At 40.1% G+C, this 125,108-nt stretch overlaps 1 protein-coding gene and 1 non-coding gene across 2 annotated transcripts; both read left to right on the forward strand.

The window, feature by feature from the left end:
- Nucleotides 1-48,571: 48,571 nt before the first annotated feature.
- SEPTIN7 (septin 7) lies at nucleotides 48,572-101,905 on the forward strand (the record flags this gene model as incomplete). The annotated part of the gene is made up of 13 exons (XM_054571310.1): nucleotides 48,572-48,598; nucleotides 49,909-50,011; nucleotides 65,025-65,131; nucleotides 74,837-74,937; nucleotides 75,804-75,938; nucleotides 81,206-81,323; nucleotides 83,650-83,742; nucleotides 84,852-84,948; nucleotides 86,469-86,520; nucleotides 88,481-88,606; nucleotides 96,211-96,346; nucleotides 99,750-99,889; nucleotides 100,898-101,905. Coding segments are annotated over 13 exons (1,275 nt in total), but the record flags the coding sequence as incomplete, so codon positions are not given.
- Nucleotides 86,190-86,320, forward strand: LOC129068945 (small nucleolar RNA SNORA30/SNORA37 family). The gene has a single exon (XR_008528969.1). It is a non-coding gene; the product is annotated as a small nucleolar RNA SNORA30/SNORA37 family (small nucleolar RNA).
- Nucleotides 101,906-125,108: the final 23,203 nt, after the last annotated feature.

Below are 125,108 nucleotides of genomic sequence, written 5' to 3' on the forward strand. Positions count from 1 at the left end.
CTTCTCCCGAGACTTGTGGCACAATCTTCTGGTCAGCACTCCATCTTTTTACGCTTCAGCTTCCCAGCATGCTGTTGATAGCTACCTTCTAAAGCGATTATGTGTGCTTGTATGATACGTGTACACTCTACCTCCCCGAACTGCCGTCCTAAAGGAGGGCATTTGCTTACCACTACAGCAATTATTTTACTTCCAAAGACAGTTTCTGTGGCCCTGATGCCACAGATGATTTGGGACGGTGACAGGTTTGCCATCCTCCCTATTTGCATCTTTTGCGTCATTACTATCAGAAGAAAAATTGCATTATACAAAAGCGCTGAGGTTTGTACATGACGGTTGGTTGAATGGCTTGTGATGGTGCAACTGCAGCTTTATCTGCCCCAGAGGAAAATGGAGTCAGAGAAAATGGGTCTGTAGCCCCTCCTGGAGACTCGGTGTATACCAGCGAAGTGATGGGAAGGAATTGAATTGGAGATGACCTCTACTTAAGCCATTTAAGCTTTATTAGAGACTGAGGCTGAAAGCAAACTTGATGCCTCATCCTCATACCCTGATTTCAGCTTGTAAATAGCAGGGTAGGCTTCAACTCCCAGCAAAGGCTTGGGGGAGCCCATAATAGAGGAGAAGGAAGAATGCGAGAAATGACCGAGTTCTTGCCAATGACGACAGTGGCTCTCCAGGTATCAACAGACAGCCCTCGCTACACATGCCTTTCTCCCTCTCCCATTTCACCCTGGCCGTTTGCTCGCAAATAGGATAAGGCCACCCCCTTCCTGTTGAATGTACCTTGTGTTCAGAAATCTTTACCAGACTAAAAGCATCAGACGCCAAAAATGGAATTCCTTTCTGACCTCTCTGTGGACGTACCTGGGAGACTAGATGGGTAAGGAGCCAACAGTGACGCAAATGGTAATTGACACATGCAATGGGATTAAACGGGTCACACTGGGAGCACACACATAAAACCTGAAAGTACTTCCAGTTAACAACTGAGGGGCAAAGGTGAAGCCTCAATTTTTTTGTATCTTTTTTTATAATAGATGCTCTCTCTCTATACATAGATAGATAGTTGGGTTGAATTATTAAGTTGAAAATATCCATGCCCATTTTGAAGAACATAACCTGAAAAAAAAAATGATCAAATGCAATAGGTATCAAAGCGATACCATGAACCACTTCTCTGCTTTTCAGTTGGGAGGTTAAGACGCTTTCCAAGTGTAACTCGTCAACGTTTACAAGCTGTTGTAGCCCCCCGGAAGGGAGGGCAGTGACAATCGCCACCCTCGTTCTCTTGCACAGGTGTGACTGAAGGGTGAGGCGTGGCTCGGCCGGAGCCAGTGAGTCGGGGCAGAATAGTGTGACACGAACCTGGGACCGGGCGCAAAAATGCAGCCCAGAGTCCACCTTGTGGCTCCTTTTCTATCTCCTTGCCCTTCTGAGGATAGGACAGCCCAGGAAGCCCCGGCATCGCACGCGGGTACAATAGGAGAAACTGCCTGCTGCCCATAGAAGGGCACAGCGAGGAAGCAAATCCCTGGAGTCAGCAGGGCAGGGGCTCTGTCTGGTTCCGCACTGCGTGCTTATCTCCACCCCCCACGCCCAGAGCCCGCCTGACTGAGTGCTCGCCTTGGTGCTGGTCGACTCCGGTCAAATGAAGAAACGAACCAACGGACGAATGAATGAATGCCTTGTGACTCCCATTTCGGTATTGGAACCATTAAGTCAGTATTTCTTAAAAGGGTACAGTCAACACTTTAGAAGGGGGGAAAAAAAAGACTCAGCATCACTAATCTGCATTATTCCTACAAAAACAGCAATAAGAATCTCTTCAGATTGACCAGACCGTATGCATTTGGCCTCAGTGAGGCTCTTTTCCTAATAAAACTAATATCTAAGTAAATAAATAAATACAAATACCATACTTAAGGAAGGTCTTCAGTATATTTTGAAGTGAGAAAGTTATAAAATAGTATGTCTACTGGGCTGCATGCTTTTAAATACATTATCTCATCTGATCCTTACAACAACCTTCTGAGGTGGGCATTCTTTGCTGTTCCTTTTGATAGATAAGGAAACCGAGACTTGGAGAAGTTAAGCAACTTGCCCAGAATTGCACAGTTTAAAAATGAGGATTTAAAACCAAGTCTGTCTGAATCCAGAGCCTGGTATTGTATAGCCTCTCTCTGGTTCTTGCTCCTACTCTGGCTTCTTAACTTGTCCCTTGCTCTTCCTCTCTTTTCTCTCAGTTTCTGTATCTCTCTGTCTCTTTCTTCTTTCTCCCATCACCCACCTTCTATAGCACGTGTTTATCTATGAATAGCTTTCTTCACATTCTCCAAGGATCCACAATCTAGAAAAGTTTCATTGCCAGACAGACTTGCCAGCCCCAGATGTAAAAGCCAAGCAGGGTGTGATATCCCAGCCACAGGGCCACTGTCTAAGGTCACTGAGCAGCTGCTGTGCACAACGCAGACTCCTAGACTCTGCCTGGGCCAGGGCTGTTCGGGCAATTGGTCACTTGGTCACTTGGATTGGAAAACAGCAATTATTCATTTTAGAAGCAGTGTTTAGAAATGGCAGTCCCTTAGATTTTGAGACCCGTTTGCATAAACATGCGCTATCAGTATAAATAATTTACACCAGAGAGTTGCTTGGGCTCCTCTGCGGAAATCCTCTTCGTGCTGCAGAGACGGTGCGGAGTGGCCATCCATGGAGCGGCCGCCCTTTGGTCCAGTGCACAGATACATACCCCTCATGGCTAATGTTTCCAGTAAGGACTCTGCACAAAATGCATGCTAAGTGGTTTACATACATTATCTTATTTAACCAAGGCTGATGGGGTGAAACAATGGCCTGATTGTCACTCACTAGGACCCGGCAGAGCCAGCTGTCCAACACGGGCAGGCCTCTCATCGGGGCAAAGGCTCTCAACCCTTCTGCCTGCAGTGACGAGCCCTTGGCCATTCCCGCAAAGGACAGAGATGAAAACAGCCCAGCCAGGGACTCAGAATCCAGTAGCAAGGATTCCTATATCTAACAAAAAGGGGCGGAATGCAACCGGATACTACCCTTTTGGTCCAACAGATAAGGAGTAGCAGTGATTTCACCTAAAGAGCAAATCTTTCATTTGTGTGTGATGTTTTTTCTAAAGAGCTCGCAGAAGAGCGGAAACCACAGCACATACCCCGAGATGGGCGGCCATCCAAACATCACAACCCCTTCTGTGGAAAAGCAGAGCTAAGGTGGGGGGGAGTCCAGGAAGTCAGTGGCCGGGCGGGTTTAAAACTTGTTCCGTGCAGCTGGAGATAAAGGAGTCCGAGGGCCGAGCAAAGACTAATGACCCGCAAAGCAGTCACCCCCTTGTGCTGGAGGAGCGGCTGCTACCGTCGGAACAGCAGACATGCGGAGGCGTCAGGAATGAACCACTATCACCAGAGGGCCCTTGAAGGGCCGAGACCTTCCCTTGGTTTATTTAGTTTTGCTATAAATCATTTACTTAATAAACTGTCGTTCTTAGGATTGTATATTCTATATTCATTTATGATGGTTGCAGGGTTGAGAGAGAAATCATGAAGTTTGTATACAGAAGAAAAAAGTCTCCAAAATTGTTTTCTTTAGATATCTGACTGTGTGGGGGAAATCAATGTCAAGGCTCACTTTTGAGGGGCTGTTCTAACTCCAACTGTTTCCAGCAGACTCTGAACTCCAGTCAGATCGGCAATGGTGGGGTCCCCCCACCAAAATTCCACTTTTCACAAACGCTTCTCCATTTTGACTTCAAAACATATTCAATCGTTTTGGAAGAATGCAGAGCTAGGGCGTTCAGTAGCTTGGTGGGAGAGCCGTAAGGACTTGACCCTCTTCAATAGATGTCCATCAAAGACACTGTTTTTTTTATATGAGGACATTTATTCTATTAATTCCACTCTGCTGCAACCATACCTCATAGCTGGGGTGCTGCATGAAATGGGGGAAAACTATAATGCTTTCTCAGAAAAAGAAGTTTGTTCGGACTACATTTGCCCTTGAAGGGTTGTTTGATTGCATTTACCTTTCTCCAAAAAATTCTTGCTAAGAACTTGCAAAGTTCGAACAGAAATTGGCGTGGAGCAGTCAGGCAATGGCAAGTAGGAGAGGGGAAAACAGCGAGTGTGACTTTGAAAAGTATTAACATACATTCCAGCGCATGCCAAACACATAAAGAATAAACTTAGAGGGAAAGGCATTCTGTGGGATCTGAGCAAAAGAAACCCTTTATGTTACTCTTCCACGTAGAGAAAGAGAGCAGAGGCTGGAGGCCCAAATGAAGTGTCCGTGGAAGGTCCGTGAGAGAGAAGGGCAAACACACACCAAATAGATACTTCTCAAAAGGACATGCCTTGCAATTGGAGCATTTTTGAGCTTGCAATGGAATTTTAAAGCCATCCAGAAACAACAGATGTTTGAACCCAAATCATCCAACTTCTGATGCCAAAATTAGGGCTCTGAAGAGGAACGTTGGAGTTGTAACATATGAGGAATAACTTCAGTAACTCTTCTCGAGGCAAACAGTTGAAGGAGATTTATTCTGTGGCTGGCTGACCTGCCCTTTTATCTGCGCCCATTTATATTCTGAGCGATAAAAATTTCTGTCAAATGGAAATATTAATAACTAAAAAGCAGTCTCCTTCCTAGGTCTGACTTCAATCCCCTTCCCCTCCCCTTTGAGCACTCTATCTCTAGATTGAATTCCGAAACCAGGAGGAGGACCCTTCTGGACATGATTTATCGCCAGACTCTTAACATACGAAAACCAGTAACAGGTTAGGGTTGAACCTGCACAGCGTGGAATTATCTAGCTAATTTAATAACTGTGAGCAGCAAGTCAGATTTTTCAAGCAAGCAAACCAAAACCAGCCAACACCAACTCTCACCAACAATAAATAAGCAAAGGCAGCTTTGCAAGCTCCTTCCCCGCCCCCCCGCCCCCCCACCCCCGCCCCAGATTAAATAGGTAACAGATACATGGCTTTACTTGATTTAAAGGATATAGCAAGGTTGTTACTTAATGTTGAAACAAGGTGGTTGTTTTTCTCATTCACTTGTCAGATCAACTACCCACCCCCAATTCCCACCCTACCCTGTCTCTCTGTTAAACAAGTGAATGCAAATTAGACCTGGAAGTACTTTATTCAGTTTTCAAAGAAACTTCTTGTACATCTCATCTACCAAATAAACTTCCCAGCAAGGTAGCAAGGTTTATTGGATGTTAGCATTAAAGTGTTTCTTATTTCAGCCCAGGAATACTGTCAAATAGTGCCTGTGAGGACAAAGTGGCAGTGCGGTCATGGTTCTAGAAGGAAGCCAGGAACTCAAACTGTAACTGCATTTTAAAAATAGCAGGGCAACGATGGTTATAATTTAGCTCTCCAGCACGCAAGCGTGGTATGAACAGGAAATGGGAGTGCATCTTCTGAGCCTGATAAGATGCTCTAATGTAAGACATATGCTCTGTTTCTTGGCTGAAGAGCTAGGCCCAGCCAGAAAGAAGGAAAGCATGTATGTTTATCTATAAGTCAAAGAGCAAACTTACCAACCTTGGGAGATTTTTGGAATTGCTATTGAATTAAGTGATGAAGTCAAGAGATGTGTAGCATAAATTCAAATGTGGGAATGTCACCTTTACTGGAACTAAAATTTGAAATACCTTTCAGGGGAAAATGAACTAAGTGAGCACTGCAGCTCAAGTCTGTGTTACCTCAGGGCGGCCTCCACGGGGGCGGGGGAGCCACTCGGGGGGGGATCGGTGCTAACAAAGGGGACCCTCCTGGCCAGAGAACAGCCATTGTCTGTAACAGGCCAGCATGGACTTCACTAAGGATCCTATGTTCTGAGAACATTCTACAATATCAATCATTATTCATAATTCTACTTATGACAGAGAGAAACGTGGCAAAGTGCCTTCGAGATCACCCTTGTATTTAAGGAAGGGACTGATGGCTTATGCATGTCCAGATTAGTGTTTACAGAAAGCATGACAAAGCGACATGGCTCGGCAGTGGATACATGGCAGCACCACATCACCTTATTTTATTGCATAGCTCACAAGAGGAACAACGAAGTTTGAAAGAGTAATATACCAAGTGTTATGGGTGATAAAAGTGAGCTAATGTAATTGAAAGTCCTTTGTAAAAGTTAAAGAGCATTGTAAATTAATGGTAAATTTTTCTACTTATTAGGTGCCAAGAATGCAGAAAAGTTCATTAACTCACCTAACAGCACATGGCTTGTTAGTGGTTAGGCTAGAAGTTAAGCCCAGCCCCTCTGACCCTGGAGTGCATGCTGCTAATCGCTATGCTGTGACTTGTATCATTATTCACCTGAAATATAACACCCTTCCATTGCGTGATGACAGAATGTTGTGATCATCTCATGAATATGTACCATCAACCTGGTACCGAGAGGAAAACTGTAATTTCAGCAGCAGTCAAATTCTAAGGGGAAAAAAATTATCCTACCTTCACCCATGTGCAACCTTGTGTTATTCTTTTTTAATTTTTAAAATTAAAGTTTTACTTTTGAATTCAAATTTTGTTTCTTGAAATTTTCATATATTTAATATTTATACTATAGCATTTTACCTTATTTTATTTAAGCCCTCTTTTGGAGAAGTGGTTAATTCCGGGGTTGGAGCTCGAGAAATACAAGGTGAGTCTGGAGCATCTTGTGATGCAGAAAAAGTAAGGGTGTGTTTTAAAAAAACAAACAAACAATGACATCATGTCAAAAAGACTTCAGGGCCAATAAGAAGGAACTCCCAGTGGCCAGGGCTGGAAGCATTTGAGCAAGAAATAAATAACAATCGCATTGGATTATGACCCCTAGGGCAAAATATAATGCCCATGAATCACAGTGACATTAACAAATATGTAATTGAATTAAAAATAAATGGAGAAGAGACAGTCTATCTTATACAAAAAATGCAATTAATAAATGTGGAAGAAATGAGGAAAATAGAAAATTGAAAATAGGCCACAGGAATATTTGTTACAGACAAGATGCATCTATGGATGCTACAATCACTGGAATAGAAACAGGAAAAATAGGGATAGTTTCATAATCTCAGAGTGTCTCCCCAAAATAGCTATCATGTTGGAGTGGAAACATCTGGCAATAGCATCTTAACCAAGTGATGGCTGTTAACATTACTAGTAATAAGATATCAATATCATGAACTTCCTGAATTAGGATGTCCTGAGGAGGACACACTGCCTCTGTGTGTTCAGGTTAAAATACATATACTCAGTTTACTCATGAGCAAACAGGGGGCAGAGCAAAACTGAAGCACACTCTACGAGAACTTGACCAGTACTCTTCAAAAGTGATGAAGTCCTAAAAGACAAGGAGAAATGGAAGAATGGTCCACATTGTCCGAGTCAGAGGAGACCTGACAATTAGATGCAATGCACAAACTTGGATGGGAACATAGAAAAGGATGTTAGGAAAAACAGAGTAATCCACATAAAGTCTGGAGATTAGTTAATACTAGTATTATACCAATGATCATTTGTTAGTTTTGGTCCTTATATCACGGTCATGTTAAATATTAATGTTAGGGGGAGCTGGGTCAAGAACTGTTGCATTTTTGCAACTTTTCTAGGAACCTAAAATTATTTCAAAATAAAAAGTTAAAAACAAAAAGCCCTGATTCTTTGTTGTTTTAAATGATTGTTTAAACAATCTATTGCAATATTTCTCCTGACTCAATCATTTGAATAACAATTTCAGTATTCTTGCCTGTCTAATCAACATTTACTGATTTCTCACACTCTTTTACAGGGGAAGGAATTGAGGAACAATGAACTGACTAACTCAAGGTCACAGAACTCACAGGCGTCCACCCCAGGATCCACCCTCAGGAAATTTGACGCAGAATTTGTCTTACTTCTTCATCCTAAATCTTTCCTGTCCCCAATACTGCTGTCACTTGTATCACTGTTTTCTTACTGGCTTCTTTAATAATGACCCTATTTATTTTAAATTTAAAAAAAAAGTCATTCAACAAATAATTATGTTATAAGACCACTGGGATGGGGATTTTTGTTTTATCCACCAACATACCATGAGTTTATTGAACAGTGCCAGGCACACAGAAGGTACCCAGAAAACAAGTATTGAATGAATGAATTCAACATTTTACATCACAACTATAAATAAAGCCAGTGTCATTTGCCAGGAATAGAAAGTAATCTACAGAATAAATACAATGGAAATAATACAGTACTATTAAATGTTTTTTGCTTCCTGAATGCTCTGAGGCTCAACATTTCTCTCTACAAAAAGGAATGCAAATATTAGAAGATATGAAAAAGAATATCAGTTAAATTCTCCTTGATTTAAGAAGAAGGACTTAAGGAGAATAATTTTCCAAGTGAATCAATTTTATTTAAAGTCCTATCAGTAATGCCACCTAAAATCATCACACAAACGACCGCCATAAAGGGTCATTCTTTGGGGCGACAGCCGACTGAATGGGAACTCATGTGAAATTAGAGAGCTCCGTGTCTCTCTGTCTCCCTCATTCCTTCAATGTCACCTCATCTCTTCTGGAATCTTCCACCTCCTCTCGCTTTCCTCACGTTCCTGTCTCCAGTCCCTTTGAGAATTATTTGTAGTCTCTGCAACACTCCTCTGTGGACAGCACTTAAAACATAAATCCATCATTATTTTTACCTAAGTCTGTCTCCCTCACCTAAATTGTAATTATGCAGGACATCAGGGAGTGGAGTGTGTCACCATTTGTTTATGTCCCCAGGGCTCTTACCAGTATTTCATAAAATTCTAGGCCCATAAGAAATGGTTGAAATGTAAAATTCACGAAATTACAGAATTTAGAGGAAAAGACAGAACTGTGTGGTTTTCTCCCTGCCTTGAAACTGTGATTTTTGTCATCACCTGTGTTTGAAAAGCTTATTCTTGAGGTCATTCGTTCAGTCTATCCGAACACAGGTGAGGGCTCTCCATGAAGGTGAAAAAGCAGATAGCCACCCCTTCCTTCAAAATCTCTGGGAATTCTTTTGCTTCCTTGAGCAATTATAACACTGCACTCCTCCTTTGTGGTGTAAGTGTGAAAACCTGGATGGGTGCCTCCGCGGTAGACACCACTGCCACATTTCTGCGGCTTGCTGATCCAGTGGGGTCAGTGCTGAAGTCGCACGTCTGTACCTGGCTGATGGGCTGTGCTGTTCGCAGAAAGGATGATGGATCGAGGCAGCTTCTAGGGGAAGGAGCTGTAAGTAAGTTGGCAAAGAAACACACTACAGAACATTCTTACTAGAAGCCAGAAATGTAACCTTCCCTAGACATCTCTTGGGGTGGTTAACAACCGTTTCTTAGGAGTATGTTATTATGTCTAGATAGAAACCAACCAGTTAAGCATTGCATTTGAGGATAGGATTCAATATATGAGCACAAGACCTAACATGGGGGTGCATGACAAGCACCCCTGAGCTAAAATCTTATCTACCTTATGAAATTATTATATGGAAATCAATAGCTTTTATGTATATAAAAATGCTTAGGAAATATAATGGAGGAAAATTTATTGACAATAAGCAATTACATACATAAAATACTTCATCCTCATTTATAATAAATGTTATTAAAAACATGCTGAGGTACGAATGTTTTCCTATACCAGAGAGGAAAAGCTCCAGAAGTTTCAGATCATACTCTGTTGGTGAAGTCAACGGGAACGGGCACTGGCACACGGGCAGTATTATCTGACACAGTCTGTATGCAAGGCGGTTTGGCCACAGGGTCAGAATTACAAATGCATATCCCATTTAACCTGCCAATGCCACTCGTGGGAAGTTGTCCTTTATTCCTGCGATACGTGAAGTGGCTGACAGTGACACTGAAGAGACAATGTGTGACATGAATGGGACTCCCTGAAGCATTTCTGTAATGGTGAACGATTAGAAAAACAAAGCAAGCATTTATCCAAAGACTTCTTTGTGAAAACATGTTTGTACAAAAATAAATTGTATATATTTCAGTTGAGGGACATTTTACAAAATACCTGACCAGTATTCCTCAAAAGTATCAAGGTCAGCAAAATAACAGAAAGTCTAAGAAAACTGTCCTAGCCAAGAGGAGCCGAAGGCAACATAATGGCTAATGTAATATGACCTCCTGGGACAGAAAACAGTAAAACTAAAGCAATGTGAACAAAGTATACGCTTTAGTTAATAATAATGTATCAACATTGGTTCAATAATTGTAACACGTGTACCATACTAAAGTAAAATGTTAATAATAAGGGAAAACATGTATATTGGAATTCTCCGTACTATCTTCACATTTTTTTGTAAATATAAAACAGTTCTTAAGAAATAAAAGTTATTAATAAAAATAAATTATAAGATAGCTATATAATGACATAATTCTATGTAATGTTCAAGAAAGAGCAAGGAAGCTGCCCGAATTGATAAAGAAAAACCTGCAAGGCTGTTAAGAGAGAAAAGCAGCCTCTTAAGAACTTGTATTTGCCTGGAGAAACCTGCATGCACACGTAAGCACCTAGTAACTGTGGCCGCCTGTCAGGGCTAGAGTGGAAAAGGCAGAGTGATGGAACACAGGGCGGGGAGAAAAAAATGCACACCCATATTAACTATGTAAATGCAACACCTGTTAAACTAATTTTGTTAACTCCTGCCTATAGGATGCTCTCAACAAGGAGGTGGACCCCTGGGTAAAAAGTGATTATTGTTGAAAAACAATCTCCTTCCCCAAACGATGAATCTTTCTACCTCCTATATCTTTATGGAGTCATTTAAAAAACAACTTCAAAATAAGAACATAACTGATCTCAGCCTGCCAAACTTTTAAGAACCAAAACTCCTAAATGACTTTGCCTAAAAGATCATGTGACCCTTCCATAATTGCTAGTGTCTTTTTTCAGTAAAAGGAGGGTAGGTCTAAATAAAATTTTCTGTTTTGAAAACTCTTAGTATTGATTGAAAGAGATAATTTATGGATGGGGAGGAGGAAGAGGGGTAAGTGCAGAATGAGAGAGCCATAAAAAACTTTGAAATGAAGAGCAAGCTATGAAAGTTGGATATTTTTTTAAAAGGTCAACAAAGTCAATTTAGGTTCTACCTCTAGTGAGATATTCCTTCACTGAATATTTCCACAGTAGGTATTGAAGAGGGATAGAATAGTTTGAAATTGGAAGTTATTCATTTTTTTTTAAAAACCCTAGTCATTTGAAGTGTTAGATTTATTTTCCCTTTATTTCAAAGAACAATTCAAATGGAAAGGCATTTAACTACATGAGCTTCACAATGACGTTCTCTTCAAGTCAGCCCACCTCCTAACACGTGAGTCAGCTCAGGTCGAAAGTACATATTGAAGTCAATATGCCGTGTATCTAAATATTTTAAAGCTGTAAATCAAGCTAACAAACTGTTAAGTAAATATTTAAGTCGTCCTACTTTGACATTTTCAAAACAACCGAAAAGCTTAGGGTTGAATCTAGACTTCTCAGACTCTTCAGAGTCCCATCCCGAGCAGAAAATGCCAAGGAGGAGGAAAGTCGGTCCCCAGCCCATGGGCTCCCCATCCCCGCGAGGGGAGCGGTGGGAAGGAGCCATGGGGGTTGCTTGGGCCCTGGGAACTGGGAGTTCATTCTTCTGTCCAGGTTACCCCCTTGTGGTCTGGTGGAGGCCCCCGGGCGCTCAGTGGGCCTGTGATCTCACCCACGGGCAGGACGGGGCCAGAGGGAGGCAAGAGTAGGATCCTCAAAAGTTTCCAGCCCAGGATAAGGGGCCGTTCTCATCTGGTCTAGGGGTGAACTTGCTTCAGCTACTTCTTAGTGATCAATTGTCAGGCGTCGGGATAGAGAGTGAGTAAGCCTTTCGTTATTCTGGGTCCTTTGGAATAACGCTTTGAAATGGAGCCCTTTTTAATGATGATATTAATTGACAAATAGAGAAAAATCCGAAGATGTAATGATTTGTCCTGGGCTTCATGCACGAGCGGGATTTTCTGAAATTCAAGGCCATATATATGATATAGTGGAAGTGATTTTTATTATTTTTATTTTTTTATGTGATTTTTACATAGCATGTGAGTCAAAAGATAATCTCTAGAGAGGAGGAATGGTGGTAGGGAGAAGGGGTGAGACTTTTCCTCATCAGTTGGTACCATTCTTAACTGTTGGATTTTTATTTTTAGCATGTAGATATATTGCATTTACACTAAAACAACAACAACAAAAGGAAAGATCTTCCCATAGTCCCTTAAGCAAAATAGAAGTTTCAAAGTTGAATTTAATTATCAGGCGTGGTCTTTGGTCCCCAGATGAAGCACTGCCAACACAGCATATTAGGTAATGTGATAAAAACAGAAACTCTATTTTTTCTTAATGGCAACATTCACATTTGAAACAAGCTGTCAGTAGCAAACAGCTTCGCCTGAGTTGCCCAGTTTAGCAGATGTCTTTGTTGGGAATGTGACAATTATCACCATTATTTATTTCACTGAATATCAAGTGGTACAGAGGGAAGCCCAGTGCTCAGGAGTGCACGTGGTTAATTATATCATGTTCACATGCCTTTTTCTTTGTTCCTTGCTCTTGAAATTATCATAAAAAGACAAGCTGACTGATTTAAAATTGAATGCAGTTCAAAGCTAGTATCAGCTGTCACACAAAACTATGTAGGTGACATTGGAAAAAATAAATTATTTTTCTTCTAGCCCCTTTACTTGCTGTGTAATATGAGGTAACATTTACTGAGCCCTTAGTCTGTACCAAATAATAAGCAAGGATTTTACATACAGTTTCCCTTCATAAAATCAGAAACTTCAATGAGAGTTGCATATATTCTTTCACTTGCACTGTGCCTTCCTCTTCACATATTTGTTATATTTACTAGTGACTTATTTTGATATGATAAATATCATGAATTTTTGTCCACTGAATTAATTCCTACTATAGAAGTTCTTTTATGAATGGAAAATTTACAGTGCAGGAAAGACCGAATCATAAAGGAGGGCAACATAAAAATCTTGCTCCCCAAAATAACCTAAATTTTATTCTTACCTCTAGCAATTAAATCAAGGTAACTCCTGATATAAAATCCAACACCTCAATAAACAATAAAACATCTACTCTGAGAACACTTTACCCTCACTGAGTTGGACCCCAAAATGAGTTAGACTCTGTCCCTCTCTTCTAAGTGATTGGTCAGCTGGAGAAGAGAAACAAGTGGAGGCCAAGACAGACTGTGGTGAATTCTGTGTTCCAAATATCAACTGAGTATTCGATAACGCAGTAGCCTCCTGTTTTGACTTTGGCGGTGCAGGGGGAACATGTTGAAGGAGAATGATTTGAGCTGGACAAAAGCTGATCTGGGAGGAAGGGCAACTCGACAGAGGTGATGGCTTAAGGAAAAGCGCCTGAGCACCAGGCCTGTTTGGGGCGCTGTGCCACGGGCCAGGCTGTCTGAGGTGAGGGGGCGATGATGCGAAAATGGTGGACTTGGGCCAAATCGTGGAGGACTTTGACTGCAGAAGGCAATGAATAGGAAAGGAAGGCCTTTGAGCTTGGAGTGACATGCCCAGCTCTGAACCTTTGGAAGGCGAGTCCAGCAGTAACTCAGAAAAGCCAACATTTACGGTATTGTTGGGGAAAGGCAATTAAGTGAACCGAAGAAAGGGGAAGAGTTATTTTAAAATGCAAAAGCATTTATGTACATGGCAAGGTTGATTATTCTGCTAAACAGAGGAAAGACGAAGTGAGAAGAGGGAGACCGTTTAGGAGGCTCATGTTAATGAGTTTTGAAGAAGGGTAGTGAACAGAAAGGGACTAATTTGAAAGATAATGGTGGAAGGAGATCCCATTGGATTGATTAGCCAAGATCAAAACCAGAGCAGTGAAAAGCGATGAGTTTAGTTTAGACCAGAGTTTAAGGTATCACAATGCATCAGTGTGGGAGACTCAACATAACAGAAACAACTCACAAGAACAGGGACAGGGTCTGACTAGGGAAAGACAGGTGAGGGATCAAGGAATAGAGCTGGGGGCCATTGTCAGAAAGGGGACGGCTGGGTGGGCCAAGTCGTGAGATAGGGTGAGATCACCAAAGGGCTGGCAAGAGTTCAAACAGGACTGAACACTGAGTCTTCAGAAATCTTACATTTAAAGGGCTTGTTTTAAAGGAGTAGCGTGTAGGGATTCTGGATGGAAACTAAACAAAAGCGGTCTGTGAGGCAGGAGGACCAGTGAAATGTCACATGGTCTCCAGGGGACATAAGAGTTCGAGTAAGAAGATGGCGGTGAATGTTTCCAAATTCTGCTTAAAACAGAATCTGAGCAGAAGGTCTCAGAAGAGGTTTTGGCATTAGGACTTTCCAGGGGCTGATGGTGCTGAGGATTAAGAGGGAGAAGAAAAAAGGTGGATGAAGTTAATAGATGCAGAGGAAGGAGAGAGACAGAAATATCACAAACAGAAATCAGATTCAAGGTTGAGCAGTACAACAGATGAGGAAAGGTTTGTAGGTATCAAGGGAGGGAGCGGAAGGGAGGGAGAAAACAGAAAGGGAGTAGATGGAGACAAAATGGAGGGGGAGCAAAGTCAAGGGGGACATGGGGAGGGAGGAGGGAAAAGACATGGAAACACTGGCTTCAGAAGGAAAATTCTTCAGAGACTAGAGGAAAGATAAAGGGAACGGGTGATCATTTGGACAAAATGGAATGTGTATAGTATTCCTATCAGGTGATCTCCAGCTTCGTGCGAATTGTTCAGGGGTGAGAAAAGGGATTCCCACCATTGCTGAATCTCCAGATTGGAAGAAGGACGTTTTAGAGCATCCAACCCACCTGGCTATGCCACTCTGTCCGGAAGTGCTCAGCTGCCTAGAAAAGGGAAAAGAAGAAACAAGTGGTTGCCTAAACCAGGGCTGAGGCTTGGCAGGACAGATGTGACAGAAGATCGGAGAGGAGAGGGTCCTTAGGGTGCAGGTGTGAGCACAGTGGGAAGAACCGTCCCTGAGGCCTGGGAGGTGCCGGGATGGCCTGAGAGGCCAGGAAGGCTGGCAGGTGGAGAAAGGGCAAGGGCTGGGTCCCAGAGCTGGAGAACAGGTCAGAAGGAGTGAGACAACCGGAGAGACAGCGAGGTAGCAGTCAGAGACCAGTTTTAAAGTCTGATGGTGACAACCAAGGTCCTGGGGCAGAGTGAGGCAGAGTCACGGAGGCCGAGGAGAGGAACCGAGAGTTGAAAAGTGGACCAGAGGGCTAAAAACATGATCAACGTGGATTTTGAATCCCAAAGAAGAATATTCTAGTTCTAGCTGAGATTTTTGTATATGAAAAAACCCACATAAATGTATTAAAACATATGAGTAGCTAGAAAAATACTAGGAAGGAAGACACTCAACCCTGTTCATTCAATAGATATGTACTGAGCCACGTGCTTAACATGAAACTGTATTCATAGGCATGATATGGTGGATTCCTCTCAAATCATTAATTAATATTAATATCTTATGGCTGTCAGTGGGTAAAACTTCGCACCTGATGACCTTGTACTAAAAGTAGAAAATAAAAATGGTTACTTGGAAGAAAAAGAAAGCCATAAAAAAGCTAAACCCAGTAACATCACCATGTACTTAAATAAACAATTGGACCAATAATTCACAAGAAACTGCTCATATTCAATGTGAAACTACTGATCACTGCCGAATGTTTTGCCTTCAAGTATAAACTTTCATGCTCAGAGACCCTTTCTGCCGTCGGTGACCCCAGACCTGCAGCCAATCTCAGCCAGTCACCCTCTGGACGGACACAGCGCTATCTTGGCATTGGCACATCTGGAGCCTTCGAAAGCAGGGACCACAGCACACTGGGTTCACTGGTCCTTTGTGCCCCAGATGGAGACACAGTTACAATTTTCTGAAGTTCTAAACATAAATGTTGTTTTTCCTAGGACAAGGACAGTGACTCTATTCTACACACTCAACAGGCGATCACACAGGGTTTGGGATGTGGTAATCACCCAACTCAAAGGGGAATTGTTAGTCAGATGTAGAAAAATATATGGAAATGGGCCCGGGGAGCACATGCCATCTCTAAATCTTCCCAGAGAATGTTGACCTAGTCCTGAAGCATTTATTTACCCATTCTCTTCAAACAATTTAAAAGTAAACTCAGAAGCCCTATTTTGCATCACGTAGGTTGGTCCAATACAGGCAAAATGTTGATTATTGTTCAAGCTGTGAGACGGATATGAGGGTTTATTTTACTATTCTCTCTACTTTGTGTATGCTTGAAATTTTCCAAAATAAAAAGAAAAAAGAAAAAGAAAAGGCGATGTCTCTTTATTGTGCTTGTATAGCTGGGAGTAGTGGGAACCTTCCTTGCTTTTCTCTTCCCTGCTGACACACATAGTAACCTTTGAGAACTTGCTTACCCGAGTTCTCTTTCTTCCAGAACAAATTAGAATATACTCACAGTAATATGTGGATGGTTATGACATTATTATTATTCCACATATTCCCACATGCTTCACAAAGCTCTTCCATGTGCTGTTACTTCCTTTATTTCTGTGAAATTTCTGCACCCACAGGCATTCTCCCAAATAGGTGTCCCTCTCCCCCCAAAAAAATCTATCCCAAAAGAAAACAGGTTTTAATCCTTTATGAACCAATCTTTATTGAACAACTATTATGCGCTATTATTTTAATGCTATTTTTTTAATTCCATAGCTAAATAACTCTGTAAGACAAAAAATTGATACCCAACAGAAAGCCTTCATTTGCTCAGCAAACATTTATCAAGTGCCTGCTGTCTGAAAAGTAGAAGTTCAGGTCTTGGTTACACAGCAGGCAGGGAGCTTCTGCGGGAGGCAAGAGTGAGTGGAGACTAGAGAGGGGCCCTTGCAGTGAGGGGAGGGGGCCCTTTAAAACGCGCAGACCCTCAGGCTGCGTCCACCGAGCAGTTCAGGTCCGGCGTGGTCCCAGGATGGGTCGAGGACCACCGGCCTAAGTCTCCAACTCCAAGGGGCACCAGGGCTGACTCTGTACGGACTGAAGCTGGGGCGGCCATCCACGGAATGTGGTGGATGGGTGGAAGGCAGGCAGGATGCGTGTTTGAAGCTGCATCCTGATGGCGGAAAGGATGTGAAAGCAGCCCAAGAGAAAACATTCCGCAGGATTTGGGTGAGCGGTCAGGACTCAGGGCCGACTGGGCTAAGGTTCAAGGCTGGGCTCTGGGCCTGGAAAGGGCGGACTGTGCAATACTGGGTCCCTTCCGTGCAGCAGGCACTGTGCACGGCTCTTCACTTGCATAGTCTCATTTCATCCTCGTGACAAGGCTCAGCAGGTCCACCCGGGGGTAACCGCTGGGAAGACCCTCTGAGTATAAGGGGCTCTGCCAACATGGAGCATCAGGCAGCTACTTCCACACTCTGCTCACTAGTGAGTAAAAACACTCCCAGTGACTCCTGACTGACCGGGTCCTCATTATCCCCAGCACTGTGTCCCTTCAGGAAACACAGGGAAACTGCCAGCTTTCTTTTTGTGCCCTCAGTGTCCCCAATTTTGCCTGTCTCTTCCCCAATCCCCGAGGACGGGCCCACTGTGGTGCCCTCCACCTCCATTCACACCAAGTGATACCTGTTTGGTGGCAGATGGGAGCATCGTGCTGGGGGGACCCACTGCTTTTGAACAAAGAGCAGCCACTTGGAGGAATGAATCGGTATTAGAGGCAGCAGCTGGGAAGGATTGGGAAGACAGGCTAAGTTCCCTGAAATCCCCGTTGCAGACAGGCTGCAGCACCGTCAGATGGGTCCTACTGCTATCTGAAGGGAAGTGATAGAACATCAGGACATCGGATGAGCAAGGGTCCTGCTCCTTGAGATTCTCTCGAAGTACTTTTCATACCGCTGCACCAGCCTGTCTGCACACAGTCCTCGCTTTCACAGGGCACAATACGTGCGCGCACTTCTCAGAGCTGGGAATCAGAGGGCACAACCCATCACAGCTTCTTCCTTTTGATAACTGAAGTTATGGATGCAGACACTGCTGTATTGGAATTCCAAACACCAGTCCTGCCCGACCCTAGGTAAACAGCAAACAAGCAACTTTCCCCCCTCCTTGCCCCAACCACCTTCAGTGAGTGCTCAAGATCATGGCATTTTCCTCTACTTGTTAAACTAACTCTTAAGTTCACAATTGTTCTGGCAAATACTTCTGATTACTGCCTGCAAAATATAGACTGATCAACTGATTGATTTAGACGTAGATTTACAGGTGTGAGAGAATACAGTAATGACCAGTAAATGTGACTTGAAGGTAATGTCAAACTGGACAACAATTTTATGTACCCTATATCCACACTAATTTCACAAGGCAGCGTGATAAAGCAGACGGAGCCTTGGCTTTGTTGCTTATTAACTGTGCAACTTTTGACAATTATTTGACTTCTCTGAGCCTTAGTTTTTGCCTTAATAAAATAAAAATAGTAAAACTTGTCTGGAGAAAGTTTTGTGAGGACTGAGTATATGTAAAATGACTAAGAATGCCTGGGACATAGAGGTCCAAAAATATTTGTTGAATGAAGTAGTAGATGCTCAATAAAGATAGTTGTTATTATTTATTACAGTTTATCATACTGTATAGGCTTTAAAACCCATCTACCCCATGTTCTTTGGGGAATTATTTAAAAATTAATGGTTTCATTTTTAGCTATTAAACCAAACACATCTGTTAGAAATATTCAAATTATTTCAATACATAAGTATACAAATAAAAAATCCCCTACTACAAAGTCCATACCTTAGATGTAACCACAGATAACAGTTTGATATATATCCTTTCAAACCTTTTTCTAGGCCTATATGAATATAAAATTTCTACACTCAAGATTGTACCATACACTGTGCTTGTAATGTAAATTTTTGACATAACACCTTGGACATCTTTCTAGGACTAGTATCCATTTGTATGGTTAGACTATATTTTATCATACAAATTTCCTGTTAATGAGCAATTAGATTCCTTAATGTTTTTCACTGTTTCAACTGGTGCTGCAATGAACATCCTAATGTCAATATCATTCTGGTATATGTGCAAGTTATTTTTCTCGGATAAATTTAGGAATAGGTAAGCCAAAGGGTACACGTAGATAGCTAGACACTGCAAACTTGCAGGGAGAGTATCACGGGCTGAATCGTGTCCCCTCAAAATTTGTATGTTGGAGCCCTAATGCCCTGCACCTCAAAATGTGGCTGTATTTGGAGATAATGCCATTAAAGGGGTGATTAAATTAAAATGCCATTCGGGTGGGCCCTAATCCAATCCAACTGGTGTCCTTCTAACAAGAGGAAATTTGGACACACATAGAGACACCAGAAAAGAAAGGGCGAGACAGCAGGGGAGCATGTGCACAGGGCAGACCATGTGAGGACACAGAGAGAGGGCGGTCACCCGCAAGGACAGAATTCTCAGGAGAAACCCAACCTGCTGACACCTTGATCTTGGGCTTCCAGCCTCAGAACCATGAGAAAATAAATGTCTGTTGTTCGGCCACCAAGGCTGCAGTGCTTTGTTGTGGGAGCCCAGGCAAACCAATACCAGGGCGTTATTCTCAAAGCCTTCATGGCCCATCTGCCTTGAGTTGAGGTCCATGTGGTGTTCTAGACAGTTGCTCCCTCCTTACTTGATCCCAGGCCTCTCTGTCCCTTTCGTTATTGTTCTTACCTCCTTGCTCATTGCAATTTGTTTAATAAGGGGTGTTTACTGTGAACACTGGGGATCTTCAAGGATCTTTGGATGTCTGTGAACAATCTGGGTTGTTTTTTTTTAATGTATCTTATTCTGGCACAACATTTAGATAACAGGAAGAAGCTATTAAGGGATTTACCCATTGACGTAGCCTCAGTTTTCATTGTATGATCGATGAAACCATGTGAAGACCATCTTTCCCACATCATTTCTCACACTGATTAATGGGGGTACGTAGCTCGCATTTGTAATTACTTTAAATTCATTAGATAGACAGACAATCAGATCACCCTTGATCGACCCTGTGGCTAGCTGGTTCACACACCCCTTGAAGCTGTTGTGCCACCTTCTTGCTCCCTGACCACCGCTGTCCCTCAGCCTTCATTACATGTGATATTCGTGTTTCTGAGAGGAAGACATAGAAAGGAAACTTGAGGTTACACAGAATGACGATCTTCATTTTGTTCCGCAGCCATTCCCAGTAGCCTTCACATAGTTGACATTCTTCGTATTTCCTGAAGAAGAGTGACTCACCAGAATTACACAGCCACAGTACCTGGACTAACTGGTCTCAAGGTCTCCTAATATTTCTTTCTTCTTCAGCAATTCCTTTTACTTGTAAAGTGAAAGGCCGCTTTGCTGGAGACGGCTGGCTGTATGTTGGTGACAAAGGAAAGGAAGAGGGAGGGTATCAGCCAGCAATGGAAAAGCGGGTTTTACTTTTGGAATCTTTTCCTTCTCTTTGTCTTCTCTCCAGAGTTCACTTTGGTTGCTTAAGCACCATAGGTCTGGGAAGGCTTCCGTTTATTCTCCCCAACGGGTTAGTGTATCTGGGGAAGCTAAGAGTCAGGCCTGCCTGTTACCCAGAACCGATCAGGAGGGAGAGAGAAGGGTGAGCAGCAGGTTGCCTCAGGCGAGAGCAGTGAGGTGGACCCAGGCTCTCGCCCTGACCTTGCCAGGGGCAGGATCAGCTGAGCCTTGACTGCCACCGGGGCCGGCCTTCTTCCTCCCCCCAAACAAGCACAGAAGTCTCAAGGAGATGCTGAAGAAATAAAGAAACCTCTGCCTTTTGTCCTCAATGTGTTTGGATGTATGAGTGTGTAATGGAAGTTGAGAATAAAGAGCAAATATGAAGAAAATACAACACTTTCTTTATATTTGCAATACTTAAGTCCCACTTTTTTTCTTTGGCAGACACCTTCAAGGTCTGTAGTTTCATAGCAAAGGCAACTCATGGTCATGTCTGCTTGCAAAAACAGCTACGTTTTACAAGAGAAAACATTTTAATAGTCTAGTGCTCACTGACATTGACATTTAGCGCAAACCAAAAACATGTTTTGAAGTAACAAACAATTAAATGAACACTTTCTATCAGAGATGAGGATTTCGGAAGAGTTTGCTCACTCGTGTGTGTGATAAATGGTAAAAAGGGGAGTTACACCCATGCCATATGTGAGCTATAGGGCTGTGAAGTGATATAGTATCATCTGCAATACATCTGTTTCATTTAAATTCAAATGTTAACATTTATAGTTTTCATAGTTGGTATTGTGACCTTATACATGACATGAAAAAGTAGTATTTGAGAAGATTTTGAATTTGGTAAGTAGCTGATTTAGTGTTATAAAGTCTCTTCCAACTCTTAATGTATTAGATTCTATTAGGACACAAATGTAGCCTTTTGGAATAAGAACTCCAGGGGGGAAATAGCTACAGCTCAACATTAGTGTTTAATGCTGTATTCCCACCATTTGGGATGATAAAGATGGCCATTATTTTGGTTTCATAAAATCTATCTATTTTTAGTGGTTGGCTGGCACATTGTTATCATTTCCTATCAAATTTCTGGAATCAAATCAAGGAAAAAAGAGTATTAACTAAGAACCATAAATAAGTCTCATTCGTGATTCCTTCCATGAAGTGGATCACGTCATGGGTCACAGTTAACATTGCCATTACTTGCTCTTTCATTTTTTATTAGATGCTTAACTATCTCCCTAAAATGGGAGCCAATGAATGCCAACCGATTAGCGAGAGAAAGTGGAAGAGTCTGTAAGCACTTGCCCTCCGCCTGCCAAGTCTCCAGGGCCACCCCATGCAATCGCCTCGCCTAAAGCAGCACATTCACGTGGCACAGACATTTGCTTCCTCTCTACACTTCCTGTTTTCCTGGAGATGAGGTTCTCTGAGGTGAGCCTTCAGGAAACAGTCACTCACTTTGAGCTCTGCTAGGAAGAGCAATTTGGAGAGGGTAGTTTCCAACTGCGCGCTAAAATGAGAGCCTCACTGCAACCGAAGGTACGTCATCTACACAGACGTCCTGAGGTTCGGTTCAATTCCCTTCCACTAGCCTCTTATACAGCAGGAGGTATTCAATCATTGCCAAAGTCAATACATTAAGCCTGGTTGTTGAAGGCAGCTGGTTTCCCATAGAAGCATGTGTCCCTATTTCCTATTTCAGTCAGTTTATGATTCAGTGGTAGAAAATGCCAAAGGGAGTTGGCAACAATGGCCTTTTCCGCTTATAATAGATTTTCTCTTATGTACTTTGGATTTTTCTCCAGTATTGCACCCAGCAGTATTCTTACTGTGTCATCAGATTGGATCGCTCTACAACAAGGTGCTGACGGGCAAGAAAACGCAAGGTAAATGGCTTCCTCTCTTCCCTCAGTCCCAGAGGCCACCATGCTGCCAGTCTATTGCCAGGGACGCGGGGTCCTCAGAGGGAAGCAGGGGCTCTCATCTGCACGAGAACTAGCTTTCCTGCAGAGCCTTGACATTGGGAAATTCCTTGAGCCTCCACTGGTAAGTTGAGATAACTCAGACTTCCCAGGGCAGTCAGGAGGCAGACGCCCAGTTACGGCTCTGCTTTCTCTCCCACTCCTTCCTTGGCTGGTGGGAAAAAGAGAAGTCCTCCTTCTATGGTAAAGGATTTGAGAAGGGGAGTTATTTTTTATTTAAATAGCTATTTTGCTCTTTGGTTAAATCTCTGGTCTTCAAGTTGCATGGTTCTTTCATTTTCTTTTCTTTTTTGTTTGTTATTACAACTATGTCTTTTGGTTTTTCTTACTCTGGGGTGAAGTTTGATCTTTACAGGGGAAGAGGAAGTAGGAGGCTTTATTTTTTTAAAATTTTTTTTCATTAGTTGTATAACCTTGCAAATGTCACTCGACTTCCGGTATTGTATAGATTCTTAGTCTATAAAAAAGCATGTCAATGTCAATTCTCTTTCATTTGCAGAACATTAACACTATCAAATATTTCAGTTACATCCTTTGATCTCAACAGAACTTTCTCTACTATGATATTTAATTATGAATTTAATACCAGAATGCACTACCCATTTTCAAGTAAGTTAAATACCAAAATATTTAAACAATACTTAGCTTGATTCCTTTTATTTGTATTTCATGACAAAAGAGATTTCATGGATGGTAGGATACTTCTCTTGAGGAATATCTTGAATTATGAGGTTTCATATTCTAAATTTGATGTGAACGAATTATACTCCAATATTCATTCATATGAAACTAAATTGGTTTCAGCTTTTGTGTATGTTATATATTTTTCAATTTCGTAAGAAACAAGTTTAGTTAGTTAATGGCTCTTTATTTTCCACAGTTTCTCAATCCTCTCCTACTGTCCTTCAAAGGAAAAACAAAAAGCCCTGGAAGGCTTTTTTAATATTACCGTGAACAGAGAAATACTGTTTATTGCCTAATCCACTTCATAAAATACACATCTGAAATCTCAAGCTTCACTCCTACCACCCAACCTGACTACGTCTCTGAAGTTTTGTCACTGTAGAAAACAGGACAGACTTGTTCTATGAGAAGTGCCATCTCATTTATTCTGTCAGTTGGGAGGTGGCCCTCACAGAAAACTTTCATATAGGCCAAATAACACCCACAAGATCTTCTGCTTGCCCTAAAAGTACTTGAAAACTGTGAAAACCATTTTACCCTTTCACTAGACTGAAAGTTGTGCAAATGACAAATGAAGATAAGATTCAGGACAACAGAGAAATGAGTCTCTTCACCTGAGGTCTTATGTATTGGAAAAGCATGAGGTCTTTGAACCTTGTCTCAGGCTCTTACAAATTCTGAGGCCTTGAATAGATCACTTAACTTCTCTGAACGTTGGTTTTTCTCATTGAAACAACTGAGAGTAATAACTAATATCTATTTCATAAAACTGTTTTATAAATTAAATAAATTAGATTGACGTGACACAGCTGGCTATAAAAATTGTCATCTTCAAGTCAACTATCAGATTATAATAGGTATTTCTGGTTCTACTGCCAAAGGTAGAACGTTGGTCCATATTTACCATAGAAAATTACCAAAACAACAGTATTTGTATAATACAGCATGGTTTACAAAGCACATTCACCTAAAGAATACTTTCACTTATGCATATTCAGATATAAAAGGTATATTTTTGCCTATTCAGATATTCTGGTCATTTGGGTGGAAGTTTTGATGAAGAAACATTAAGTAGCTGTGCGATGGAGTTGTGGCAAACTGACATTCATTACTTACTTACCACATCTACCTTGGACAAACATATAATCCATGCTAGTGCAGCAATCCTCAAACATTTGGGCTCAGAGCCCTTTTACATCGTTACCAATTACTGAGGACCCCAGGGAGTTTTTGTTTATGTGGAATATATTTATTAATATGTCCTAGAAATTAAAACTGAGAAAGTTTTAAAATATGATTTATTCATTAAAAATAACAAATGCATTACATATTAACATAAATAGTACATTTTAATGAAAAATAACCGAATCTTCCAAGACAAAAAGAAACTAGTTTGAATAGTGTCATTGTTTTACATTTCTGCAGATCCCTTTAATATCTGGCTTAATAAGAGCTGAATTCTTTATGTGTTTCCACATTCACTCTGTTGCGCTTATCACACTTCACACTCTGGGAACCTCCATGTATGCTCATGAGCGGATGAGAATCAAAAAGGTTTAAAAAAAAAAAAGCCTTAGTATTAGAATTAAAATAATTTTGACTTCAGGGATCTCCTTCCTTCTCAGAGGTTCCACACATTAACTACCGTGCTCCTGTCTAGTACCCAGTTACGACTTAAGAAACATTTGCTTATTGAAATAATGAATACCAGACCCTGTGCTAGGTGTAGGAGAGTCACAGCTGAACAAGACAAGACTCCCTGCTCCTAAGGAGCTTAGATGCCACTGACAGAGACAAAGTATGAACAAAGTATGAACAAAACTGGGCTACCATCGGAGTACATACGAGATACTGGAGGCGGGGGGAGCACTAGGAGGGTATTTTGCCGAACCTTCGGAAATCAAGGAAGGGTTGTAGAGAAAATGATGGCTGAGAGACTTAAAGGAGAAAGCCAGGTAAGAAACCTGAGTGCAAAAAGAGTGAAGTGTCCCACACAGAGGGAGCAGCAAGGTTTGCTAGAGTTTATAGAGAGAGCAAGGCATGGTAGAATGGCCAGAAATGAGGAAGTATTTCATGTAAGTTTCCCAAGGGAAAGCCTGAAGACTGTATACAAGACACTGACATACACAGTTCAAGTTTAGAAAAGTCACTCTGGGTACCAAGTGAAGAATGAGCTCGAGTAGGACTGGGCAGAAAGGCTACTGCAGAGAGGTGAGGCAGGAGGTAATGTTGGCCCAGCTAGAAGAGAAGCAGAGGAGATGCAGAGAAATGAAGAGATTAGACATATATGAAAAGGGAACACTCAGGGGACTTTTTTGATGGCAACAGAGAGGACTGAGTATAAAACCCCTATTTCTGGCTGAGGCAACTGGATTGATGATGATACCATTTAGAGTTTGAGAACAAAGAAACAAGTATACTGAAAATGAGGATTTAATTTGGGATACATTGTTTTGCAATATCTTGGAACATGAGGATATATATCTTGAAGGTAGTCAGGTATGTGGATTTGTATAGTAAGGAAAGAAAACTATACATTTGTATTTAGGAGTCATTAGCATTGAAATGGTCACTGAATGCACAGAAGTGAATGAGATCACAAAAGGAGAGCATAAAAGTGAGATAGGAATAAAATGACCAGGACACAACTGTGAGACACATGGACATTTAAGTGACAGGCAGAAGAGGGAGGTCCTGGAAGTTAAAATACTGTAATACAAAGAAGCCAGAGGAAAGCTAGGAAACTGTGGCTTCACAAATCAAGGGCTGTGAATGCAGCAGGCCAGGATCACTAGTATCAAATGCTGCAGAGGGCAAGTCACGTAAGAAGAAGGGTCCACTGGATTGGACAAAAAGGTTAGCAATGATTTTGTTGAGAATCTCAGCAGAGTGGTAGGGACAGAATCCAGGAGCATCGAATCAGTACTCCATGGAGAGAAGTTCTTGGGGAGACAGGAGGAGACAGAACGCAGAGGTCAGGCATAAAATACAGAGAACACGCGCACAAATCTGTGCCTCAGGTGGGGCAGATACCTGATCCCTCGCGATGTCTGGCAGGGGTGGGATGGGCGGGTGCAGGTAGGCTAATGCCTGTGGAGACCGGGAGTTGTGGGAGCTCCTCTCCGATGGGTTCTGCTCTCTGTTGAGAGGAAAGGAGGGAGCAAATAAAAACTTAGGACACAGTAGATATCAAGACAGAAAACTAGCTATTTCCTTCGATAAAATGTCCTTCATTAAAAAAATTTTACTTTGGAAACATTTCAACTATACAGAATATTGTAGAAAATAATTACAATTCCACACCCATGTAGCTTCCACCTAGTGTTAACGTTTGGCCACATTTTCCGTAGATTACATCTTGGCAGAAAAGGAAACATTATAGATACAAGAGAACTCTGTGACATTCCCTCCTCTTCCTCTCTATAAGTAACCACTATTCTGAATTTGGTGTCAATCATTTCCTTATAAGATTTTCAATTTTTAAACTTTTATTTATGGTATACCATATACGTCTTTCTGCAACTGTCCCCCGCTCTCAACATTATGTGAATGAGCTCTATATTAACACCAGTAGCTTTAGCTCAATAATATCCATTTAGTAAGCTGTGGACGTCACTTTGTCCAACAATGTAACTTATTCATCTCTTTTTCTGTAATGGATAAATGGTCTCACTACGATAAGCAATGCTGCTGTGAACACAGTTATGCCAGCTCACATAGCTATATGATTCCCTAACATGCAGCTCAATGGGAAAGATAACACATGTGCATGAATTACGCAACAAAGACAGACATTAGTTTTCGAGAAAGGCCCAGAAGCAGCCCATGGATTGTTCTGGGCAAAGTGAAGCTACTCTCACTAGAAAGCGTTTTGGAGACGGCGCCAAAGACTGAGGGTCAGTCACTGCTGCCGTAGGCCACACCACTTTGGCCCTCGATCACTGTCACCCTGTACTCCCACGTGTGCCCATTCATTCCCTGAACTAGAGTGTGAGCTCCACGAGGACTGACCCCGGCACAACAAGGGGAGACGGCAGTGTGACTGACCGCGGAGTGCAAACTGCAGCAGCCGATCCCCTGGCTGTGCCAGGCCACCAAGGTGACAGCGCTAGGCGAATGCCGGGGCAATCGGGGCCTAATCTCACTTTCTAACCCGAGTCAAGGAAACGGGGCTGGTTGGGGCCATAGACACTTGCCTCCAAGTGTCTCTTCCTTTCACTCACAAAGCCGCCAGGTCAGTAGCGAGGAGCCCAGGCGTGGACAAGGCCCCCGCCCTGGGCGCCGCTCCCCAGTCTGGCCTCTTCCAGCGGCGCCTCTCTGCCTTACGCCAACTCCGTAAGAAGGCGCTAAGGCCAACCGGGCGGTGTCCGCCTCCCAAGAACGTCACGTGAACTTGCGCGGGGCGGCACTCACCGCGGCCATCTTTAATTCGGGCAAAACCCCACCCTCGCACCCCACCGGCCACTCCCTCTCATCGTCCCAGGCTTTTCACTGACAAACGTAACGTGGTTTAAACTTAGAGACAATGTTGAAGAGACTTGCACATAGGCTTGCCTACCCATGACGCCTGAGGGGCCAAATCCCGCCAATTTAAACATGGCGGCTGTACCCGAACAGCAAAAGAGTGTGAACGCCAATGAAGTCATGCTTGCAATGGAGCGGAGCAGCGAGGCGGGGAGGGACTAATCTCGCGAGAGCGAGCCTGCCTCCGCTCGCCCGGAAGCCTGTGCTGAGGGGGCGGGGGCGGAGGCGGAGGAGGGAGCGGGAGTCGGGTGAGAGCCCGAGGAGGAGTCCGTCTGCTGTCGGCTGCGTAAGCGGGGCAGCGACGCCGGGCGGCTACGCCGCGGAATTGGCGTAGGCGCCTTTGGAGAATCCGCGGGCTGCGCCGCTCCCGGGCTGGTCGCGGAGGGGGAGGGGATGTCGGTCAGTGCGAGATCCGCTGCTGCTGAGGAGAGGAGCGTCAACAGCAGCACCATGGGTGAGCCTCAGCTTTGGGCCGCCGGGGCTCGGGTCGGCGGCTCCGGACGCGGAGGGGGCTCTGCGGCCGCGGGTCCGGGCTGGGGGAACGCCCTGAGGCGAGGCGGGGGCAGTGAAGGAGTGGGGTGGGGGCGACGGCGGGCCCGGGGCGCGGCGGCGGCGGACCCGGGGGGAGGGGAGGCGGCGGCGGTGACAGTTTGAATTGAACGTGAGGAGAGCGGCGGCGGCGGCGGCATTTCCTGTGCCGCGGCGGGCAGGCCAGGGGAGCGGGTAGACGGGAGCCGCGGCCTCCGGCGCCGCGGCGGGAGCAGCCCGAGGGGGTCGTCTTTGCCGGGCCCGCCGGCTCCCGCGGCCCTGCTTCCCCCGCGGTCGGCCGCAGCGCCCGTGGCGAGCTTCCCTCGTGGGCGCGGGCCTGGCGCGGAGGTTGGGGTGGGTGGGCCAGCACCGAGGGCGGCGGCGCGGCGAGAGGAAGAAGGATGCGCCGGGCTGCTGCTGCGGTGAAGGCGGCGGCGGCTGCAGCGCTCCGGCATCCGCGTCGCCCGCTCGCTCGCTCGCTCCCCTCCCCGCCGCTTGGGGCTTCCTTTCCGCAGGCGCGGCCCCGGAGGCCGGGGGATGGCGGGCGACGCTGGAGGACGGAGGATCGGGAGCCTGGTTTTGGGCTTAATTTTTCAGGGAAAGGGGAAAAGACGCCAGAGAAGGGCGCCCTCCCGAGGAGTGGAAAGGTGGGCAGGGTCGCTGCAAAAGGGAGGGACCCGGCTGGAGATAAGGCCTGGGGGTGTTTCAGGGAGTTCATTTTGGAAAACATTTCAGTATTTGCAGTTACTCTCTTGAGAAGCCCTTTCATTTTTTTCCCTCCCCCACGTATTGGAAAAAGAGCAAGGCCATTTCATTCACATTTTCCACTGCCGAGTTCCATTTCATTCTGTGTGTGGAGTAGGAACTGAGCCGCGAAGGCTGTTGGAGCACATTTGCGTTCGCTGGGCTGCGTGGTGGGAGCGCCCCGTTTCCAGTCCGGGTTTCTGTGCTCTGTGGGGAGCACTCTGTGGCATCAGGTGCTTGCCGGGCTCCTGAACTGTTGTCCTTGCGAGTTTATTGTTAGGCTTCAACTTTAAACTCTTTAAGATTTCCTGTGGTTTATTTCGACAAAAGGGGGAGGATTCCACTGAGTGCCCTTGAGCAGCGGAGGGAGCGGGCGGTCCAGGTCCAGCGGCACGTTGCTTGTGCTGCGTATTTCTGGACATGCAGGTGAAGAACGCGGGCGCCCCCCCCCCCGCCCCCAGCTTATGAGCAAGTTGAGGGGAAACTTCGTAGGAGGTAGGTGCACAGGCAGAGGGAGATGCGGATGAGATGAGGTTTACCGAGTCCCCGTGGCCCGAGGGGTGGCACCTGGCGGGACGGGAACGGTCCCCAAGCTCGTCGCTGCGGCCCGGGTCCTCGTTCCTCCAAAGAGCCGGGGCAGGGGCGCCGGGGGAGGCAGGAAACAGGCCTGCGTCCCACCGCGCTGTCCGGAGGGCGCGGCCGGAGGACCCGGGGCGGCGTGGGGCTGCGAAGCGGATAAACGGGGAGGCTGCGCGGGCGGGGCGGGCGGCGGCCGGCCCGGTGAGCCGGGTCCCCGGGGCGCCGTGAGGGAAAGCGCCGCGGGTGCGCTGCGGCTCGGGGAACGGACGTTCTGAGCGGACTGTGGACATTCACTGTGTGCGTGTCACGTAGATTTCAGTGTACAGAAAAGATATCTATTTGTAATTTATTTAAGAATTTTGGTCTCTGGTTTTGTTTGGAGATAAGGTATGCCACTACATAAAAGGTAGTGTTATAAATAGATTATATTTCAGAAGTTTGTTATAAAGGTCGTTTGGATTTCCGGATTTTTTCCCCGCAGAAATAACCGCCAGAACTTCTGAGCTAGCCTGAGACAAGGTAGGACTTCCCACGGACCTAAAGCAATTGTAGAGGGCTGACAACAACACAGGCAGAGGCTTCCCTTTACATCCTCCGCCCGCCAAAACAAAAAACAAACAAACAAAAAAACCCCAGAAAGCTTGGGGAGGAGGAAGAATTAGATCTATGTTTTCCAAGGTCTCCCGGATGGGGATAGTCGATGACTTCGAGACCAGTCGGAGTGAAGACAGTGGTAGAGAGAGCACTTTGGTTTCAGGCTTCTTATAATTTAATGGTACGCATACATACTCTCTCTGCACTCTGCTCTGAGTTTTGCCAATAGAGTATTTATTGCCAATGGTACCTACTAAATTACCAGTTGAGAACCATGTTTCACATTTTGACCTAATAAGCTCTCTTTAACTTTTGATTAGAGGTTGAAAATTTTTCTTTTAACCTTTATGTTTTTTACTAAATTTTAGGACAAAACAATTGGTATGTTCTTTTTTAATGGACTAACTTTGAACTGTAAATGACATAAGATTAATTGTACAATGAAACTGATGTAAAAAAAAATGTGTTTTTGCAGAGAAGAATTTTAAGGTAGCATGATTATAGGGTAGGCCTGCCAGATGAGAGCATACTGTTAAATGTAGACTGTTGGTCTCTACAGTGGTGTTTTGCAGACTGCAAGTGGAGACCTCTTAGTTGGTCTTGAAATCAATTTTGTGGATTTCTACTGACGCTTTTTAAAAAGTAGGAAAGAAATAGAAGGTAATACATTGCACTTAATATAAAATTTGGGGGGGGATTAAATTTTGTTTCATGAGTATTGTCTGGAATATAACATTTATTTTTTATTAAGGATTGTGGTCAAAGTTTGTAAAAACATTGGGGGTGTGGGCTGTGTACAAGAGGTAGGAGGTCTTGGTGCGAGGAGGAGACTTCAAATGCTATTGAGTCCATGTGGGTTTGCCTTATTTGGATTCATTGATTGTGTACCCCGTTTAGCTGGTGTGGTTAGAGAGGTCTGGGGCCTGCTGCTGGAGAGCATCTCCTCACAGCCCCCTTGAGAACCACTGCACTGGGCGATGGAGAGCCGTTGAAGGACCGGAGGAAATGGAGAAGCAAGAAGTCTTAGCTCTCTTGTCCATTCTTCTTCCTAGAACTACTACCACTTCATACTTAGTATTTTTCAGACTTGGGAATCAGAATCACCTAGGTAGTTTGTGTATGTGCATGTGTGTGTTTATCATTTAATTTCTGCAAAATGTGGTAATTACTGGACATACCATATTATATAATACTAGGTCAGTATTTTCCAAAGTAGAGTTAATGAACCTCATGCATGAGGGTCAATTAGGACCCCTTATATAAGTGTCCTGTGCAAGTGTACCATTTTTAATCTTGCAATACAGCATTTTTGCTGTAACTTTTTTATGCTTAGATGTTTTAGATATGTAAGTTACTGTTGTGTTATAATTGCCTATAGCATTCAGTACAGTAACATGCTGTACAGGTTTAGCTTAGCAGCAACAGGCTAAACCATACAGCCTAGGTGTGCAGTAGGCTATATACCACCTAAGGTTTGTGTACGTGCACTCTACAATGTTCACACAATGACAGAATTGCTTAACCTCATTTCTCAGAACATATCCCCATTGTTAAGTGGCACATAACTATATGAATAGGCTGTGATTTGCTTAACATGTCCCAGTATTTTGTTTAACCTGTCCAGTATTTTACCCTGTAAACCATGACATAATTAGTAACTTGGGACATTGATCTTTTCACATGTGTTAGTATCTCAGAGCTTTTGAACTCTTTGACATGTGACACTGTCAGTTAAAGCGGTAGCATTGATGATAAGTTGTTACTGGCTTAGGACTTTAACACTCAAATTCATTCATTTAACAAATATGTCCTATTAGGGAAAGTGAGGTAAATGCCATGACAGTAGAAATAGAAAGCATGGTGGTCAAGAGCTTAAATAGGCCTGGATTCATGTCTGGAAAACTTAACAAAACTTTTTGTTTCCTTCTCTAAAGAAGGACCCTAAAGTTATTGAAAAATTAAATGAGATAATACATGGTAAGTTTTTAGCCTGGCACATAACAAGCGCTCAGATCTTAGCTTAAAAAAAGTTATCAGACTATATGGCAATTGACTATTTACTTTTCTGTCTCTATTGTAACTTTCTTAAAGTCGAGGACTTTATTTTGTTCACTTTTGTATTTCCAACCTGGCATTTACTTAGTATATTATTTGTGATGTGATTTAAAGGTAGGTATACAATAGAAAGAGCAGAGAGAAGGACACCTTTTCCAAATCTTTAAAGGTGGGGACAAGTGATTTGGCAGAGGAAGGATAACTTACTCTAAACTGAGAAATCATGGTGGTGTAAGTAATGAGGCTACAGACGGAAGCAGAGACCTTGTGTGTTCTGTTGAGGATTTAAAAAAACCCCTTTCTTGAAGGATTTTAAAAGAAGAATGGTAGCTGTGAGCATCGCGATAATTTCAGTAAAGAAAGAGCAGCAAGGTGGGGCCAGTGAATTAAGGAAGTTTAAGGTAGCAGTCTGAGGACTAAAAGATGAAGGACATTAACTAAGGCAGTGGCAAAGGACATGAAGCATAGGGGATGGTTGTGAGGCGTGTGGTATATGAGGAGATGTAAATGGTGGGTAATGAATCCAGAAATAGCTGAGCTTTCTGGAGTGTATGGGTAATGAGTAAGAAACATTTCTTGAAATAGGTAATCTAAAACATGAATTGAGAGGCTTTGGGGACTTTTTAAGTGGTTGTGTGTGGTAGTTTCAGCAGTAGAGTAGGAGAGATCTGGGGTGGAAAATAAACATTTTAAGATTATTATAAACTGATTCACTTGTGCTTTGGATTTTTATTTTTAGTAATTGAATATGGCATATTGAACATAAGCTATACTGTATTTTGGTCAATTAATTTGTTGGTATTTTTTAAAGAGTTGGTTGATATTTGCTTTGGTGAGTAGGGTTGAAGGAAATTGGAAAAAGGCTATTTGTGTGAAACTTCTGTACCCTTCAAAGTAAGACAGACTGAAATCACCTATTTCTTGAGTAGTATTAAAATGTTTATTTATTTAAAGTTTCTACTGGTGTATTTCACAGCAGTAGCTGTTTCAAACCAAGGGTGATGGCTAGTGTTTCTTTACACAATGACATTTTGTATCTTTGTATTCAGATTTGTATCCTTATGTCCATTGGATTGTGTAATCAGAGTTCTTTTTGGGGAAGATTTTGATATAGATTGACAATCAGTTTTAGAGGATACTGTAAATATTTTGAGTGACATCATTATTTGTTAAGAGGAGGCAAAATATTCATAGTAATTTTATCCCAGTGCTTTCTGTTTATACTGTTATTAACATAGCCAGGGTACTGCTTCACTTGTTAAATGTAATATTCTGGGATGTGAGGTGATCTAAACAAAGAAAATTTTTTCAGTAACTAATATATTGAATATCTTTAAGCAGCAACATTTTAAACTATTTTTAATTTTAAAAAGTTTCATAGGTATACTTAGTTTCTTTCACGATTAATATAAACAAATTAACCAGGAAGGGGAGGAACCATTAAGTTATTTCAATCACTAAATGTTAATTTGTGTTCTTTTTAAACTGCATATATATTTTTCATGGTTGTAATTAATGGTATATTAGTGGTTAGTGGTTCTTAATCATGGTCAGGCATTGGAAACACTTCCAATGCTTGACACTTGGAGGCTCATTAATCCACTAGGTGTGAGGTAGAGGTTCAAACATGTGCATTTTCAGTGTTTTAGTTAATCTGATGAACCAATAGGGTTGATAACCTCTGGTGTGAATTACATATTATGAGGAAACATGTAAAAGTACTTTGTAAACTCAAATTTAGTACAGAACCAAGATGATATTCACTTTAATATAGTTTTTGGTTTAAGAACCTATATGAATTAAATATGGATCAAACATGTATTAAATATGTACATAGTATTCAGTATTGATATGCTAATTTGCCTAGCCATTTTATATTGTACTTTCAGTACTTTAGAATTATTTTAAAGAATGTCTTTAAGCAAACCTCTTCTGTATTCCCTAGTTATTTTCTTGGGGTATTTGCTAGTTTTGTACATTAACTAGTTTTAATTTATGTTTCTCACATTACTGGAGAGAGATTTGTTATATATAAATTGATCAGCTTTCTTATTTTCAGTAGAATATACTGAACTTCTTAAAATCACCATCAGGAATATTTGATTTTGTGCTGTGATTTATATAATATGGGGCTATTAAATAATGCAGTATGATGGTTGTTTATGCTTTTTAACTATATATACATTGCTTTTCACATTTTTCTGCTCTACGGATGTGCCTACCTTCTTCTGTCCTTGAAATTTGTAGCTATCCAATTTACTGATATAAGTTTTTGTGATTTAGTTGCTCAAGTTTTATTTCCTGACTCATTTCTCTATGAAAGATATGCTACCTAGTAAGCATTGAGTTAGATTTCCATTTCTCTTTTCCTGCTATATTCTATATAATTGAAATGCTGAGTAAAAACAAAATAAAGGAGAAATATTTCATGTTACAGGTATATACGATAATGTGCAAATAGAAAAGAACCTCAAAAACCAAAATATGTAATCACTGTATAATAATTTGCAAAGATCATACATGCTCAGAGGACAGCTTGTAGTCTTTTAGTTTTCTCATTACTGAGAAGGGTGAATCTAGTAGTTAACATACCTCTAGCTTAAGTTTGGAAACGTGAAAACTTGGCAGAAAGGATGAAATTAGTAATCTTAGATAGAACTATAGTCAGTTCTGTCTTGGGTTTTGTATTAGAATATAAAAGTTGGTCTAACACAGAACAACTAGGAGTTAAATTATGAGATGATTCATTCAGCTGAGAGTCGAAAAGATAACTAGATGACTTAGCTGGCAAGTGGACTCACCCGAAGATGTTAAGTTTGTGTTTGACCATGGTGCTGTCCTGTTAGAAAGATAATTACATAGATGTAGATAGAAACTTTGATTTGAATCTGTTAGACGTTTTGAGGTAGGGCTGAGAGATTCCATTAATATTTTTAATTGAAGGGTGAGTGTTCTAAGCATAGTTCGTCATTCACTAGTGAATTGCATTTAGCAAATTAGGATCTAACCAAGTTGAACAAAGGACTAGTTTCCTATAGAGTAGTTTCCTCATTGGTCTTATTGCCTCCAGTCTCTTCCCATTTCGTTTAATAAATTTTTGTAAAATTATTGTATCCCAAATACTACTTTCATAATTGGCCTATTATAGAACTTTAAATGTCTTTCTATCTATAGTACTGGCTTCTAAGGTTCTTGTTAACATACTGTTTCCTGGGCCCTACCAGCAAGATTCTACTTCTCTGATTTCTAGGCTGAGGCCCAGGTATCTGTTTTTATAAATCTCCCCAGATCCTTCTGATGACAGCCAGGATTGGGAATCACTTACCTGCAATGTAAAAACCCAGAGGCCTTAATAATTGTGCATTGTACTTACCGTGTGTGGAGTCGCGAATATTTCATATATATCTTACAGTAATCTCAAAAAGACATCATCTCAATCTGAGGCTCAGAAAGGTTATGTAACACACTCACCGGAGCATAGCTCTAAGGGCAGATACTGGAATGCATATTTCTAACTGTATTTACATTGCTTTATGATTCTGTGTGTCTTCAGTTAAAAGTGAGGCAGTCATTTCAGTTCTTCCTTGGTTTGGCTTTTTCCTTCTTTTCAGATCAAATTGTGTTTTGTATTCTTGCTTCTGCTTATGCTCTTCTCTCCCATCATCTGTTAAGAAAGGTCCAGATCAAAACTACTCATTTTGGAAAACTTTCCCAAACTCTCTGAGTCTTCGATGATCTTTCCCTTATTTTTGAACTTCTTTAAGACTACTCTCTTAGTAGGTATGCACTGTCAATTTTTTATGTATTATCAGTTGTTTAATATTACAAATATTGTTTGTGCGGGGTAGCATTGCAATGGCTCATATGCTCTTTTGAGCCCCCCACTTATTTCTGGTTTTATTATATATAGTACAGCTGATGAGTAAAATGTTTTTTTATCATGAAACGTAAGTTGGAGACTTTGGTTATGTATATAAATAAAATTAGAATTTGTAGTTTTGAGGTATCAGATTATTTTGATTATTTTAGTAACTCAATGAAGCAGGCTTCTCAAGTCTTCGGTTGTAGACTAAGTTTATAAAAATACATAAACATTTGTCATAATTTATTAGTAATTTTAACAATAATATAATTTGGTTTGGAATAAGTTCTTGGGAACTGTATCAGTCTACTTGGGCTGCTCTAAGGGAATACTACAGATTGGGTTGCTTAAACAACAGACATTTATTTTCTTATAGTTTGAGGGTTGGAAGCCCAAGATTAAGGTGCCAGCAGGTTTGGTTTCTGGTGAGGTCTCTTCCTGGCTTGTATATGGCCACCTTCTCAGTGTGTTCCCACATGGCCTTTACTCTGCACAAGTGGAGAGGAAGAGAGAGAGATGTCTAGTGCTTTTTTCCTCTTTTTTTAAAGACTATCAGTCCCATGGTATTGGAGCCCTGCTGCTTTAAAGCCTACTTTGGAAATGATATAAAATGTTATTAATATTTATATTGATTGCATTTGGGCATAGTGAGTTAAAGAAAATTTATTATTACAGTTGATTTTACCAGTTTCTTTTTGTTTTTTTCAAATGTGATGACTAGAAAATTTTAAATTACAGTGTGGCTTGTGTTATATTTCTCATGGACAGAGCTTGTCTAGCATAAGTTGAAAACTCACAACCTTCTGAGGAAGTACATTTCATCTTTGAATAGCTGTCATTGTTAATTTTTTCTTCCTATTTTTGTATGTATCTGAAGTTTAATATTTGTATTCAGAAGTTCTCATTTATTCCTTGAGATCAAAAAGATAAATCTAATTTTTTTTTAAATATTACTACTTAATAGTTTGAAAACAGCCCTCTCTGAGTCTTTTGTAGAGACTTTTAGTCTTTCCATTTCCTTTAACAACATTTGTATGGCAGGGGGTTATTTCCTTCTAACCAACATCGTTACTCTCCTCTGAACTTTATTTGGTACATATCGCTGCTGACACCCAAAAACTGATTATCTTGTGATCTTATAATTGCATATCAGCATACAACTTATCTTTTGTCTCATCCTACTTGTTATGTAAGTCTGTTAATGAGACCCAAAGTTAAATTACCTTTTAGGGTAGATATTGATTTAGGGAGCATAGTGTCAGCTAAGATGTCTCTGCTTTTTCCTCTTATGCTGTTGTTTTATCTTCTCTACCTTTTTTTTTTGTAGTCAGGAACTTGTTGATTGGCTGAAAAAATGTCCTACTGTGTTCTTACTTTTGTAGTCTCATTTTATAGTTCTGATCTTAACTGAAAGCTTGTTTTTCAGATTGTGGTTTGGGGGCGGGAAAAAAGGACATGGTTTTGGATCCACATATCTCCATGTTAAATTTCATTGGGTTCTGAGTGTGTCGTATGAAGTTTTTGTTACCTTTCTCAGCTTTTATCATCTACCAGTGTGACAAGCATATCGTTCATGTTTTTATCGAAGTGGTGAATGATGTTATCTGGGTTTAATTAAGGATGGATCCTTGTAGTACATAATTTTATTGAATTTGACATACAACTAACCAGTTATTAGCCCATCAAATAAGATATAGTTTTCCAGCCTTTATTTCTCTACCTTGCCTGTATTCACATCATGATCTCAATCTTGTCAGTTATCTCCTATAATTTTTCCCTTTGCAGTCTAATGAACTTGTCAGAAATGGAAAATAAAGAACATCTGATTTATCTATTTAAAAAAACATACTGACTTGTGGTGAACATGACTTCATTTTCTATGTGATTTTTTTTGGAAATGCTTCAGGTTTCTCAATAACTTGGAAAACAGAAAATATTATAAAACTAAATTACCTCCAAGTCCAGTTAGCAAAATACAACCAATGTTAAAATTTGAATATACATTTTTTCCAGCTATTTTTGGTAAACTTTTTTAAAAGCAGTAATAGGTGATGGCACATGATTACATTTTTCTTTGGTACTTATGCTGTCATTGGTAGGTGTATGGTTAACTTTTTCAGAGATTGCCAAACTATTTTCCTACATAGTTGTAACATTTTACTTTCTCATCAACTGTGTATAAGAACTGTAATTGCTTCACATAGTCACCAGCACGAGGTGGTCACTCAATTTTAGCCATTCTAGTAGAATTGTAGAGATACCTCATCATGATTTTCATTTTCATTTTCTTGATGACTAATGATGTTGAGAGTTTTAATCATGTGCTTATTTGCCATCTATGTCTTTGGTGGTTTGTTGAAACGTTCGGTCCATTTTTAAGTTTTGTTATTTGTCTTACTGACTTGTATGTTTTAGATATTAGTCCTTTGTTGAACTATTCAAAAAACTTATTTCTCCTCATACTGTACTTTTATCTATTGTCTATAATCTTTGCCTATCAAAGAGCATAGTTATTACCATGCTCTTTGCTTTAATAGTTATTTTCTATTATGCTACATGTTAAAAATTGGGTTCTTTTGTAAGGAAGAACTGTTCTTATGCAGTCTTCACTCATTCAGTTATTTGTTAATATTGATATAGGCACATGAGTATTAAGTTTATCAAATTGTCCTGGACTTGACCATTTCAAGCTGGCTCCTATTCATCCTTTCAACATGCCCCATCAATTTTCTGCTGCACTTCCTTGCTTTCTGGTTCATCTTACATTATTCTTTCCTGAGCCCCAGAATCAGTCATTTTTCCAAGGAGTCCAGGTTCCTTTTATTTGGAAATAGTACTTAAAATGCAAGCTCTGGCCCTGGCCAGTGTGGCTCAGTTGGTTGGAGCCTCATCCCATGCATCAAAATAAAATGCAAGCTCTGAGCACCAGAAGTGGTCATTGCTTTTGGGGTATCATTGCTTTTAGGTGTCTTTAGCAGATCTAGGAAATTGTTTAATTACATACATTCACACATCCATATTAATTTCTACATGTATCTAAGTGTGTATAAATACTATATATGTATGTATATTGATGTAAAAACCATAAATCCATACTGATACACCAATCCCAATCCACTAACACAAGGATCAGTCTAGTCTTTCTCTTTTCCTTATTTGTAACTCCTTCAGCCGTGAAAAACCAGGCTGTCATCCACAATTTGTTTACATATTTGTTCAGTTCTGATATACACATAAATGTAGTTTCAGAATTGCTGTTAAAAATGTATTTACTTACTATGATATAGTACTTGTATATACTTTTTATCTTCAGTCTTAGTCAAAATAGAGTTTTGTTATGTTCTTCCACACTCTGTTAAGTGTGGTTATGTTACTGATTTGAAATGCAGTTAACCTCATTTATTACATCTCTTCTAGTTCATTTTGTGTTCTCCTCATATCCTGGCTGATTTTGGTTATTTTTTTTATTGGAATACATGAAATATTACTGTGGTGTTAATAGTCAACTCTATAAAACAGTATGTCCAGAAGTCTCCCTCACACCTTATATCTCTTTTTACCCTACTGTGATTTCCCCTTTCTACCACAGTTCCACTCATTCATGTGGGTAATCAGTTTCATTAGTGTCTAAGTTTTCAGTTCTTTCTATGTTTTTGCATAAATGAGAAGATTCATGAAAGAAAGGAGATATAAAACTTATATGTGAAAGGTAGTGTGCAGATCTTCTGTTTCCTTGCTGATGTTCTGTCTAGTTGTTTTATACATTTTTTAAAAACGAGATATTGAAATCCAGTTATTGTTGAATTATCTTATTTCTCCCTTCCATTTTGTTAGTCTTTGTGCATTTTGGGGCTCTGTTGTTGGGGAATATTTGTTTATAATTGTTATGCTTTCTTGATGAATAGATATTTTAATCAGCATAAAGCATTCTTTGTGGTAAAGATATTGTGGTGTCTGTGTTGTAGCCACCCTCTCTTTTTGTTACTTTTTCTAAACCTTTTCTTTTAAGCTGGTGTTTCTGTGATTCTCAAAAGTGTTTCTTGTAGGCACATACAATTGAATCATGGTTTGGTTTTTTTTTTTTTTCAAATTCATTCAGCCAATCTGCCTTTTGATTGGAATGTTTAATCCTGTTACATTTAATCTAAATACACTGAAAAGTAAGATTTACATCTGTCAAGTTGTGAAATTTCATTTCAGTTATTGTACTTTTCAACTTGGGACTTTTTTTTTGGTTCTTTTTAGTAATTTCTCTTTATTGATATTCAGAATTGGCAGACATTGTTTTCCTGCTTCCCTTTAGTTTTTCAGACATGGCTTCCATTAGTTTTTGGAACATATTTAAAAGAGCAGACTGGAAGTCTTTGTCTTACGTCTGGGTTTTCTTGGGGATAGTTTTTATTGATTGCTTTTTTCCCCTTTATATGGACCATACATTCTTGTGGGTTGTTTTTGTTTGTTGGGTTTGTTTTGCATTTCTCTCTCTCTCTCTCTTTTCTTTCTTTCTTTCTTTCTTTTTTTTTTTTGAAACTGGACTTCTAAATAATACAGCGTGGTGATTCTGGTCAGGTTCTCCCTCCATCCCAAACCCCAGGGATTATTGTTGTTGTTTGTTTAGTGACGTTGTGGGAACTAATTCTGTAAGGTCTGTTTTCTTTGCTATGTGTTGTCATTGAAATCTCTGGTTATCTTAGTGGTTTGGTTATCTTGTAGGATTTTTCAGGGAACCACCGGACAGGTCAAATAATGCTGCTTGGGGTTTTTTTTGGAGTGGGGCTTTGAAGGAGCCTGTTCTGCTTCCACTTGGAGACAGGCTGCTGATTTCTATCATTTTTATGTGTTATTGGTTTTGAAGGCTACTGTGGAGCTGGGGAGGAGAGGTGAGAATGGACAAGTTAAAATGCAACAAGAGCTGCTGTTTGTGTTTTTGTTTTTTCCTGAGATTCAGTCCTATTTATTGAATAAGCACTCTTCGGATTGCTGCAGGCCTTTTAATTTCCAGGGTTGTGAAGAAGTTGATTGTGATAATTTTGCCAACTTTCTCATTGGTTTTAACGGAGAGAATTTTCTGAGATCTTTACTCGCCAGTTTCTTTAATGCCATTCCAGTCTGTGTTCTTTTCATTGTTCTCCAGTGTATACACAAGAAAATGTTTAAAGGTAGGTAATATTGTGCCCATTAATACAGGTTTCCTCTGCCATCCGAAAGTAGAGTGTTCCTTTGAAATCTTTTATAAGCTGAAATGTGTAAAGCAAAGTAGTTATTTATATGGAAAAATTTTGAGTGTTTCCAGACCCCCAAAATAACCTAACAAATCATATTAAATATGGTTAATTATGTCCAGTTTTACATTAAGTGTAACACCCTTAGTGCTCTTTTTGGTTTTTCTGATACCTTAGGATACATCTTGCTAACAGATGCACAAAATAAATTGAGGTAAAATGCATTTGCTAACAGACACAGTTCAAAGCTATGGCGGCTTGATGTTGAGATGGTGAATGAGTAATTCCCAGGGAAGGAAATTCTAAGTGCCACTCTCTTGGCTCTGGGTGTGCACCACCCATACAAAGGTTTGCTGTAAATCAAACACTTAATGCTATTCCCCGTGCCTCCCCTACCTCCCCGCCCCTCACATGTACACTTTCTTTTCCCAAAAAAGCAACAATCCTTTGGATTTCTTTGGTTAGTGAAAACAGGTACTAATGTAGGTCTTTCATAAAAGTGAAGTGGCATAATGTGAACTTTTGAAAAATGGAGGATGCCTGTATTAGTTTTTCCATTCAGCATATTGTTATTTTTCCTATCCTTCTAAAACTTTTCTTATAATGGCTGGGTGGTATTTTAACATATGGGACTACCATAATACATTATTTTGTTCACTCAGTTTTTACAGGTTTTCACTGTTGTCGAATGTTCTTCTATTTTAATTTTACATACTCCCAAGAATATAAATTTGTTAAAGTGGAATTTGTTGAGTCAGAGAACATGAATACTTAAGCTTTTGGTCTGCATGCTTTTCAGGAAAGTATTTTAAATTTTATATCACCAGTCATGCAACAGTGTTCCTATTTCCCCACATCCTCACCCAGTATGGGGTACTACTTACTATTCATTTGTTTGTACTCTCCAGTAGATCTTTTGGCAATGGTGAAAATGCTCTATATCTATGAAATGTATATCTAGTATGATGGCCACTAACCCCATGTGGTTCTTGAGTACTTGAAATGTAACCATTTCTAAATGAGGTGTGCTGTATTTCAAAAATTATAAAAGAATTCAGAATAATGCATAATACAAAATGAAGCCTAATAATTTTTTATATTGATTGTTGAAATATTTTATGTGCATTGGGTTAAGTAATGTCTATTAATAAAGTTAGTTTCACCTTTTAACTCTTCTTCAGTGTGCCTACTAGAATATATACAATTACGTATATTATTTACCTTATATTCTTGTCAGACAGCACTGGTTTAGATTGTAGACCATTCTTCCTTTAAAAAGCCTGTCTTACTTAAAACCTGTGCTCTTTAATACCTTAAATTTGTCAGCTACCACATCTGTTTTCTCCTTATTCATTAAAGATGGCACTGAACCCTGGCTGGTGTGGCTCAGTGGATTGAGCGCTGGCCTGTGAACCAAAAGGTCGCTGGTTTGATTCCCATTCAGGGCACATGCCTGGATTGCAGGCCAGGTCCCTGTTTGGGGGCGTGTGAGAGGCAGCCAACTGATATTTCTCTCCCCCATCCATGCTTCTCTCACTCTCTTTCTCCTTCTCTTCTCCCCTCCTGAAACTAAATAAATAAAATCTTTTTTTAAAAAAAGATGTCACCGAACACTCAGCTTTCCTTTCCTCCCCAAATTCTTCCATGATTCTGGAGCCTTTTTAGCACCCATGTGTAAAACTTCAATAATTTAGCCCTACAGCTTTTATGTTTTGCTTGAGCCATCATTTTAACGGCTCCATTTTGTCATCATGTGGAACTTCTGTTCCACTTCTAAAACCTTAATTTTATGGACCATTCTAACCACAATTTCACATTCTTTTAGCTATCTTGCTTCTTTACTTCCTACCTTTCATCCTTGATGCTCTTCTTTTTTGTTCACTGAAGTGTTTCAACTTGGGTCCTCCGTGATCTGGGTTTTGCTTAAGTTTCCTATGCTTTAGCTTCTAGGCCCTGAAAATAAGTTGTGTTGAACTGTTTGCAATTCATATAAAGACATCATGCACTCCTCTGGTTTTTGGGCCTTTGTAGTTAACAAAGAGTCTGTCTAAGACCCATATTCTCCAGCACCTACCGACGTTTCTTACCAGACCCAGTCTTACTAGTCCTTCAGGATCTAAAGGATCCTGATTGGTTGTTGTGTTTATTATGCTGACTTTTCCCTACCCTGTGGTCAGATCCTTCCTTTTCTGATCTCATAGCTATCCTTCTGTGCTTGCCCACATCAGTCGTATTTATCACTGTTATTATAATTGCCTTCTAACTTACCTGACCTTAGATTCTTAGTTTCATAAGCAGGGACGTTGTTTTTATTCACTTTTACATCCCTAATTGCTAGTACATAATTGTAAGTGTTCAGTAGCTATGTTGAATGAATGAAAAGTATGGTCAGTAATTCTGTGAGTACAGCTCTAACTTCCAAGTTCAGAACAAAAAAAAAATATTTAAATTTTAAGTTATCTCATTCTGACACGTGTTCATGGAATTAAATATTAAAATTTTTTGAACAGATTAACCAAGACTCCTAGGTAGAAGTAAGAAAATAAAAGTTTGTTCCATTAGTACAAAGTCACTTATCAGTAAAAAGGGAGAAGCAGGAGGCATTAAAACTAAGATTTGAACCTTTAAAAATATTGGAGGAGAGGGGACATCAAAGCTAACATTTAGGACATGCCTATGTAGTCTTGTAACATCTTAGTATTCTTGCTACAGTAAATCTAGAATCTAGGTATTTGTATACCGCTTATATTTAGAATTTTTTAAACATTTAAATGAGAAAATTCTTTCACTTTTTAAATCTAGCGTTACATAAGAGGTAAGAATTTTACTAAGCAAGTGCTAGACACATATCTGTGTTAAGAGTACTACATAGTAGGCAAGTAAATCAGTGAATTAATAGCTTTTCCTTTTGTGTAGTGTGTAGTTTTTGTATATTTAGAATTTTAAATTTTAGGAGAAAGAAACTTAGTTATTTTTATCAATGTGTAAAGCAATATACAATACACCTATATTTTAAAACCTAAAGGTGTACAAATTGAACTTGAAGTAATTAGGAAACACCAAGTGTTCACCTTTGAAGTGCAAAGTTATTGATATAAACCTTGGATCTTTGTAGCCTGATTTTTTTAAAAAAATTGTGGTTACTCAGGGGAGAAACAGAATTCTGGTCTAATTAAGGTAATTTGGGCTGAACTTTTCATTTTGTAATGCTGGGGGGAGGTGGGGATTGAAGGTTTTTTTTAGTAGATTCTACCAGGAGCATATCTTAATTTTCCTCAAATTCTGGTTTTGTCAGTCTTCCAGTGTGTTACAACATTCCTTGATAATTTTATTGTTATTACTGAAAAGCATATTTAGTAATTTCCAAAATAAGTTGCTGCTTTTGTCTTTGGGAAGATTTATTAAAGCAAATGTTAATATCCAAACTTTTAAAAATGATAATGGGATTTTAGATGTCACAGTTTTGGTAACTTTATTCTTTGGAATTGGAACAAATGGCAAGAGACTACAGAGGATTCGAAAGGGTTCCAATAAGCTACCCATTGGTACTTGCTTGAAGCATCTTGTCCTACAAATATAATTGGGTTCTAGAAATAAGGTTAAATAAGTTTAACACTGAAATTATTGGATGTTGTGTTTATTGTATTGACTTTTCCACAGGCAGTAAGCACTGAAATTGCAGTTTGATTTTCTATGAATTTTGATACAGAGATTTGACATCTCTATATATTGGGTTGGCCAAAAAGTTCATATGTTTTTTTCCATAAAATAAAAGACATTTTTCATTTTCACTAATAACTTTATTGATTTGAATATTTTGAGTATGTTGGCCATCTCCCATGTGGTACAACGTTGATTGTTCTCAATTAATGTCTCAATTTGATTGCTATTAACTTCAACTGGTCTACCTGGCCATGGAGCATCATCCAGCAAGAAATCTCCAGCACGAAACTTCACAAACCACTCTTGACATATTCAATCAGTCACAGCACCTTCTCCATATACTGCACAAATATTTTTTTTTGCATTTTCAGTTGCATTTTTACCTTTCTTGAAATAATAAAGCATAATATGCTGAAAATGTTGCATATTTTCTTTCCTCTTCAATATTAAAATGACTAAACAAAAAATTACCAATTTTGCTAAGTTTTTAAAAAAATGTATGCAGATGTATCAGCTGTCAGAATACAATGTAACAAAATTGTTTTGAATGACATTAAAAGAAAACTAAATGCTATTAGAGCAATCTTATGGAAAAAACCAAGTGAACTTTTTGGCCAACTCAATAAGTAAAAGATTTTGTAAATGTGTGTATACGCTTTTAGAAAATATGATTTGATAACTATTTTTTGTTATGTAACTGATGCTTGAAATCAAATAATACTCTTAAGACCTAAAGGTATTTTAGTAAATGTACTTTCATCTATCTTCACATACTTATAAGTGTCAGAGTTATATCACTCACGCCTAAAAATAATGTTTCTTTATTCAGAGATTATATTTCATACTGGCACTGTGAACATTTCATTTGCGCAGGAAAAAACCATCAGTGGGCGGTTAAGTCTTGTGAACAGAGTGTGGTTGATTTTAGAATTTGCGGTAAGGAAAGATTCTTATGTGAGAGATCTATATGTTTCTTCTCTTTGGTCATAGTTTCTTCCTCTGAAAATGTATTTTAGTTATTCAGCTTTTAATATCACCTATGTGTCAGCACTTTGCTAGGAATTATAGAGATGACATGGATCTCTCATTCTGAAAAATCAGTCATGTGGACTGACATGTAACATGTTTAATTTTAAAATAATTTAAAATACAGTTATTTAATATGTTATAGATACATGGTAATTTTTTATTCTCAAGCTAATTACCTTTTTTCCTCACTATGTTTCTAAGACTGCTCTTATCCCAAGTTACAAGTAACCTTCTTATTTTGAAATTTTATGGTCACGTCTTTGGTATTTCATTTGACCTTTCGGTAGAGCTTAATGCAGTTGAGGGATCTTGAGCCAATGTTGGTTCTTCCTCACTGATTGATCTTTCTCTCTCTTTCTCTAATATCTCAAGGTTGGAGTGCTCCGGGACTCTGTCTAGACGTATTTTTATATATAGTCTCTCCTTGGGAATCCAGTCATCCCCAACTACTATCTATATGCTTATGATTCCAAAATCAAAATTTTCAGCACCAACTAACCCTAGAATTTCTGGATTTATTTAACTGACTGCTGGACATCTCTTCTTGAATATATAGTAGGTACCTTATACTTAACATGTTCAAGGCTGTTTTTGATTTTGGCAATTTTGGCTCTCCCTTCCCAGCCTTTTCCTTTTCTGTTGTTCCCCATTTCCCTAGGAGATATCATTAGCCTTGGGGTTGTTCAAGCCAAAACCCAGGAGTTATCTTTGTTCTCTTATTTCCTTCACCAGTCAAATCCAGTCCATCAGCTGTGCCCTGACAATTCTACCTTCAAAACATATTCTGAATCCTTATCTCTTCTTGCTTCTACACCATCTAAATTTAGTGCATCCTTTCTTTCTTGGACTATTGCAATAGGCGCCTTACTAGTTTCCTTATTTTCACTCCTCCTCCTCTTAGCGGTGAGAGCTATCTTTAAAACACAAATCAGGTCAGGTCACTTGCCTGTGTGAAACCCTCCAGTGACTTCCCATTATACCTAAAATAACATCCAAATTTCTTTTGTCTGGATCCCACATGACCTGGCCCTTGTCTACCTTGCTGACCTCATTTTCTATCCCTTATCCCCTGGTCCACTACTTCACATTGTTGTAGTTCATGTACCTTCTTTTTGTTCCTGGCAGTAGTAAGTTCATCCCCACTTGTAGAGCGCACTACTTTGCCTAGAATACTTCTCTCCTTTTCTTAATCCAGACCTCAAATTAATCTGTATAGCAAAACTGTTCTAGGAGTTGAGGATAAAGCAATGAATAAGGCACCTGGGCAGACTCTGAGGCATTTTTCTTACACCTTTTGTCTTATGGGTTGAATATACAGGCTGTAATATTTTCTCTGAAACTTTTTCAACTCTCCCAGATGGCTTTTTCTTTTTTGATGCCACTGTTTATATAATTCAGTAGTCTCTACTTTGATGAAGCTTACGTTCTAGTTGGAGGTGGGTTGGGGTGGACATGGCAGTAAACAAGATGAGTACACTGCGTGTTAAATGGCGGTAAGAGCTAAGGAGAAAATCATAAAGCAACAAAGTGCTAAAGTAGTGAGTGGGGTTGTAATTTTAGATAAAGGTGGTCAGGGTGGGCCTGGCTGTAAAGATGACCGGTGAAGAGATAGCATCATTATCATCATTTCAGGTTGTGATATAACTCATATATTCACATCAGTATCCAATAAAAACTCACACTTTTCATTGACATTGTGTCCAAGGGTAGTCTCTTCTTTGTGCTTCCTTAACTGCTGTTCAGTTTTCACAGCTCCCATTTACTTCATTTTTCCATTTGCTGCTACTTGCCCTCTACCTTCCTTCGCTTTTGTGTATCCATCCATAAGTCCGCATTTCTTCCAGTTCTGAACTTTAGTTTAATTAATAGAACTTGAAATACAGCACTGTGTAAATATTTTATCTAAAACATTTGTCTTTACCTGAGCTGGGCTTTTTATTTTTTTAATTGAGAGAGAGAAAGAAATATCTATTTGTTGTTCCACTTACTTATGCATTCATTGATTGCCACCTTCCATGTGTCCTGGCTGGAGATCAAACCTGCAGCCTTGGCATATCAGGATGATGCTCTAACCAGCTGAGATACTTGGCCAGGGCAGATCTGGGCTGTCTTAATCCAATGACTGACAAAGTCAAATTTGTATTTTTTTATTACTGGGATTAAAACTTGACTCCTGTATACCTCCCTGAAACTTTACTCTTTATAGCTTTCCCATCATTTTTTGTAAGACTTCAGGTGCAGGACATAGTAGTAATTAGCTTTTATAAAAAGATAGGAGGTCTTTTGATCTATATTTCATCAGGAGAGCTGCTGAAAATGAATTAAACTCACTGGGCCTTGTATCCCACGCACAAAAAGTACTATTGACATGTATAGAGAAAAGTCTGCCTTAAATTTATTTGTAATTTACCTTTGATTTGTTGAGTTACATGTAAGTAACTTTTATTTTTCCCTCTCTTTTGCTGTGTTCCAACGGATTGCCTCCCCTGTTTGGACTAAATGCGTCATCTACAATTCTTGGAATTCCTCGTTTACTGTTCCTCTGTGGATCTGTTCTGTTGGAATCTGGAACACTGGAATGATGGAAACGTGTTCTTTACAAAGTAGCTGTGAGTATACTAGATAATTTATACTGGTACTTTTTTTTCAGTCTAATTTAAGTTAATTTAGACTTAAGTTGGATGAAATGAGAGCCAAGGAAACCTTAAATTTAATACATATTTTTAGCTCTACACATAGTAGGCTTTCAGATGTGTGCTTTTAAAATACTATATTCTGATCAGTACCCTAATTATTATATTTAAAGTTAGGTTTTCAATTTAATTGGCTTGCTTATTTTGTCAACATTTGACTTAAAAATTAGTTTATATGAGTGAAAAAAGGGTAAAAGGTCATAAATGGAATATTTAGCTACATATGTGATACTAATGAGGGATGCAGACTGTTCTTTGTTAAATCCAAATGTGTTGAAATGCCTTAAACTCATGAGATTTTTTTAAATAAATTAAATGTGACAAAAACTTAAAAGAAATGAGTACCTCTTAGGAATATTTTGTCATTGTATTTTAATGATGAATAAGACCTACTTCTAAGTAAAATTATCCAGTAAGACTCTTCTCAGATGGTCTGAACTATGGACAGTTTTTCTCACCAATGGGTAAGTTAAAAATCAGACTTACTTACTATACCATTTTAGAAGTAGTTCTCTTTGAATTACTTATGAAACTATTATTGAGGTCATCAAAGAACCAAAAACTGTACAGAAAATTTAATTATAATTTAAGACCTGGATAAATCTGATGTCCCTGATAATGGAAGCAGGAGGTTTGTGTGAAACCTTGAAATGACATAAATGGACCTGTTACAACAGCATGAAAGATGTTGTTTATTGATTAACACTGATCATGAGAGCCTTTAAGAATTTATGGAAAAACTGCTTTAAACTCAACATTTTTATTTCATTTTATGAATAGGAAAATAAATTGCAGGAAACTCATACCTGTGGTAATTAGTATGAACAAATGGAATACTTAGAAAAGTTCTTAATATAATTTTGAGGGGATTTGATTTTTTTTTATTGTGAATAAACCCTTTTCTTTCAGTTTATCGGTCAGAATCTTAATTGCAATTAACCTACTATAAATTGAAATATTTACTCTCAGGCAGATTTTTAAAATTTTTATTTTATTTCCTTGGATTTTTATAATTGACCATTACATTGTCAGTCAACTCATGCTCAGTTCATTTTGTCCATTTTTGGAATTAATATCTTTATTGGCGCCATTATAAAATCAGTTTGATTTGCCGTGATTAATACTTTGTATAGTTTTCTAAAATAGGTTAATAAAGGGAATTTGAAATATGCAATAGAAGAGCTTTGTTGCTATATGAATAACCTGACCCTTCTTTCTTTTCTCAGCAACAGAAGAACCTTGAAGGCTATGTGGGATTTGCCAATCTCCCAAATCAAGTATACAGAAAATCTGTGAAGAGAGGGTTTGAATTCACACTTATGGTTGTGGGTAAGATATGATTTCTCGCTAAAATTGAATTTTGATCTAAATTTTAAGCTATTAACTCTGAGTGAATTTAAGAAAACAATATCCAAATAACTACAGGGATCATGTGTTATATTTTCTCTTATTCTGTGAATACATTTTAAAATTTAGCTTGGTGGTGTGATGGGATTTATATATTTTCTTGTCTCCTTTTTTAAGATGGCACAATTTTGGAATCTAAGTAAAAATTGAGAAATAGCGGGGTGGAATGGAGCATTAGAGAAGTTATTTTTAATTGGTAATGCTACAAGAGGAAATAGTATCTGGTATTACTCATTTCTCCAGGATAACTCCCCACCCCACCCCACTCCGCCACCCTGTGACTTAACACTAAGTAGCGTGATGGATATACTAAGTAGTGTCATAGCAGATGAGCATTTACCTTAAACATATGTGCTCTTAATTTGAAAAAGAAGGATGGAATAAAAAGGATCACAGTCATGCAGAAGACTACCCCAGGAGTTTATTCATTGAGTGTAAGTTCTAGAATGAGTGAAATATGACCTTTCTTATTCTCTTGTTCAGTCTCATTTTCCCTGTGCTTTTCTTTTGAATACCTTACCCTGTCTGTAGTCCATATTAAGAGATTGTTAAGGGTTATTTTTATTACCCTTATATAACATCATTATCTATGAAGAAACACATTACCATATATAATATTAGTAATCTTAACTACCAGTGTTAATCTTAAATGACTATAATATTTCCCCCTTATTTAGGCTGACTTTAGAACATAAATCCTAAGTATGATGCAACTTTATTGTATTTCTCTATGCTTTTTAAGAAGGTTAAAAGTAGGATAATGGATTGACTATCCTTGACAAAGAAAATTGAGTTGATATTGGGTCTTTATGTAGTGTGCATTAATTTTTGCTAATACAGTCAATCCCTGGTATGGAATTACATTAATTAAATTAGCTATAAAATACTCCTTCATTAAAGGGAAGAATATTTTACCAATTTACCAGAGTATTTTGGTTAGTTAACTTGCCTGTCTCTTAATTGAGTAGAATCATAATATACCTAGCTTGAAATTACTGCTGTGGAGTAGAGGTAGGTTTGGGTGGATGGATAAAACTCCTATAGAATATGCCTTTTCTTCAATAGGTTGGTAACATGATTATTATATGTGAAAAAATAGTACATCTTACCTTTACATATGTAATGTTAGTGATCATAAATGAAAAACTAGAGACAAATATATGATATATTTTTTTTAATTTGTAAGAAAACTTCCTGGGTCCACTAGGAGAATTATAACAATTTTCAAAAATTATTTAGTATTAACATTTTAGCTTAAAGAATAACTTCTTAAACATATACTTAGTAGAATAATATCTGGGGATGAAGGCCAGATATTGGATATAAAATTCCTGTGAGATTTTCCAAGATAAAAAAACTTAATAGTCATATGATCTTGATTTTTAGAGGAAATATGCAATTTCTTAATAAATCTTACTTATTAGTTTTTCTGGTCAGTACTTTTGTGAATGACAGCTTTTATGTTTTCCTGGATAAGACTTCAACTGAGGATAAAGGAAAATGGGTGTTTTCCCCACTGCACTTTGAACATTATTGTTTACTTAGCTATCTGTACACACTTGTTGAGTGCAGAGACTAAATTTTTTCACCTACGTAGTTGCAGTGTCACCTTTTAGGTATGTATCTAATACATTGATCTGATTTTCAGACTTCAGGCCAAATCTAGCAGCATCATTTGCAAATCATAGAAAAGCTATAACCAGCCTTGCTTTAGTATTTTTAACTTAGAGAATGCAAGCTATTACTTATAAGCTAAGTCCTCATATTTGAGATTTAAACTTAGAGGAGTTTTGGTTTTTATAATTCTTGGTTTAAGACTTAGACATTGATACAAAATGAGAATTTATATTTAACACTTGATTTCTTTATGACAGTCTTTGTCCTTTGTTGGATAAACTGCTATCCAGTAACCTTGCCTCATAAGCAATATTTGTTGAGTACTTTCTTGAGTGAGTTCTTTGTATAAAGATACATAGTGCGTATTCCCATATTTTTCTCTTAAAGGAGCCTATAATTTATGACAACATAAAGTACACACAAAAAAATAAGTAAAATTTCCAGGAAGTAGAAGTCAGTAGAATCATACAGAAATTTTTTACTGGTAAGAGCCATAGAGGTTTAAGGAATATAAGAGAGCCTGTCCATGGTTGGAGATTATTATTGCCATATTTGAGAAGGAATTAGGGCAGATTTTTAAGAATAGAATTGGGATAGACATTGAGGTGGCAGTCCAGTTGGAAAATAATAGCTAACACCTACATAATACTATGTGACAGGCAGCATTCTCAGTAAAATTCTTAACTCCGTGCAGTTGGTATTGTTGTTATCCTCATTTTAGAGACGAAGAAACAGGCATGGAGAGATTTGGTTGCTTGCCTTGGTCACTTTGCTAGCAGGTGGCAGAACCAAACCCAGTCTGTTTCTCATTTAGTCTGCTGTGTTCTTAAGCACTATGCAAAGGTAAATTTGAGGGTACTGGTGATAGTGCGGAGTTTAGTACAGTGCATCTAGTATGCCTTGAACCTACATGATTTCAACTAGATGTTCTGTTTTCTGTAAAAAATAAGTAAATATGTATGTTCTGTTTTCTGTAAAAAAAACAAACAACAACGACAACAGTGAGATGAGTGAATGAGAATTAGAGAAGTGGGAGAGGTGAATTTTTTTAAGGTTTTATTTATTTTTAGAGAGGAGGAAGGGAGGGAGAAAGAGAGGGAGAGAAAAGAGAAACATCATTCATTGTGTGGTTGCCTGTTGCACACCCCCTAATGGGAGCTGGCCTGCAACCCAGGCAGGTGCCCTCAAGAACAGGCCAGCACTCAATCCACTGAGCTGCACCAGCTGGGGATGGAGAGGTGAATTTTCCATTCCCGCAGTCATCATCAGCTTCCACGTACTTTCATATTGTGAGCATTTCACTTTGCTGAATATTAGTCTAGTGAAAAATATGGCACCTTAATATTAACTAATTACTTTTTATGTGCTCAGAGAAGCAGGATTTGTTTTCCTACAGGAAGAAAAATAGGCTGCCAGTTTATATGTAATTGGAATTAGTTGATGATAATGAGGTACTTTCAAGATTAATTGGCATTGCCCATTGACTTTATAGGATTTGACCTCTAAGATGTAACTCTATAATAGTTGGAAGTAAGGCTGGGAAACCTAGCCTGGATTTTGAAGACCTTGAATGCCACCAGCATAAGATGATTGGGATTCTTGGTTTAAAATAAAAGTAAAACTAAAAAGTTTAGTTTAAAAGCTAATGTAAGGCATATCTAGTAATGACATTTAGGTGTCTAATTCAGCAAAATATCAAACCTGTTCATGCTTGGCACTTGACTTTTTTGTGTGCTCCTAAATTAGATTTGACTGTGTTCTAAGAATAAAATGTTAATTGTAAGATCCTGATTTTACTAGAATCCTTCAAGGAGGTAGAATTCAGAAAGATTGTAGATTGCTTTATCTGACCAGAAATTATTTTTGAAAAACCAGTGATATTAAATATATTTTTTGAATTCTTTGAAGATAAAATCCACAATTTAATTATTTTTGTTTCATTTGGTCATTTCTTTAGTTTTGTAAAATTTTCGCGGTAGAGTTTTTTTTTAATTTTGTGATTTGTCATAATGTATTTGACTTACACCAAATGTCTTGAGGAACAAATTGGCGTTTTTGTTTTTTTTTTAGTGGAAGGGAGCTTAGAACAGGTTGGTTTAGCCATTTTGGGGATTCAAAGTTTATAATAATATGCTTTTTGTATATGATTTATTAGCAAAAGTTTAGGAGGTATTTCTTCAGTGATAGCATATATAATGACTGTCATAGTTGTCATTTCCCCCACCTTCTTGTTGGTGTTCAAATTGGTATAATAACACCCAGAGTTATTTGAACAAACTGAAAGATAATATTGGCTCACTTTGTTTCTAGGGTTTTGGACATTTATTGGTATTATATTTAATTCTGAAATAAGATATGTTGGATAGTGGAAATACTTCCAGTAATATTAAAGAAAAATTCTTTTGAACTCTGTATTTTTATTTTATTTTTAATAAAAGTTATGAGTAATTTAACCAATGATGATTGCACAACACTGTGAATATAAAAACCACTGAATTGTATACTTTAAAATGGTGAAATTTCTATTGTGTGCATTTTATTTCATTTAAAAAAAGTAATTGAACCAAAGCAGAAAAAGTTAAGGGAGAAAAATTTCACATAGTTCCACATATTCAATATTTAATTTTTGTATTCTTCCTAGGTTTTTCATCTGTATATTTTAAAAAGTGCTTTTATAATAAACATAATGCTTTATTTTTATAAATTAGGAAGTGCAGAAAAACAAAATGAAAATATTACCAAAATATATCACCCAGTGATGTCTGTTAAGTATAAAAACATATAGAATTTTTGTTTATATGTATCTATAATGTGTGATTTTTTTTTTTTAATTTGGCAATAAACTGATCATCTTTTGATGTTGGATATGATTGAGTCTTAGATTTTAATGGCTTGTGTAGGGTGGGTCAAAAGTAGGTTTACAGCTGTGAGTATGTGAAACACAGTTTATTGTTGTATTGTTAACTATTGTATTATTTTCCATACAAACAACTGTAAACCTACTTTTTGTTCTGCCTTGTAGTACCCCGCATTTGCCATATTGATCAACATCAGGATAGTTACAAATAAATATTGGTACAGATATATCTGCTTGCACATCTAATGAATTCCTTATGATAAAGCTTTGAAAATGTGCTTTTTTAAAGACTTAAGCATTGGATTCAAAAAGGGTTTTAACACATAATACCAAATTGCCTTAAAATAAGTTGAATACTACTTAGCACACTCACCAAGTGTTGTCAACACCCTTTTTCCTCTATATTGTCAATACAGGATATTATAGTTCTTTGCCAATTTAATGTGTAATGATTGGTATCTTATTTTCACTGTATTTTATTGCTGGTCAGCTTATTTTTTTCATGTTTATTTGTCTTTGGTATTGATTCTTTTATAAATGAAATAGTCTAGTTTACTTTCAAAATATGTGTTCAGATTTTTCCTTTAATGATCTATGGATATTTTAAGGGTATTATTATTTTGTTGTGGTGTGCTGTTGGCATTTTTTTCCAGATTTTTTTCTGTGTTGTGTTTTATATTAACCTGATTTTTATATTGTCCATGCAGTCTATTTTATTATGTTTTTCGTCCTTGATGTCCTCCTGTTTGATTCAAGGTTATCGGGGGTTCTAACTGTTTTAAGATATATAGGCTAAAGTTTTTTTATTTTGTAGTCTTAAATCCATGCAGGTTTTTAGATGTGAGATTGAGTAAGGAATCTCATGTTTATATTTTAAATAATTAAGTAGTCCTCCACAACAAGCTTGATTTTTAAAAATATATGTGGTTGGTTGCTTCTCTTTCTTAATCTTTCTCGAACACATTCTGTAGTTCTTCCTATATAAACACTACATTATTACAGTTATAAATTATAGTAATTATGCTGTCACTTGTATGGGAAGATTACTAGGGTTTATGTAGGGTTTAATTTAGGGAGATAGGCAAAAAAGAAAATAATATGTAAAATAATTACAGACTGTGTTATTTTCTTTTTTTAAATAGGTTTATTTATTTTAGAGGGAAGAGCAGGGAGAGAGACATTTGTTTTTCTACTTATTCATGCTTTCATTGGTTGATTCTTGTATATTCCCTGACTGGGGATTGAACCTGCCACCTAGGTGTATTGGGATGACTCTCTAAGCAACTGAGCTTGGCCAGGGCCAAATTGTGTTACATTTTAGGAAGTAAATAAACATGGTAGTATCTACTTAGGGTCATTAGGGAAAAGGAGACTTTCCCATAATAATACCTAAAATGCATGAAAAGTAAGAAATACTAAAAAAACTAAAAATGACTTAACCAACAAGAGATATTCATCATTAATGTTTTGCTGTATTTATCCTTAATATTTTACTTTTGACAGCTGCATAATACTTCAACTGTGGCTGTCTCAAGTTTTAGCCATTGCTTTCTCATTTGACATTTGAATCATTTGCTGTGTTTGATCTCATCATAATGCTGCAGTAAATAATTTTACAGAATCAAAATTCTGGTCAGCGTTTTAACTATGACTTTAATATCTGCATAGTATTTAAAATTTTTATTAAATTGATTGGGGTAACATTGGTTATAGGATCATACAGGTTTCAAGTACACATTTCTGTGATACAAGATCTGTATATTGCACTGTGTGCCCACCGCCTACAGTCAAACCATCCTCCATCACAATATAATAGGTTCCCTCCATCCCCCCACCTACCGCACTCTCTTCTCTCTGGCAACCACCACACTGCTGTCTGTGTCCACGAGTTTCAGTTTTATAGCTCACATAGGAGTGAAATCCTGTGGTTCTTAGCTCGTTCTGACTGACTGACTTCACTTTGCATAGTATTCCCAGGGTCCATCCATGTTGTCGAAATGGCTATGTTGCATCTTTTCTTATAGCTGAGTAGTAGTCCATTGTGTATGTGTACCACATCTTCCTTATCCAGTCCTCAATTGAAGGATGCTTTAGTCACACAGTATTCTAATCTGTGGCTGAATGTACTACAGTTTTTATAATTTATTTCTCTACCAGTAGACATTAAGTTTATTTTTACCCCTACCCTTGTTACAAATAGCATGGCAATGAAGACCTTTAAACACGGGGTGGGGGGGGGTCGGGTGCGCACGTGTGTGTGCGCGCGTGTGTGTGTTGGGGAGCAGAGGGCAGTATCACAATTTTTTTGTTTATAGTTCCTGAAGATTATTGTAGCCAAGCATATGAACATTTTGTGGCTCTTGATACATATTGGCAAATTATTTTATTAAAAGTTTGTGCTACCAATGTTATACATTTAAAAAAGGGAAAATATTTTTTTACCTGAATTTGAGGAGTGTTATGGTATATTTGAAGGTGAGGCTCTTCGTTCCATGGATGCTGTAACTGTTTTAGATGCTTGAGGGAAAAATGTAAAGGTACATGAAGACACTACATGGGAATAGAAGAAGAGAGCAAAAGTATACTAGTTAATTGTACCCATGTGATAAGCGGCATAAGAAATGTATAAACCAAATGCTATGGGAGTGGAGAAAAATAAGACTTTATAACTAAAAAGAATGCCACTGTCTTAAATCACACACTGCTAATTCATAGAAAATGGCACGTGATTTTTTTTCAGTAATTAGTACTTAATATTTCATACACTTAATTCTTTACTTGATTTAATTTCAGTGTCTTAATCACAGAACATTGTAATTCAGACAAACACTTAACAATACAGTTTTATAGACTAGGGATGTTTTGGTTTTGTAATGGGCAATGCTTGGATTAACTTATAGGAGAAATATAACCTGGATAATATCCCAGTTTCATTTAGTAGGCTTAATAAAAGGTCATTCAGTGTGATTTTTTAAAAAATGTATACAGTAGTCCCCCCTTATCCATGGGGGGATACCTGAAACCCAGGACGGTACCAAACCCTCTATATACTGTTTTTTCCTTTATGTGCATGCCTGTGATAGAGTTTAATGTATAAATTAGGCACAGTAAGAATTTAATAATAAGTAATAAAATAGAACAATTATAATAATATATTATAATAAAAGTTATATAATTGGAATCATGTGGTAGTGATTTATAATGACTTTTGTACTGAAATAATGTTTTGATTTTGAAACAATTGTATTGATAAACACAAGTTAAATATAGAACAGAATGTGGTTTTTGTAAAACATTTGACGTGCATGATCCCCTATTACTCCCTAAATTATTGGTGTATTTACCTTCCTCAAGGATATTCTTCTATATAACCATAATATATCATCAAAATCAGAAAATAAATGCTTGTTTGTATACATACATGGGAATACACACATATATAAACACGTTTTATATCTATTGACCTCTGTACTAGCTATGTGTATTGAAAACCATTAAATTCACACTGATACTTCCAATTTCAGTTCATTCTGCTTTTTATCTGTTCTATAATTGTAATGTCCTTCTGATCATGAAAAACCATTATCCTAATATGCTTACTTATTTGCTCCATCCCCTGTATATAATTAATCTTTTGCCTTATTTCCTATGCTCCTTCTCTTTCCTTCCTGTCCAGTGGTTTTGCTCACCCACTGCAAGTGCTGTATGTTCCCATGTCAGGCCACTGTTCTCACACAGGTGCCCTCCTTATCCTGTTTGGGTTCAGGTATTCTCCCAGACCCTCTTGGAATCTTCATTTTGCAGACTCTCGCACTCTTCTCTGGGACCACTGGGACTCTCCTTCCAGCAGGTGCACTTGCCTTTTTCCGGCCCAGATAATAATTTTTGGACTGAAAATTTGGAAGGGAAGTGGAAGAGAAAGCTGAAATAATTTTGAAGGGTTTAAAAACTAATATTTACCTGTCTTGTAGAATTAAGTGGTATCTAAATAGAGGAAATTTGGGGTTTTTTTATGCTTATGCTTAAAACAAGGTAGAAAAATTGGTAAGTTGTAATTTTGGGCTGCCACAGCCCAAAATTGACTAATGGAAGGAAATAAAACTAACTAGAGAATTTTAGCTTGGAAATGAAAATTATTTTCAGGTATGTATAGTGTTGTAGATGTTACATTTACATGTATTGACAAACTGAGTTTGGCGAACTTTTGGAGGACCACCAGATTTATTAACAGTTGAGACAAATGAGTTAATATTTAGAAGGAAGGAAGCTTTAGACCTTGGTTCTTCTGTCCTTGCACTGTCCACAACAATCAAGTAAGCAGATAATAAACACAGGAAATTGTGTATATCAAGGAACAGATTGTGAATTGAGATTTGTGGTCTGTTCTGAACTCAAGATTTTATGATAGAAGACTACAAATTGTTTATTATGTTACAGGTTGTAATAATCACAGTGATAACATAATGATGAGATTTCCATAGCATTCTTGTCATGGTCCAGAGGTTTAAATTTAATTGAATGATTAGTAATTCAGATATATACTGATCAGGAGTAAAGTGCTAGGAATTGTGGACTAAGCAGGTGATATGAAATGAGAACGACCACTTCCACCCTCAAAGGAATTTCCAGGGAAATGCATAATACTAATTACAGTGTAATTTAATAATTGCCTTAGTAGTGTTCTTTTAAGGTGTAAAGAGTCAGGAAGTTATTATTTGGGCTTATTGGAGTTAACATCTTATTTGCCTTTTGAGTCCTGAAACCAATAACTCTCTTGTACTTAAATTTCAAATGTATAATATATTTTGGCAATTTTGTAAAATGGATAGTTATATTAATGCTTTTTGTTTTTAGCATACTATAAAAATCAGTCATATATTTAACTTAAATGTATTTTATAATACTAAGTAAGTGTAGTGGTGTTACAAAAAGAGTATATTTAGCCTAGTTTTAATCTCCAGTTTCCACCACAAATGAGTTTTCTGACCTTGGACAGATCACTTTGAATCTCAATTTCCTTATCACAACAAACATTTACCTAGTCTTTCTGAACCAGGAACTGCACCAAGATTAAAGACCAGAGCCGCACCCCTAAGGACCTGAGAACACGGGATGGTGGAATGGAGACACTTGGACAATAATACCATCTGTTAGGTGTAATTGCCTATACCTCGCAGAGGGCCTGAGATAATTGTGTATATGAATGTGCAGTGTATAAATACTGTATGTATAATGTGCCTAGTAGATCTATAAACTAAATAAAATGTTAATATTATGCCCAATAATATTACTGGGCATAAAACCCAACAAAAAACAATCCACAGCAAAAACAGCATACAAAGAAGGAAAAAAGAGAAATGCACTGTCCTTAGAAAAGACTCTTAAGCAGCTCTGCCACATGGGCCAGGCTTTGGAGCCATGTTCAGAACTGTCTTAAGTTGGAATCCTCTTCACTTGAAGGAAAACTTTACTGTGGCAGCTCTGAGCAGCCAGAGGTTAGCATGAGAAGGAGATACAACAGGTCTAGATACCAGCCTTGCTTATTCAGACGTTCTGTCCAGGGTCCTCACGGCAGCAGCCATTCCTAACAGTCTTGTGTGGTGATACGCAGCTAAGAACTGCACGTCTGGTAGGGTAACTGAAGCAAGGTTCCATATTTCTAATTTAAGAAATTGAAAGTTATCAAAGTTTTTAGGTTAAGACTTTTAACACATCCCATTCTGTGTTGATAATGGAATCTTAGACTTAGTTTTGGAAGCAGCCTTGAATTCAAAATTTTCTTACCTTAGTTCATCCTGTTGCTTCTCATGTTTTCCTATATTCCTAATCTCAGTGACACTACAAAATTAATACTTATCAAGTACTTACTATATACCAGGAACTGTGCTTAGGTTTCACAGGTATTATTCTGTTATTATTCTGTTTTTTTCCCTCACAGTTCATGTATTATCATAATTTGATATATGTGAAGAAATGGAAAAATTCAAGTATCTTGCTTACTACAAACATGCATTTATAAAAAGGGTCAGATTCTCATCCAGAAAGCCTGAAGTTAAATGCTATTGTATAACCATTATACAATAAACCACTTCTGTCTAGTTGTCCAAAACCAAGTTCGGAAAGTCATCTTAAGATTTTTCCCTTTCTCTTTTTTCTACTCTCTTGCTCCCAATTAAGGCCTAAATATGTCCTCTCTCTCTTTTTTTTTTGAAGCCTGCCTCTCTGTCAATATGCAGGCCAGTGGTTCACTACCACTGGATGGAAATCTCAGAATCACTTGACGTTCCCAAACCTTGGCCTGGGAGACTGATTTAGTAGCCTAAAGCCCAGGCGTGTGAATTTTGCACAAATACATTGCAGTGCTTCAAATTTGTTTTCTGTGAGTTCTTCCTTTTTTATAACCTTTTTTTAGTTTGCTAGGTTTTGATTTTAAGATACAGCTTTGTTGTAACCTCTTTCTGGAAACTTTAACTCCCACTCAATTTAGAAGTTATTTTCTAAGTTTACTACCATCCTAAACATATCTAAATAGAGAGCTCATAGCATTTACTTACTTGTTTATCTCCCCCACTGGTCTCTAACTTTCATGAGGTTTGGAATTCTGTCTTATTTATCCTTATATTCCTGTGCCTGGAACATAGTAGGTATTTAATAAATACTTACCGAAGTGTATTTCATACAAAGTATACAGTATTTCACATTATTTTCTGAGGATATTTTATATTCAGAATTTGGCATTGTTTTTAGTTTTCACTATAATCCTACATTCTTTATCAGGGCAAGTAAAAGAAAAAAACATTACTAGAGGAAATCCTTACTAGTTAAAAATTTATGATTTCTTCTCTACAAATGGGAACCTACTTGTGAATTATTGATTGTGATCTTGTGCATGAAAAGGATGGTCCATTTATTTTATGCATTCTTTGGTTGCTTTTCATATATGCCCTTACCAGAGATTGAACCTGCAACCTTGGTGTATCAAAACGATGCTCTAACCAACTGAGCTACCCATCCAGGCCTTGTGTTGTGTTTTCTTTGATAGAGGTCACCTAGTTAGTGTAGTCATAGTTTACATTGTAAGTTAATCTAAAAAAGTATAAAATACAAGCTGGTGAAATAGGAAACTTATTTCCCTTTAAATTGTAGGTTAGCTACTTCTTTCCATGTACTCACTATTTGTTATGACATGCTTTTCACCTCCATTAACTTACGGTAAAATTTCTTGAAATTTTTTATTTTGATTTTAAGCAAGATGATCCATCTTTAGTTGTTGTAACCACCCGTTAGGAATAATACATCAGAATTGGATCTTAAAGCTCTGACCCATAATTTCAGTATGAGCTATCTAGGAATAGGTGGAAGTTAGTTTATTTAGAAACCACTGACATATCAAAATTGGTCATAGCAAAGTTTTAGATCCCAGTTTATAAACTATTTCATACAGTCAATGTCAAGAGTTTAAATAAAAATGGAGAAAAAAATTACTGGGGAAAATATCATCAGTGAAAGTATGGTTGGTGTTTTCTGATTTTTACTGAGTATAAAAAAGCAGGCATTTGTAAGTTTTATAAAAGTATGCGGTACATGGTATTTAGGATTAAGGGAGAGATCTTGATCATTGTTCTCAGGAAGAGAATTAATTTTTTAAAAAAGCAAATAGTCTTTGTTATTAAATATGAAAATCATGAGCCTAAGTTTTCCAGAGTGAGAGCTATATTAAATTTTATTATATATTTTCATTATATATTTTATTTACTAACTATAAAATAACTTGTTTAAATTCTTGTGAGCAGTTTTTGAAGGAAGAAAGGCAAGTCAGCAAACAAAGTAATATACAAATACTTACTATATTATTTTTTCCCTTATGATAATAAAGGAGGAAAAAACTTATAGGTATTAATAGTCTATGGCAATATAATTCCTAAATATGAAATTTAAAACTCCTTTTAAAACTTGGCTGAGGAAATTGATCAAATACCTTTCCAAGGTAATTATGGCAATAAAAATTAAAGAGCCTCAATGCTAACAATTCTAGGAGCTTAAAAGTTGATATCAGTTTGTATTTATGAAACATTTTCAAATTTTAATTTTTTTGTGTGTGATCATATTTTAAAAATAGCCATTTTGAGACAGTATTGAAAAATCATTTTTATGAATAAGAGGGCTAAAATCTATTTGGACTAATGGGACTAATTGGACAGGAAGTTTTCTAAATTTAAAACCTGAGTACTCGCCCTAGCTGGTGTGGCTCAGTAGATTGAGTGCTGGCCTGCAAACTGAAAGGTCGGCAGTTCGATTCCCAGTCAGGGTACATGTCTGGGTTGCCGGCCAGGTCCCCAGTTGGCAGTTGGGGATATGTGAGAGGCAACCAATTGCTATTTCTCACGTCAGTGTTTCCCCCCCGCCCCGCCCTTTCTCCTTCCCTTCTCCTTTCTCTGAAACATAAATAAATAAAATCTTAAAAAAAAACAACAAAAAAACCCCCTGAGTACTCAATAAAATATTATGTACTAGGTGCTAATATTTATTTCTTGTAGTCCTCATTATATGATAATTAGCATTGTCTTCCTTTTTGCTGATAAAACTGAAGTGCAGAGGTTGCATAATGGTAGAGGTGGCATATCTATTAAGTGGAAAAGCTAGGATTTTTGAGCCAGAGTATTTCTGAAGTTTTTAACAGTTTATCTTAATATAAACTCTCGGGGAACTTACCTGAAGTAGGTAAAATTTTTGGAATTTAATACCAGTTTTCTGTGAATACCTGTCCCTAACTTTCTCTCCCCAAATACTCTAGCCATCCTTATTATTGTAGGGGGAAAACCTCCTAGAAGGAGTTATGTTGGGTGGACTTAGTCTAAGTTTTAACACCAAAATGCTACATTACCTTGGGCAAATCACATAATATCCCTGAGGTTTTTGGTTTTTTCTTTTTAATTTTTAAAAAGCATTTTTATTTTTAGAGAGAGGGGAAGGGAAGGGGCAAAGTCAGGGAGGAAAGCATCAATGTGTGAGAGAAACATTGATTAATTGATCAGTTGCCTCTCCCCTACCCCACAACCCAGGGATGTGCCCTGACCTAGAATGGAACCAGCGACCTTTTGGTTTGCCGGATGACACCCAACCCACTGAGCCAGAGCAGTCAGGGCAACATCCCTGAGGTTTTTTCCCTCAGCAGTAAATAACTCTCAAAGAATTGTTTTACCACTCAAAGATATTGTAAAGCAGTAGGTGGAATTGGGAAATTTAGTCATTTACTCTGTATTATAAGAAAAATCACATCCTTTTACATTTAACATCAAAAATATTTTTATCAGTACCTAAAACTTTCATTTATGCTTCTAAATGAAAATATTGTAGATATTTCTGATTATTCTCAAAGCTTGGGTTTTATCCTAGTCTTTCCTCCCTTATTTGGGGTATAAGATTTAAGAATGCAGCCGGTATGGAGAACTATAATGTACTTTCCTATGACTTAGAAATTTCTGGAATTTTTATTTCTAGGAAATAGTGGCATCCCCTTGTTCAAAGGGAATAAGGCCCAGACCACTTAGAATGGTTCTTACCTTCTTGAGAGCCAATATAAAAACTCATCCTAAACATAGAAATAGTAAGATTAATATTGTGAAATAAGTTATTTAGGCTGAAGACTATTAAACTAACTGCAGTAACTAAATTATTTAATCCTGTGCCATATTAAGTGATTTGATTTATAATTTATTTTAACCTTTTATTATATACTAGAGTGATTTAAATTTTGATAAAAATTAACAGCATATGGTACAGTATGTTAGACTTAACCTGGAGGGACAAAGAAGAGCACATGATCCATTTCTACCCCCTACCTCAGGCAGAAGCACTATAAAAAAGTAATTGCCTATCATTTTTTTGAGTCAGGTTTATGGAGAGGCACCCTTTATACTTAGGCTTTATGGTACATGGGTGGATAAATTAGAAGTATTTTTGGTGGTTCATTTTTATCTGAGGTGCATTGTGATTGATTTTTCTTTTTATCAGCCGATTCTTACTTTTCATAGTTGCATGATTTCTTGTTTTGGTCATTCATTAATTATTGCATTTATATTTTTATGTTTTATTTCATTAAAGCAGCAATACATAATCCAATGTTTCCTTTATGACTAACTTTGACCTCTAGGAATACATTACTCTTATAAAATGGAGGCTATTGCATCAGATACATTACTTTTAAAGAGCAGATTGTAAAATTATAAAGCTAAAAATAATCCTTGGAAATACGGGTCTACTTTGATAAGAAAATGAGGACAAAGATTATTTTTATAGGAAGTCTTTATAGTATATTTTCTAATGTCACGAAAATATACTATACTTTTCTTGTCCCACCAAGAAGTACTTGCTTAAAGCAGATTTGATTATAGGATTGGATGAATATTAAAGTTGATAACATTGCTGAGTTCAACAGATTTTGCCCCTTGTTTCTTTTAGGTGAATCCGGATTGGGAAAATCAACGCTAATCAACTCATTGTTCCTCACAGACTTGTATTCTCCAGAGTATCCAGGTCCTTCCCATAGAATAAAAAAGACTGTGCAGGTATGTATATTTGTAGTCTTAATTGATGTTAAGCTTTAGTAATGTACACACAACAATCACATATTACAACTTTTATCATGCTTCCCTAGAAGTAGGTTTCAGAGTTGTCCTCAGCCAGTGTAAAGTGGTAAACTTGTTGATAAGAAAGAAAGAAATGCAGCCAGTCAGAAGAGTTAGGTTGACTAAAGTCTTCTAAATTTGTCCTGAAGACCCTAACAGAGATTACACTGTGATAATTATAGGAGTAAATAATACTCCTAGAGTTACACTCTCTTTCATAAGTTAGCGACTTGCCATATGTGGCTATTTAAGTTTCAATGAACAAAAGTAAATTAAATAAAAATTTTATTTTCTACCCTTGCCATGTTGTCCCATAAACTGAAGTTGCGGGTTCAGTTCCCAGTGACGACACGTGCCTGGGTTGCAGGTTCGGTCCTCAATTGAGGTGCATGCAAAAGGCAATTGATGCATGTTTCTCTCTCACATTGATGTCTCTCTCCCTCTCTCTCTCCCTTCCTTCCTCTGTCCCTAAAATCAATAAGCATGTCCTCGGGTAAGGATAAAAAAAAAAATTTAGTTTCTCAGTTGACAACAATCACACTAAGTGCCCAGTAGCTCTATGTAGCCAGTGGCTACCATTTGGACAGTGTATATATATTTTCACCCTTGCAGAAAGTTCTGTTGGACAGCGGGATAGAAAAAAACGTGACTCTCAGAAAAGCCATTATTATTTAAATACAGTGTTCTGTTACTCAGTAACATACTACTGCATAGTGGTTGCATGGCAGCAGCAGTTTGTTAAGGCTCCCGATCTATGTGTGATCTAATTCAGTACTTTTCAATCTTGCATGTGGAGTCAAATCACTTGGGGACCTTGGGTAAAATTTAGTTTCTGTTTTAGTAGGTCTGAGGTGGACTTAAATTCTACATTTCTCACAAAATCCCAGGTGATGGCTGTTCTGCTGGCCCATAGACCATACGTCATATAAACTCTAAATCTTCACTGCCCAGTATAACAGCCGGCAGCCATATGTGGTTGTTGAGTCATAAAATACAGCTCGTCCAAACTGAGGTGTTACGCAAGTATAAAGTACACCTCTGATTTTGAATACCTGGTATGTAAAACAGAGTGTAAAGTGGGGGTGTCTGACCCATGGGCCGTGGGCCGCACGCATGCTGCCCAGGATGGCTGTGAATGTGGCCCAACACAAAATCGTAAATTTACTTAAAACATGAGATTTTTTTGTGATTATATGTCACAGTGTATGTAATACATGGCCCAAGACAGCTCTTCTTCCAGTGTGGCCCAGAGATGCCAAAAGTTTGGACACCCCTGGTATAAAGTGTCTAATAATTTTTCTAACATTGGTTGCATTTTACGGTGATAGTATTTTGGTTATATTGGGTTACTAAAATGCAGTAATCTTACCTGTTATTTTTAAAGTGGCTACTGAAAATTTTAAAATCATTTTGTGGCTTACATTACATTTTTGTTGGGTAGCAATGCTCATTGATTGAAAAAATTGTTGGAGTGAAGCAGCAACTAAGCAGAGAGGAAGAGTATGAACAGTTCTGGCTGGAGCAGGCTTTACTGACAGTGTGATGCTGCAGCTGGATTTGAAGGTTTGGCAGAGACTATCCTTGTACACAAGATGGAAGCACGATCTGAAAATTTGGGGCAGAAACATTTGAGATCTGGCTAGAAAAAGTCCAGCCATTGTTAGTAAAACGAGAATGGTTTGTATAACACTGATGTAACCTGGCAGCCATGGAGGGAACTGGAATACGCATGTGTGAACAATGACAACTTCACTGTACTAGTCAGTGGAGGCAGTAGACGCCTTTGAGTGAGTATGTGTACTGTGTGGCCATCTCATGCAAAATGAACTAGTAGGGCAACGAATCTGCATCACATTTTGTGTTAAGCTTGAACATTCCTCTGTGGGAACTATTTGGATGGTTCAGAAGGCCACAGCTATGGGCAACTGGTTATTGGCAGCTTCAGCATAACAATGCACCTGCTCATCCATCACATCTCCTGCAGAGTTTTTTTTGGCAAAATACCAAATCACTGAGGTGATTCAGTCCCCACTACAGCCTAGATTTGGCTTCCTGCGACTTCTGGCTTTTCCCAAAACTAAAATCACCTTTGAAAGGGAAGAGATTTCAGACCGTTGATGAGATTCGGAAAATAAGACAGGGCAGCTGATGGTGATTGAGAGGACCGTGTGAGGTCTCAAGGTGGCTGCTGTGAAGTGGACTGAGGTGTCATTGTCCTACATACAGTGTTTCTTGTACCTTGTATCTTCTTCAGTAAATGTCCCTATTTTTCATATTACATGTCTGGATACCTTCAGGACAGCTCTTACTTATGAAACTGCAAGATGCAGTGTAGAAATAGATCCCTGAGAAGTAATTGTGACATAAATATTTTATTTCTCCTTTTTAAAGCTTTTTTCTATTAGGACTATTTTTGTATCCCTCACAGAGCATTGGATTTCGAATTACCTGCAATAGTGTATTCTAAAAACTTGCTACCACATTGCTTATTTTGTGATCACTGTAGGCAAGAAATTAAACTTTTTTAAAAAATCCTCACCTGTTATGTTTTGTTGATTTTAGAGAGACAGGGTGAGAGAGAGAGACAGACAGACAGACATTGATGTGAAAGAGAAACATTGTTCGGTTGCCTCCTGTACATGCCCTGACCAGGGATTGAACCCACCACCTTTTGGTGTATGGGATGATGCTGCAACCAGCTGAGCCACCTGGACAGGACTAAATGGAATAGTTTTTCATTTGAGGACCTATTTTCATTTTGTCTTGAGAAACATTTTTAAAAATTTAATTTTTAATTGTTGTGTACATTGTATACTGAAGGACACAAATTTAAGCAGAGCTTGATGAATTTTTGTATGTATTTTTATATCCAGATAACCACCACCCAGATAAAGATACACATTTCTAGCACACCTGAAGGCTTTCTTGTGCTTGTTTTCACACTCAGTATTACACACACCCCTAAGTAATACATTTTTGACTTCTTTCTATATTGATGTTCTTGTTCATCTAAATAAACTCTTTGTGTCCAATTTCTTTCACTGAAGGTTATGTCTGTGGTATTTATTCTTCTTACAAAGCAGTAGTTTTTCATTGCTATGTAATATTCCATTGTAGGAATATAACATAGCATATTCTTTCTATTGAAGATGAGCATTTAGATTTTTAGTTTTTGACTAATATGTACAGGGTCCAGCAGAAGTAATGCCTGCTTGAGTGAGGTTGGTAGAGTAATAATATGGATATAGTAATTTACAGTTTTAATTTGAACATTTCACCTAAAATGTGGTATGATTGAGGGTGATATTGTTATGTTACAGAATTACATGCTTATGATTGTGTAATAAAAGATTTGTATAATAAAATGGGCATTATTTTTGCCGTGTGCTGTATATTCCTACACATATCTTTTGGTGGACTTAGACACTCATTTTTCTTATGAATACTTTTCTTATGTGCACGCACACACATAAAAGTATTTTGTTTCTTTTTTTTTTATTTCTTGTATGATTTAACATGTCTTTTATACTCAGTAAGTGTTCAGATATCATTGAAGTGCTTTGGCCATCTTAATATTTTCAGTCTTTCCCTCCTGATCTGGAAGAGTTATTTATCTAAATAATGGTCCCTTACAATTTTAGAAGTTGCAGATAATTTCTCCCAGGCTACATCTGTTAAAGTCATTGGGAGAGGCTCTCAATTTGTTAGAATTCTTTTCACATTGGCCTGTCTCCAAAATAATCCGTCTAAACTCACTTGACCCTCCTTTAAGGTAATACTTCAACAATGTCATCTTTTATTGTGAATATCTTCCGAACTCTTCCTTTTCTAAAAACAAAGAAGTATTTAGGGCTGAGAGTACTCTAGTTAAGATTTTTAAGGCAAAGGCCTGTGTACCACTGTTAAATTTCCTCCTTTTTGCCAGAAGTAAGACTAACAGCATTCTCAGAACTGAATTGATCCTGACTTAGAATTCCAGAGAAATCCTCTCTTCTGACTGTACCATGGACGTATTCGTTGATATACTGAAACAAGTTGAAGATCATTGAAGCTCTTTTCCCACTTACCCAGGAGAGAACACAACTTGTTCCAAGTCATTCAGTGTAGTTAGAGAATAGAATGTAACTTTCTTTTGCAGTTGACTGGCTCTTCACCAAGCCCAGTAATCTACCAGATGATCTGCTCTTGAACACTCATAAACACTCTCAGGAGAGAGTGGTCAGAAGTATTATATCTTAGCCCAGACATATTAGATTAGGAGAGAGATACAATCCTGAATTTCAAAAGGCAAATGTCTGCAATTTCTCTGACCTGAAAGCATTCTGAACACTTCCAACTGTTAAAAAAAAATAAAGAGAAAGGGAAGAGGAGAGGAGGAGGTGGAGGAAAGAAAAATCCTGTGATGTGGCAAAATAGGAGTAAAATTTTAGTAAAGAACACCAATTTCATGATCTCCTCCCTGAGAACTATTTACTTACAAGAGACATATCTTAAAAAGAAATTCCTTTATAGTCACACTTCTTAGAAGGAAGAAGCAGCTGTCTACACTGAACAGAGAGATGATTCTGGGCTTCCTATTATGTATAAGTGGGTCTGATTTGAGTGAAGTTTTCAGTAGTAGGTGGAAGTCTCTGAGATTAATTCCCACTTATCTTGGGCCTCATGACCATGAGCTGTGCACTTCCCAGTGTGAGCTGACACTATAGTCCTGAAGTTCTTTATACCAGTGGTTCTCAAACTTGAGTGTGCATTGCAGTCACCTGGAAGGCTTGCCAAAACAGATTGCTGAGTCGCTCACCCCAGAGTTTGCTATTTAATGGGTTTGAGGTGCGGCCCAAAGAATGTGCATTTCTAATAACTTTCCAGACTGGGCAGGTGCTGGTCTGGGTACTACACTTTGAGAACCACTGCTCTGTAGCATTTGCGGCCTGCTGCAAACTAGTTTGATCCTGTCTCTGTGGAAAAAAGTAAGAGTGTGCACTGTTTTACTTTAGTCTTTTTAGAATATTTCAAATTAAGTGAAGTAGCATTATGTTACTTCTGTTTAAATATATATATATTTTTTTCCGTCCAACAGGCTGATTAAAATGAAGTGATAGAAACAATTGAATACTTGAGCTCCACTTTATGTTCCAATCTCAAATATAGATCCTCAGATTAACAATATTTTTAAGAAAAATGTTTTTATGTATGGCAGAAAATTTTATGATTTTGTTATATTTAAAGATTTTTAAATCGTATTTCATGTCAGTGAAAGGTTGCCAAGTATCTGTTAAGGAAAGGCTGCCTGTTTTTCTGAGACTAAATCCATTTTCTTTTGTGAAATGATAGTGTTAGATTTTTTTTTTTAAGTTCTTAATTGGGAACCTTACATTGGTTCCCTTTAAAACTTTTTTCTTGGTCAGTAAAGTCCTGTAAATCACTATTGTAGGTTAATCCTGTTGATGTGCTCCAATTTTGGTATTTTTTTTTTTAACCAGTCAGTCACAGAACAGACATCTGAGTGCTTGTCTTATACTGGCTTTTGCAGCTATAGTGATGATGGTCACAGTCAAAATTCTTAAGTGTCTCACAATCAAATGAAGGATACAGCAAATAATTATGATTTAGTGAGAAAGATGCTGCTGTAAGGTGCTGTGAACGTGACCATGGCAAGGTAGATTTTAGTGAAGTAGTTGGAATGGGAGGCAGGACAGCAGTGGGTTGAAAAGTGAGTGGTGAGGCAGGGAAGATGGGATAGCTGTAGGGGAGGGAACGAGAGGGGACACCTAGAGGCTGAGTGTAGGGAACTGAGAGAGTCAATTGGTTTTTATTTCCAAAAAAAGATCTGAGAATGTTTGTATCCTGTGGACAGTCAGTCTCTAAGGCATGAGAAGTTGACGATACAGGGAAAATAGTCTAAACATTTGTCAAGATGACTCTAAAACGGAAAGGCTTCACCAGATCCCAGTATAGAAAGGAGACAAGAGAAAGGGGTAGTGGTTCAGAGAGCAGAAGGCAGAATTAGAATGTTTAGATCAAATTCTCAATAAAGTAGCTCTGGGAGTTGATGAGAACAAAGTAATCTTAAGGCCAAATTATTCTATTGGTCATTGCTGCTTCTAGTTTTCTTGTGGAACATATGATTTAAGATGATGTTTGTCTTTTCAGCCATTAAATCATTAACACAATTTTTGTGTTAGAGCTAAGTGAGATGTCTCAGGCTTAGGAGGTCGAAGTCCCTGCAGAGCTTTGGCTGGAATGCCGAGCATGTGCAGATGGAGTTAAGCTCCTGACAGAAAGTCCTAACCCTCTTCTCAAAATTTAACACAGTTAAGTATCACTTTTTACTTACCATAACAAATAGCTCTTAAGTGTTAGGTTAGAAAATTTTATTGTATTTAACGGTCTTTGAAAATGAAAGAAATGAAGCAGTGTAAACGTGGAAGGTTTGACTTTTCCCTCAGATTGAAAAATGAAACAGTATTAGAAAACAGAGTGTCTTGGATTTCTGAATCTAGGAATCCAAAAGAGGCCTTAATAAATTAATTATATATATATACAATATAAAGACTTCAGTCTTCTTTTTCAGAGAGAAACAGAGCTGAAAATGCCCTTGATTCATTCGTTCAGTATTAAATATTGAGTTTAATCTTAGAGAACTCTGAGTGATGCCATAAAATGTGCTGATGTGACCTGCTTGAGTAAAGTGCATGGGAAAGTGGCCATTTGGAATAGATTTGTTAAGAAAAGTTTGAAATTCCTGGACTTGAACTGAGTTGTTTTCCATGGATCCCATGAGGATGCTTGTAGAATCAAATGAGAGGATACAGTTGGATCCTGTGAAGGGCACTCGTTTACAGTTATGTTTTCTGGATTTCTTCCATATGTTGCTGTTGTCTTTGTATTTGACCATGTATGGATACACAGAATTTCATAGGCCAGAGAAGAAAAGCAGCTTTATAAACAGGCTCTTTAAAGTATATAAGATATAGATCTTCATTTTTCTTACCATATCAATTAACAAGTTGTACTGATTTTTTAAAATAAAAACAAGAAAACAAAGCTCTTAAAATTTAAGCTATTAGTATGTATAATTAGAATACAGTTTATTTCTGAAGGTAGAAATGGGTTTTGTGTAGTAATAAGAGAACCAGGAATGGTTTGAAGTAAAATTGGGAGATGATTCATACGGAAAATTATATTTTTTGCATCAGTTTCTAATATACATTACTATGTCACTTAAAAGAATTATTAGGTAAAGGGATGGTGTGATTACTTTGGATATTTCTGCTTCAATGACAGTTCCCATAAATGACCGACCTATTTTTATGAAGAAGATGGAGATAAATTCAGGATATATCAAGTTACTAGATTTGACCAAATTGTCCTTTTATTTTTATTAAAGATTTTTATTTATTTACTTTTAGAGAGAGGGGAAGGGAGGGAGTATCTTTTTAGACTGTTTTAATCCTAGTGTAAAGAGAGGAGGAGAAACATCAATCTGCTGCCTCTCACATGCACACCGGCTGGGGACCAAATCGGCAACCCAGGCACATGCCCTTACCAGGAATTGAACCGGTGACCCTTTGCCCTGCAGAATATGCCCAACCAACATAGCCACACCAGGCAGGGCCAGATTTGCCTTTTTTTTTTTTTTTTTTAAGATATAGTTGACATAACCAGATTGTTTAAAAAAAGAAAAAAGATATAATTGGCATATAACCAGATAGTCCTTGGACTAGAGGACCACCAGGTATATGAAATATGAACTTCTTAAACCATATGAGATAGTATCATTTACAGTTGTTTTGTTTGTTTTTTAGTTGTGATCATCTAACGCTGATGAGTCTGAGTATTTTCTCAGTTATTTTTGCCTCCCTCATACTGTTAGAGTAACCTGGTATCAGACAAGCTGTATTATCTTGGCCCTGGGGTATGAATCAGTGGTCTTCCCAAGTGTGTCATCCATTGTTGATACTGAAGAGGACCAAAAAATATTAGAACCCTTATTTTTTGATGTTTATTTTTATTATCTACAGAGAATTTAATACTTACTAATATTTGATGTTCATATTGCTAATTATGTGTACTTGGTAGATAAATAAATATATTTGGGGGGTCCGAATTTTTCACGGAGAGTTTACACCAGGATTAAGACAGTCTAAAAGATAAGATCTTTGCCTCTTACCTGTCTAAAATGTTAGAAGCTCCTCCATAGACTTGCATGTCCAAATCTCAGGAAGTGTTTTCAGTTTTAACAAGGTTATTTTTTTAACAAAATAACTTTTGATTGCTATAGGCCTGCATTGTCCAATTCAATAGTCACTAAGCCACACATGGGTATTTAAATTTAAATTAATTCATATTAAATGAACTTAAACATTCCATTCCTCAGTTACTCTGGTCATATTTCAAGTGCTAAGTAGCCACATGGGCAAGCAGCTCCTGTATTGGACAGCGCAGATGTAGAACATTTCCATCATTTCAAAGTTTTCTTGAATAATGCAGCCACAGACTTTCTTGCTCTTAGTTTCTTAGAATCTTAGTTTCATCCCCTCAGTCTCTGTGCAGCCAGAATCTGTGAGAAATGCCCAAGGAAAATGGAAAGACATCATCGTTTCTGCAGTCTGTGAAGATGCACCAAACTTCTTTTTACCCAGAAATTAGTCGTTTTTCCTTTCCCAGCTCTGTTAATAGAAATAATTGAAGTTGCTTTTCACATATCTGAGATTACAGTTTATCCTAAGTCGGAGAGTATTGTAGTTAAGCTGTTCCATATTATGGCACTTAACACTCAAAGTTTCAATACAATTCTTGCCTCTTATGTTAGCCTTTTTGCATACCTGCAGTCTCTAGTTTAGTAAGCACTTGATATAATGTACAATGAATGGGAGAATTATTATTCTTTTCTGGTTCAATTAGTGTTCGCTTTATCTAGCAGTAACATATGTCCAAGGTGATTTAGACATTCTGATACAGAGCTTAGGGTTACAGAACATCTTAGATTATAAAAAGAGCTGTTGTAATTGTTTAAATCCAATAACATTTCAATTTTACAGGGAACTGAAGATTTTAATCAGAGAGTTTATAGGGTCTGTAACTCTACCAGAGTACTTTTTTTCCAATACCTGAACCTTTGCTGATTGCTTTGACCTAAATATGCAGTATCACATTTGAAAAAAGAACTGGGTCTTAGTCATCACATAAATAAGAGTGTAAATAATTACAGACAAACTGAGAAAGATTTGGGGATGGTAATAAGTTGATGTTATTAATTGGTCTGGACCCATGTAGATGGAGATAGTCCAGGAAAACATTTATTTGATCTCTGAATTACTGAATCATTTAAGCATACTCTTTATTTGTATTATTAGATGTGCATTTAGGTTATATAAGTATTATATAGCTTTAGTGATTGTTGCTGTTTATTAATTCCTTCTTTATACCAACTTTGAGCCATAAACCCACTATTCACATTGTGCTTTTCTTTTAAGTAACCAGGACTTCTAATGTCCACAATTGATTTTTAAAACACGGGGGTGGGTTTTTTTAGTTCGCAAAAAGCTTCTTGATTGGTTTTGATTTATCTCCCTACCGCTTACCTTGTAGGAAACCACAGTTGTAATGTTACGGTAGTAATATCTGCACCAATTACTCTTACAGGTGGAACAATCCAAAGTTTTAATCAAGGAAGGTGGAGTTCAGTTGCTGCTCACAATAGTTGATACCCCCGGATTTGGAGATGCAGTGGATAATAGTAATTGGTAAGAAGCGGGTGTCGTCACTGCTTTCCATTGCATGTGGGGTTCAGAGTGGTTAGACTTCCTGCTTCACATTTTAAAAATTTCACACCTTAGCAAAGGCCACTAAACTTTAAATGCTAAGATTTGGGTTCATACACCAACTTTTTCACTTCTTAACGATGTTGCTTAACTTCTTTGAACTGATTTTCTTTTCTATAAAATGGACATCATACTGTCTTAGAATTATTTTGAAGACAAATTCTAAAACAATATTTATACAAGTATTTTAAGACTTTTTTCCTCTACTATAATTTTATTCCTTTGTATACATTTTCTTTCACATTCTAATTTAAACCTGACTTTAGACCTTTGGTTTTCCATGTCATAAATGAAGAAAATGTCTGTGACATTTTAGTTGGAAGTAAGATCTCAATATCTTATAAACAATATTTACATTTTTTAAGTTTCACTTTTTTTAAAGTAAATTTCTGTCAACTTTTAAAATACCCAAATAACTTCACCATGAGGTTTCTATATTGTTTAATCTTTTCATTTAAAATGTCAAATACTTTGGATATAATTTTTCATGCTGTAAATTGTCCTAGCATTGATACACTTATTGATGCAAATAATATAATTTAGCTATGTTTTTACTGTGAACAATTATCTTTCAGAAAGTTTAGAAATAATGAGTAAAGATTTTTTAATGTAATTTATATCTGTTTATAAGTCAGTATATGTGGAATAATTTGAAATGTCTTCTGTTGGTTAGATTGGTTTGCCAATTTAAAAGTATTGATGATTATCCTTTAACAAAGTCATCAGTTGTACATATATATGTAGAACTACAACTTAAATTTTTTTAAAAATTTATCTGCATTCTCTAGCTGGCAGCCTGTTATCGACTACATTGATAGTAAATTTGAGGACTACCTAAATGCAGAATCTCGAGTGAACAGACGTCAGATGCCTGACAACAGGGTGCAGTGTTGTTTATATTTCATTGCTCCTTCAGGACATGGGTCAGTACCTTGATGCTTCTGATAACCTTTTGTTGTTGTTGTTGTTCATTAACTCAACTTCGGGTTTATATTTCAGTAATCCTTATTTCTCTGATGAGCATTTAACTATACCAGTTATAAAGTCCCAAATTCCATGTAAAAATTACTTACAAAAGGACCTTTTTAAGTCCTAGGTAGGCTAACAGTGATTTTACTTCTTAGTCTCTTGTGCATAAGGCTTTTTTACCTGCTTCATGGAAAAGGTACAGTGTTTCAGTCATGGTTATATGTCTCAATGTGGCATATTTTTTTGACTACTCTGTCACTAATTGGACCACTCAATAAGGAGAAACAGCCATAACAGTTATCTTAGATATATTCTAAAAAACCCCAAAGATATTATTTACAATAGATCTGCTAGAGAAAATTACAGAAAAACCTAATTACTGAAGTCTTCACCTGCCATTTCTCTCTTTGCTACATCTATTTGCATTCTGTTTCACCGTAGCCATCAAAGTCACATTGTTTAACTATCATATCATCAATACTAACCTTCTGCTTATCAGGGGTTAAGAACTAAATATCTAGACATTCATCTGGTGTGATTTTTCTGTTTGTTTTTAAGGCCAGCCTGCACTCCCTTTTTTGTTGTTTGTACTTCCTCTGTCATTTTGATTAGATATATGTGTCATTGGCAACTGCAGATGTTTGTAACTACTCTTTTTTAATCTTTTTCTTTGGGTAAATGACTCAACATAACTCAGTCACTTGGTTATTGTAACCCCACCATCTCATTGCCAAAAGGAACTGGATTGTTATACATTATCAGATTATATAATCCGACCCCCAGATTACAGTAGTATGTACCAGTTCCTTCATAAAAGTACCTTTCTTTTCTATTTCCTGCTTCTTTCCCCATCTTTTGCCTGTTACTGCTGTCATGGTTGAGCATTATCACTACATAAAGCCTTAATTATGTACTTTACCATTTTTTGCTCTCTCAGATTGTAGTGGTGCAAATGTTTCTTTTATTTCTAATATTTGTCTATAGTGAATAAAGCACAAAATTTAGCTCATCTCAAAAGGCTTTAAAAAAGTAATCTCAAAAATACAACACACACCCTGGCTTGTGTGGCTCAGTTGATTGTAACATCGTTCTGTAAACTGAAAGGTTGTGGGTTCAATCCTGGGTCAGGACACATGCCTAGGTTGTGGGTTTGATCCCCAGTCAGGATGTATGAGGAAGGTAAGCAGTCGATGTCTGTCTGTTTCTCTGTCTCTCTAAAAGTAATGGAAAAAATAATGTCCTTGGGTGAGGATTAAAAACAAAAAACAAAAAACACGCTGTATAGCCTTTTATGAGTTCTTGTTAGCTTCTTGCTGAATTTATATATATTTTTTAATAATTTTGGTTTAACTGGTTAGAGCTTATTCCTGGACACCAACAGGGTAATATCTTAATCTGCAGTTAAGTCAATAGAAATTGGTCAGTTTATATCCACTTTTACTATTTTAGGTCTTTTGGACTCTCTCCAAGATTTAGTAATTCTCATGAAATCACATTTCTTTTGTCCCCCAGGGGAAAGTATATTTCTTAAAATTGCATGGGAAATAAGATATTTTGAAGCAAAAATTTTTGATATGACTCAAATGATGTGTAGTGGCTTTGCGCCATTTATTGTTTGTCACAAGGAATGGGAGTTCAAAATTTTTATTTCCGATGTATAAAAATGTGCTTTTGAATAGTTTCTCAGCTTAACTATTTTTGGAAATGGACCAAAGTTTTGTCCATTTGCATGTGCTACTATGCATTAAGTGAAAGAATATAATACTGAATTTTATGTTGAGAGCTGCGAATCGCCTGCTCACTACAGACTGAAATTCCAGGCAGTCTGTAGATGAATCAGGGCCTTTCTATCTTTTGTGGGTATTCCCTGGATTTCTTTCTGAGTGAGACCCTGTTTGGGGAGTAACTATAACTGTTCTAGCCGTGTGTTTTCAGCGCCCCCATCTTCTCACCCTGCCAGGTGTTGTCACGGAGCACACAGGGTTAATTTATGGTCTCAGCTATTGTTTCCGTTTCTCTGTTCAGTGGTTGGTAATTGCTATTAAAATAAAAAATTGACTTGGAACTTGAATTTTAAAATGGTGTTTTTATCCTTTTGAATATTTATTGCCACTTAAAATGTCACTCAGTGAGCTTTATGTAAGGTTTTTTCCTTACATATATGTATTTAGTATAACTATTTTTCACTTGCCATTTATTTATTTATTATTTATTTGTTTATTTTGCTGTAGGCTTTGAGGTTAAATAGCCTTTTTTCTCCAATGTGGGTTTATCTTCTATAAATTCTTAGAGGACTTTCCATTGTTTAAAGGAAACATTTAAAAACTAAACTTATGGGAAAAAATGACCTGAAATAGAACTGAATGGACAGAGGAGAAATTTCAACCAGAAAATAATCTCCATGTGAACTAAAAGTGTTCTGTTGTTGACATTTTGTAAGCTCCTCAAATGTGAATGCTAATTTAAAAGGGCAAAAAGGTTTTATTGGGGCTTTTATAAAGGGTTTTACCTTTTTCTGAAGTTTAATTTTTAAACTGATTTAAATGCCCTTCAGCCCTGTTGTTTTATATTTAAAAAGTTGACTTTCCCAACTTGTCATGGTTAATTCTGAGTGTCTTTCTCTTTAAAAATTGCAATAATATAATAAACATTCAGAGAATATTGTTTTACTTTTAAGTGTGAAGTCTTATTACCTTGGATTTTGATTTTAATATTTTATATTAAATGCTCTTAAGATTTATTAAAATTTTAATTAACTGAATTCTTTTCTATCACTGGTTGAAATAGGTGATGGTGATAGTAGCTTTAATTTGTCATGAGAATAATCTGAAAAATGAACCATAAAAATTTACAAATCTAAGATTGGGCCATAGCTTTTGTATTTACTGTTGTATGAATGAGTAATGAAAGGAAGCAAAACTTAAATGTTTTTGACAGCAGATGGATAGGTTGTTTCACTTAGCATTAGTAGGTAAGAGTGCCTTTGCAGATAATAGCGTGTTATTCCAGTCATACTTTCTTTCCTCTGATGTTCCCTGTTCTCTGAATGCGAATATCAAATTCCAAAGGATTCAAGATAAGGAGAATTAGATAGCAGGTAGCTAACATTGCCCCCTCCCCTCTCCTCTGTCAGCATCACCACTACTAAGAGGTATAATATTATTTGTTAGTAAAAAGGAATACCTCATTAGTCTTTGGGCCCCAGTGTAATCTTATCTTTTCTTCTCTCTCTCTCTCTCATACACACATACACATACACACAGACTGTATTACTGTAAGAGAACCCTTACAAGGGCTTTCTCTTTATTTTAAACTATTAGTAAAATTTATAGCATAATTAGATTATTATTTTTCTCATGGTTTTATAAAAATTAAGGAATACCACTTCAGAATATTTTTATACAAAATATTTCCATTATCTTACTTTTGTAGAATATTAATTTTTAGTCTACAGTATATTCTAGATGTGAGGAATTTTTTTGGTTTTCATTTAGAGTTCTTCAAGGACATAAGGAAGTCACAGTAGTTTGCTTTTTTGATCAGTAAATATTTGAGCACCTTCTCAAATGTTGATGCTATACTAGGTGGTGGAGATACAGATGAATGAAACAAAACCCTTGCTCTTGAGGGTCTCATGGGAAAAAGGGGAAAATCTATGGTAGATTGTGTTGTGACTCCTTGGAAAGGTACCTACCTAGTTTTAAGTTAGAGATAGACTCCCAGATGAAATGAGATTTGTAGGTCAAGTCCTAAAGATGAATAGGAATTAGGCCAAGAAGAAGGGGGATGGGAATGAAGCATGCTTCAGGCCAGAGGTCAGAAGTTCAAAATAGCTGGCATATTGGAAGTGGGAGGTGGCAAAAGCTGTGAGGGAATGCTAAGAGATGAGGACAGCTGGAGAGTCTGCGTCTTCCCAGGCCTTCAGGCTAAGGAATCGGTAAGGTTTTTTATCAGGGAATGATTTGATCAGATTTGGATTTTATTTTCTTTTTATTTATTTCTTTATTAGTTATTTTTTAAAATTAAATGTATTGCGGTAATGTTAATAAGATTATAATAGGTTTCAAGTGTGCATTTCTATGATACATGATCTCTGTGTGCCCACCACTCAAAGTCAGATCATCTTCCAGATTTGAATTTTAGAAAGACTCTCCTGACTGCACTGTGCACAGGTTGAAGGGAAACCAGACAGATTTTTATAATCATCCATACCAAAGGTCGTGGTGGCCTGAACCAAAGTAACGGAAATGGAGATATGTACATATTTCTTTGTTGGGCGGGTCTTGGTGAATCTTTGAAAGTAAGAGTTAGAGAAGGGACAAATCTGGGGTTCAGCCCTGAGCAATTAAAGGATCATAGTGTCATTCACTGAAATAGAAACACAGAGGCAGGGTAGTTTGAGCTTCAGATGAGCTTCTGATTTTGAGGAGCCAAAATGGGATGTCCAAGTAGTATTTCTACTGGGTGAACAAAAGTCTGAAACACAAGAGCGAGATCTGGGTTCAGTGTGAAGGTTTGGAAGACACTGACCCATAGAGGATAATAGAAATTACTGTCGTTGATGGTAAGCACGCATAATGAACAATGAGAAGAGATGAAGGCCTAGTAGAGAACACCTCTTAAGGAACTAGCTAACAAAGGGGATCCTGCAAAGTACCCTAAGGGAGCAGCTTGTGAAAGAATAATACCAAATACTGCCTAACCAGTGTGTTAAAAAGCATGGCAAAGCCTGTGGTCTTTGTCAGTTAGGAGGAGGCAAGTCTTTGGTGACCTGCAAGTACAGTGTCGAAGTGGAGGCAGCAGCCATATTGTAATGGGGTAAGAGGTGGTGAAAAGATTGTCTCTTGAGCTTTTTCTCTTGGAATATAGTTGGTAGGAAGAACTGTATATGGGGTTCTTAAAAACAAAGATTTGTCAAATTCTGAGTAATAAATATAGAGGCAATTCTAGGAAAGCCTATTAGGAGCCTTTCAGGTGTTTCCGATTCGTCTTTAGGGTCAAAGCTCTGTGAACAGGACAGGAGCAAGTGAAGGCTCCTTGGCCACTGCTGTGCTTTTTGAAGCCTGTTCTCCCTGACCGTTGCTGTCCCAGCGCATCTTCACAGACTGTCTCTGATAGCCGAGTCAAGTCGTCCCAGTGTATTTGATTTAGCATTAGGGGCGTGAAGAATCTGCTTTGCCAAACTTACCATTTCAGTCATATTAAATATTGTATATTTCAGACTTAAACCATTGGATATTGAGTTTATGAAGCGTTTGCATGAAAAGGTGAACATCATCCCACTTATTGCCAAAGCAGACACACTCACGCCAGAGGAGTGCCAACAGTTTAAAAAACAGGTGGGCTGAATGAGCTTGAACTCTTGGGTTTCTCATACCATTCATGCAATTTGCAGTTTTTCTTATTTCCAATATAATGTTTACAGTGTACTTCTCTTGCTACTTTTCTGTACAGTTGAATATACCGTACTACAAGTAACTCTTGAAAATAATCTTCTGCCTTAGTTTTCTCCTCAGAGCTCTTATCTGTTATCATAGGGCCTTATCCTTTGTCACCTAAGGCTATTTTAGATGTTTCTGTATAGCCTTCACCAGCACCTTTCCCTACACCCTTCAGAATTATTTTCATGAACTGAATTTCTAATATTACTTTTTGAAAGGATATGATTATTTTATGACCCCCCCCCCCATTTTGTCATGGTGCTTTTCCAATAAAACAATCAAATTCCTTCTCCAATGGGTATATTTGTTTCAGTGTCTTGCTAGCACTGTTTGTCATTTTTATTTAAAAAAAATTTTTTTGGAATAAAGTGGTACCTAATCATGTCTTTAACATTTAATTTTCCATAAAAGCGGAACACTTTTTAAAGCATGGGTTTATTTTTTTCCTCATTGTTATATTTGGTTTGCTACATGTATTTTAAGAAATGCAGGGTCAGTCTCTGGAATTACTCCTAATTCAGTAATATTTTTTATTTTAGGCCAATGTTATATCTTTTTAAACTGCAGTTATTTTGTATAACATTTAAAAAAGTAGATCTTAGAGTTAATTATCTCTTATTTTCCTTGCAGTCCCCTTTGTAACAAGAAACTTTGTTTTTTCACCTTTTTCAATGTGAATTTTAGAATACCTTAAACATGTTACAAAAACAAAAACCTGTTGAAATTTGCTATGTAATGTGTTAAATCTGTTTAAAATTTTAGACTGTTTTAGTACATCATTTTTACTATACTTGGCATTTCCACCAGGAGTATATGTTTCTATTTATTCACTCCCATTTTTATTTTGTAATGTGCTATTTCTAACTTCAAATATTAATCATACACATTTCTCCCCTTCTATCTTGATTTTTATGTATCTTGATTTGAAACAGTACTAAGAACTTAACAAAAATGATTAGCAAGCAATGATATCTCCTTCCAAATTGGTTACATTGTAGTGGTTGTACAATTTTTTTTCACATGCTTAAAAATGTGGTTCTTAACCCAGGGTGCCTATCAAACTCATCTAGAGAACTTTTTCAAAATGAGTTATTGTATCATATCCTTAACCAGTTGGTTCTGTAGATTAAGATGGGGCTTTGGAGTTTGTTATTTTGATGATGCTCACTCAGGCCCTTTCAATATACAACTTCTGATTAAGAACCTCTGCTTTTAGAGCTAGCTCTTAGTGTTTCTTTTTTATTCTAGTTGTTCATTTGACACATTATTTAGTCTCATGGTTTTTTCTGTATACATACATACCACAGTTGTAAAACATGTGTGGTCCTGTTCTTTTTTCAGTGGCAGTTTTATTTCTACCTAACACATTTTGTTTAGGTTCCCTTTACCGCTTCTGGGGAACGCTTGCAGTGAGAATAGCGCTAAAATATCATACAGCAGGGAGCTAGTTCCAGGTCTGTCAGTTACTGGTTTGTTATGAGTTTGAATAGGGTAGGTAGTTAAACATTATTTGGATATTCATATCCTGTTTAGAATTTAGAGTATATGGATGAGATAATTTGAACTAGGTTATTTCTGATGTTAATGAGTTATTTTTCTTTTTTTGCATTCTCCTTGTTAATGCCTTATCTTAGCTTCTTAATTTCCAGGGCATATTTTCTCCATGTGCTTGCCTGATCTTGTATCTGTTGCCCCTTGATTTATGCATATGCACATGTTCATGCAGGGATATTTTCTGGTATTGTAAATGTGTTTCTCCTGAAGCCAATACTGTATTTAGTTTTAGTAACCATAGCAAAACTCTACTAAAAATTTTTGGTGAGTTTAAGCTCTGTTAATTCAGCTGAGTAAAATGGTGAGAGCCATATCTAGAGAAAGAATCTCAGTCCTTATAAATACAGGACCTAAAGCCATTATAGTAGAAATCAACTAGAGAAAGCCCTTTCGGGAATCTTACATGGTTTAGAATTCTCTTGGTATTATAAGCACATGACTTTAACACTTCTGAAGTAATTGAATTTTGGCAATGGTATTTCTATTTCAATTTTATAGCTTTTTTGAGACAGCGTAATACTTTGTTTTTAGATTATGATTTTTACATCATTGAAAAACAGTAAAGGACCTAAAGCTGAGGGCTCATGGGAACTTAAGCTGAGTATAATAAAAATAAAGCTAATGTACCACTATGTGTGGTTCTCTTCTGCTAATTTTCTCTTCTATTTAGATAATGAAAGAAATCCAAGAACATAAAATTAAAATATATGAATTTCCAGAGACAGATGATGAAGAAGAAAATAAGCTTGTTAAAAAAATAAAGGTAGGTTCATTCTCATACACATACTAAAATGTTTTGGGGACTTAAAAACACTGTAATATCCACCAGAAACACCAAAAATATCAGTGTTTTTAAGTCATTGGCTTACAGCATGAATTGGGAGATTATTCAGTGTTGACTTCAACTTTGCAATTAACTTTTTTGAGTGACTGTTATATGTAATAAGGCATTATGTGGAATAGAGAGATGAATAATATAATTCCAGTCTTTTTCATACGGTTTTCAAATGAACTATTTTCATATAATTTTTCCCTTTTGAAAAGAGAAGGGAGAGAAGGGAGAGAATTTATTCTTAAGCACTATTACACTTACTTAACCTTTGGTTGTAAGAGCTGCACAAAAATATGTTTTCTTTTGTTCTTCTGTAAAAACCAACCAAAAATCTATACCAACATAATTTTCTGTGTTTTTAATTTATACTGGTTTTCTGAGTTCCCTGGACCTAAAAATGATGTTTTTATTAATGGCATTATGTAAGCAAATAATTATCTTGGAATAATGAAATATTCATACCTTGCCAATAAAGAATTTCTGAGGTTTTATAAAATATCTATATATTTTACAAAAAATTCTTATATATTTCTGGGAGCTATAAGAATTTTGAAAGACTGTATTCTGATAGTCTGAATGAATACAAATCAGCCTCCCTTATCTGGGCTTCCAGTGGTAGATTTTAGCAAGTATAGTATTTCCTGCTTCCAGAGCTGTTAGGGTTGATTTATGATCAGGTAGGTGGACTAGTCACAAGGCTCATTTTTTTCCTCTGTCAGTATATATATTTTTTTACCTTTTTTAGTTTTTTCAGTATGGGATAGCTTTCTGGACCTGTTTTCTAGAAAATAATTTGATCAGTATATGCTTTAGTATTCTAAAATTTTCAGGGACAATATAATTTTATTCATTGTTTACATTGGTGAGAATACCATGTAGTGGCAATTTACTTAATAGTAATTGAATACCCTATAAAAGTGAATGTAGAGACTATCATCAAGTTGATTTTTTTGCTAATGTGCTGAGTAATGTAACTTTTTTATTCTTGAATTTGTGAGGACTACAGAGATGTATTTGAACAAGAATACTTTGTTTTATAGGACCGTTTACCTCTTGCTGTGGTAGGTAGTAATACTATCATTGAAGTTAACGGCAAAAGGGTCCGAGGAAGGCAGTATCCATGGGGTGTTGCTGAAGGTAAGGATTTCTTTAGTGAATGACTTTCTATACGAGCTCACTGTATTGATACATTCTAAAATTTCAAAGGTAGTTGTGAATTCAATTTCATTTAGTCTCATTTGCTCAGACATTCCAGTTTCTCAGATTCTGTGTCCCACTCAGTAAGGCAAGGATGTGGTAAATGCTAACACTGTAATACTTAAGGAGTCACTTGTCAGTGCCTCACCCTCCCACCTCAGCCCTATCGTTAGGTCTATTTCTGTTTTCTTATTTGAAAACATGCTTATAATGCAGGGGTTCTTATCTGGGCTCCAAAGGTTGCTTCTAAGGGATCTAATAAACTTTCTGATAGTGAAAACAATTTTGGAGACAGGGTGTCTTTTTTTATGAGTCTCAGGTGGGTCTGAGACATTCAAGAATGAGAACAACTTTCATAAGCTTAATTAAAGCATTCATGGTTTCCTCAGGATAAAAGGTACTATTTTTGGCATCAGATCTTTAGAGTAAAAAAAACAATCATTATTAAGAGATCCTCTACTAATTTCATAAGGGGTTTTAAACACCAGTAAAATTGTAGCCATAGCATCAAATCTCAGAAGTCTGCTGGCAATACAGATGTGTTTCCCAAGTTCGTGTTTATTATATTGGTTTAACCTCATAAAAAGACGAAAATCTTCTGTGTTACAGTAACTTGGAACGAAGATTAAGTCAGGATTGTTTTATCTACTTGTTATTACTCTGAAAAATTCCATAATTTTTAGAGTAAGGTTCCAAGTTACTGTCCTTATCAGTGACTGGCTTTACCAGTGTCACTGTATGCATTCCTACGTCCCTTATCCCCGGGTAGCCTTCAGTTCCTCAGCTGAGGTTTTGAACTTGTACAACCCTTAAAATCTGTGCGAAAGAATTTGCTTTGTATTTCTAGTTTTAGGGCTGCCCCCCCCCCAAAGATGTTCCTGTAAGTTTAATTTTGGTTAGTTAGCTTAAGAAGGTTTTTCTAAAGTGACTTCCCTCTTACCGTTGTTCCCCTCCCCCCAATAAACTTTTAAAACTCACTTATCATGGAATAAATGTATTCTCTACCAATAAAGAAAAAGATACGATCTCCCCTTTCAAAATCTCAAATTGTTCTTCTGAAGAGCTCATTTATTAGGTTTATATATTTGATCACTGAGGATTAAACTATAGAAAAGCAATATTGTATGCTTGCCTGGCATGTCCTTAAGTTAACTACTGTATTACAGTGTTAAACCTTAATGATAGCACTTTCACAGGTCCTCCCCTGGGCAGTGGGGCCAGGATTTGGTAGCTGGTGCTGAAAGAAAAAACCCTTGGTTGCATCCTTGCCCTGGGACTGTGCCAGTGGCAACTGTCACTCAATGGCACAGAGGAAAAATAAACCTTAATGAAAAACTAATCTAAGCTATTTTGGATATTCTCTTACTATCGTTCCCCCCGTTTGTTTCCTGTGAAATTTCCTTTGGAAAGCCTGGGGTTAGTGGAAATAATGTATTTGTTCTATTTTTCTTTTTTTGTAGTTGAAAATGGTGAACATTGTGATTTCACAATTCTAAGAAATATGTTGATAAGGTAAGTGTGAGCAGTGATGAAAATAATGAGCTTTTTTACCCTCTAAATAAAGTTGGAGTTGGAGAGATTAGTTTCTGCCTTTTAAAAATGTAGCTAATTTAAATCCTCTTCATTCTAGCACTGAAGTAAGTAAGCAAGCAGTGCACGGAGACAACTTGTGCTATTTCACCAGGGTTTTAAAGTCATTAGCAAAGATATAAAGTAACCTGTGTGGCTAGGGATATAGGGAAAATGTGTCTATCACTTTATTTTCTGTTGAGGTTTTAACACTGACAAGGGTATGGAAAGTAGAAAGGAAAAGACTTTTGCTCTTCTTTAATGTGAAAAGCTAGGGAAAAGGAGGAGGGAAGGCTAGGTTTTGAAGGCATGTTTCTCTAATGGTGAGATTATAGTTGAAGAGGATTTTATGGTGTCACCTATAACATATATTGGTACCAAAAGAATGAGTGACAACCAAGGAGAGATTGTCCTGACTCAAGGCTGAGAAGAGAGCTCCAGAGGCAGTGGAGCTCCCAAGTCTGGAGAATCTGTGACAAATTAGCAGGAGCTGTTTGTTCTCAGCCACTGGCTATGCCTGGGGTAAGGAGTTTCCTGACTTGGCTGAAGTGGAGAGGGGTCAAGCTTTAGGTATAACTGTGGTGGCCAGAGAGAGGATATATTCTTCAAGGAACAGAGTATAAAGAGAGAGGAGACATGTGGAAAACCCAGACTTAGAACTGGCCGGGGGGAGGTCAACTATCAGAGAACTGCATGGAAATGTGAGACAGTAGGAATTGAACCAGAGAGTAATTTAACATCGCATTCTGTTGACAAAGGGGAAAGTAATAGTAAATGCTTCCTGGATATAGGGAAGAGTAAAAACGGTACACCTTTATGTTTGTCTCCCAGAGGGAGTTTTATTAAAGTGGTGGAAACTGCAGATGGCAGGTACAGGAATGGATGGTGAGGAAAGGGAGGATCAAAGGATACACAGCTGCCACACCACATGTGTTCAGGGACCTGCTTTGTGCCAGGATCTCATGCAGCAGCTCAGGTTGTCTTTAGCATCTCGAATCAGTGAGGAACGATGAAACTGTCTTATGTATTGTACAGTTTATTTTTAATATATTATGGAAATGGCTATGTGCATTCATTTAACCAAGATACCACATTCACTGCACAGTTTGAATAAACAGAAAAATTTACTCTGACTTAAAATTCCCCCTGCCCTGGCTGGTGTGGCTCAGTGGATTGAGTGCCAATCTGTGAACCAAAGGGTGCCGATTTGATCCCCAGTCAGGGCACGTGCCTGGGTTGGGGGCCAGGTCCCTAGTTGGGGGCATGTGAGAGGCAACCACACATTGATGTTCCTTTCCCTCTCCTTCTCCCTCCCTGCCCATCTCCCTAAAAATAAATAAAATCTTTAAAAAAAATAAAAAATGAATAAAATTTGCCAGTTTGAATTCAACTTGATAAAGTGATCTAAAGCGTCCCTTGGAATTTATTACCTTAGTAAAAACTCAAATATTAATACTGCTAAAAGAAAATAATTTCTTTTGGTTTTATGAGCTTCAATAGAAGCTAACCTACTTTCCCTTCTCTAGTAAAATAAAATATGTACAGCAGATCCTTGAATAATGTCATTTTGTTCAGTGTTGTTTTATGATAATGTTGAGATGCCATAGGAACTTAACTCTTATTTATATCTATTAGGCTGTAGTAAAAATGGTTTTGTTATAGTTTATTTTGCTTAAAATCCCAGAACCTGTATCGTTGATGTTAAGTGAGGACTTGCTGTAGCATAAAGGTAATTACTCTTCTGGAGAAATGTCATCTTTAGCAACTGCTTTGGGAGGATTTATGGCTCTTAAATTCTCATTTAGAGCCTAAATTTCCATTGGTGTCAAGTTAGTGCATTGTATGTACCTGGCTTTGCTTTTTAATAGAAGCAAACTCTTGCTCTGTTCTTTATTTATGACAGAACTCATATGCAGGACTTGAAAGATGTCACTAATAATGTACACTATGAGAACTACCGGAGCAGAAAACTGGCCGCTGTGACTTACAATGGAGTTGATAACAACAAGAACAAAGGGCAGCTTACTAAGTAAGTATACATTATTTCCTTCAGAAAAGGTATCATTTATGTAGTTTATAATTATTTCATTTTCATCAAATTTCTCCTGGCTACTTAATAGAAAATTGGAATGTTATTCATTCACAACAGCAGAAATGTATATTCTTAGGCTTCGTTTTGGCAGGTACAATTTTTTACTGTTTAATTGTTAAAGGGAGTGTTTTATTACCTTGTTTTTAAAGAGAAAGAGAAATTCCCTTTCGGTCATTTGCAATCATCTTTATAATCTGTACACAACACATTTAATAGATCCCTAATTAGAAATCAAACAGCTCTTCTAGAAAATACTTTTTTTAAAGGAAGAAGAGAAGTTACTATCAAGATTTCATTAAATAAATAAAAGCCATTTTATTTGTAAGATAAACATCTCATTGTCTCCTGAAGCGCACTAAACACAGAGCTTCTACCTTTTCTTATGTCTTTTTAAAATAAACCTTTTTAAGATAGAGTTTTCACTAACATCATATTGATAAAACGGACAGGACCAAACAAAAGAAATATTTAGATGAATGTAGCCTTGTTCTCCTTACTACTTTCTCTGTTCCTGTTGTGTGTTTACGCTGAGTCAGTCAGTGAGCGGAGTTTGGATTTCTTCTGTTGGTGGAGTGGTGTGAGTGACTGCCGAGTGTGAGCCTCAGCCCGCCGGGTGGTGGCTTTCCTAGGGGCTGGGTGAAGGAGATGTGCGAGGACGCTGGTGGTAACAATGTCCGTGCCCTGTTTTTTCTTTACTTGGGATCGTTGAGGATCATAAGTGTTATGAAGACATTTTAACAATGTCTGTACATTTGTACCAAGTGTTACTACCATGAAAGGATAATCTGAAGGATCATCTGTATAAAAAATGAGAAAGGCAAGTTCTCAGAGTAGCAGTACTGTGTTTTATAGTGGCCAACATCCCTCAGAATGGAAAAGAAAATGTTTATGTCTCCACATGGCCTTCACATTTCAGGAGAAAGCACACAAAGCGTGAAGAGTCTTTGGCAGTCACAAGCCGCTCTCTTCCGTGTCTGATATTAGACCTGCCTCTGTGTTTATTTTCTTCCATATTTTCCTGATTATTTTTGGGTTATAGACCCTAATTTCTTACTTAACTTTGAATTTCTTCTTATGGCAATAGCAAGCTTATTTGAGGAACTTCAGTGATCAATACCTAGGTTTTCTGGTTTCAAGGATCTTGTGAGAGTGATTTTTAAAAAGGTAATTTCTAGGTTTAATAATTAGCAAGTAATTCTTATTCAGTAGATGGGGGATGGGCCTGAGGATTTGTATTTTTAATAAACACCCAGGTGGTTCTGACATAGGGGATTAGTAATCCGTGCTTTGCAAAATATTGACTTTTGGGAAAAATTGATTTGGTTATTTTTTTAACAGTATTTTAATATTTAAAATACAAGATCTATTTGAGGTAAGGTTCAGCTCATGAGAAAAAAAACTTTATTTTTTTAAGCAATGTTTGCATCAGATTTATCACAAAATGTAAGGATCCATCATAATAAATATTGCCAATAAGATCTTCATTTTAATTTTTTAAGTATATTCTTAAAAGGCCAGTCAATTCTTTACATTTTTATTTTACTGTATTTTCAACTGCAGTTGACATTTAATATTATATTAGTTTCAAGTGTACAGCGTAATAGACAATTATATAAATTACAAAGTGATCCAATCCTAATCCATTTTAAGTGCATTTCACTAGCTTAAGCACTTTTTAACTTTTACGAAATACACAAGTAAATCCACTGATAATTTTGTATGTTAAAGGGAAATGTACTATCAGTACATATTTTTCATTAAATGTATGCACTTAATGTTTATTTTTCTTATTTTAAACATTTATTTATTATAAATAAGGAATTATTTGTTTTTATATTTCAAATATAAAGCTTTTAAAGTAGTGCTTGGATATTTCTGCTGTTGGTTGCAAGCAAAGTATAATTCAGAGAAAAATAGTAAAACTTACAGTGTTGCTAAAAACTCTTCTGCATATACAGAATTGTAGTGCAGATCACTTGAGTTAAACTGTAACCCAGACGAAAACATAAAAAGTAGGCCTCTATTGGAAATGTATTTCTTAATGAGATGACTCATGTCCAAACTGTACCTGTGAAAATAATAAAGTCGCACTGCTAAGAAGCGAATTGCCCTAGGAGTTAGTATATTATTCTATGTTAATAGTAAGTAGAGAAACAAATATTTTTAAAGGTTGAACAAACTGGGGAATGATTGTCATAATAGATATTGATTGATATGCTATGTTAAATTGGGTTTTTATTACTTTATTGCATAATACATACTAAATCTGAAAGAAGTCTGTTGGAACTTTTATCCATGGGCTGTAGCTTATATTGTTTTGAAAATTAGCAATTTTAGAAAACATTCCATTTGACTTTTTTAAAACAGATTTTCTTTATGTTTAGAGAGGTTAAGGGAGGGAGAAAAAGAGGAAGAGAAACATCAATGTGTGGTTGCCTCTCACGCACCCCTTGTTGGGGACTTGGCCTGCAACCCAGGCATGTGCCCTGACTGGGAATTGAACCAGCCCCTTTGGTTCACAGTCCAGTGCTCAATCCGCTGAGCCACACCAGCCAGGGCTCCAGTTAACTTTTTTTTTTTTTAAAGTCACTACCAGCAACTTACAGTGCTTTTGCTAATGTAAGGTGCTTTTCTTTATAGCTGAAGACCCATCCATGAATAACTGAAAGAAATGACTAATACCTAAATATGTGAAGTAAGCAAATGTGAGGTTAGGCTTCTTATTGATGTTCTGTATGTATTACCTTCATGGGACTCCTCCCTCCATAACAATGCATCCTTTGATGATGGTGGTAGGCAGCTTGGAGTGGAAGAGATTAAGTCATGAAACAGAAATTGCCAGTTATCCAGCTGCTTCCCTCTACTGTGTTTTTGAACTCAAAGCATCCCAACATGGACCTAGATACCATATTGCTAAAACCCAACACTATACTTTATCATTAATAGAAACATGTTTACTATCAGGAGATACAACCTATGGGTTTACATTGTATACATGTTTCAATTAATCATTGAGAGAGACTTTGGTCACTTGAGGATTTCACACCTCCAGGTACACCTGGGACAATGTAGCTTAGGTAAGGGAGAATAAGTCTTTCTTTTGTAGGGTGAGAGATGGACTGTCTGTAACCTAGAAACTTTCAGGCCCATCCCTTTAGGCAAGACCGTATGAAAGTTGAGGATCTGGAAATTGATTTCACTTAAAATTGCAGAAGTTGAAGTAACTCTTGGAAGGTTTCATATAGAGACCTCAGTTTGAAAACCACTGAATTAGACAATTGCTTTGGTCCTTTTTTTAAAAAATGAGGTCATTTTGATCATTTTATTACCTTGTATGCCCTCTTAAGTAATATCTGCAGGCAGTTTGAGAAAAGAAAAAAATTGATATAGTCATTTATTCATCTGATTATTGATAGACCTGTTTTTTTATTGCCCTTACACAAAATATATACATATACTTTTGACCCTTGAACAATGGAAGGGCTAGGAGTGCTGATTCCTGTACTCGAGTCAAAGGTCCATGTATAAATTTTGACTCCCCCAAAGCTTAAGTAATCCCTTAATGTCTACATCGGAGTTTCCAGCCTCCCTCCACCCCAATATCAAAATCTGCAGGTGCTCAAGTCTCATACAAAATGGTGTAGGTAATGCATACAGGCAGCCACTTGCCTCTGTAGACTCCCAACCAGGGATCGAAAACAATTCAGGTATTTACTGGGGGGAAATCCATGTAGAAATTCAAAACCATGTTGTTCAAGGATCAACTGCACATACATATGAATCTATTCAAAATTTATAATTATACTAACCTTTGTATGGCACTGTACACTCCATAGAGTGCTAATCACACGTTGGTTTTAGAATATAAGCTAACTTTTTTAATATTAGATGTTGAGTAGTAAAATAAATTGATTAATATTTAATTTTGTGAGTCAGTTTACTGTAGATGGGACTGTAGAGTGTACTGAACCATGGATTAAAAAGAAAAATATTTAGTCTTTATGTCTGAAAGTATTTTTTTCTGTTATGTGAGTGACCCTGGAGCAATTATAGTTTGGAAGGACTTACAACAAGATTTATACATCACATGCACACCTTAAACTTACACAATATTTTTTATGTCAGTTGTATCTTAATAAAGCTGAGGGGAAATCCAGCTGTTAGACTTTTGTGGTTAAAATCTGAAAAATTGATGAGCTTGTCTAATCAAATACTAATTTCTCTCAAGTTATATTATATCCTTTCTTTTTATAAAAAAGATAAAACTTCACGCCTTTTTATTTCTTTGGTTGAGTTGTTTTAAATTTCTCTGACAAGTTTAGGTTAATAAGCTTTAGTGTATCCGAGTGTGAAGAAGAGTTCCCCATTAAAAAGCAGGCAGGTAATGTAATTTAAATATTCTATATGTGACCATTTTTAAAATATAATAGTAATATATCAATTCATTTGGTCAGGAGTTGTATTTTTACAAAGCCCAAAACTTAAAATGTCACAAATGTGAAATATTACAAATTTCTTTTGAAAGTACACATACGCATATTTAAATAGGTTTAGAAATTTGAACAGACTGTAAGAAAATAATTGCACAGCATGTTTAGTTTGATGATTTGGTATAATTAACAATTTTGGAAAAGAAAGGAAATAGCATTAACAAATTTTGCCATAAACTTTTGTTTTAGGGAACATGCTTTATTTAATTGTAAAACTCATTACTTGCCTTTAATTGCTGCTTTTTGGTGTGGTTTACTTTAAGTATGCCAGTTCTCTATATTTTTTGTTTTTTTAGATATGACACAATTGAAGGCATGTAAGTGGCTATTTGTTTTTTCAAAGACATAAGTTTAGCATGTAGGGATTTTAAATATTTAAATTTTGAATTTAAAAGCAAATTTCAAAACATTGTATCCTGTTTCTCTGCGATAAAAGTATCCTATTTTCCCCAGAGTAATTTAATAATTTAGATGACAGTGTTTACTCTTTGTAAACTGGTAGCCTTTTCACGTGCAAATATTACTATGAATTCTTTGAATTTACATGAATTGCCTTTTTCCTCCCAAGGATAAATTTAAAAGAGCATTTTATAGATATGTTGTTACAAGTAGGAATATATATATTTAACTTTAAGACACAATTCTATCTGAATTCTAATTTTATTATTATTATTATTATTATTATTATTATTAATCCTCACTGAAGGACATGCTTATTGATTGTAAAGAGAGAGTAAGGGAAGGAGAGAGAAAAGGAAAGAAAAATTGATTGATCGGTAGCCTGTACACACCTGACTGGAGACTGAACTTGCAAGCTAATCTTGTGCCCTGACTGGTAATCAAACCCACGACCTTGCAGTTTCCTGGACAACACTCTAACCCACTGAGCCACATGGGCCAGGGCTGAATTCTAACTTTTGAAATATATTTCCAGTCTTGAACTATTTGTTTTCAAATATTGTTGGAGAATCTAAGTTGCTTAAAAATACATATTCAGTTCTTGAGACTCAGTTCAAAAACAGTTATTAAATTATTTCTTTTCTAGACTCCGGACAGTTTTAGGAGGTGGAAGAAGTGAGATTATAGACCTTTTCTGAAAGGCTGACAACAGTTTTGGACACTCTCACCAGAAAAATACTCCTATGTGTGCACACATGAACACACATATTTGGCATGTCATGTTAGGATATTCATTGACACTCTGCCCAAGAGATCTGAGACTATAGAGATGAGAAATATATTTCTAAAAAGGGATTCATCAGCTTTTATTGAAAAAATGGCACTTAAAACTTTGTTATTTGTTGACCTCACTTTTTGAATGCAGGTTCTTATTCTAAGTTAATGTTTGGCTTAGTTTCATTTTCAGAACTTCTGATTCATTGCTTAATTGTTAAACTGTACAGAAGGTTTGTGAATTTTCTTTTGGTGAAGAAATATCTATTAGTCAAATAACATTTTATTCTGACTTAACACTGACTGCAAAGACTTGTCATCTTGATCAGAACACCATATCACGTCTTTGTCCTTTCTTTTTTGCTAAGAAAGCAGCAGCCAGTGTCCTGCCCTGTTGGCTCTTGTTTCCTAGTTCCTGCATAGCTCTCTTGCCCTCCCTCCTGGTAGGGAAGAAGGTAGGGAAGAAGGGTGCTCTCAGGGGCAGAAGCATTCAGCTTCCGGAGGGAAGTCAGAACCTTCAGTGTTTGTCAAATTAGGATTAGTGACTAGCCTTGAAGTTATGGGTGATATTTAAGACCTGATTTTGTTTTTCAGCCATGATTTAATTTTTTAATCACTTCATTGAGATAAAATTCGCTGACTTAAAATGTAAAATTCAGTAGTCAAAGCCTGTTATTAACATGTTTTATCAACAGCGTCAGAAAAGAAGCTGCCTCTTAAGTTGTCCCAGTGTCGTGAATAGTTTTCAAAGCTCCTCAAAAGCCACAGAGCTTACTTTTCTCTGCTCCCTGGGACTGTAGCAGGTTACCCATACTTTGGCATTCTCTCAGGTCTATAAATATATTAGCTTTAACATAAAGCTCATGTGTATTGTATTTCAACATGAAAATTTTGAACAAAATTGTGCAGAGATTTGAGCCTGTGGACTTGTAATGTCAATGGAATACTGACCTACTTTTGTTTAACTAGCCTTGTATCTATTTTCTGGCATATCAAAAATAATTATCAAGGTGTTTATTTGCTTCTGATCCCACGTGTGTGTGTTTGTGTTATGTTTTATCACTGTGAACATCTTTAAAAATTAAGGAATGAAATATTTGAGTTAGGTGGAATAAATTTTCAAAAGCATGAAAGTTACCAAAGTGGACTAGAAATATTCTGTAAATCTAAATGAAGAATGTTCTAGGTTTTGACTGGTAGACATTTCCAGCATGTCATTTCAGTTACCAAAATAAATTTGAATTATTGTTAATTAATAGTATAATTGGAATGGCAGTGATTGTCTTAGAAGAAGAGATTATAACACTTGGAGATTCGTAGAACTAAAAATATCCTGCATATATTGTATTAACTTTATTAACTCAACTCCTTTTTTCACATTAAAATTTTGCTTAAAGTAAATACAAAATGAAATAACTTTCTTCGAGTTTTCCATTCTGTGAATATATTTTGGAATGCTTCCATTTTCCTTCCATGCTTTATTTAATGGGTCATCCTTAGATTTGATAAGTACTAGGTTTAGAGAAATAATCCCGCTAAGGTTGCCTTTGTTGTTTAGATCTATTTTCATAATAATTATTTCCCGGGGATTCAAGTTTAGATATGACATGTTTGGAAGGAAGTTCTAGATTATAAATATTTATAAATTTTAAAATTTCTAAAGAATTTTTAACACATTTGTGTTTGAAACCTCAAATCTGTGTTTGTATTATTTACATGGTGTGAGAATAATTGAAAAATTATTCTGAAACTTATTTACAAGGAACAGTGGAAATTTAAGGAACGGCATACAGCATGTCATTTGTTTTCATCACTCAGAGTTTTGTGTTAACTTTTTATTTTTGGACATGTAATGAGTATCCTTCGTGTTTGTAACAGGAGCCCTCTGGCACAGATGGAAGAAGAAAGAAGGGAGCATGTCGCTAAGATGAAGAAGATGGAGATGGAGATGGAGCAGGTGTTTGAGATGAAGGTCAAGGAGAAAGTGCAGAAACTGAAGGACTCTGAGGCTGAGGTGATCAACCTAGTATTTCCACTTCTTATGACAAGTAGTCCTTGTCAAAATAATATTGTTAATAAAATTCATAGATCATATAACCTTTCTATAAATATTTTTCCAAATTGAATATAATACCCTAATGTAATGAAGGGGAGAAAGGACAGCAAGCACTATATTTATAGTAAAATATATACTTCACTATGTAAGTGGACAAGAGTGTACTTAGTGGAAAGACGTAATAGTCAGAATACCTACAATGAATTACTAGAATGAACAAATTGTGAAAAATGAAATTATAAGTCATTCCATATAGTCAAAATAGGAAAAGTAAATATCAGAGTTTTGAGTGAATGTAAGAATAAAAGCTAGTGTTAGGGTAATAATAGATCAGACTTACTTGCATGTGCATGAGAAAAAAAGACCCTTTCTTAATTGACTATAGAGTAAACTACAGTCAAAGGGGAGAAGGTGAAGGAATGTGATATTCTTGTAGAGAAACTATGGGTAAACACAAAACAGACCAGTGATTGCACTATGAAGTTCTCTCAGCATAGATTTGTTATCACTGTGCTCAAAATTATTTTTACATATATGGGATAATATTAATGTGCAATATTTAAGGAAATTCAGATCTGTTCTCTTACATCCTTACAGATTATCTCATTGTTTTTGTAATTACTGCATAAAAAATACTGAAACCCTTCTTGATTTAATCCATAACCAAAAGTACTCTTAATCCAATCCATTAAGTAGACAGAATGCATGGAATGAGAAAAGTATTCAGTTTTGAGGAAATGTTTTTTTCACTTTAGAATTTTCTTATGTTACTGGGGTTTTCATGTAATCTCTTATTTTTTTAAAAAAGACTTGCACTATTTTTATATTTGTCTTAGAGTTAATTCACTGGGGATATGGAATAATTCCTTCTGGCTTGAGACTGCCAAGTAGCGCAGGACTAGCTTCCTGGAATCTGTTAAAATAAAATTTTGGAGATTAAATTTAGTTTTTTTATTTATGAGCCTGTTATTAAATCTAAATGAGTCTCTATCCCTTCACTAATTAATAAATAATTACTCCATATCAGAAAGGAAATAAAAATAGGAATCATGAATCTATTATCTCCATACTTAGATTTTCCATTGAAAATCTAAAAGTAGTTTAATTTATTTTTGATAGAAATATTTTAGGACCTGCTCCCAAGAGTAAATGTTATAAACAAATAATCATGAAAGTGTAGCCAAAGAACCCTTGAGTTTTTATGGCTGCTGTGAATGGTGAAAGCGAGTTTTCAGAAATGTGCTCTTTTGATGGATGGGGTCTTTCCTAGCATTGAAAGGACTTACCTGTAAAGAGATCTGGGCCAAGTTTTCCCTAATACCATAGCCATGTAAGTATGCAAATGTACAGGTGAAGAAACCTCTTTAAATTAACCTTGTTTAATACAGTTTTCTCAAGTTCACTTAACACTAGAAATACTCAAAGCACACACTGCTAATAACCAGCCATTCAGTGCATGAGGCATAGCACTGAGCACCTGTCATGTATTATGATGTCACCTGTCCACATCACAGCCCTGGAGGTAGATGTTCTTGTGCATCTCCCTTTCTCATGTGAGAGGAGGGATAACTTAACTTGGTCAGTGCTGCAGAGTTGTAAGCTGTTATTTGAATCTGTGTTTGCTTTTAATCACTGGACAAGTCCACAATCATGTATCCACGATTTCAAATCATAAGAAGCTCTGAACACTGCAAAACCAGACATAGAACTATATTCATTTCACTTGATGTGAATATTTATATATTTTACTGCAAAAAGATACAAATATATTTGAGAGTAGGTGCTACCTTGGAAAGCCCAAGAGGTGTTTTGTAAATATAGTATGTAAATCTTTCTAAGTAGCACTGTTTTTCTAAAATCTGAAAAAATGTGAGCTTTAAAACACACCCTACCTGCCCTGCAGGTTTTTTTGAGAGTGAGGGATTGTGACCTGTACTTTTACATACATACAAGTAACAGATATTTACATGTGACAGAAATGTAAAGGTAAGAATGATGAATACCTGTGAACCTACTCCCCAGTTTAAAATAAGGCATCATCAGTATCCGTCACCCTTCTTCCCAGCAGTAACTATTCTGAATTATGTGTGTTTAATTACCTCTCATTTGTTTTTAAGTAATTATTGACATTTCCCTCTTCTCCTGTTTTCTGATTTTTTTTTTTTTTTTTTTTTTTTAGTAACTTGTTTGCTATCATCAGGAAGATGTTAGCTCAAATCTGCTTAAATTTATTTTAGATGGTTTTGTTTTGTAGGAATTGAATGAAATATTTGCAATCGGAATGAATATGAAGTCACTTTTTGGTAAAAGGTGAAAGATTTATACGATCTGAAGAGAAACCAGAGTATGAAGTCACTTTTTGGGTTTACAAAATAATTAAACAAATTGTATGCAAAATTATATTATAATCCAAATTCAAGATGTTAACACACCGATGTAATATGGTCTTTAATAGAACATAATTGCTGCAACATCTGAAGAATTTGAATAGTTCTTAGGTATTCGGTATAGTTAGATTTAATCTGATTTTTCTTATGACTGTTTTCTTCAGAAGTAGGTTGACTAGTGTTTAAATGAAGTTATTTAATGAACCTTCACATAAGCTCTTTGTTTCTGCAGTTACTTTGAATGAGTGTTTCCCAACTTGCAGCCAGCATTCCTACCTTACTTCTCAAAGTAGGAAGAACCAGCTGCATTAAAGTCACTGGGGCATGTTGAGAATGCAGATTTCTGGACATCCAGAGACTCTAATTTGGTTACGTGAGGTCCAGGATTCTATGTTGTTAACAAGTACTCTGGGTGATTTGTAGAACACTAACATTTGAGAACCATGTTTCAAATAAATCAAGGAACCTTACCTTGATCTTGGAACTCTTTGGTCCTTATCCCTCTGCTTTCTTTCCACTTGTCTCAGCTTTCTGAACTTGGAATTAAGAGACATGCTCAAATCCTGGTTTCCTGCTACTTTGTGGCTAATGATTATGCCAGGTGACTTAAACTCTCAAATGCTTGCTCATTTATACAGTGGGAGGGAGCAGTTGTGTCTTCCCTGCTGAGCTTCCTCCATGTTGTGAGTAACAAAAAATAAGACAGGTTAGGCCTGTTATAAAGTGCTGTACAACTGTAAGCTTGTTACACTTTTTTTCCTTCTCGCTCAAGATTATACTCTTGGGTCAATGACCTTTTCTGGGGGTGGCAAGTCCTACAGGAAGAGGAATTTCAGTGCTTTCCAGATGGTACTCTGAATTTATAGCACAAAAACTCAGTGCTCATACTTCTAACAAAAATTAGGATGAATAAAATATACTTCTGCTCCTGAGTTCTTAACCAGTTTTATTTTATATATCATGCTGTGATTTAGCTCCAACGGCGCCACGAGCAAATGAAAAAGAATTTGGAAGCACAGCACAAAGAACTAGAGGAAAAACGTCGTCAGTTTGAAGATGAGAAAGCAAACTGGGAAGCCCAACAACGTATTTTAGAACAGCAGAATTCTTCAAGGTAACTAATATCAGGATTTCGAAAAAATGTGTACATGAATGTTTTAAAGAGGTATTTTCCTATTTATTTTTAAAACATTTTAAAAGACATCACCCACTATCATGCATCTAAAACACAATTACTTCATGGATAAATATTTTTATATAAGTAACTGTTATCTGTCTGACATAATAGTAATTTTTTTCACTGCATTTTCCATCACTTAACACTCTTCATAACTATAATTTACTTGCTTCATAGCATTCTCCCCAGTTAGCTCACCATAATCAATTTCTTACCTCCTCCCTCCCGATTGTTGGACATAATGGTTATGTTCCATTTTGGGTGAGCATATAGAGGACACTGCTGAAAAGATCTCTCATACATTACTTGTGTTGAGTTATTTCTTTAGAATAAAATTCTTAAGATAAAATTTTTGGATATCTAATTCCTAATACAGTTAATAAGTTGCTCACTTTTTATTTATTAAAAAAAACCCAGTAATATTTGTACCATGGGGTTTTTTCCCCCTTCATTAGTCCCATTTAACTGAAAAGTTGAATTGCTCTAAGTATTCTACAATTTACTCACTGCTAAACATTCTCAAAATTAGACATTTGTTCTCTTAGCTTTCTCCCAAGGAAGAGGAAAATATGATTGTAAAAGCAAATAAACGCATTTCAGAATGGTAATGACAAGAGGAGAAAAGGATACCCTGTTAGATGTCAGTTGATTTTTTCTTAAAATTTGTGTTTTATTTGAGAATTGTTCTCATATATTGAAAATGAGGTTTTGTCAGATACCTACTGTACTTATCCTGGAATTGTGTCAAATATTTGATTGTCTAAGGCAATACTATTAGGGACTAGCGCTGTCCTCATTTTTCACTCCTAAATCTTTTAATTTTTCAAATGAAAGCATAGTGTTTGAAAGTTTAACGCGGTTGTAAATGGGTTAGCTATTGCTACCATATGTTGTTTATAATATATTCAGTCATTCTTTTTTTCTTTTTTTTTTTAAATCATTTAGAACCTTGGAAAAGAATAAGAAGAAAGGAAAGATCTTTTAAACCCTCTATTGACCACCAGTTCGTATTAGTTGCCAATATGCCAGCTTGGACATCAGTGTTTGTTGGATCCGTTTGACCAATTTGCACCAGTTTTATCCTTAATGATGGATTTAACAGCATGACAAAAATTATTATTTTTTTGTTCTTAATGGAAATTAAGATGCCTTGAATTGTCTAGGGTGTTGTGTACTTAGAAACTAACAGCTCTAAGTACCTTTCCTACATTTTCTTTTTTTTTTTTTATTAAACAGATGTCTTCAATTTAATGCAAGAAAACATTTTACTATTGTACAATCATGTTCTGGTGGTTTGACTGTTTACAGGATATTCCAAAATAAAAGGACTCTGAAAGGTTTTCACTGAGGATAAATTGCCATAATATGATACAAACTATGCTTCTCTATGATAATTATAATACAAAGGTTCCATCCAATACAGCGTATACAATAATGTAATTTAGTCTAACACAGTTGACCCTATTTTTTGACACTTCCATTGTTTAAAAATACACATGGAAAAAAGAACGTATATGCTTACCATGCACCTAGAGCTTTTTTATAACAGCCTTTTTTGTTTGTTTGTTTGTTTGTTGTTTTGGATTCTTTAAATATATATTATTCTCATTTAGTGCCCTCTTTAGCCAGAATCTCATTACTGCTTCATTTTTGTAATAACATTTAATTTAGGTATTTTCCATATATTGGCCCTGCTAAAATAGAATATAGCATCTAAAGGAAACTTTCCTTTAATTCCCTTTTTACACTTTATGGTAAGTAGCAGGGGGAAAATGCATTTATAGATCATTTCTAGGCAAAATTGTGGAGCTAACGACCAACCTATTTCTATCTATGTGCAGTCTCTTTATTTTACTAGAAATGGGAATCATGGCCTCTTGAAAAGAAAAAAAAGACACCATTCTGCTTTTAGCTGTATTCATATATTGCATCTCTGTATTTTTTTGTTTGTATTGTAAAAAATTCACATAATAAACAATGTTGTGATGTAATAGAGTGTGGGTCTTAAATATTCTACAGTTGCTACACAAGACTAGAATATGTTTGGGAAGAAACTTTTCAGCCTAAAGTTGCCTGCTCCACGATTGCTGTTCCCCCCTTTTTTTTTTTTTTGTATGTTTGTTTCATTTAGAATGTGTATGTGTTGATTTTCTTATGGGATGCAGTGCCTCTCGGCTCATTACTATCTCTCATTAATGATATTTCTCTGAGGACAAATCCCAACTCATTCATTAGGTAAACGTTATTCTCCAGAAACTGGAAAGAGGGTGATAAAATTTCTTAAAACCATTGTCAGATTATGGAGATTTTAACATAATGCTTCACATAATCGTATGTTAAGTGTAATGAATATACCAGTTCATTATCTTAAGAAGTTTCCCCATGTCTGCGACTTAAAATTAAGGATCCAAGTAGGAATTAACTGATAATTCTGATTAGTTAATATTTTTGTTTACTTCAGAGGCTGAAAGATTTAAATAAATTAGTATGCTTGAAAGATACTATTGCTTTTTAAAGATAGATTAAAAGTGTAAAATATATTTTAGGAAAATTACATTATAGAACCCTGACTGCACGTGTAAGTTCCCCAAGGGTACTGTTTTTTAAGCAGATTTTTATGGAGCATTAAAAACATGATTTAAGGATACTTCAGTAAACATTTATCCTTATTTGATGACTATCGCTAGTTAAAAATTGTCTTAGAAAATGTTTTGTTACCTAAAATGCTTTTTTTGCCATTGGACAGCATAACAGTATGAAAGTCTTTTAAAAGTAAATTGACTGTTATTCCAAGACCAGAATCAGACACTCAGGAGTAACTATAGTAAATATGCAGGGGGTTTTCATTTGTTTTCATTCTTACATTAAGAGAGAATGGGTTTAATTTCTAATGAAAAGTTTTGATTTTAGGGAGTTATGAATAGTGTACTTCATTTGGAAAATGCAAAATGAAGACATTTATGTGGACCACCTGCCTAACTGGCAAGATTCTACTGCGTCTAGAAACTGGTTCTTGTTCTGTATCTTGTGATAAACACCTTCACTCTACCATCCCAGTGAAAACTGTCACAGATCTGTATCCGTATCACGCCTAAGGTTTTCCTTGAACCTGATACGGAAGCTATGCAACTTCACTGGGTCTTTGGATTGACTTACGGCTTTTCAAGTATATTGAGGGCTATTTTTGCCCTAGGCCCAAGGATCTCTGAGAACTGCTGCCGCTGATTGTCCACAACACCTGTAGCGTTCAGGAACACGTGAGGGAAGGTCAGCAAACGGGCAGTGCCCAGCCCCCTTTGTCAGGAGCATCATGTAGCTAGAGGAGCTCATGAACCACCGTCTCTGATCGGGACTGACCAAATGAGCACCAGTCCCAGTGCAGTCTGGGCACGGCATGGTAGAGTATTACTGCCACCCAGTGGAATGAGGCCTGGCTGTTCCCTTATCAAGTTCACGAGTAACCAGAAGCTGATAATGAATTGGACATGTGCCCTATTTCTGTGTAGCTCAGTTTGTCATCTTGGAAGCTGAGGAGACACAGACTCCTGCGTCTCGGAGCCATGGGCTCGTCACGCCTTATGCCTTCACGCTCTCGTTCTCCGTACCTTTCGTGCTGATAAAATCCTCTTGGAGAAAGTGACCTAAGAATGTGGAGGTAAGGGCGTAGGAGGTGAGAAAAAGCAGAAAAAGGGTAAGGTGACCTGGTAATGCAGCAAGAGCACAAGGAGTGAGAGAAAGTTGAGTGCTCTCCTCAAGCCCCAGTGAATTATCTAGCACATTCCACTGCGGAAGCCGTTGATGTAGGTAATATGTAGGTTTGTTATAGTCAATTCTTAAATCCCCAAGGACGTCCTGGTGAAGACTGCTATGTGTCCTCTCTGATGTGAAAGGAAAAGTTATTTGCCACTCAATTGAAATCGCTTCTAATAAAAAGCTTGCAAATGTAAAGAAAACTCAGTGTATTTCATTTTCCCTCCTCCTTTTGTAATAATGGTAACTACCCATTTATTGAACACTGACTCTGTGCCAGGCAGTGAGCTAGACAGTGTATGTGCATTATCTTCATTTAATCCCCAGTGGGTACCAAATAATCCTTTCTCAGAGTGGAAACAGGCATGGGGATGTTCAGTGGCTTCTCCAGAAGGTTGGGGGCGGGGGGACCGGCAGAGCTGCCGCTTGAACAGGCTTGCCGACGCCAGGGCCTCCGGGCCTCAGTCATGCCGCACGGCCACGTGTGTGTGCTAGAAAACACGAGCCATCTAGGTTCGGATCCCGGCTCTGTGAACAGGGCGTGTGACTTTGCCCTTCTGAATATGTGTTCCTTCAGCTGTAAAATAGGGCCTCACCTCCCTTGCTGGTTTGGAGTGAAGGTTGCTTGTGACCGCAGGTGTGAAGGGGTCCGGGCTCAGGCGATTGCCTTTGACTGTTGTGTAAGTGCAGGTCAGAAGTGCTGTTTTCCCCACTGACAGGCGATGACTCATTTTCGGTGAGTGTGTGGTGCTGCGGCAGGTCTCTAGGCCTGCCACTTCGTACACAGCTCCCATTGGAGTTACTAAATGAGGTACGCCTCCGCAAAAGGGCACACCATGGAAATGTGGTAATTTGAGGGAAAAGCAGGGGGGGATTTGTGGTGCAGGTAATGGGAGTTACCAAAAAATGTCATTTATTGCAAATAACGCTGAGATGGTTTATCAGAGTATCTCTGCTGAAAACCTTGATGCTTTTGCAGCAAATCAGGTTCCCATGATTCATCCATAGAATGTACAAAGTTTAACGTCAACTGTTTTCAGCAGAAAACGGGGGTCTGACAATTTCCTGTGTCCTTCAGAAGCCTTTGAAAGCTACACAGGAAGAATGAAGACCATTCTTGGCCTGAACATTTGCCCCAGGGGGTGCTGGGCCCGGCCAAACAGCCCTATATTAGCAAAGGAGGGTCACATGAAATGAGACCTTGTTCTGCACCAGACTCTGGAAGGGTAGCCTGAAACCCCCCTGGCCACACAAGTGCTATTTGAGATGCGGTGCTTGTGGACCCGCCGAAATCTAATGCTGCTTAGGCTTTCTTTCGGAAATCCTCCGGGATGGGGAGACGGAATGGCTGACACCTCTGAGGATGGACATCTGTGGCATAAGTGGGGGGGGGGCAGACAGAGGAAGGGGCGGTGAAGCACTCCCAAAAAATGTCAGTTTTTTCTCTGCCCCTTCGCAGCAAATGAGGGGAGCTGCTTAGCCTCCCGGTGTCCTGGTGTGCTGCCCGGAGCAGCCATTCACCCACGATATTTACAAGGAAACCGCAAAGCACAGGGGCCCGGTGGGCGAAGCGCTGGCTCACGCAGGCGTGGACGGTGCCATGAACTTGGCGGAGCAGGGACATTTTTTCCCTACTTTATTCTGCTGTCTTTGAATTTCACTGATCTCTTTCCTATTTAAATATATGCTCCACTTGACTGTAGGTGCAGAAAAGTGTCCTGTGTCTTGGACAAGCCAGTTGAAGCATTTCGGCAAACACCGGGTGAAGCGAAGGGTTCGCTGGCCCAGTCCCCGTTACTTTCACAAGCCAAAGGACAGACGTTTTTGGGTTCGGGTTGGGAGGCGGGGAGCTGTCGATGTTTTGCCTTGGGATAAATCTCATGTGTGGTTATACAAATCTGTGGCGTAGTGTGGTTTACCTTCGAAACAACAACAAAAACATTGTTGAAATTAACATCTCAGGAACACAGTTCTTTTCCTCAGACCCGAGATAAAGTCCTCCTCAGGCCTTCGGGTGGCTGGGTACGGGCACTAGGAGCAGAGGTCGGCATCTTCTCTCGGGAGCCTGCACTTCCTTTGAGCCTCGTTAGGCCCCGTCCCTCCTCGTAAGGAGCCTGGAAAAATGCACTGAGGCCAGCTCAGCTGCTGTGGCTTCGATTCAGGCGGGGTGGCCCGATGACCGATAAAGTCCTCAAGAGCGGGGCTTTCTCTCCGGCCTGAGCCGTGAGGACTAAGGTGCGCGTCCTACCAAATGTGACCGTTTCCACAACGTTGAAATGGGGAAGGGTACCTGTTTACCAAGGGAGAGAACACTCACTTGAAAATCTGCGGAGAAGGGAACAAAAATCAGAAAAGCACGGCAACGGCTCTGTTGAGTACCTGCTGTGGGCCCGATACACTGAGTAACTGTGGATTCTCAGAGCTCAGAAGCCTGTGGGCGCTGCTTTAACCCCTTTTGGGAAACAAGCGGACTAAAATCGCAAGGGATGAGTCTATGACATTTGCATTTGCCATCCATTGCTGCATGTGAAGCAAGAGATGCCCCCTAACCTTGGTAACCAAGACATTCCACCTGTAGTGGTGACACCTGTTATCTCAGTTTCTGCAGGTCGGGAACTCTGGCTGGGGCTACAGACTCCTGAGGGTTTGCCTGGGGCACAGGGGTGGAGGGGGCTGCTTCCCTCGGGCCACTGGCAAGTGGATGTCAAGAGGCCTCAGCACTTGGCCACAGGGACCTCTCCGTAGGGTAGGCTGAGTGTCCTGGTGACTGGCAGCTGGCCCTCTCCCAAAACAAGCCATCCGAGAGACAGCAGGGTGCAGGCCCGTGTCTTTCAGGACCGTGCTTTGGAAGTCGCACGATGTCGTTTCTGCAACATGCCCTTTGCTGCTTATGCAGCTCAGCCCCGTCCACCATGGGAGGCGGCTACACAAGGAGCTGCAGTGCCAGGGGCGGGGCGGGGGGGATGGGCTGCGTGCACATTTCATCCATTTGCTGCTTGACGGACAGTTTTTCACTCTTGCAAATAAGGCTGCAAGGGAACGTTCTATACACAACTTGCACAAATATGCCAGGGTTCTGCAGGCTCCTGTGTCTATGTGAAGCCGGCCGGCCAATGCGCGGCTTTTAGCGCCCCGCCCTCTGTCGGGGTTTCTGGGAGGCATCGTGCAGGATGTTTTATCCCCCGCTGCCTTCCCGCCCAGACCCGGCTTCCCCACAGGCCTGACCCACAGCCTGCAGGCGGGCACCCGTACAGCCTTTTTTGTTTTTCTTTTTTTAATTCTTTTAAAGGTTTTATTTATTTTTAGAGAGAGGAAAAGGAGAGAGGAGGAGAAATGTTGATGTGAGAGAGAAATGTCAATCAGTTGCCTTTCGTGTGCTCCCCTACTGGGGACTGAACGCACGACCCAGGCACGTGCCCTGACAGGGAATTGAACTGGTGACCTTTTGCTTTGCGGGACGATGCCCAACCTACTGAGCCACCACAGTTAAGGCCTGTGCAGTCTCTTGACTAGAAAAGAGAGTGGCATCTCCCGCCGCTTTAAGTTTGGAAATCCTCACAGAAGAGCTGCGATAGGCCCAGTATGGTGGGTGGCACAGACGTGGTCTATGAGAGAACGAACCACAGTGAGCCAGACACGCTGCACCCCCGCAAACACATCTCCTTCTAGGCATTATGGGTAAGTGCAGTGCCAACTACAGCCAACGTGGGCCTTCGAACCAGCCTGACCCACCCACAGCCCACACCCGCTCCGGGGCTGACAGGTGGGCTGTCCTGTGCCGGCTTCGCAGGTCCGCGCCCGGCCTGCGACCCTCTTCCCCCGCCCGGGCACCTCCCTCCGTACTGGCCGCCCGCCCCGGGTGTAGGTTCACCAGGCCCTACCCTATGGGCCATGGATGCACCCAAAGCCCACATCCCAACCCCCACCCCACCCCTAGGCTGGCTTCCTGCTGACACCCCCAACAGATTGTCAAATACCCCTGCCCCATTTGTAGATTTTTAGCGAACACTTTTTTATAATTCCCAATTTTGGCAAAAAGTGCTTTTTTCTGAACCATTTTTGAGTCATTTGCAGCCCAATGACCCTTATATTAAATATGTAGGTGTGTTATTTCCTAGAAACAAGGCAATTTTCATATAATGGCAGTACGAAATCAAAATAGGCAATTTACCTAGATTTTTAAATGAGATTTTAATAAAATTTAACATGTGTACCTCCCCTTTGCCACCCTACCTTCAAATATGCTGCATTGTGGCACAAAGTCCCCAATTCTGGCCAATGCCCTTAAATTTTCCTTCAAATAAACTTGAAGGGGTTCCCCTCACATCCCGGGCCTTGGGCCCCTTCGGTGCCAGGAAACCCTCGGGGTGACCGGAGGGAATCAATGGCGGGATTGACACTTCAGAGGGTAGGGACCAGGCCCCCGTTCACTGGCCCCAGCGGGGCAGACTCCCTCCCACCCCGCCCCCACTGCACCCGGCCGCCTGCGGGCACCGGCGCCCGGTGGTCCTGTTGTCCCGGGGCCTGCGGCATGGCAGGGGCACCCGGAAGGGACACCCGGGCAGGGCCACCGTCGAAAGGCTGGCTCGGAATGGCCGGGACCCTCGGGCTCCCCAGAGCTGCTCTCTCCTCCTCACAGGGACCCTTCCGTCCCCGCCTCCGCCCGCTGCCCCCACCCCAAGCTCCCGCTCCCCTCCACCGCTGTCTCCACCTGTCCCTGCGCTCGCTCGTCAGAGGCTCCAGGGCCCCCGCCTCGCCTCCCTCCCTCCGCGGGGGGAGGGCAAAAGTTTGCCGTTCGACGCAGCTTCCCTGTCCTCCGAAGGCGGAGAAGGTAGAGCCTTCCTACGAGACCCTTTCAGGAGAAGACGCCTCGCACAAGCGGAGACAAAGCCCAGGGGCTCACAGAGGCGGGTCGCAGGCCGGGCGCTGGCCCGTGGTGCTGAGTGCGCTTCTCGGGGAGGAGCCCCGCAGGCACCTGCCCGGCCGTGGGCACCGCCTCTGCACCGGCGCGGCGGGGCCCACGCGGAGCGCGAGTTCGCACTCGCCCGGGTTGTACGCGCAGACGTCTTCTTTGTTTCTTGTTTTTGCTTGTTTTTGTTTTTGGTTAGCCAAAACAGGTGCTTATGTAGGTCTTTCGTGAAAATGAAGTGGCATAACTGGAACTTTCATACAGCAGGAAACACCTGCATTTTAAAAAGATACCGAGTTACTTACCATGGGAAATGAGGATTTTGTTGGAGAGAGCGGGGCGCACGGGAGTGGACGGGGACACGGCAGCCCAAGGGCCAGGGGACACACTCAGGAACGGGGGCCGGTGTCATGGAGAAGCCAGGGCCTGCGTGTGGGCAGGACATCACCCTGCCCATCCACTGTGGCACCGTGCTGGTGGGGATCGAGGACAATACGGCATCAGCCCCTGGTGGCGGGGGAGGGGAGAGTCAGCGTGGCCAGGTGGCAGTGGGGCCCTGGGGTGCGGGTCCCCCAGAGCCCTCACCATGTCCTCGGGAGATGCGGGCCTCTGGGGAGGCGGTGTGACAGACACTCATGCGCTCCTCCTGGAGTTGTGAGAGCACACAGTGGACTTGAAAACCCTGCTGGCATTGCCTGGCAGGTGGCCCGGCTACGGGAGTGGCATGTGGGTGGAGGCCTGCCCACCCCCACCTCTGCCGGACCCTCCTCTTAGAAGAAGGTGAAGGGAGGTTGGCAAAGGAGGGGGCGGGGGCGGACCACCCTTGGGGGAGCTGGGAGCACAGCTCCCAGTGGACACCAGGGGGCAGCACTGCCCTGGAGGCAGGCTCCTTGCACCGCAGCTGCTGGGGCGCTAAGTTCCTGTGGCTGCATCCCGGTGTTTGGGTTTTAAGAAATAAAAGCAGTTTTGAGGGCTGTGAACTGGGTGCAGAGACTCACAGCAGGGTCCGACTGGCACCATCTCTTCCTCACGTTCAAGGCAGGTGGCCTACAGCGACTGGCATTCCCACGATGAGGCAACGCGCCAGGGGCAGCCCTTGACAAGTGGACACGCAGGTCCCCCCTTTGGAACCAGGTTTCCCCGTGGCGGATGAATGATGCTTCCCCGCTGCTGCAGGTTAACAAGCCGGTGTCTGGGTCTCAGAGCGTCACACTGGTTCGGCCTCAGAAGAACTGAGAGCCCAGAGAGAACGTCAGACCTGGCAGCATCTGGGAGCCTCTCAGGCGTGTGTGGCTCGGGGGGTGGAGGGAGGCAATTTGTGGCACCCACCATTGGATGTCCAACACCAGGGCCTCCGCTTTGCTGGCCGGTTCTGTCACCAAAGGGAAACCATCCCCAGGAGGTGAGAGGAGGGAGGAGGCCGAACTTCTGGTCAACCGTTTCTGGCAGCTGTCCCTGCTTATCCCCAGGAAGGCTGGGGGCCACGATGGCATAAGACGCAACAAGTGAGTCCCGGGAGCTTTGGGAGAGCCAGGTTTCCCTCTGACCCTGGGTCCACCGCTTCCTGACAGACTCGGAGAAGTTTCCACCTCCCGCTTTTCTCCACCGGCTGGTGGAAGGGGACCCAACACGTGAGGTTTTTATGAGAACCCAGACATCCTGTGATGCCTCAGGAGAGGCAGCTCCTCATTGGAAAGATGTGGCGTCTTTAATTCCCACAGTGTGACCCAGAGCGCCTGGAGCCAGGACCTGTGGGCACCTCGATGAGCTTGACGCAGACCTTTCCACTGACGGCAGACATCCAAGGCCTGGGCAAGGCTCCTCTGAATTCCTGACTTCTTTTCACGATCAGCTTCCTGCTGGATTAGTTTCTTTGCCAAGTATCGTTCTCCTCTCTGCATCCTGCTCTTCGTTTCTATGGCTCCTTTGCCACAAACTACAGGCAAAGATCTCCCTGTTTTCTCCATCCCTCCAATGCAACACGGAAAACAAATGGTTGCCTGTCGCAGAACTTGGCTGCAACCATGTGAACTCCTTGTTCGTCCCGAGGGATTCTCCCCGAGCGCCTCGCTCACAGCCCACAGCGCCTTCTCTCCTCTGATTCCTTCGTCTTCCCCTTCCCTGCCTTCCTTGCTTTTCTCCTCCTCAAGAAAAAGTTTCCAACATTTATAACAGCTTCACTCACTTCTTTTTTTAAAAAAAAAGATTTCTACGTGTGTCTTTAGAGTCTCACTTTCTGACCCTAAAGAGAGATGGCTTTTCTGCGGAGAAGCAGAGTGCTGAAGGGAGCCAAACTGCTTGGTTTCCAATTCCTGTGCTACCTCATTCGTGTATGACTGTGGGCAATTCGCTTCACTTGTGTGTGCCTCAGAACAGTTTCTTCTTCTGTAAAAATTGTCCTCACAGACCTATGGAGAAGACTAAATGGGTTAGTAATATATGTGCCATCGATGGATGAATAGATAAACATATTGTGGTATATCTCTACAATGGAATATTATTTAGCCCTGAAAAAGGAATGCAGTACTGATACCCACTATAACTTGAATGACCCTCAAAAACATTACACTAAGTGAAAGAAGCCGGACTAAAATGTTACATATTATTAGGATGTATCCAGAATGGAAAAATCCATAGAGACCAACAACAGATTCATGGTTATCAGGCACAGAGGGATGGGCAATGGGGAGTAGCTGCTTAATGGAATGGGGTGTTCTTCTGGGGTGATGAGAAAGTTTTGAAACCAGGGAGAGGAGATAGTTGTATGTTTGCAAATGCACTGAATGCTACTGAATTATGCATTTTTAAATGGCTGCTGGTATGCTAGGTGAATTTTACCTGTAAAAATAAATGAAAAGCAATTTTGAGGTTTCTTGGCATGTAGTAAACAATCCAAATATTATTACCCATCCGCCACTCCAATCAGTGTTGAAGACTTAATCTCAGGGACCTTCAAAAGAAGGAAAAAAAAATCATTAAACGGCAGGCAGTAATAGGGAGCCTCAGGACCTGGGAGAGATTTTTCCAGAGATCTGCCCATTACACAGCTGTTATGAACTGTAAGATAGTCACGCTTCCATGGTGTTTCAAGGAGAGCACGCTGGAACCGGCCGCAGAGCACCGTCTGCCCTTCTTGGAGCGCCTCTGGGGATGGGCGGTGGGAAGGCGTCCCAGCGATCAAACCTCTGGGCGCCCACACCCACCCTGCTTTCCGCCCTCAGTTGTCTTTTTCCATTGCCATGGGATTCACGTGCCATGAGTTCACCCCTTCCAAGCGCCACCCGCGGTTCAGTGGTGCGTAGTACATCCACAGGGGCATCGCCTTTCGCTTGGACGGTTCCAGTAGCCTCCTCTGTGGCCGCCCTCGTGTAGCCTTGAGTCTGGGCTTCGACCTCAGCTGCTCTGACCTTCTGGAACACAGGTCTGATCCTGGCCCCTTCCGCCTTTACCTACCCACTTAAAACACCTCCCAACTCCACCCCACCTCCACCCCCTTGGCAGTCTGGACTCCTAACGTGCCCACCCCCACCCCCTCCCACTGCCCCCAGTGCCCTGGGCTCCAGCCATCGTGAGCCCCTTGCGGTTACCCACCGTGCCGGGGGCTGAACGTGCCGGGGGCGTGTGGCTGCTGTGCGGCGCGCAAGGGCCCGGCCGCCACTCTCCTGCCCCTTCGCCTCTGTAGGCTTCCCTGGGACGGGATCTGACGGCGCCTCCAGCAGCCTCATGCCCCGGCACTGGGTGTCGCCCTCGGCCCAGGAGAACTCTGGAGGTACTGGCCACCCACGTGCGGCCGCCTTGCCTTTGCTCCTGCCGAGGGCAGCAGGCACCCGTGCCCTGAGTGCCATTAACGGCGGGGGAGACCGAGGGAGCGCTCCGAGCCGCCCAGGAAAACCCGCTCCCGCGGTCGGAGGTGAGGACCGGACGGCCAGGCCCCCGGCGGGGAGGTCTCCTGGCGGCCTTCCCCAAGAACCCTTCCGTTCGTCGCCACCGGCCTGGCCCTTTCCGCTGGAGGCGGATGAGGAGTTCAAGGCTCATGCAACCAGGGTTTGGGTGTTTCCTTCGCACGTTTGCCTCTTGAACTGGCGCCCCCTGTTTGGAATATCATCACCATTGTGTCTTGTTTCGGATGTGAGGCCGGTAGGACCTCCAGTGGACAGTGACCACTGCGCCCCAAGCCCTGGTTTACTCCAGGCGTCCCTTTGTTTCAGAGCAGCTGAATGACTACAGTTTGGGAGATGGGACTTGCCCAAGGGAACAAAAAGCTTGATTGGGAGCTGAACAGCAAGCTGGTTAATGAGCGGCGGTTTGTTAAATTCTACACGGTTCTGCAGAGGAAAACCTCACTGCTTCAAACATTTAGTTTCATTGTTTCATAATGAACAGTATTAATTGATCGCAGTAGTTCATTGTTCAATGTCTTAGTTGATAATTATTTACTCTTTTAAACTGAGAGATTGACAGGGAGCACGACCCGGAGGTACCAATGGGACGTTAGTGGGGTATTCACAACCCGTAGTTATTTACCTCTTTGTTGTTAGTTATTGTTGCAACTGCACCAGGGCGCTCCTACCAGCCCGTGAGGTGCCCCAACTGGGTGCCACGGCAGCCTTTCTAACTGCTGTCTGTAAATACGCAGGACGCCTGTGCTGTGCAGGCAGCACGTCTTCATCACCATGGTGATCAGGCAACGTCGGTCTCCAAACACATCCCTTTCGGCATATGTGGACCAGGGACAGAGGAAGCCAAGGAAGCTGCGAGTCTGCCCAGGGGGGCGTGGCGTCCTCGGGGCTCAGGGCACCTTCCTGCCCAGAGCCTGTGGGCTCTCTTTTCCCCATGTGCTGGGTGCCTGGGACTCCCAAATACCTGCTCCAGTGCCCCGAGCCTGCTTCCAGATCTGTGACACGCCACCCCTGGGTCCATCTTCTCCTGGGAAGATTGTGCAACCGTTGTGCACCCGAGACCCGAGGGGTGGCCCAGGCCTGTAGGCTGGTGTGGAAAGAATGGGCCAAGGTGCCCACACACTTGCACATTCATGAGGCCATTTTTGGTAAGAGAGAGAGGCGGAGGGCGGGGTGGGCCAGGGGCCAGGGTTCTTCCTGTGTCTTCTTGCTCTGGCCCCCCGTTCTGGGTCGGCCTGGCACGTGCCCCGACTCTCGGTTCTCTGCTCACCTCCTCCCTTGAGTGTATTAAGTGTGCTCTCCACATCCCCCTTCCTGGAGGTTGCGGAGCTGTGCCCCCCGTTCTCTCTGCCAGCCGTGCTGCCGCCTTGTCTGCCTCCTGGCTGCCTGCCAAGCCTTCCAGGCAATGTGTCCCTGGCCTCCCCGCCAGAGTCCTCCCGTCCCTCCTCCGCGCCCCAGCGCCGGTGCCTGTCTGCCTCCCTCGTTTGGGGCCGGTTGCTCCAAATGGCACACGCGGGCTGAAGGCTGCCTTCTGCCCATACATGCGCCCCATTCTCCTCTGGGTCCCCAGCCCCTGGCCACCGCAGCAGGCACAGGAACCCTGTGCGCAGACTGAGTCGTGCCCTGCATTGAATCATTTTGGTAATTTGGGAGGAAGGCCTGAAAGCGCTGCTCCCTCCAAATATTTACCCCAAACTCTGAGGGTTTCTTCTGGAAAACAGAGTGCTTGTTTGGGAGGGTCAGTTTCTGCAGTGGAAGTGACAGCTGAGAGTGGTGTGGACCTGCTCCAGCACTTCCACCCTGTGAGCTGTTCCTGCATTTGGGGCCCTCCAACCCCCCGCCCCCGGCCACGTGGAGAAGGTTGGGGCAGAGGCGGGGGGCCAGCATGTGCTTGTGCCTGCACTTGAGGGTCTGCCGGCCAGCAACCGAGAGGCAGGGAGCTTGGCTGCCTGTGGAGGTGACCTCATGTCCCCATTTCCCTGGAACACACTGTGTATAAATCTGCTGTCCTGGAGTGATGATTCATAGGGTCCCTTTCACTCTCCAAAGTGTCTCATCACTAAGATAAATGGTACAGTCCCCTACATGGTAGGAACTTGTACCTCGCTGCCAGGCTCATCAGCCCGAACATTTGCGCTGTGTGTTTTTTTTTTTTTTTAAGTTCTGGGAATTCTCAGATCTACTGTATTCTTAGAAAGGCTGGCGGAAAGCATGGGATTTCTGTGGCCTCATTACAAATCCTAACTGGTTTTCTTTAAAATCCAAGAAAGTGGTTATAAATATTCAGTCCAAACCAGTGGCTCTCAGGCTCTGCTTCCAAAGGGCGCAGAGGGAGGAAGGGGGAGCCGAGCAGGGCTGTCTGCGCCCTGGGCAACAAGGGTACGATGGCTCAGTGCCTCCGAAGGACTCAAGGTCAGCTTGTTTAGTTCAGCTTATTTTCCATCAGGTTTGTTTTGGGTTTTTTTAAAAATCCTCACCCAAAGATACGTTGCTTAATTTTTAGAGGAGGAAGGGAGAGAGAAAGAGAGAGACAGAGAGAAAAACATCGATCAGGTGCCTCCTGTATGTGCCAGGACTGGGGATCAAACCCACACATTTTGGTGTAAGGTACGCCACTCCAACCAGCTGAGCAGGCTGGCCTGGGCACACAGGCCTCCTTACCGCTCCCTCCTCCGTTTCCCCATCTTCCCTTCTCTCTCTGCAGACAGGTTTCCCCTGTTGTGTCTGAGCTAAGGAACGTTGGTCAGGCTGTGACCGATGCATTCATCGCAGTTCTAAGCTCTAAGGAGAGAGAATCCGATTGCTCCTGTTTAGAGGAATGGTGGCTTTTTCAGGTAATGAGAGATGGCTTCTGGGGATTTCTGAGGGCAGGAAATGGACCCCTAAATTGTTGAGCAAGTATCTCCAGATTTCTGCCCCTTGCTATGACAGCCCCCTTTACTGCAGGATCGCTATGGCTGTGAGGCTGGGAATGGTGCAGGTATTTGCCCGCATCCACCCCTACCCCCATTTCCATCCCCTCCCCCAGGGCCCATGCAGTCGTTCTGGTCCCCAGCAGAAACACCTTCTGTGTGTCAGACTCCAGCCGGGACTCTGGAGCTATGGCTGTAACCCAGAGGCACTATGAGGCTCAGTGTGGCCCAGTTCATGCACTGAGACACATTTAAAAACACACAGTCCAATACAAAATTAATTAAACTTAATTAAAACCAAATTATTTTTTTGTTGTTCTTTGCAAGGCAGACTTAAGGAATGGTAATGGGGGAACAAATCCCTAGCTTCTCCGATCCTTCCTGGTTCTCTCTCTTTCCCAGCAGACAGACAGCAGGTGTCTCAGAACGTCCCCCTTGCCAGGTTCCCCCAGACTTTGCCTGCTGCTCTGTGCCTCTGGCTGCCCCCATTTCCAGTGTTGCCCAAACATTTTATAACTTGGCAAATAGAGACTGAACTCTTTTTTAGGGGGTAGGGAAGAGGGAAAATCTGAGTAGCTGAAAACAAAATTATCTTGAGTTGGGTGGGGGTGGAAGGAAGGAAGAGCCCACCTCCATCATGTAGAGAGAGACGGGAGCAGACGCCTATGCTGCCTGGCCAGCTTGGCTCTTCTTGGGAGTGGCAGGGGGCGGGGGGCGCATGAGGAAGCCACACAGATGCCTAAGGGGGACATTGAGGAGAGTAGATGTTGCAGGAGGGGTCGACTCCTCCATGTGGTCAAACCATATTGACTCTAGAACCCACCTCTGTCTAACTTAAAAGACCACATTTTTAACCCCTAAACCACACAACTATTCTTAACTGAATCACCACTTTCTCCCAATTTTACCAACTACATCCAGATCTTGGGTCTCGGACCCCAGGGCCCACTGGCCCTCACAACGATCATGGTGCAAAATGACTGGACTCTCAGCTCAGTATGCTGTTTTCCATTGGACACTTCTGAAAACAACAAAATAGCCAAGACGTCTATCCTTCTTTCTCAAGGACCTAAACTGGAACTCGGAAGAGCTGTAAATGACTTGAGAAGGAAGCCCGCTCCCTGCTCCCAAGATGTTGCCTGTCTTGTTGCATGGAGCAGCTCTGCCCAGGAACAACCCTCCCGCCCTCGTTATTGCCCAGAGAGGGTAGCTGCCGAGCTTCCAGACTGCTTTGGGAGAAGTGTGTTCTGATGAGTGGGGAAAGCATAGTGTACTTGTCAAAATCCATCCGTGCTTCCATCCATGTTTATTCATGATCCTTTTGGATTCTCAGATTTTCTGATTCACCACTTGGCAGCTGGCCTGTCCACACTGCACTCAGAGGTTCAACTCGGTGTTCAACCTATAAATAAAAGTGGAGCTCCATCCCCTGCTTGTGAATTGCCTGGGATACCGGCCAGGTGCCTGGGGGTGGCAATGTTATTAAACACTCAATAAATATTTGTTGAATCTGAATAACTTCACCTCCTGAAACCTGCTCAGTGATGGTAAATGGACAGAGTAGTAGGAGAAAGTGCTCTTCTCTTCTTCTGGGTTCTTGTTTCCAGCTGCCCCCCGGACTCTGCCTGCCAAGCCTGGCTCCCTGCGGGGGACCCAGCACAGCGGTGACCCCCCCATGACCTATTCTGTCCTGTGAAGTTGCTTCCCTGGGCTGACTTATCACCCTGACTCTCCTTCGACTGTGAGCACAGGGGGCAGGATGCAGCACGCCACCTGGCCTGCACAGAGTAGGTCTCTGGGAAACATTTGAGGAACTGCATTTACTGGAAATGAAAACAGTTGCATCCAAGATCACCCAAAAAAGCAGATGGCAAACGCCAAAAGTCCAGGGTCCCGAGAGAGGGGTCTGTCCGGTAGAACGGAGGAGTCCAAGGAGCAGCTGCTGCCAGTGACAGGGACGACGCTGGGTGCGCTCAGTATTCTTGTTTAATTCTTAAAACCTTCCTTTGTACGATTCCTGCCTCCATTTTACTGATGAGATCACTGAAGCTCAGAAAAAATTAACTCGCTCGGCTAAGCGTGAAAATTGAGAGAAAGTGGCAGTCGGATTTCGAGCCCTTGTCTGGCTGTGTGCTCTCCACGGTCACGGCCTCCCATAATATCCTGAAACGTTTGGAATTGCTTCTCCCGGGACCTGGGTCCCTGCAGACAGATGCTGGAGTGAGAAGGGTCGCCTGGCGGCAGTGGTAGCGGGGACCAACCGCCTGGGCAGCTGGATGGAGGTGGACGAGGGGTCTGGAAATGAATCCACTTTTTTTGGAAATTAATCCTTTTCCGGGGCGGGGGTGACAGTCAGGAGCCTCGTAGTGCTGCCCCAAACAGCCAGGTGACGATGGTGGGGCTGTCGTGGGGACTGTCCAGCAAACAGAGGTGGCAGGTCTGGCGCCCTGTTGGCTCAGACCGCCTGGCTCTGGGCGGGCAGCCTCCGGGTGCGAGGCTGTGTGACTGCCACCGGGCAGTGCTTCTCAGCCCTGCGGGGAGCCGGGAGCGGTGGAGGCCTCCTCCAGCTCTGAGCTCGACTCTCAGTCAGGGAGAGGTCTCGCATTTCCCAGCCCTCTTCGCTCCTCTCTGTGTGAATGCCGGGCCGACGACCAGCGACCTAAGGCCCTCCGCCCAGTCAAGGCGGCAGAAAGCCTGACTTTCTCAGCCCTGAAAACAGCTGACAGGCCGTTCTGTGGGCCAGGAGTGCTGGCAAGGGCTGGGAGAGGCAGCCTTTGGCACGGGAGCCTCCTCGGGCTGCTCCACAAAGGCCCCTTCTCTTTCCCAGGCGGGAGGACAAATACTGCTGCTCCCTCTGGCCGTGGGGGCCAGGGGTGCCGGCGCGTTTCCCAGGCCAGGGCCCTTAGGAAAAGTGCAAGCACAGGAAAAAAATGTGCATGTGCTTCTGGCTGTGCTTCCTGACGCCAGGCCAGATGGCCTCTGGGGTCAGACTTACATCATTGCTGAGGACCTGTGTGATTTCTGTTGGACCCTCTTGGAAAAAACTGCTATCTTGATAACAGATGGTTATCAGTTCCTTAATGGTTCGTGAGGAGGAAGAGTTTCCTTTATGCTGAAAACCAGTGGCTGAAAAGCGGGACCTGGCCGGGCCCCTCCCAGGGCTCTGCGGGGTGGCACAGCCTGGAGGTGGAGCCGGGCTCCACAGCCCACGCCGCGCGCTCCCAGCCAGGCCCGGCCAGCGGTGCTGAGACTCCCCAGGCCCCTGTCAGCCACCCCCAGCGGTGAGATTCCACCTGCTACCACCACGCAGGACGCTGTACTTCCCCAGGGCCAGGGCCGGGTCCGAGCCGCATCTGCCTTGAGTCAATGCCTCCTCTTCTAGGTCCTGTTCACCGAGCTCCCAGCTCACCCCAGAGTCGCAGAGAACATGCTGGTGGGTGTGAACTGGGGCAGGAGTATTTAATTTAATGTCCTTTCTTCCGAGAGCCTCAGAAACCCTGTTAAACGGTCACTGGCCATGCCTCCCCATGGCAGGAACTTGAGGTTCATCCCACAAGTGCATTTCCAGGGAACCACAGCCTGGTGTCAGTGAAGGGCAACACCGAGTCCCAGCCTGGCCACTCTCCAGTTTCCAGTTCCTTGACCACCTTGTGCCGACGTTAATTTTCTCAAATGAAGGTGAGGATGTCTATTACCACCTCCACTTGGCTAATTAAATATGATAATTTGTGAAAAATGTTCAATGTCCTTAGGGAAGGATAAGTTTATATATTTTTTGATCCCCACCCAAAGATATGTTTATTGATTTTAGAGAGGGGAGGAGAGAGAGAGAAAGAAAAACATCGAAGTGAGAGAGAAACGTTGATCGGTTGTCTCCCATATGCACCCTGGCCAGGGACCAAGCCCGCAACTGAGGTATGTGCCCTGACTGGGAATCGAACCCACAGCCCTTTGGTTCAGGGGATGATGCTTCAACCAACAAAGCCACCCAGCCAGGGCTGAGAAGTTTTTGGAAAGTTTGAAGATTCTCAAACCATGAATAACTCATTACATAGTTAAATTAGCTGATATCAACCAACAATTCATAAAACAAATTAAGTATGAATTTATGAACAAAAGTGTTTATTGCACCAAAGGGTTCTTCCTTCCAACTTTCCAGATTGCTGGTATCTGATTGCATTCATCTTCCTAAAACCTTGCTTGTGTCTTGTTACTTTATCGCACTCAAGTGTTTTCACTGCTCTTTTTCATTGCTCTTCCCTGCCACCCGGCCGGGGCCGGGGTGGGGGGCTGGGGCGGGGTGGGGGGAGGTGCAGAGCCACCTCCCTGTCCGGGTGTCCTGCGTCCACCTCAGCTGCAGCCCCATGCTTTTATGAAGCCCTGTTTATCGCATCCCAGCTTCAGGAGCTTTTGTCAACTCGCTGGTCTTGAAATCACCCTGCGCAGTCCTAAAAAGAAGGCGTACTCTGTTTCTTAAGGTGCTGGGACTTGGAAGGAGCAAGTCACAGGATGGGGGTGGGGGTGGGAGGAGGAGGCGCTCGGTGCTGGCGGCACCTGGGGAGGGCGGCTGTGGCGGCGGGCGGGCGCCTGCTGGGGATGAGGACCGACCGATTATTGATTGATAACGAGGCACTAAGAACAAAAACCAGGAAACACAGCTAAAAGAATAAACATTTTGGTGGAGGGGCCCAGAATCCTACAGATCTTTATAACCCATATGGTTCTATTACAGTTAACAGGATATTCAAGTACAAGGGCGCCGATTTGGGAAGAGTGGAAACGAGGCTCTTGTAAAACTGGGGGGGAGAAAATGGGGGTGTCCCTGCAGTGTTCAGACAGTGCCTAGCGGTTCTCCCTTTTTGTTTTCTACTCGGTATTGCCTGGCAAATGTGTATATGCATGAAGTATTAGTTATTTCGTACAGATACCTGTGATCTCTTCTATTGCTTACTTCTTTTTTCCAAACCGTGTTTCATGCTAAGATCCCCGTGCCAGCTGCACTGCCCCAAAGAGGCGTTGCGGTTCAAATAAGGAAAGGGGCTTGAGAGGCTGCTGGGGGAACAGCCACTTCTCTTTTGACCTTTCCCGCTTCCCCCAAATCCTTCCAGCACACAGCGCGTGGGGAGCTGGACAGAGATCCGAGCTTGACGCCAGTTTCTCACGGAACCTGGAGCGGGCCGCCCTGTGGCCCACTGGCCTCCCGTTGCGTCTCTGGCCGCACCCCAGAGGTCAGCGCTTCCTACCTAGACCGGTGGGCCTGCTGAGCCCCAGGGCCTGGGGCCGAGTGGAGGCGGCTCCTGCCTTTGCAGGTCAGATGTGACTCTCCTGAGTCCTGGGGGCCCAGACAGAAAGGAAATCCACGGATGACTTCCGAAGGGCAGAAGGAGAAGCAAGACTCTAGCCCAGGCACGGGAGAGCCGGCAGACGGGCACTGATCCGAGCATCAGTAGCACCTTCCTGAGGTCGGGCACGGATTAGAGGGGGCCGAGCTCTTGGGGTGATGGCAGGATAGGGCCAAGGAGAGAGAGAGCCAGTAGGGGGCTCCCTTGTGTCTGGAAAGGCCTAGCTCCCTTTAAAGCTCCGGTCAGGTTGGCTGAGCACAGCTGTGCTGTGTCAATTGCTTTGAGAGAACAGAGGCAGGGACCTAGGCCTCTCTTCAGGGGTGAGGCTGACCTGGAGGAGGCGCGCAGCATGGACAAGCCCGGCTCATCAACAGAGAAGCCTAACGGGGACAACCCGGGGCGGCGGGCGGTCCCCCGGGAGAAGCGATTCCACTTCAGCCGCAGACCCTCCCCGCGGCCCCCGCCCCCCCGCATCGCCCCTGTCTGGTCCGCTCCCTCTCCCCGCCTACATCTCTCTGCCTCCCTTTTCATTTATCCTCCGTGCTGTTCCCGCCTTTCAGAACGAAGGCGCCAGACGTTACACCTGAGAGTAACTTTGACAACATCCCGACGCAGACTGGGGGCCCCCGTTACCCCCTCCCGGCCCTCACTGTGCTCGGTGTGGCCTTCCCGCGACAACAGCCCAAGAGCCTGTGCTGATTTAGCAAGAATAGTTGTGGTGCAGATAAAGCTCTTGCTCAACTTCGCAGAACTGGAGGTTTTGCCACAGAAAGGGCCCTAGCGGCCAAGAATGCGGACCCCGGGGGCCTTTCTTTCACCGTTTGAGATTTTCGAGAAGATAGTTTGGCCTCAGCGCGGGTTGCCAGGCTGACAGCCTCGCAAACAAGAGGTGAAACCTGATCTGGACAGAGCCTCTGCTCCACTGTCTATTTTTAGGGGAAAGACCGCTCACCCCAGAGGCCGAGGCCCGCTGGGAAGAGAGCGAGGCTGGGGGTGCGTTGGGGGTGGGGGTCGAGATTTAAAACAGCCTTGACCCTCAATCCCCCGCCATCCGTGGGGCCGGAGGTGGGTTGAAGGGACACGAGGTGTTCCGGGTTTGTGAGAGGTGCAACGCAGTCTCCCCCAAACCATCAAATGTTTGGCAGCGAGAAAAAATAATCCTTCTAAAAATAGCCCTCCTAGAAACCAGAGGCCTGGATTTAATTACTGTCACTAAGTACTCAGCGTGCACCAAGGTGGCAAGGCCTGAGCCGGTTCTCTGCTGATATTATCTGTTGTCACCCCGATCCACCCCCACGTGACAGGGGAGCCCGTGGGGAGTCTGAGAAGGAATTCAAAGTTCTCACGTCACTTAAACTTTATTGTTTCCATTTCCCTCAAATCTTCTAGGCCAGTGATTCCCACACTGGGTTGCACATCAGAATAAATGGAACTTTTTTAAAAACACACGAATTCCTGGGATGCACCCCGGCCCTGCTGAATCACGGGGTTGGGCAGGGGCAGAAGGATGGTTTCCGTTCCCGAAACGAGTGGGACGCGCAGCCCAGGGTGAGGTACAGAAGGGGACAGGGTGATTCCGGGCGCACTCGGGGCAGGCGGCCTCCTCGTTCCTTCCGCCGTGGGCCCTCGGTGCCCCCGGCTGCCTTGGACATCTCTGAGGTCCCCTCCACCTCTGCTCTCCCTCCTCAGCTCCAACGTCACCTGTGAGGTGGGAAGCACCGGAAAGGCAAGGACGAAGTCTGTTTCATTCTCAGTGGCACCTCCCGGGCCTCCCACCTCTAAGGAAGGGAGGGGACGAGGGAACAGGTTGCAGTGGGCACAGGAGCAGGAGGGGGAGAAGCGGGTGCGAGTCCCGTTTTGGCCCAATGTGCTGCGCAACAACCAGTCTACTGCTCCTCCGGCGGAGCCACCTTCTTCCCCGGGAGGAGAGGTGAGCCCCGGGGCGTGACGCTTCAGGAGACGTCGGCGTGGCTTCGGGAGCTTGGGTCCAGTCAAGCTGAGCCCCGCGTCAGCAGGTCGGCCTTCTAAGTGAGCCCCAGAGATACTGACGTGGTGGCCGGGTGACTTTGGAGCTCCTTTCTGGCTGGGACGCGCTGTAATTACTCAGTTAGCAAACAGCTCTTGAGATCTGGGCAGGAGGATGACAAAGAGCGCGGAGAGAAAGTGCTGACGCCTCAGGACTTGCATTCCTCCCACGGCCACCAGGCGATGCCATCTGCAGAGGGGACGTGGAGGCCTGCTTGTCACTTTCTCTGCGACTCACCCTACATGGATCACCACTCTGTAATATCCGGGAACCTCATACGTTGTATCCCATGTTAGAAATGTCCCCAAATCTATATACTGGGCTGGCCAAAAAGTTTGTTTTTTTCCGTAAGACGGACCTAGCAGCACTTAGCCGTCCTTAGCTTCATTCAAAACAATTTTGTTAGATTGTATTGTGACAGCTGTTATATCGACATGCATTTTTTTAAAAAGTTTATCAAAATTGGTTAATTTTTTTTGCAGCCATATTAATATTGAAGATGGAAGAAAAGACATAACGTTTTTGGAGTATTATGCTTTATTATTTCAAGAAACAAAAATGCAACTGAAACAGGGAAAGATTTGTGCGGTGTATACAGAAGATGCTGTGAATGAATAAACATGTCAAAAGCGGTTTGTTAAGTTTCATGCTGGAGATTTCTCGCGGGACGATGCTCCACGGTCAGGTAGACCAGCTGAAGTTGATGGTGATCAAATCAAGGCATTAATTGAGAACAATCAACATTCTACCACATGGGAGATAGACGACGTACTCAAAGTATCCAAATCAATAAAGTTATTGGTGAAAATGAAACTTGTGTCTTTTGCTTTATGGAAAAAACCATACTGACTTCTTGGCCGACCCGGTAATTCTTTCTCTTCTCCCCCCACTTTAAAAAAGAGTAAAAGAAAAGACGCACAGAAAACCACATTAAATCAATGTATAGCTTCATGAGTTATAAGGTGAGCAGCCTTCAACCACTGCTCACGTCAGGAAATAGAGCCTTGCGCCCCGCAGAGGCCCCTCTGCACCCTCTTAGCTCCTCCCCTTCCCCTCGCGTGTACACTCACCTGGCTTCTACGGTCATTACTTCCTGGTATTTCTTTATAGTTCTATCACCTGGTATGCATTCCTGCTCTCTATAGTGTTACGCCTTTACACAACTCGTGTTGTGTCTTTTGAGCCTCGTTAGGTTTACAGGTTCTGCCCCAACCCCCCGCCCGAGCCGGTCTACAAGACAGCTTCCCGCAGGCCGGCTTTGGCCGATTGCGGACTAATGGAGCAGATGCATGTCTTCCTCTGTGCTCTGTGGTTCCACAAAGTTGGCTGAAATCAGGGGTGCCATCGGCCTCAATCCCAGTCCCTTTGGCAGGTGGTGTGTTCCTTCCTCAGGAGGCACGTTTCTGGTTTTCTCTTCCTTCCCTTTCTGCCTCCTCCTTCCCCTCCTCCCTGCCCCTCCCCTTCTTCTGTCTTCCTCTCCCTTCTCTCCCTCTCTTTTGTGCTTTTGCTGACTATTGACATTGATGATTAGTGTCTGGATCTATTAATTCATCAGGAACTGAAAAATTGTAAAAGTCTACTGCTGTAATTTCTTTTTTATTTAATTGTTAAAACACATTAGGAAGAGATGCTTTCCCTCATTTATAACTTCGTTACCTTACTGGTTTCTTTATGTATAGGAAGGCAAGAAAAATGCTTCCTTCTTCCCTATATTTAGCCCTTTCCTCTTAATACTGGTTTGCTGGTGATGAACTCCTTTGGTTTTTTCTTGTCTGGGAAGGTCTTTATCTGCCCTTTGATTCTAAATGACAGCTTTGTTCGGTAGAGCAGTCTTGGCTGTAGGTCCTTGGTTTGTTTTTGTTTTTGTTTTTCATCACTTTGAGTATTTCTTGCTAATCCCTCCTGGCCTGCAAAGTTTCTGTTGAGAAATCAGCTACCATTCCCATAGGAACTCCCTTGTAGGTAACTGTCTCTTGCTGCTTTTAAGATTCTCTATCTTTAACCTCTGGCATTTTAATTATGACATGTCTTGGTGTGAGCCTCTTTGGGTTCATCTTGTCTGGCATTCTCTGTGCTTCCTGGACTTGTGTGTTTATGTCCTTCACCAGATTAGGGAAGTTTTCCATCATTATTTCTTCAAATAGGTTTTCAATTTCTCCATCTCTAATTTTCTGGCAATCCCATGATGCAAATGTTGGTATGCTTGATATTGTCCCAGAGGTCCCTTAAACAATCCTCATTTTGTTTTTTTTAATTCTTTTTCCTTTTCTTTTTGGGAAAAAAAAAAGATTTTATTTATTTATTTTTAGACAGAGGGG

This window comes from Pteronotus mesoamericanus, unplaced genomic scaffold (genome assembly GCF_021234165.1).
Source record: "Pteronotus mesoamericanus isolate MK-2021 breed Mesoamerican mustached bat unplaced genomic scaffold, CSHL_Meso_final contig_220, whole genome shotgun sequence".
Taxonomy (NCBI): domain Eukaryota; kingdom Metazoa; phylum Chordata; class Mammalia; order Chiroptera; family Mormoopidae; genus Pteronotus; species Pteronotus mesoamericanus.